We start from the raw sequence: 144,179 nt of genomic DNA, 5'->3' as shown, positions 1-144,179 counted from the left end.
AGATGAGTAGCTTTTTCATTAAATTTTCATTTTTATCAATTATAGATTAAAGTTGAAAGCCGACTCTCTGTGTGTGTACAACAGTGTGTGACAGGAGGTGATAGGCCTCCAACACTAGAACTTTATTTCCTCTCAATGACCAGGGAAGCAGCACCTGTTATTACTGAGTTAGACACAGACACAGGCATGCAGGTCCACACACACACACAAATGTAAGTAAATTTAACCACGCACAAAGTCATTTATCAAGGTCAAGTTTTTTTCAATCGCTTTGGTCCTATTTTCACAAGTATGTGGTGAATTTACAAAACTCCAAACTGGTTTCACTTGCAATTGTCACGTTCCTGACCTGTTTTCTGTTGTTTTTGTATGTGTGTGATGGTCAGGGCGTGAGTTTTGGGTGGGCAGTCTATGTTTTCTGTTTCTATGTTGGTTTTGGGTTGCCTGGTATGGCTCTTAATTAGAGGCAGGTGTTTTGCGTTTTCCTCTAATTGAGAGTCATATTTAGGTAGGGTGTTCTCACTGTTTGTTTGTGGGTGATTGTCTCCTGTGTCGTCCATGTCTGTACCATACGGGACTGTTTGGCTGTTCGTTCGTTTGATGTAGTCTGTTCCTGTCCGTGAGTTCTACGTTTAGTTATGTAAGTTCATGTTCAGGTTTCGTCTACGTCGTTTTCTTATTTTGTAATTTTGTAAGTGTTTTGTTTTCGTTCTGCCGTCGTATTCAATAAAAGAGATGGCTTATTTTCCTACTGCTGCGTATTGGTCCACTGATCCTTCTCTCCTCTCCTCATCTGAGGAAGAGGAGGACAACAGCCCTTACAGCAATGCAGGAAGTCTAATATTCAAATGTTTTTTTTGTGCATTCATTTTGCTTGTGGACATCTTTCACCACACAACCATTGATATAGAAAATATGTTTACTGTGAAATATAATGAGAACATTGGTTTAATCACTAAAACACAACATAATGATATTGTCTCAAAATTGCCATTTGAATGTATTATGCTACAGTACTGTAAATTACAGTACATAACAATGTTTTCACATTAGGCAATACACCCATTCAAATTGAGTAAACTTTAGATTTCCATCATTTCTATCCCATGTGTGATCAAAGGTATGATCATTGAAGACATATTTCACAATGTAATCAAATTAAAGAAACATCATGTTTAGCAGGCAGTAGTTTGCATCAAGCCTGTCTTGAGCATTTCGCTGGCCATAGGTACTCATCGAAATACATCTTCCATCTGTATTGTATTTTAGTGTTGTATTGTACTGGTCCTGTACGTGACTCAACTTTATTTGTTTATACTTTACAGATACATTTTCTTAAAATCTATAGTTTACCAAACAGTTTAGAGATGACCAAATAAGAGCAGTCAGATTAAGTGATTGTAAAATGTATTTTAACAAATGAGAAGTGTCACACCCTGATCTGTTTCACCTGTCTTGTGCTTGTCTCCACCCCCCACCAGGTGTCTCCCATTTGTCCCCATTATCTCCTCTTGGTTCAGAGACCAAGGCGATGGAGACGTACATTGAGGACTCCCTGGCTGCAGGGGATATTCCTCCTTCTGCCTCCCCCACCAGCGCAGGGTTCTTCTTCACGGAGAAGAAGGACAAAATCCTACGCCTGTGTATCGACTACCGAGGTCTGAGTGACATCACGGTTAAAAAACGTTATCCGCTTCCATTCATCGCCTCTGCTTTCGAGCCTCTCCAGGGGGCTACCATCTTCTCCAAGTTGACCTCCGGAACGCCTACGGGAAGGAGACGAGTGAAAGACCGCCAATAACACGGCTACTGGGCACTACGAATACCTGGTGATACCATTCGAACTGACCAATGCTCTTGCTCTGTTACAGGCCCTGGTTAGTGACATGTGTTCGTGTTACTCAATGACATCCTAATTTTTCCCCCGCTCGGCTCAAGAACATGTCCTCCATGTCCGAGAGGATCTTCCAGAGAACCAGCTGTTCGTCAAAGCTCCACCATCTCCTTCCTTGGATACATCATAGCTGTAGGCAACATACAGACTGATCCTGGAAAGGTGAGAGCGGTGGTGGATTGGCCGCAACCCAACTCGAGTGCAGCTGCAACGCTTCCTGGGGTTCGCCAATTTCAAGCACCAATTCACCACAGCCCCCATCCTAATCCATCCAGATCCATCCCGGCAGTTCGTGGTGGAGGTTGACACCTCGGACGTCAGATTGGGGTCTGTCCTGTCCCAGCGTTTGGCCCAAGACCAAAAGCTGCATCCCGCGCGCTTTCGTCTCCCATCGTCTCAACACCAGGGAAAGGAATTATGACGTGGGTAACCGAGAAGTACTCGCGGTGAAGATGGCATTAGAGGAGTGGAGGCACTGGTTGGAGGGGGCAGAACACCTATTCATAGTATGGACAGATCACAAGAACCTGGAATATCTCCGCACTGACACGAGCCTCAATTCCAGGCACGCTCGATGGGCCCTGCTATTCACTCAATTCAACTTCACCATCTCGTACCGAAAATGTGAAACCCGGATGCGCCTTCACGCCTCTATAGCCCCCTTGCAAAACCATCGGACCCCGAGACCATTCTCCCTACCTCTTGTCTCGCAGCTACACTCATCTGGGGTCTAGAAAAGCAGGTTCGTGAGGTGCAGCGTTTCCAGGGGGGCCCGGCTAACCGGATGTTTGTCCCGGACTATGACCGTTCCCTGGTTCTAGAATGGGCTCATTCCTCTCGACTGGCCTGCCATCCTGGCTCCAGTCGGACCCTGGCCTTAGAACAACAACATTTTTGGTGGCCCACCTTTGTTCCTGACGTCTCCGCGTCCGTCACCGCCTGCACCGTGTGTGCCCAGAATGAAACTCTGCGACAAGCTACAGCTTGCCTCCTTCAACCTCTTTCCATTCCTCACCGCCCCTGGTCCCATATATTCCTGGACTTCGTCACAGGTCTCCCTCCATCAGATGGCAACACCTTATCCTCACGCCCATTTCAGTCCCGTTTTCAAGGTACCCTCAGCCAAAGAAACTGCCTAGGTCATGGTGCAACACGTCTTCCGGACCCATGGACTTCCGGTGGACATGAACTCCGACCGCGGTCCTCAGTTCTTGTTATGTAGGGTGATCTGCACTCTCATTGGGGCATCAGCCAGGCTACCCTCCGGTTTTCACCCCAATCTAATGGCCAGTTGAAGCGAGCCAATCAGGACCTGGAGATTACTTTTTTTTTGCCTCGTATCCACCAACCCCACCACCTGGAGCCAGCAACTCGTGTTGGTGGAATACGCCCGCAACATCCTTCCCTGCCCGGCCACTGGTCTCTCGCAGTTTGAGTGTTCCATGAGTTATCAGCCTCCGCTCTTTCCTGAGCAGGAGGAAGAGGTCAGCATACCCTCGGCCCAGATGTTTGTCCATCGCTGTCGCCCTACCTGAAAGAGAGCCCTCAAGACCATTTCCAGGTAAGCGAACCGCCACCGGACCCCTGCTTCCCGTTATTGTCTCGGGCAGAGGGTATGGCTGTCCACTCTGGATCTTCCCCTACGCAAACTTTCCCCCTGTTTTATCTGCCCTTTCTCCATCTCTAAGGTCCTTAGCCCCTCTGCTGTTTGCCTTATATTGCCCCGCACTCTCCATATACATCCCACTTTCCATGTATCTAGAATTAAACCACCCGTCTCATCGACGGCCAGCCGGCATAAATGGTGAGCCGCCTCCTGAGTGGTTGACCTCTGCCTGCCCTTGACCTTTCGTTTGCCTGCCCCCTGTTTTGTAATAAACATCTGTGATTCAAACTGTTTGTCTCTGGGTCTGTTTGATCCTGAGTCCTGATAAAGAGAATCAATCAATTATATCAAAAGTAATGTGAGCATTGCATCGTGAAAGGCAATTACTTTATATGAACATTTATTGCAATGTGAAACATGTACAATGCATTCCGAAAGTGTGAAAACCCCTTGACCTTTTCCACAATTAGTTAGGTTACAGCAGTTTTCATCAATCTTCACACAATATCCCAATATGACAAAGCAAAACAGGTTTGTAATTTTCTTTTGCAAATGCATAAAAAAAAATCGTATCACATTTACATAAGTATTCAGAGCACGGTTACAGCCACGAATATTTTTGAGTATGACACTACAAGTTTGGCACACCTGTATTTTGGGACTTTCTCCCATTCTTCTCTGCAGATCCCATCAAGCTCTGTCAGGTTTGATGGGGAGCATCGCTGCACAGCTATTTTCAGGTCTCTCCAGAGCTGTTCCATCGGTTTCAAGTCCGGGCACTGGCTGGGCCTCTCAAGGACATTCAGAGACTTGTCCCGAAGCCAGTCCTGCGTTGTCTTGGCTGTGTTCTTAGAGTCATTGTGCTGTTGGAAGGTGAACCTTTGCCCCCAGTCTGAGGTCCTGGGCACTCTGGAGCAGGTTTTCATCGAGGATCTCTTTGTACTTTGCTCCGTTCATCTTTCCCTCGATCCTGACTAGTCTCCTGGTCCCTGCCGCTGAAAAACATCCCCACAGCATGATGTCACCACCATGCTTCACTGTGGGGATGGTGCAAAGTTTCCTCCAGACGTGACATTTGGCATTCAGGCCAAAGAGTTCAATCTTGGTTTCATCAGACCAGAGAATAGTGTTTCTTGTGGTCTGAGAGTCTTTAGGTGCTGCAGAGATGGTTGTCCTTCTGGAAGATTCTCCCATCTCCACAGAGCTCTGTCAGTGTGACCATCGGGTTCTTGGTCTCCTCCCTGACCAAGGCCCTTATCCCCCGATTGCTCAGTTTGGTGGGCGGCCAGCGCTAGGAAGAGTCTTGGGTGTTCCAAACTTCGTCGAATTTAAGGATGATGGAGGCCATTGTGATCTTGGTGACCTTCAATGCGGCAGACATTTCTTGGTACCCTTCCCCAGATCTGTGCCTTGACACAATCCTGTCTCGGGGCTCTATGGACAATTCCTTTGACCTCATGGCTTGGTTTTACTCTGACATGCACTGTCAACTGTGGGATCTTATATAGACAGGTGTGCACCTTTCCAAATCATGTTCAGTCATTTGAATATACCACAGGTGGACACCGATCAAGTTGTAGAAACATCTGAAGGATGATCAATGGAAACAGGATGCACCTGAGCTTTCTTTTAAATTCTCATAGCTAAGAGTCTGAATACTTATGTAAATAAGGTATTTCTGTTTTAGATTTTTAATACATTTGCAAACATTTCTAAATCAATTTTATAATAAGGCTGTAACGTAGCGAAATGGGGAAAAGTGAAGGGGTCTGAATACTTTAAGAATGCAGTGTATTTCTTGATGAAACACATTAAGTTTGGTGATAATGTGACTGTATGATTTTGTGTTGTACTCAGTTAACTGAAAATGTGTTTTAAGTTGCAATATATAACGTTTTGACCAAACCAAATCCACATAGAAACGTGGGTAAAATATATCTGTCATTCTCATTGAAATAATGTCTAAGAAGCGGTAGATCTGTTCAACAGTATCTGTGCTATTTTTATGCAAACCTGTGCTGAAGTTACATTTTTGAGTTTTTACTTTCGGTTTTGTACACCAGCTTCAAACAGCTGAAAATACAACATTTTTGTTTATGGAAAGATATTTCATAGCGGTTTAGATGGTACAATGATTTTCTGCACTGCACTTGCTTGTTTTGCCACATAAACTGAAATTAGGCAAAGTATTAGAATTTTAGTAACCAGGAAATGGTTGAGCGATTTCTGCAGTTCATCTTTAAGCTTATGATTAAAAAAGTTTTGAAACAACTGCCTTTTTGATGATCTGTTTTGAGTTTTGTACTAAGAGTTGTGAAAATGTACCACATACTTGTGAAGATTGCAACAAAACAATTGAAAAATAAGTATTATACAGTTGTGGACAAATATTTTGAGACCCTTTTCTTAAATAATTCCCTATTTCTTCTCAATTATTTTCAATGTAACTTATTTTTGAGGTTCCACACCTTGTTATTTGATTTTTCAACATTGCAGAACGAAATGTATTTTTGTAAACTTAACTTTACAATTTTAATTTAGAGAATAAAGACATGCCGTGGACAACATCATTGGCACCCAGGAGCTAGTACTTGGCTGTACAGCCTTTGGCCAAGTAAACTGCAGACAAATGCTTCTTGTAGCCATCTATGAGCTTGCTACAGCTTTCTACTGGCAATTTGGCCCACTCTTTAGCAGCAAACTGCTCTAATTATTCAATGTTTGACTAGTGCCCTCCACCAACTGCTGTCTTTATTTTCTAAATGACAATTATTAAACTTAAGTTTACAAAAAATAAAATTGGTCTGTAAAGTCCAGTAACAAGGTGTGGTGACAAAGTATTTTTACATTTCAAAATATTTTTTAAGAAATAGGAAATTATTTAAATGGTGCCAATATACTGTATTTGGCTGCAACTTGTGCCTGAAACAGACAGATTGTTCTCTGAACCAAAATATCTAGTTTGATAAAAAAACATTTTCCTCCAGAGGAAATTAAACCATTTCAGGTAAAAAGTTCTTATAAAGGCATTTCTAATTATAGAAAGCAGAAGTTGGGTGAGGTTCTGAACTGTATGCCTACCTGAGAACTTCAGCCTGGTAGGCATATCCCAGTTCCTATCTTATGAAAGAGAAGCCAAACATCCCCATGACCTGCCATGACTTGCCTGTCCAGTAACGATCCTGTAGCTGTTGCTAAGAGGAGAGTAACAGGGGAGGATGAATATGAATCAATACTGCCACCTCCTGGATATTAAGTCTAACAACTCACAACCTTTGAATGCTCCTGGGGCTGTCTCAATTCTCCCCTCTAACCTCCTCTTCTTATCTCCTTTCCTTTTGTCTTCACTGATTTGAAATCGAAATCACAGTAGAGGTGAAAGCAATAAATTCGCCTTCTCAGTACAGAATCAGATGAAGGAAAGGGAACAAGGACTACTGAGAAAGTTATCAATAGTACTACTGAAAATCAATCATTTATTCAATTTTATTTTACTAGGCAAGTCAGTTAAGAGCAATTTCTTGTTTACAATGACGGCCTTCCCCAGCCAAACTATTAACCCAGTCCACGCTGGGCCAATTGTGAGGCCGGTTGTGATACAGCCTGGCATCAAACCAGAGTCTGTAGTGATGCCTCTAGTACTGAGATGCAGTGCCTTAGACCGCTGCGCCACTCGGGAGCCCCATCCCCTCATAAATGAAAAATCCATACAATCCTCAGGCTTTTATCTGATCTGAAGCTGGGACTGGAATAGCACTATATTGACCTGCTTTGTCCTGAAGACGTCTGTTAGGGCTATTGATAGCCTCATTGTGTGCATCAACATGGCGCTAGCATACCGCTAAGAACCTTGGCGTGATCCTGGACAACACCCTGTCGTTCTCAACTAACATCAAGGCGGTGGCCCGTTCCTGTAGGTTCATGCTCTACAACATCCGCAGAATACGACCCTGCCTCACACAGGAAGCGGCGCAGGTCCTGATCCAGGCACTTGTCATCTCCCGTCTGGATTACTGCAACTCGCTGTTGGCTGGGCTCCCTGCCTGTGCCATTAAACCCCTACAACTCATCCAGAACGCCGCAGCCTGTCTGGTGTTCAACCTTCCCAAGTTCTCTCACGTCACCCCGCTCCTCCGCTCTCTCCACTGGCTTCCAGTTGAAGCTCGCATCCGCTACAAGACCATGGTGCTTGCCTACGGAGCTGTGAGGGGAACGGCAACTCAGTACCTTCAGGCTCTGATCAGGCCCTACACCCAAACAAGGGCACTGCGTTCATCCACCTCTGGCCTGCTCGCCTCCCTACCACTGAGGAAGTACAGTTCCCGCTCAGCCAGGTCAAAACTGTTCGCTGCTCTGGCACCCCAATGGTGGAACAAACTCCCTCACGACGCCAGGACAGCGGAGTCAATCACCACCTTCCGGAGACACCTGAAGCCCCACCTCTTTAAGGAATACCTAGAATAGGATAAAGCAATCCTTATGATCCCCTCCTCCTTAAAAGATTTAGATGCACTATTGTAAAGTGGTTGTTCCACTGGATGTCATAAGGTGAATGCACCAATTTGTAAGTCGCTCTGGATAAGAGCGTCTGCTAAATGACTTAAATGTAAATGTAAATGTAAACATAGCAATGCACAGTCAAATCCCAGAGTAGACAGACAAACCTCAATCAAACTAAGATATTGCTTTGAGAACAATTGGAATGGTTGGACAGTCGACTGTTGCCTATAGAGATACAAAGTTTTTCCGTGCGTCACGCTGTGGCAATCATATAGGCATTTCACAAGACTCTAGTGATACTATAAACAATGGTGGTGAAATCTACTGTGGCTGGCCTTAAACTGAACTGTGTTTTTTTTAACACTACCAAAATTATCTCAGCAGCCATTCAATCTTGGTCTCGTTGCTCTGGGTTTTATACTAGGTTCTTAGGGACAAAGTCACAGATCATCTCTACCTCTCCCACTCTTTCACACCCTCTGTCTCTCACTCTCTCTCTCTGCCTAACCTCCATATAGCTCCTGTCTCCATAAGAGCTCCCTGCCTGCTGTTGTTGTGGTGTGTTGTGGGCAGTGTCAATTCCAGAGTAGACTGCCTAATAAGGTAATGTGACCCAGACGATAACAGCCTTTTCCTACTTATAGGAACTGATTATGCTATTGCTATCACAAGCATGGCTCTCTAGGGATATGTTGTCAGAGTTGGTACAGCCACCGGGTTTCTTCATGCGTCGCGCCGACAGAAACAAACATCTCTCTGGTAAGAAGAAGGGTGCTCAAGTTCTTTTGTTAACCTTACCTAAAATGACTTACAATCAAATACCGACCACATTATCTCCGAAGAGAATTCTCTTCGATTACAGTCACAGCCGTATATATCCCCCCCCCCCCCCCCCCCCCCCCAAGCAGATACCTCAACGGCCCTCAAGGAACTTCACTGGACTCTATGTAAACTGGAAACCATATATCCTAAGGCAGCATTTATCGTAGCTGGGTATTTTACCAAAGCTAATTTGAGAACAAGGCTACCTAAATTCTACCAGCATATTGTCTGTAACACCCGCGCGGGCAATACACTGGACCACTGCTACTCTAACTTCCGCCATTCATGCAAGGCCCTCCCCCGTCCTCCCTTCGGCAAATCCGACCATGACTCCATCTTGCTCCTACGGTCCTATAGGCAGAAACTCAAACAGGATGTACCCGTGACTAGAACCATTCAACGCTGGTCTGACCAATCTGAATCCACGCTTCAAGATTGTTTTAATCACACTGACTGTGAAATTTTTCGGGAAGTCTCAGAAAATAACATTGATTTATACAAACTCGGTGAGTGAGTTTATAAGGAAGTGCATTAGATATGTTGTACCCACTGTGACCATTAAAACCTACCCTAACCAGAAACCGTAGATAGATGGCAGAATTCGTGCAAAACTGAAAGCGCGAACCACCGCATTCAACCATGGAAAGATGTTGGGGAATATGGCCAAATATAAACAGTGTAGTTATTCCCTTCACAAGGCAAATGATGGGGGTCACCTTGGGGTCATGATAGAGGCTGCACCAAATAAGTGATGTATTATAGTAATTGATTATGCTTATGTTGTATTAATAGAAGGGGAGGCGCTATAAGACCCTCCCCCACTACATTTATAGTGGCCTGGACCACAGATTAGCAATATATGCATTATAAGGTTTAATACTGTTCCACAGTTCGTTTCTAGTCTCTGCCTCTTATAAGAAACGGTCTGAGCAGATGTGTGAGCCATTGCAGTCAAAACAGGGTGTGTGTGAGAAAGCGCCTCAAGACTAAAAGAGATACATAGACACAGACCCCTGCAGGGGAGTAAATAGATAATAGACAAGTCAGACGTAAATGGAAAATTACTGCTGAGCCCTTAGAAAACACTGGACTATTGTTCTCTCCTGCAAGTGTGTATAACTGTATATGCATGGGCTTGGTCTCATGAGTAGAATGTGTTGATGTAGGCAGTTACACCACTAGGGGTCGAATGCAAGTATATTAAAGCAACTTTTACCTTTTTTTATTTTGCAGAACTTACTCTGAAACATACGTGCTGTGTTTCCGTTGTCAACTTCTGTCAGCAATTGCATTAATAAAGGTTTGATTGATATACTTAAAGAATATATTGTCTGATTGCTGATTTTACCAATAAGCCAATGATTGACAAGGAACCTACCCCAACACAATCAAACAAGCAAAATTCTCCAGGGTATGTTGTGGCATTTAGCTAGTGTGCTGTAAGCTAGCATCGTGCTATCTAGCATGGTGTTAGCTAGCATAGTGTTAGTTAGTTTCATAGCTTGACTCTGAATCCCTCAATTAACTTTATTTAACAATGAGCGCAGTCACAGGCTGTCATAGATCCATTTTAAATGTTCCCAAATGAGACTTAGCTAGTTTTCATGTTTCCTAGCTATGTATATTTTAATCACATGCTTCTGGGTTTTTCAGTGTTAGTTTCAGTTTAAACTGCAAAATCAAGATATATTTTCCCCAAATCAGTATAAGCACTGTAGCTCCATTACCATGGTAACCCTTTGGTCTGAAAGTGGCAGCGGATCATTTTAATCATTTTCCTACATTAAATGCTTATAGTTTTCTTTAAAACAAGTGTTTATTGAGTTTTGTAGCAATGCAATTGGCTATTTTGCTTGGTGGCCTTAGTGCCCTGGCTGATTGTTTTGGTGCACTGGCTGTTTAGGCACCCCCTTAAGTCATAGTGGCCTTGTCCCTAAAATTCCTTCTCTGGTATGTTATGCTCTTCAAACAGGTTGTGCTGGAGTTCATGAGACTGGTGTCTGTGGACCTCAAGGAGACATTTTATGAAGGCCTGGACAGTCATATTTCCAAGCTCCTTGAATTCTACCGGGCCAAGAGTGGTGGAGGGATGGAGCTAAAACACCTTACGGACGGTCTTGACAAAGACGTAGGTTCAATTATATTGACATTAAAGTCTTCTGTACAGTTATTACCTATGTTTTGGTGTATTGATAATTGCTACTTTTTTAAATACACATCCATATTGGGGATGAGACCTTATCATTGACAACCACATTAACAATGTCGTGAAACAGTCAATTGTGCTTTTGTTGTTAGAGTTTCCAATCAAAGGAAGAGAGAGGCTGTGCTCGGAGGCTTGCCATACTTTCTGCGAGAAGACCCTACCGATTTTTGTGAGGTATACAACCCTACAACATAAACGTGTGCTTTCTCCCAGGAGTGACATTTCCTATGAATCATGATGCACTGTAACGTTCAATGGAGTCAAGTTGAATGTCTGTCGCCATCAGAAGTGATTATAACACAGAGGCCAAATTAAATATACAGTATATAAGGAAATCTCTTTTAGCAATGTTTTCTTTTTTTTACTTTTGCTCGACCTTTCTCTCTTGCTAGACATTCAGTTGAGAATAGTGATTTAGCATGCTTGGCAGTCCATAAGAAACCAAAATGTTTATCTTGGACTGCCAAGCAAAAATCAGGACAATACATTAAACACAATACTAGGATTTGGGCGATAATACCTAACTGCCATGTAAACAACTATTGATAGCTGTTGTCGACGGTTGTGAAATGTAAGTATGTTTAAGTTTTAGCATATTTGAATGTATCACACATCCCTGGTGTAAGGCAGCACACAATACTGCAGTGCCCTTAGTGATATGTCTAATTCCCTATTGTTAGACAATTAACAGAATTAAAGTGGCACTGTGAGGAATTCCAAATTCCATACAAAAGCTGTAAAAATAATATAAAAAGTGATTTTTGTCAGGACAATTAATCCCTACACCATGCAATGCTGGTTTTTCCATTTGAACAAGAATTGCAATCAGTTTTTGCGGCTTCAACATTGTTCGTCAGTGGGCTCGCGCCGGCCCGTCTTCAATATAAACTTTGCATTTTAGGCTGTGCTTTTGTGTAACAAATGAATTGCTTATTGTAGGGAATCATTGTCCTATCTAAACTGTTTATATGTTTTAAATATCTCGAAATATAGTTTACAGTTTTTGTAAGCTGGTCGTTTTAAAAAGAAAGTAGTAGAGGTGGAATTGTACACAGTGCACCTTTTAATATAATGAATGTTGTAGAAAGAGCTGATTGCCAAAACAGCATTGAATGATAGATGAGGCTTTACATGGTTTTCCCTCTAATTTTCAGTGTTGGATGACCATGGGCCTTTGCGGCACTATAGCGGACAATCAATTGTTTTTTACCGATAGGAAAAGAACAGACATGTTTTAACTCAACTAAGAATGCCTTATATCTAGACCTGGGAGCAATCATGGTTGACTGACGTGCTTAAGGGCCATGCTTGTTTACTGGCGTCATGCTCTAGACCATTAGGCTACCTGCCACCCCACTTACCTGCATCAATATGCGACAGTACATTTGCAGACAGTTTCACAGAAAACATTTTTGGAGGATGTTTTGTAGGGCAATGCCTCTAATCTTTGCCTATTTTGTTCTGTTTTTCAGAAGACAACTAATTCTGAGGGAGTCACCCGCGGAATGAAAATCCGTATCCTTGTCGTGGTGGATGGAGCTGCAGCAGATGACCCAATGCCAGGTGACAATGTGGATGTTGCCCTTGTGATAGAAGAGCAGGTGGTCATACATGAGCTTCACAATGTCCCAAATGCCTTTGCCACTTTGATTGGACTTCTTTATTGTCTGAACATGAAATACCCAAAATGTTTGAGGTACACTTTTGAGGTAGCTCAGAAAATATTATTGAAGACTGGTACAGAAGACTGTACAGCAAAAGTGCATGGGCTGAAGAACCTTCTTCTTCGTGAAGACAACTAATTGGTGTGTTCTTGTTTTACTCACGGCAGTTGAGTTAATTCCTCGCACAACGATGCTGTTATTTGCCTAAATCTTACAAATCTCAGTTTTGAGAAGACTTAAGTTACCCTATTTTTACGTGTGACCTTCAGTCTACAAACTACAACCTTCTTTTCTTAGAAACCATTGATTTTCTATCGTCTCTTTCCATTAACTACAGTGCATTCTGAAAATGTTTACATTATCTTAGAAAAAAATGTATTAGAAACCATTCTGAAGGTTTTTTATTTTTATGTTTTTATTTCACCTTTATTTAACCAGGTAGGCTAGTTGAGAACAAGTTCTCATTAACAACTGCGACCTGGCCAAGATTAAGCAAAGCAGTGTGACACGAACAACAACACAGAGTTACACATGGAATAAACAAAGATACAGTCAATAATACAGTAGAAAAAGTCTATATACAGTGTGTGCAAATGAGGTAAGATAAGGGAGGAAAGGCAATAAATAGGCCACAGTGGCAAAATACTAACAATTTAGCAATTAAACACTGGAGTGATAGATGTGCAGAAGATGAATGTGCAAGTAGAGAAACTGGGGTGCAAAGGAGCAGGGGAAAAAAAGAGTCCAGAAACATAATTTAGAATCACTTATATCGCCTAATTTAGAAAAATGAGGCAACTGATTAAAACCTCTTAAGGATCCACCCCTTTTTTTCAATTTTCACCTAAAATGACATACCCAAATCTAACTGCCTGTAGCTCAGTCATTGACACAAGGATGTGCATATTTGAAAGGAAACACTTTTGAAGTTTATGGAAATGTGAAATGATAGGAGAATATAACACATTAGCTCTGGTAAAAGAAAATGCAAAGAAAAGACCAACTGTTTTTTTGGTAGTTTTTTTTGTACCATCATCTTTGAAATGCAAGAGAAAGGCCATAATGTATTATTCCAGCCCAGGCAGCAGTGTATGTGCAAAGTTTTAGACTGATCCAATGAACCATTGCATTTCTGTTCAACATTTTGTATCAAGACTGCTCAAATGTGCCTAATTGGTTTATTAATCATTTTTAACTGTGCACTCTCCTCAAACAATAGCATGGTATTCTTTCACTGTAATAGCTACTGTAAATAGGACAGTGCACTTAGATTAACAAGAATTTAAGCTTTCTGCCAATATCAGATATGTCTATGTCCTGGGAAATGTTCTTGTTACTTACAACCTCATGCTAATCGCATTAGCCTACGTTAGCTCAACAGTCCTGTGGGTGGGACACCGATCTGTAGGGATCCTTAAGAGGTTTCAAAAGGAGGAAGTCAACATGGATTTGTAAATTGGTTTTCTCGTTGTAGTGGAGGGCTCTCGAGCAGACAACCCATTGTCAGCAGGAATTGTAAACATGTCTGTTGTGATAAAGCACGTGATCATACATGAGGTCAAGAACCCCCCCCCCCCCCCCCCCGAACGGCTTGCTCTGCACTGATGTAATGAGCATTTAGTGCATGTTTATTATTACTAAGTTAACATTCCTTATTACCCTTAAATGGTTGTAATAGGAAGTTTTTCTAAAAGTGCAACTGACTTTGATTGTATTCATGTTGTGTTGTCAAACATTGAAAGCATATTCATTTTGGGAGTTATTACTGACCTTGTAAACCACAAAGATGATGTATATATATTTTTTCTCTCTATTTGTGTAGAGAAGAGTTTCTTGTGAACTATTTGGGTGACCATACCTGCAAACTTATTCTACACAATGACATATTTAAAAACAAGCCTTTTCAAGTCATGTACCTGCATGCAGGGATATTCTTTAGTATGAGTCAAATTATGATTGTGAATTAAGTCAGAGTCCTGGTGGTTGATTTCTGAGCAAAGTGTTTTAAAACACTGGGGTTCACATAACCTCAATGTTATTTACGCAGTCAAAGAAGCGTAATGGCATTATTTGCTATATTTTAGTTTTATTTGGCATGTTATTTTCATTTGGCATATGTGCTTTAGAATGTAAATGATTGAATAAACATACTTTTTTGCAACAAAATGTTTAATTTGGCATAATGAATACATCCCAGCTGACGTTACATGACTGAACAAGGTGTATCCCCAACAAAGTCCAAGTCAAGTCATTATAATGAGGACTTGAATCAGACTTGTGTACTGCAGCACTGCTTGCATGGATGACTTAAAACATTGTGTGTGCTCTGTACCAGTAAATAAGTTTCTAAGGTTTCAGAGGTGCCACTGAAGACACTGATTTGACAACTAACAAATAGTACTGGAAATGTTTTACATAATAAAAAAACATTTCTTTGACAAAACATTTCTCTTTAAAAAAAATGTTCTTAGCTGATATTGGTTAAAGGACCAATTAGACAGCAGAATTTGGCTGCCCGTTTAAATGCACCCGAAGACATGCATCGAAAAATTTGCATTGTTAGAATGTTTTTTTAATAACAATCAAAATGCATTCTAAGGAACAATACATTGTTGCAAATGTATTTGTTAATACATAGTGTAACACATGTTCTGAAATACACAATTGGACTATTTTGTTGTCATTACAAGCTAGATGTAATTAATTGATTTCAATGTAAGTTGTTGAATCGATCAATGTACTCTTGATAGCAAATCAATCATTGTAAATATAAAGTAATTTTCAAATGGAGATAAGCTTTCCTAAATCTGGACTTTGTTCAACTGTACATTCTGGTGCCACACCCTGATCTGTCCCACCTGTCTTTGTGATTGTCTCCACCCCCTCCAGGTGCTGCCCATCTTCCCCATTATCCCCTGTGTATTTATACCTGTGTTCTCAGTTTGTCTGTTGCCAGTTTGTCTTGTTTGTCAGGCTTACCAGCGTTTGTCAAGCTTACCAACCTGTCAGCTCCTGTCTTTTCCCAGCCTCTCTTTTTCTCACCCTCCTGGTTTTGTCCCTTGCCTGTCCTGACCCTGAAGCCGCCCGCCTGACCACTCTACCTGCCCCTGACCTTGAGCCTGCCTGCCGTCCTGTACCTTTGCCCCTATCTGGATTTCCGACCTTTGCCTGACCCTGAGCCTGCCTGGCGTCCTGTATCTTTGCCTCTGTTGCTGTAATAAACATTGTTTCTTCAACACGGTCCACATCTGGGTTTTATCTTATCCTGATAGTACGAACTGGCCATGACTGACCCAGCAGACCCGGGCCAGCTGCGCGACACCATCTCCTGCCATGGAGCCACCATCGGGAGGCACGAGGAACTGCTTCGTGGCCTTATGGCTCTCCTCCTTCCCCTCGGATTGCTCCAAGGTAGCCTATCTCATCACGCTGATGTCCTGGAGGGCTCTCACCTGGGCTACTGCTGTATAGGAACAGCAGCCTGCGTTATTCTGGAGGGATTTGTGGCAGAGGAAGAAGGTTTTTTACACCCCGTTCTCCGGGAGAGAAGATGCCCGGAGGCTAATCCAGCATCGGCAGGACTCCTGCAGTGAAGCTGACTATGCGGTGGATTTCCGTACGTTGGCAGTGGTGAGGGCTTGGAACCAAGAAGCACTGTTCGATATGTTCCTGCACGGTGTCTCGGAGGAGGTCAAGCACAAGCTTGCTGCTTGGGAGTTACCTACGGATCTCGATTCCCTCATTGCTTTGACTTTCCAAATCGATGGGCGACTACAGGAAAGACGGACTCAGAGGAAATTCGATTTCACTCGCACGCCCAGGGATCTTGCCTTCTGCCTTCGAGTCAACCCGGATGCATCCGACAGTCTCGTTGCCGAAAGGACCCGAGGCTTCCTGACCTGCCCCAAGGGCTGCCGAAGACGGCTGAGACTGCTTCCTCAGCCTATGCCACTAGGCAGAGCTGGGCTGTCGCCATCAGAACAGCAATACAGGATCGACACAGAGTTGTCTGTATTGCAGGACTCTTAGTCATTTCGTGTCCTCTTGTCCTCTAAAGAAGCCAGGCTCACCGGTAGGAGCAAGGACTCTGGTGGGCCATATGGAGAACGTTCCTGCTTCCCTTGCTCGCACCCCTTTTCATGTCATTCTGCTGTGGGGAGACCAGTCCAAATCTCTCCGGGTTCTCATTGACTCTGGGGCCGACGAGAGTTTTTTGGATGCTACCTTGGCGTCCGAGCTGAACATCCCCACTCAGCTACTTTCCATTCCCATGGACGTTAGAGCGCTGGACGGGCGCTCTATAGGCCGAGTCACCAACAACACCACTCCCATCCCACTACGGGTGTCAGGAAACCACAGCGAGGATATCCAGTTCCTGCTCATCAAGTCCTCTCTGATTCCTGTGGTATTGGGATTCTCCTGGCTCCAACGACACAATCCCATGGTCTACTGGTGCCATCATGGGCTGGAGCCCGTTCTGCCACGTCCATTGCCTGAAGTCAGCACAACCTGCCCCGGGATGTCTTCCTGGGGGCTCGGAAGGTGCCCCGGACCTCTCCGCCATTCCCGCGGAGTACCTGGACCTCCGGGAAGTGTTCAGCAAGGCCCGGGCCATGTCGCTTCCGCCGCACCGACCCTATGACTGCGGGATTTATTTACCTTTGCCATAGCACCACACCGCCCTGGGGACATCTGTACTCTCTGTCGGACCGGAGTCCAAGGCTATGGCTGCCTACATTGGGGACTCCCTAGCTGCTGTATTTATCCGTCCCTCTTCCTCTCCCGCCGGTGCAGGTTTCTTCTTCGTGGAGAAAAAGTACAAGACCCTGCACTCATGCATTGACTACCGGGGACTCAACAAAGTTACGGTTGAGAACCGCTACCCGCTGCCACTCATCTCCTCGGCCTTCGAGCCACTCCAAGGGGCAACTGTTTTCCAAGCTGGATCTACGGAATGCCTCCACCTGGTGGGGATACAAGAGGGGGACAAGTGTAAGACTGCCTTCAACATGGCCAGTGGCCACTACGAGTATCTAGTCATGCCCTTTGGCCTCACCAACGCCCCTGCTGTGTTCCAGGCTCTGAATGATGTTCTCCGTGACTTGTTGAACCGGTTTATCTTCGCCTACATTGATGACATCCTCGTCTTCGCTCGCTCCCCTCAAGAACACGTGTTCCATGTCCGGCAGGTCCTTCAATGCCTTCTGGAGAATCAGTTGTTTGTGAAGGCGGAGAAGTGCAAGCTTCATCGCTCCACCATCCCCTTTCTGGGTTACATCATCTCTGCTGGGAGTGTCCAGATGAATCCCGGGAAGGTGAGAGCAGTGATGGATTGGCCTCAGCCTACTTCCAGGGTGCAGTTGCAACGTTTCCTAGTGTTCGCCAATTTCTGTCGCCACTTTACAGCACCCTGGCTTCCCCCTGTCAGCACTCACCTCGCCCAAGGTTCCGTTCACATGGTCCCCAGCTGCTGAATGGGCGTTTCGGGGCTTCAAACATCGCTTCACCACAGCTCCCACCCTGGTTCATCCGGACCCATCTCGTCAGTTCGTGGTGGAGGCCAATGCTTCGGACGTTGGAGTGGGGGCTGTCCTGTCCCAGCTTTCTGCCCTTGACCTCAAGGTACATCCCTGCGCCTTCTTCTCCCATAGCCTGATAACCGGAAGTTCGTTCCCGACACTGTCCGCTCCTGTGGGCCCACTCCTCCAGGCTGGCCTGCCACCTGGGCGCCCGTTGGACAATGGCTTTTGTGCGACAGGGCTTTTGGTGGCCTACCATGGTCCCGGAAGTGTCCACATTTGTCGCTGCTTGCACAGTTTGTGAACAGAACAATACTCCTCGGCAAGCTCCGGCTGGTCTCCTCCAACCACTGCCTGTCCCTCACTGTCCCTGGTCTCACATCTCCCTGGACTTTGTCACGGGTCTTCCCATGTGTGATGGCAACATCCTGACCGTGGTGGATCGGTTCTCCAGAGCCGCCCACTTCATTCCTCTCCCTAAACTACCATCTGCCAAAGAGACGCCCCAGCTCATGGTGCAACACATCTTCCAGATCCATGGACTGTCCGTGGACATGGTCTCTGACTGGGGTCCTCAGTTCTCGTCCCAGTTCTGGAAGGCGTTTTGCACCCTCATTGGGTTGTTGGCCAGTGTGTCCTCCGGGTTCCATCCCCAGTCCAACGGCCAGTCGGAGCGAGCCAACCAGGACCTCAAGACCACCCTGCGCTGCCTGGTCTCCACCAACCCCACCACCTGGAGCCAGCAGCTTGTGCGGGTCGAATATGCCTGCAACACCCTTCCCTGCTCTGCCACGGGCCTATCTCCCTTCGAGTGTTCCCTGGTGTTACAGCCCCCGCTCTTCCCTGAGCAGGAAGAGGAGGTTGGCATACCTTCTGCCCAGATGTTTGTCCGTCGCTGTCGTCGTCCCTGGAGGAGAGCAAGGTTGGCCCTCCTCAAGAACACCTACAGGTATCGACAACAAGCGGATCGCCATCGGACCCCGGCTCCCTGGTATCTTCTCGGGCAGAAGATATGGCTCTCCACCCGGGATCTGCCCCTATGGATGGAGTCTTGCAAACTCCCCCCGGTTTATCGGCCCTTTCCCCATCTCCAAGGTCATTAGTCCCTCTGCTGTTCATCTTCTGTTGCCCCGTACCCTTCGTATTCATTCTACATTCCATGTATCTAGAATTAAGCCTGTCTCACAGACCTTTGTTTTCTATTTCCAGGCCCACACCTCCTTGGAACAGTGGTTCTCAACTTGCAGCCTGTGGCAAGCTTATCTGTTATGTCATTAATAGTATAGTTATTTATTTATGTGTTGCCTGCTTGATTTGCTCGTAGCCACAGTGTAGCACCACCAGCCAAGCAGGTTGAGAACTCTTGTGTTACAATAACTCAACATGAAGTAGGCTTGACTTCAGTGCATGTTGATTGAACAAGAACTGTAAAATGGTTAACTCTTTTAAATGTGGCTTAGATCAGATATCTCACACTTTAATGTTGTTTCAACTTGTTATTTCCAGTCATCTAGTTGCGTGGCATCTTTCAAGTTCAGAGCACTTAACATGTCACGTTATCCTAGCTTAGACAATTTTGTTATGTAAACTTTAAATGTAGTTGTCATAACTGTGTTACTACTTATGATAACTACATTAAAAGTTGACATAACACAATTGGAAAAAGATTCATCTCAGGTGTAGTAAGTTACAATGGCAAATGGTTCACTCTTTTATCAGTTGAAGTAACTGACTTTAGTTCAGAACTCTATCTTTAAGGTTATTTCAACTTGTTATTTCCAGTCATTTTTCAAGCTCAGCGCATTTTAACATGTCACGTTATCCTAGCGTAGACCATTTTGTCATGTCTCACTTCAAATGTAGTTATGATAGCTGTATTACTAGTTACAATAACTTCATTGAAAGTTGACTTAACAAAGTGAAATTAATTCACGTAAAAATGGTCAGTTATGCTGACATGATGATGTGGACTTGTTTGCCAATGTAAATGTTTCTTTGGCTATGATAACTCAACATGTATTGTTGAATGTTGTCACAGCACCTTTAAGTGTCATTATTATGTAGTTTCAATATCGTTAACCATTTTGCAGGGTATATCACTATTTACATTTTTACAATGTCATTACAAAGAACTATTGTAACTACAATGTTTCTACAGAGGAACAAGCAACTTCATGTAAAATTAAACGCATTGTGAATTACTCAAGTCATTACTATGTAGTTGCAACTTAGGCAGACACCCAATATAGTACCTGTAGTTGTGATCAATGGGGATCCATCTCAATCTAGGGAAAACATTGTTACAGCACCTGTAAGTGTAATTACTTTGTACCTTCAATATTATACAATTTTGCCGGGTCTAAAAAAAATTGGGCTATTACAATGTTGTTATAAAGAAAAGTATTGTAACTACAATGTTTGGACACAGGAACAAGCAACTTAATGTAAAGTGAAACGTACTGTAAATTACTCATACAATTACTATGTAGCTACTATGTTACAACTATGGCAGACACCCTATACAGTACTTGTAGTTGTGATCAAAGGGCATCCATCTCAATCTAAGATTTTTTTTTTGTTACAGCACATTTAAGTGTAATTACTATATACTTTCAACATTATTCAATATTTTGCAGGGTATATCAACACTTATTACAATGTAATTTTAAAGAAAAGTATCATAACTACAATGTTTCTACACAGAAACAAGCAACTTAATGTAAAGTGAAACACATTTTATTTACTCATGTAATTATGTAGTTACCACATTACAAAGTGTTTTTGATTGTAGTAGGTGAAGTTTGGTAATACACTTTCTTGAGGGTTGGTGCATAGCCTGTTGATCAGACAGTGATACGTTTGGAAGCAATGGAATCCACAGTCTCCCATGTTCATGTGATATCAATCACTTTTAAATGGAGTGACCCAAAAAACACTAGCAACAACATGCTTGAAACACATTCATTTGCTGTAGGATCGTAGTTCCAAAGACATGGTATTGGTTGATATTAATTAAAAGCTGAGATTCTGTTGGTTTCAACAAAATAGATCGGCCAGGGGTTGCGTGCATTTAAAGGTCTGTTATTGACCGCTATTTAAATTGACTCTGCAAAGTACCCGGCACACAAATGCAACCACATTTGAAATTGGTTAGATATATAAATATATATATTTTTTTTTACAAATCACAATATTTGGAATTGAAGGTCCTTGAGGTACTGTGCAACAAACAACTCATCTGTAAGTATTCTATTCACATTGAAATGAAAGGTATAGGTCTCAGTTATAACTCGGGTAGATCATCACAGTAGGCTCTTTTTTTGAAAGATAACATTGACCCTACTTATGTGACAAACAATGTCTGATCTTACAGCTTGGAATGATCTTGTTAAAACATTTCCTCTAGGGGGTGCATACTAAGAGTGAAAATCTCCCAGCTGATACTAATTGGATGCCTTTGAAGAGTTGAGAGAGTACTCATTATTTTCTTTTACCCAAACAGTACATCCACTCAATAAAATGGAGATGCTTCTTCAAACGTTTTTTTGTCCGATTGCCCCTTAGCCTCTAGACCTGTCCCTTTTATTGTCTGCCATGTTCTCTCCATGTGTTGCGTGTGACATCCTGTGTGAGGATCCACAGAGTTGTTTGAGTGGTTGACTGTCTGGTGAATGTAACCCAGCCTATTCAGAGACCTGACATACGCTCTCCAGAAGTCACTCAGAATGGTGGAACCTCTTCGCACATGTCGTCTGATGATAGAGATGAAGGTTTCCTGTGAACGATTTTCCACCATTTTAAGTAACCTTGGCTAAGGGCTGTTCTTAACCACGACGCAATGCGGAGTGCCTGGATACAGCCCTTAGCCGTGGTGTATTGGCCATTTACCACAAACCACCAAGGTGCCTAATTGCTATTAAAAACTGGTTACCAACGTAATTACAACAGTAAACAAGTAATATTGACTCATACCCATGGTATACGGTCTGATACCATGGCTTGCTATCTTGCTATTTGTCTCATGTTGTACCGATCATCAACATGAACAAGACTGAATTCTGTTGAATTGTCAACTGGTCTAAATTCTGGTTAAGAAATTGTTGCACAGGAATCTCCAAATGCTATGTTGAACGAGCACCATGGATGAATAAGGGGGGGGGGGGGGGGGCAGACAGCTTCTTTCTCCCACACATTCACCAAGTCATACAATGTTTGCTTCATCAACAACCGTTACATCAGAAATAAGTACAGAATTATTTTTGTTTATTCTGTTTCTAATGTTTTAGTGTCTATAGTATAATGTATTGTTTTGAAATGTTTATTAAATATCTATTCAGTCAAAACTCACTTATTATATAATGTTTGCTAAAATAATGTATGTTTTGTCCTGTTACTTTTTACCGACTGAAACAGTCTCATTAGTTTTGAGGCAGACTGTGATCGGGGAAATGCCTACTGTAAATGTCTACTACCCTTTTTTAAATGTTGATGAATGAAATTAGCACCGTTTTTTTAATAGTTGGTTGCTACTGTCTGGTGAGGAAGTGGGCAATATGGAATACATTGGAGGAGGATGGGAGAATTCATGAGAAATCAGAACTTGGACAATGTCATGGAATAAGTAGGTAAATGTACAGCCTATCAATGACAAAAGAAACGGTGCAGAGGTAGCCTTAAGATTACATTAGATAATTGCCTGTTATCTACTGGACCGATGGCTAGCCAGCTATTCTCAAAACATTGGATTACAAACTTGAGCGGTGATGTCTCAGTTTGCAACACATTTTCACATGGACGTATATACACTGAACAAAAATATAAATGCATCATGTAAAGTGTTGGTTTCATGAGCTGAAATAAAAGATGCCAGACATTTTCCATGTGCACAAAAAGCTTATTTCCCTCAAATGTTGCACCCCGGTCCTTCCTCCGCTGCCTCCATAACAGTTTACAAATTCCTTTTTAGAAAACATTTTAATCCAGCCTTTGTGGTTTGGAAAGTATAGTGACTATTATTGCTTTAATTTATTTATCAAACAAATGGGGTTTTGGAAAAGTAGGTACTTTTCTCAAAACAATCCAATCTGGTGGATGAAAAGTGTCAGATTTTGTTTTCACATGGACTTGATACTTCAGACAAGGAAAAATGATGGATAGCTAATTAAAATGAAAAAATACCTTTGTGTGCTTTTTTTCAATAGATAAATGCTTAAAGAAAAACAGCAAAACGTTAGCTACCAAATAAGTTGTTTTTGGCAATTATCCAAAAACAACTACAAAAACGCCATTCCTTACCCAAAATAACGATAACAAGCGTTCTAGTCACCTGTAAATGCACACTGAACAGGTGTAATGAACGTGTGTAAAAATTCCCATAACAAGCGTTCTAATCCCCCTGTAACTGCACACTGAATAGGTGTAATGAGCGCATGTAAAAATTCCCATAACAGGCGTTATAATCACCAGTAAATGCACACTAAACAGGTGTGCATATACCTTAGGGTACTTTTTTAGTCTTTTAGTTTTAAATTGTTATTCTTTTGTTGTTTTTTATCTTCTTATGTTCCTTGTGTAGTAAATAATTATGTTTTTATTTTCATTGTTTTTTCCTGTAAAGTGCATTGTGTTCATGCATTGTTTTCACATTCATGTCCGAAACGTGCTATATAAATAAAGCCTGATTTTATTAATTACTCTGTTCCAGAATACATGGGCTTTGGAATGATCCTGGTCCTTCCTCCACTGCAGCTTCCTCAACAGTTTATTAATTCCTTTGTAGAAACAATCTTTTCATCCATGCTTTGTGCCTTGGAAAGGGTAGTGACTATTAATACATTAGTCTAACAATCAAACAGATGGGGTTTTGGAAAAGTAGGTACTTTAGTCAAAACACCCCCATCTAGTGGACATATAGTGTCATTAGAATGAGTAAGAAATCACTATTCAAGACAAAGGCTGGAGGAACATATTGTTACTATAAAATAATGAATACACAATGGAAGGGATTTGCTTTCACATTGACTTATAGCTTGTAACTTCAGAGGCAAAATTGTTGATGTATATAAATTAAAAAAGATCAACTGTATTTGTGGCATTGAGCTCTAGAAGGACATTTTGTTTGTCATCACAGGGAGTCTGTGTAGCGCAGTCAGTCAGTTTGACCCTTTTTTGATATCAATGACAGCAGAATTTAGTTTTTTTGCTCACAGTAAAAAAAAAATTAAAAAGTACATTCTGAATGAACATAATAAAAATAGCATAAAACAAACACAATAAGAGCAAAATATTGATTTTTTTTGGGGGGGGGGGGGGTGAATCAGCTTAATATTGCGGAAAGATTGTTGCTTCCATCAATGTAATTGTCTGCATCATTTCCAATCACCCATATCTTTTTTTGGTAAACATATATACCCATATACATACATGTACAGTTGAAGTCTGAAGTTTACATACACCTTAGCCAAATACATTTAAACTCAGTTTTCACAATTCCTGACATATAATCAGAGTAAAAATTCCCTGTTTTAGGTCAGTTAGGATCTTCACTTTATTTTAAGAATGTGAAATGTCACAATAATAGTACAGAGAATGATTTATTTCAGCTTTTATTTCTTTCATCACATTCCCAGTGGGTCAAAAGTTCACATACACTCAATTATTATTTGGTAGCATTGTGTTTAAATTGTTTAAGTTGGATCAAATGTTTTGGGTAGCCTTCCACAAGCTTCCCAATATATCCACATAATTTTTCTCCCTCATGATGCCATCTATTTTGTGAAGTGCACCAGTCCCTCCTGCAGCAAAGCACCCCCACAACATGATGCTGCCACCCCCGTGCTTCACGGTTGGGATGGTGTTCGTCAGCTTGCAAGCCTCCCCCTTTTTTCTCCAAACATAACGATGGTCATTATGGCCAAACAGTTTTTTTGTTTCATCAGACCAGAGGATATTTCTCCAAAAAGTATGATCTTTGTTCCCATGTGCAGTTGCAAACCGTAGTCTGGCTTTTTTATGGCGGTTTTGGAGCAGTGGCTTCTTCCTTGCTGAGCGGCCTTTCAGGTTATGTCGATATAGGACTCGTTTTACTGTGGATATAGATACTTTTGTACCTGTTTCCTCCAGCATCTTCACAAGGTCCTTTGCTGTTGTTCTGGGATTGATTTGCACTTTTCGCACCAAAGTACGTTCATCTCTAGGAGACAGAACGCGTCTCCTTCCTGAGCGGTATGATGGCTGCGTGGTCCCATGTTGTTTATACTTGCGTGCTATTGTTTGTACAGATGAACATGGTACCTTCAGGCATTTGGAAATTGCTCCCAAGGTTGAACCAGACTTGTGGAGGTCTACAATATTTTTTCTGAGGTCTTGATGGATTACTTTAAATGTTTCCATGTCAAGCAAAGAGGCACTGAGTTTGAAGGTAGGCCTTGGAATACATCCACAGACACACCTCCAATTGACTCAAATTATGTCAATTAGCCTATCAGAAGCTTCTAAAACCATGACATAATTTTCTGAAGTTTTCCAAGCACAGACCTCCGCCCTCTCCCCTCACCTCCCTGGTGCAGGGAGCTGGCTGGATGTACTGGTGCCCCCTGGTGGCCGTGGGTAGAGGTTGGCACCCCTCTCCGGGGGTCGGGCCCCCCTCCCTGGGTCAGCCTCAGCCCTCTCTAGCACCTCCCCCCATATCCCCTCTGGATCAAGACTCTAGACAGAGTCTCTGAGTTAGAGCATTAACATCACCTGTAAATGCACACTGGACTGGTGCAATGAACGCGTGTAAAAATGACCATATCAAGCGTTCTAATCACCTGTAAATGCACACTGAACAGGTGTAAAGAACACGTGTACAAAAAATGACATTTGACACTTGAAAAAAGCAAGTGAAAAATTATCATTACAATTGTTAAGACGTGTTCCGGTTACGACGATTTGAACCTTTTGGCCTTCCATACTGTTGCCTGTAAAACTGTGCTGTGTGTAATCCAATTGAGTTCTTAGCGCCAGGGCGGGCTAATAATAGTGGTAATTTACAGAAAGAAAAAAAATGTTTCGAAACACCGTAACATTCCAAGGCTGGATTGAGGCACTGGCAGGGAGTACAGTTTGGTGTCTGTAGCTCCTAGTTACAGAGAGGACACCAATATAACATCCAATGATCACAAGGATTATATAGGAGCGTTGTCGAAGAGGGTGAGGACATTACTAAAGGTTCGAGTTCTTCACATATCGAATGCGACCAGGTAATACGCTGCCAGCATAAACATCATGTTTTTCTTTCTTTTTAATTCCTGAAGTGTAATTCGACCTTTGACTATCCCAATAATGGACTAAAGGAAGCTAACGCTACTCCTTATAATCCAAGGACCTTACATGTTCTGTATAAAGGCGAACTTGCTCTGGAAGCCAAAACAGCTAAATACTCCATCTAAACGTGAATCGATACTCAATTGTGGTATTGTTCTAGAAATATTAATCCCTCAACTTCCATATCACATAAAAAAATAAAAGCAAAATACACACTTAATGTACAATGTTTTAACCGGGTTTAACACTGTTGCAGCCAACAGTACTTTTCAGTGACACGTTTGTTGCGTCTGCCTTCCATTTACACGCAGGTGTTCTTCTTCTTTGGAGTTTAACGGCAGTTGGCATCCAATATGTTGCATTACCCCCCCCAACTGGACCATAATATAAATCTATTATACCTTGTGAAACAAAATGGAATCACAGGTGTTCGTAGACGCATAGAGCACAGGCAGTCCACTGTCTTCCGTCTGTTTTCTGTAAACAAGCGCTGTAACATGGCAATACGTCTGTGTGGGAACCCTAACCCCATAAAGGTGTGTCAATTGAACCTTTTGTTTTTTGAAAATGATTTATCTCTGATATGAAAGTTAACCCACTGAGCACACACTGGTTGAATCCACGTCATTTCAATAAAACGTTGACCCAACTTGGAATAGACGTTGAATTTACGTCTGTGCCCAGTGGGAAGGGGCCTTATTCTTCCAAAACCACACCACAAGCATCTCGTGTTGATGTTCAAACCGAGCATCGGGGCTCTTAATAAAACCCCTTGTGCAGAAGATGCCTTCGTCCAATGACTCGTATGTGTAATGTAATGGAACTGAGTGTCATGATCAAGGGCTAGTCCAGCATTTCCCAAACTCAGTCCTGGAGACACCAAGGGTTGCACTTTTTTGTTTTTTTGCCCTAGCACTACACAGCTGATTCAAATAATCAAAACGTGATGCTGAGTTGGTTATCTGAATCAGCTGTGTAGTGCTAGGGGAAAAACCAAAATGTGCACCCCTTTGGGGAACACTGGGCGAGTCTATCACCTGCTAATACAATTAGATAATTGGATAGTTAGGGCCTGTTCTGTATCTCCGGTTGTAAGCCCATTGTATCTCATTTTTAGATGAAAGTACTCCAAAACATTATAGGCTATATGTTGTCATGTCCATGTAGGCTACTTGCAAAATAAAATACAAAAAGGTAGGCTTACAGCTGTGGGCTTATGTAGGCTACTCTACAACTGGATACTGACTAGTGATGTTCAGTTCAGGAACGGCTTGTTCTTTTTGAAAAACTATTTTTACTGACTTGAGAGTCATGATTTGTTTTTCTGAGTGACTCGTTCATTTTCAGTACTTTGTTGTTCTGACCTGCTGGCTACAATGAGTCCTACTGCAGTATTGATACACACTCCTCTGGCTCAGCGGGTCCAGAGACGTGCTCCGACCAACAAAAGTCGGTCATATTCATTAGCGCAGGAAAATAGATCATTCTGCAGGCAGCATAAAGAAGAAAAATACATTCTTAGAACTGATCATTGATCGCATGGTGCAAGAATGAATTAAATGAATTGATTCTTGAATGTTTTGATGGACAGCTTTATAGAACCAAAACATACACAGCCTCTGCTCAACAAACTCGAACTGCAATTCGCAAACTATATTGTGCGTACCACCCTCACGACAGTCAAGCAATGCATTCTGCCAAATGTCGTTCACAATCTAGTCCGGTTGCGGCTACAACTAGACCGTGACATTATTTGTATTCCGAGCAATCAACAAATGTACATTGTTTAAAGCACACTTTTACAAGTTTGTTACAAATGACAGCTCCAATAAGCCAATATGGCTTGTAGAATCATGACTTTCGAGTTTTCAGTTCATTGTTCAGAGGCGGTCCTGGACATTACTAACTCGAACGAACAAAATAAATCGAAAGATTTGTTCTTTTGACTGAACGAGTCGAGAAGATCTGAGTCAGTGGAAAGGGCCAAACTTCCCGTCACTAATACTTACTTCCAGTATGTGCCTTTGTAGGTTATCCAGATACTCACCCTAAAGTGTTGAAAGTACGCATGAAAGTACATTTCTGAGTCTGACTGTGATTTGATATTCCTCCTAATTTCTGACACACTAATTGAAAATATAATTCAAAGCATGTCTTTGTTATGCACATGAGGTACAGTCAGTGTCACTCTACTACAGTGAGAAGAGCATGGGTCATCTCTCCATTACTTTATGTCATTGTTTTTCATGATATGTGAGATTGTTGGCATGTACAGTGCCTTCGGAAAACATTCAAACCCCTTGACTTTTTCCACATTTTGTTACGTTACAGCCTTAATCTAAAATATATTAAAAAAATTCTAATCCTCTGCAATCTACACACAATACCCCATAATGATGAAGCAAAAACAGGTTTTTAGACATTTTTCACATTTACTGTCACGTTCCTGACCTATTTCTGTTAGTTTGTTATATGTGTTAGTTGGTCAGGACGTGAGTTTGGGTGGGCATTCTATGTTTTCTGTTTCTATGTTGGTTTATGGGTTGCCTGGTATGGCTCTTAATTAGAGGCAGGTGTTTGGCGTTCCTCTAATTAAGAGTCATATTTAGGTAGGTGTTTTCACAGTGTTCGTTGTGGGTGATTGTCTCCTGTGTTTGTGTATGTCGTTGCGCCACACGGGACTGTTTTCGGTTTGTTTGTTCATCGTTCATTTTGTGTAGCCTATTTTCTCTATTCGTGCGTTCTTCATGTTTTATGTAAGTTCGTCGTCTAGGTCTGTCTACACCGTTTATTTGTTTTGTTAGTGTATTAGTCGAGTTCGTGTTTTTTCTTTAATAAATAATGTCTACAAACTCCGCTGCATTTTGGTTCAATCCCTGCTCCTCCTCTTCTGATGAAGACATTACATTTACAAAAAATAAAACAGAAATGCCTTTATTAAAATAAGCATTAACACCCTTTGCTATGAGACTCGAAATTGAGCTCAGGTGCATCCTGTTTCCGTTTATCACCCTTGAGATGTTTTTACAACTTGGAGTCCACCTGTGTTAAATTAAATTGATTGGACATGCTTTGGAAAGGCACAAACCTGTCTATTTAAAGTCCCACAGTTGACAATGCATGTCAGAGCAAAAACCAAGCCATGAGGTCCAAGGAATTGTCCGTAGAGCCCCGAGACAGGATTGTGTCGAGGCACAGATCTGGGGAAGGGTTCCAACAAATTTCTGCAGCATTGAAGGTCCCAAGAACACAGTGGCCTCCATCATTCTTAAAGTGAAAACGTTTGGAACCAAGAAGGCTCTTCCTGGAGCTGGCTTCCCGGCAAAACTGAGCAATTGGGGAAGTTTGGAGTTTGCCAAAAGGCACCTAAAGACTCTCAAACCATGAGAAACTAGATTCTCTGGTCTGATGAAACCAAGATTGAACTCTTTGGTCTGAATGCCAAGCGTCACGTCTGGAGGAAACCTGGCACCATCCCTACGGTGAATCATGGTGGTGGCAGCATCATGCTGTGGGGATGTTTATCAGCGGCAGAGACTGGGAGACTAGTCAGGATCGAGGCAAAGATAAATGGAGCAAAGTACAGAGAGATCCATGATGAAAACCTGCTCCAGGACCTCAATAAAATGCAAATTAATTACTTAAAAATCATACAATGTGATTTTCTGGATTTTTCCAGTTCAACATCTCTCACAGTTGAAGTGTACCTATGATAAAAATTACAGACCTTTACATGCTTTGTAAGTAGGAAAACCTGCAAAATCGACAGTGTATCAAATACTTGACCTCCCCACTGTATTTATGCTTGTATGTCTTTGTCGTCTCTTTCTGTTGAAATCGCCCAGTCCATTTTCTGGGGAGTCAGTCGACAGAAAGTCTCTGGTTGTGTAAGTCTCTGGTTGTCCAATGTCCAGAGGTGATCGTGTCCTTTGTTGTCGTAGCTTCTTGGTCTCAGAGTGTCTGTTACAATGGATCTTCAAGAGGTGTACCACGCGGTGTTCAGCGAGCCTTGTCCTTCACTCTGTTTGTTTAGAATAGAAACCCAAGAGATACCTATAGTGGTGAGAGGAAATTGTTCTTTGTCTCATCTTCTGCCGCGTTTCCTAGGCTAACAGTGCATAAACAGCTGCAGACTGAATTTTCCTGTGTAGTCTTCTTCTTCTTCTTCGAGAGAGAGAGTTTCAGAGGGTCTTGTCAATTTCTGCTATTGTATCCTTTAAACCATTTCACAATGTATTCAGCTCGTGCTGCACGTATACTGGTCTTTAGAGATTCCAACCATTTCAACATGTGGATGATCCGCATGTTGTCTGGTCTAGTATGTTAATTCTTTAGGAGTCCTTTAAACACTCTGGGGAAAAAGGGGCTTTCCCACCTTTTGGTATAATGTTTGTGCTCACAGGGGCATGTTGTTACTGAATTGGTAAAACTTTACCTAAAAAAACAATTCTCATTTAGAAGGCTAAAATCACATTTCATCTTCTCACAAATAGTTTCATATTTAATCATATAAGTAACACAAAATGAAGACGTAAATCTGATAACTGAGACGTATACATTTGTAGAGTTACCGTTATTTGTTTACTCTGTCCTTAATGATATCACAAAACAACAATTTATTTGACATGATTATTGTTAACCTTTCACGGGTCTCTACCCCGGGTCCGGGAGCACCCCCCCCCCCCCCCCCACACTGAGTAGCATCGCTAGCATAGCGTCACAATTAAATAGTAGCATCTAAATATCATTAAATCACAAGTCCAAGACACCTAATGAAAGATACAGATCTTGTGAATAAAGCCACCATTTCAGATTTTTTAAATGTTTTACAGGGAAGACAAAATATGTAAATCTATTAGCTAACCACGTTAGCAAAAGAAACCATTTTTCTTTGTCCACCATTTTTTCTCAACACCAGTAGCTATCACCAATTCGGCCAAATAAAGATATTGATAGCCACTAACCAAGAAAAAACCTCATCAGATGACAGTCTGATAACATACATTTATGGTATAGGATAGGTTTTGTTAGAAAAATGTGCATATTTCAGGTATAAATCATAGTTTACAATTGCACCCACCATCACAACTCGACTAGAAAAAATACAGAGCAAGGTGTATTACCTAATTACTAATCATAAAACATTTCGTAAAAATACACAGCGTACACTAATTGAAAGACACAGATCCTGTGAATCCAGACAATATTTCAGATTTTCTAAGTGTCTTACAGCGAAAACACAATAAATCGTTATATTAGCATACCACATGTGCAAACGTTACCAGAGCATTGATTCTAGCCAAAGAGAGCGATAACGTAATCATCGCCAAAATGTATTAATTTTTTCACTAACCTTCTCAGAATTCTTCAGATGACACTCCTGTAACATCATATTACAACATACATATAGAGTTTGTTCGAAAATGTGCATATTTAACCACCAAAATCTTGGTTAGACAATGAGAAAAGTTGCCCAGCTGGTCAGAAAATGTCGTGCGCCATATTAGACAGTGATCTAGTCTTATACATAAATACTCATAAACTTGACTAAAAAATACAGCTTGGACAGCGATTGATAGACAATTTAATTCTTAATACAATCGCTGAATTACATTTTTAAAATTATCCTGACTTTTCAAATCAGGTTGCGCCAAGCGAAGCTACACCTAACAAAATGGCGGCATAAGCGTTTCACATTTTTCGACAGAAACACGATTTATCATCTTAAATATTTCTTACTATGAGGTGATCTTCCATCAGAATCTTGGGCAATGTATCCTTTCTTGGGTCTAATCTTCTTTTGGTCGAAAGATGTCCTCTTGTCTGTCGAAATGCCCACTAACGTTCGACCGGGACCCCGAAACGTGCCCGGCGCTTCAAAGTGCACAACAAAGCAATGCCTCAAAATCGCACTAAACGGATATAAATTGCTATAAAACGGTTCAAATTAACTACCTTATGATGTTGTTAACACATATAACGAGTAAAAACATGACCGGAGAAATATTACTGGCTAAACAACAGGTTGGAAGGAGGCGAGTCCGATGTCCTTCGTGCGTCAGGCGCAGGCAGCCAAAGGAAGTTACTTCCGGTATTTGGTGATTTATAGAGGCCATGATTGCGCAATCAACTCCATTAAAAGCGTCATCACGTACTGACATCCAGGGGAAGACGTAAGAAGTGTCTGTTTCTCCATAGCATTTACACGGACCTTTAAACGGACCTGGGATCAGGGGCCAAGATGTCTGAAATCTGACTCCCTGTCATGAAAAGTGCTGTAGAAGGAGTTCTGTTCCACTCAGAGACATAAATCAAACGGCTATAGAAACTAGAGAGTGTTTTCTATCCAATAATAATAATAATATGCATATTGTACGAGCAAGAATTGAGTACTAGGCAGTTTAATCTGTAGAGCAAATTATGCTAATGCGAAACAGCACCCCCTATAGTCGCAAGAAGTTAAGAGCCCCACCAACCATTTCCCACATTATTTACTTTAGAAATATTCTTTCAATGTCCAACCTTTTGATGTTAAAGTTTTGGCCAAGTGTCTCTCTGTTATAACACTCAGACATTCCATATTCAATACTGCAGAGCCCAAAGACAGAGTTTCTGCAAGGTATTTACGATCCAGTTATTTACTTCATCCCACTCCCCCTCTGCAGGAGAGAGAGGGCACTGTAGAGCTGACCCACTGTAACCCGATTTTTCGGATCCTCATAGGAGAGTCATGACATACCCAAGAAGACTCAATGCTGTAATCGCTGCCAAAGGTGTTTCAACAAAGTACTGAGTTAAGGGTATTTTTGCTTTCTTATTATGTGGTACTGTGTGTAAACTGATAAGGGAAAAATGATTTAATCAATTTTAGAATAATACAGTGCCTTAGAAAAAATACTTTCCTAAGGCACTGTATATCCACCAGTGCACGGTGAGTTTTAATCTGACACACTACTATTCTATCATATCCTCTCCTCCTACTTTTCCTGCCAGTCTTTCACTGTATTCCCTACACTGAACAAATATATAAACGCAACCTGCAACAATTTCAAAGATTTTACTGAGTTACAGTTCATATAAGGAAATCAGTCAATTGAAATAAATTCATGAGGCCCTAATCTATGGTTTTCACATGACTGTGAATACAGATATGCATCTGTTTGTCACAGATACCGTAAACTATTTAGGGGCGTGGATCAGAAAACCAGTCAGTATCTGGTGTGACCACCATCTGCCTGATGCAGCGCGACACATCTCCTTCACATAGAGTTGATCAGTCTGTTGATTGTGGCCTGTGGAATGTTGTCCCACTCTTCAATGGCTTTGCGAAGTTGCTGGATATTGTTGGGAACTGGAACATGCTGTTGTTCACGTTGATCCAGAGCATCCCAAACATGCTCAATGGATGACATGTCTGGTGATTATGCAGGTTATTTTCAGCTTCCATGAATTGTATACAGATCCTTGTGACAGTGAGCCGTGCATTATCATGCTGAAACATGAGGTGATTGTGGCGGATGAATGGCACAACAATGGGCCTCAGGATCTCGTCATGGTATCTCTGTGCATTGAAAATGCCATTGAAAAAATGCAATTGTTGTCACAATCGTCTTGCTGAGAGAGAGTGGACCAAGGCGCAGCGTGTGCAATCAAGTTCCTTGGTGTCCACATCACCAACAAACTAACATGGTCCAAGTACACCAAGACAGCCGTGAAGAGGGCACGACAAAACCTACTCACCCTCAGGAGACTGAAAAGATTTGGCATGGGTACTCAGATCCTCAAAAGGTTCTACAGCTGCACCATCAAGAGCATCCTGACCTGTTGCATCACTGCCTGGTATGGCACCTGCTCGGCCTCAGACTGCAAGGCACTACAGAGGGTAGTGCGAACGGCCCCGTACAACACTGGGGCCAAGCTCCCTGCCATCCAGGACCTCTATAATAGGCGGTATCAGAGGAAGACTCCAGCCACCCAAGTCATAGACTGTTTTCTCTGCTACCGCACAGCAAGCGATACCGGAGCACCAAGTCTAGGTCCAAGAGGCTTCTAAAAAGCTTCTACCCCAAAGCCATAAGACTCCTGAACAGCTAATCAAATGGCTACCCAGACTATTTGTATTGTCCCCCCCCCCCCCTCTCTTTTACACTGCTGCTACTCTCTGTTATCATCTATGCATAGTCACTTTAATAACTCGACCTATATGTACATATTACCTCAACTGGTGCCCCCCCACATTGATCCTGTACCGGTACCCCCCTGTATATAGTCTCACTATTGTTATTTTACTGCTGCTCTTTAATTACTTGTTACTTTTATTTCTTCTTCTTATCCATCTTTTTTTTATTGAATTGTTGATTAGGGGCTCACAAGTAAGCATTTCACTGTAAGGTTGTATTCGGCACATGTGACCAATTACTTTTGATATGATTTGATCAAGTATGCAGACATTTGCACATCTCTAGTCAGAGCAGGTCTTGCACTAACTTTTTCCCCCTTGCACATTTCCTATCTGGTGTCCGCATTGCCTTCATTGTTGTTTTCCTTACAAATAACTTTGGACATGTTTGAATGAGTTTATTGAATGAGTTTTGTTGTGGATGTGTTCTGTTTGATGCTTGGATAATCTTTTACAAGAAAAGGTCAAATTAAGAAATAAAGTTGGAAATACTATATGATTTACTATCAGTACAAAACATTGTTTAGATGCTTTTCAGACAACAATGCTGTTTTAGACGTGTTTGTTTCATCATACATTCTGTTGCTATTGTTCCAATCACATATTTGTGATGGTACCCTGCAGGGAACACTCAACAATGATACCCTCAAACACCAAGTTAGGCAAACCTAATTTCAAAATAGACCATCATCACTGTCAATCATGAATGATAATTCTTCATGTTTTACCAGTGAAACTGAATCTGCATGCCAATAATTTGTGTGATTGGCATACAAAGAAGGAGAGTGATGGAGTGCTGCATCAGATGACTTGGCCACCACAATCACCCGACTTCAATTGAGATGGTTTGGGATGAGTTGGACCGCAAAGTGAAGGAAAAGCAGCCAACAAGTGCTTTTCAGCCAACAAGTGCTTTCCAACAAAAGCATTCCAGGTGAAGCTGGTTGAGAGAATGCCAATAGTGTGCAAAGCTGCCATCAAGGCAAAAGGTGGCTACTTTGAAGAATCTTAAATATAAAATATATTTTCATTTGTTTAAAACTTTTTGGGTTACTACATGATTCCATATGTGTTATTTCATAGTTTTGATGTCTTCACTATTATTCTAAAATGTAGAAAATATTACAAATAAAGAAAAACCCTGCAATGAGTAGGTGTGTCCAAACTTTTGACTGGTGCTGTATACAGTAAATCAATCAATAATTTGGCTGTATGTATTTTTTTAGATATAGACATATTGTAAATGTGTATTAGTTTCGTCACCATCTTTGTTGCAAAAATAAATACAAGTACAAACATAACTTTAAGCTACATATTATAGTCGTTTAGAGTCCAGTCCATCTGATCTGTGTGGCTCAAGGAAAGCTCATTATGCCCAGACAAACTGATTGCGGGCCACTGAGAGGATGATCTGTCACAGATCTCAACATCTAACTGATGAAATCCAATCACACTTCACTAAACACTAGAGTACTGGAAATACTGTTTGGATGAGCTGGCACTAGGATGAGCGGGCTCTGTTTCTGAGTATTTGCTCAGGGACAGTCCGTACAGTAAAAGGCTCAGAGGAGAGAGTGTGGCTGAGATTTCGAAGAAACAAATGGAGAGGACTATTTTTGTTTAGTTGCAAATTCTTTCCTGTTATTTACAATGGTAAAACCAAAAAATGATCTTGAATATCCTGGTTCGGACTTCCTTGTTTTATCTCCATCCCTGGATTTATTTATTATCTCAATGGGGTGGCTGCACCTCAAACAGTTGCTATTCACTGTCCTGTGCTGCTAAACTTCGGAAGTCTGCTTCAGTGGTACTGAATCACTGCTATTGGCTTGTTTGTTTACTTTCGCACCATCAGACCTCAGTGACAAAATCACCACAGATAGAGGGAACCCTAATTGTTAAACTTACTGGAGGAACTGTGGAAACTCAGGAGACTAACTGTAATGGCTAAAATGTTAATGGTGTATGGAGGATATGCAGTAAACAGACACGAGGCCAGAGATGAATAAACATGTTGAGCAGTGCAAATTAAATCAGTCTTAATGACATTAGTTTTCAAAACCGGATCCCTAGTTGATCACCTGCTCAGTTGTGTGTATAGTGTGACAGATTGATTGTTTGTTTGATTGATGTGTCTGTCTCCCGGTGTGTATGTGTGTGCAGGATGAGCAGCACGTTTGTGACGCTAGCGGAAGTGTTGGAGTGTCGAGGAGGCCCTCTTCTGGAGGACGAGGTGTGGTCCCTCCTCCTGGGCACTGCAGAGTCCCTGGTCGACGTCGCATACAAAGGTACGGTAATACTACTGATGTACTTACTCACTGCCACTGACGAATACTAAATACTACTCCAGGGCACACACTACAGTACTGTTCTTTAAAAACGACTAATGCTAATGTAGTAACTCAATATACTATACACACTACTTCTTAATATTACATGCTAACATTATACTAAGGGGATATGGATTTGTGGAGAAACATGATTTATTTAGAGACATTTATCAGGTATTACATGTCATTTCCACAGTATGTATTTCTGTTCACTTTTCAGGACATAACAGTATGTGTTGCATCATAAGCCCCACCTCCCTGCTGCTCTCGGCCACTGGAACACTGGCGTTTAAGAACTGCACCCTATCAGATGAGGCATGCGCCTTCACTGCGCCAGAGATGCTGCAAGGCCGTGCCTCCTCGACCAAACCTGCTATAGAGAAGGTTAGCATACACACATTGTGCCCAAGCCCCAGCTCCAATTATACTTAAAGTCCTTAAGGTCACCTTACCCTCACCAAATCCGATCTATATAGATCAGGTGTAAATGTAAACCTGACATTAGATTTGCCTCTATCGCAATGTGGTTTCTGATGTTGACATTAGTAGCAGTTCTGCTTTTGAGCGGTGTAAGTGTGGATTATCTTGGTTCACTACAGACAGAGAGAGGATTTATGATGTAATCCATCTCTCACATGGCCTTGGGCCAGCACCACTAACTAAAAGCATTAACACTGCTGCAGTAAGCTAAGTCCCTGCACTGACGCTAATACACAAGGGGGCAGCACTAACATGCTGTGTGTGTGTGTGTGTGTGTGTGTGTGAGGGGGGGGGGGGGGGGGGGGGGTTCTCCTGATGCAGTAGATGGCAGCACTAACACAGCAATGAGCCTCAAGTAACTTGAAGCAAAGATAACACACACATATCGCCATCCAGTGGTGCTAGAGAGGAAATACATTATCGTAAGTGCTGCACTTGTGTAGACAGTGCTTTGCCTGTATAAACCAAAACACAATACACAAGGATACACCATCTGCGGTGTTAATGTGAATTGTTTTGGCATGCAGGTTTTTTCCCCAGAAGGATTTAATGTCTGACTCATATTGAGTGCCATACTCTAATCTCTCTGTCTTCTACCAGATGCTGGTGTATTCACTTGGTATGACTCTCTACTGGTCTGTCGATTATCATCTACCTCAGAATCAGGTGGGTCCATACATTACTGTGACCCTCAACATTAATTGACTTCAAAATTGAGAAAGATAAAACTTGTTGAACAACAACTCGTTCTCTCAAGACTTTCTCTCAAGCATGTTCAGTCCTTCGGTGATTCCGGGCACCCCATCACACTTCTTTTTCCCTCCGTTGATATTGATACCTGGAGAGATATTGATACCTTGTCTTTCATCTTTATTCTTGTCTCTCCCAGCCGGTCCAGTTGAGTGACCACCTTAACAGCCTGCTACTGAGCATGTGCGAGGACCTGGCCCACCGCAGGGTCAATCTGAACAGCATCTTGGAATCCTGTGAGTCTCAGCACAAAGCCTCTCTCCTGCCTCCGCCCAACAGAGTCATAGGACAACTGGTGGAGGATGTCTTTCACAAAGCTGTGAGTGTGTGTGGGGTGGCGGGGTGTCAGCGTGTGGTGGTGTCTGTCTGTGTAATGCTGCAATTTTACCCGTGGAATGCTTTTCTCTCAGGTGGACCATGGCTCTGTGCCAGAGCCCTTTGCCCCGCTGAGTGGGAGGAGTCAGATGATCAGAGAGAGGCTTCACGGTAAGGACAGTATCTAAAACGGCCTCTATATCCCTCACAGCAAACCAGGAACATTCCCAGGACATTAGGCAACATTCCCCTTAAGTTGTAGTTAGTATGAAAAAAAATTAATTAGTATAAATAACGTCCCAGCATTCAAAGAATGCTTTGATCACCCAATATTTTTTGGAAGAAATGTTTGAAATTAAATATCCTTGGAATGTTCTCGTAACATTTACTAATGTTGTTCACAACATTTGTAAAAAACTGCCACAGAACGTTGCCCTAAGAATCTTATTAGGATGCCATGGAATGTAATAACACAATGTTCCGGTAATGTTCTGCCACAACATAATATGGGAGCAATAGAAGTGGTTCTGAGGAAACATTGCAAGAAAGTTCTGCTAATGTTGATGGATATGTTATTGGAAACACCCATAACAACAAGCAGGGAATATTACTTCAATGGTCTCGTAAAGTTATAGCGTTACGTTATGACATGATGATGTAAAAAACATTCCCAGAAACATGCTTCAGCAAATAGATCTGGATTCAATTCAATTGGTTCTGAGAAAACATGACAGGAATGTTCTGCTAATGTTCCTGGAGACGTCACCCGAAACAACATGCATGGAACATTCCCGCAAGACTTATGACATGATGTTCTAAAAACTCACTTTAAAGATAATGGAATTAATTATGAAAACATTGCCTTTATGTTCTGCTAATATTGATCCAGCAACCAGGGCTCTAAATAAAAAAATAAAAATCTATGGTAACATTGGTGTGACCGACTTAAAGGAGCTCAACATAAAATCTTGGAGCACAAGAAGATACAGTCAATATATTTTTACATTGACTGAGATATAGCATTTTTTAAGCACATGTTGTGCTCTAGAAAGTCATATTTTACCCTGTAAAACATTTGTATTTATTTATAAAAAGCTAAAATGTTGATACAAAAATCTGTCATTGAAATGAGTCATTTGTGGAATAATAGGTTTCTACATTGTGTAAAAGCACTACCTTTGAGATGCATTACATTGAAAGTGCTACACTGTTTCTTTAAGAGCATCACGTTTGTGAGTGATGGCCGTGAAGCCTATCATGCATTAGATCAGTCATTCATTCATCGATATGATCATTGATTTTCTAAATAAGGTATCCCTTTTCCTTTCTTTCTGCCCCCCCCCCAACTTTTTTTTACAAATATTTAGATATACTGGTAAAGTAACCAGGTTGTTAGCTAGCTAGCTAATGATGTAACATGACTGAACAATGTGTAAACAAATAGCTGTGAGGGGTTTTGGAACGACCCACGACATGGTTTATGAACAGTGCATAAAAATATACTTTTTGGTCCACCAGCCACTGTAGCAGGTAGATGAAAAAAGTATACGAGCCACTCAGAATTCTTACCAGCCAATACATGTATTCGCCATAATGAAACACACATTAAGAAATATATCGTTTTTCCAGGTTTTCGGATTTCCCCCAGTTGTTTTCTCAGATTTTCACTATTATTCAGACTTTTGTAATAGGAAAACAACAAAATTGGATCTTCTAAATCCTCAACAATGCTTAAACCACACCAGGAGACCGCGTTTGAGGTTTGGGGAAGAGAATTGAGCATCATTTGAGCATGTCAAGAGACTGGTGTTTGTCTGGCTGTGTTTCTGTACTGCATGCACAATTGCAGTTTGCAAAACTAAATACCAACCGATTGATACAAATCATCATGATATCCTATCATTCTGCCAGTTAAGCCTACTTTGCAATTAACATTTAATTTGGAACATTTTATGGGAAAGCCTTTAGAAATGACTGTTTCAGCATAACTACCACTTTGTGTAGCCAGTTAGACGCAGGCATTCCCATATAGTTACGTCTTCAGAAAGTTGCAAGAAATTCAAATCACTGATGCATTCTTTAATATTCTTTACATGTAGGCTTTGGATTGAACTAATCTGTGCTAACTTTTTTCGCTAAGGCACTCAGAAAACAACTGCACAGGGAAGCCTATCATTACATCAATTATTATCTGTGTGATTCTTTTCACCCATTGTTCTTTTCTGAATTATTATTTCTTCTTTCCTGAACATGGTCAAATAATTGGTAACTTTTTTTTCCGAATTTGGCACACAAACTAGATGCATGAGTAACTTGGCCCAAAGGAATGGCACCAATGGCCTAAAGGGGGTGCTGTTATCAGCAGTCTCACTTAAACCTCATATCCGTCACCCGTTTGACCTAGAGACTTGAATTGTTCAAATGTTTATAAAGGTTTTAAAGGTTTTTAAAGGACCCATAAGGTACACCTTTCATAAACCTTTCAAAAACATATTCTTGTGAACCACAAGTCCAAAAAACACTTCGGTATGTAGACCCATGGTAAATGTTTTAACTTAGTTTGAGAAAAACTAAGGGATTGCATAAGAGATGGCCGAGTTACTGATCAGGAAATAGGATTTTACATGTCCATTTAAATCCTTTGTAAATCCACTTCACAAAAGCCTATCAACTTGCAACTTTTCTGGGTCATCAATGACATTAAGTTTGGCATCGATATCTTTAAAAACAAGGAAATGATTAACAATTCACTTTATTGACTATGTAACGCTATTGCTTAAAATAATCATAACACATCTTCTCATAGACTACAAGTCCGATTCACTCCAAATGTGTTATTTTGACTCATCACAATAGTCCCTAATGAGTTTGAGAAAGTAACATTGATGCAATCCAAGATGGCCACACTATACCAGTAGATGCATATTAGCACATATGCTAAAATATGTTGGCCCATGAAACATGTCTTAACAAAAATCTGATGGTACGTATCCATTTAAACCACTGTAAATCCACTCCACATTGGCCTATCAACTTGTAACTCGTCATTGTTATCATGGACGTCGATGAACCACACTAAATTTGGTTTTGAAAAACAAGGAAACTATTAACTGAATGATTACCTGCTGCATTCAAAGATAACCAACCTACAGCACTAGACTAAACTGCACGTGCGCCATCCTTGTGGTATTGAGAGATAAACGTGGTAATGCTGTCATTGATTGCACATAAAGGAAGATAGTTCCTACATGATAGTACTTGCTTTGTTATCCAACTGTTCTTGTCCTTTCTGTCAAGCTGTGAACCCCATTCATTGCTGCTTATTTGTTCTTTGTCCCTCGAGTCACGGTAGCAACATTTTGCCCTCAAAATCTATTTCGAAGTATTTGTAGAGAAGATCATAGTCCGCAATTTTACATTTAATTAAGGTGTTTTGTGCAGTATAGCGCAAGTTTAAAAAATGTGCATGAAAACTAGTCCATGCACTGCAGACAGTCGAGTCAGCTGCTGCTGAGCTCAGGAATGATTTCTGAGAACATGTCTACTACTTCATCAGCAAGCTGTCAAACTATCATCATAGATGGAAAAATGAGCCAGATGTTTCACCGGATGTATAAATCTGATGCATCCGGTTGGCATTTCCACTCACCACCAAATATGGTGATGAGAGGAAGCCCAGTGCCCGGCATTGGGAGAAGACGGAGCGAGATGGATTCTGGCCGATATTCTGCAAATTCTCTCATCTATGAAACATTTGATCCCAATACAGTTTTCTGTTCCCAAAACTAGAATCAGTTACAGAGTGTACCAAGTTTGTAGACTTTACCCTTTGCCAAAGTAAAGAAATGTTTTAGTTAATGCAGAATAGGCGTTACCTAATGGAAATATGAAAAAAAATATGCTAGAAAGTGCCAATAGGTTCTCCCTAGCTCGTGCTTGGCTCTGCCCTCCTCCTTGCTTGTTTGATTAATTTGCTCCCATTGCAAACAACATGCTGTGGTCTAGTTTGGGTTAGTTAAAAGAATCTTTGCTACCGTAAATAAAGCACAAGCTACACGCTGTTTATCAGTGCCCAAATTCACTAGCTAGTAAGGCCAGGACAATACCAGTATTACGATACTCGTAAGTATCGTGGCTAGGAAACAAAACACAAAGCGGATTTAACTTTGTTAGGAAAACAGCCGTATCATTATGCTGTCATCCAGAGTTGCATTTATTCATTTTCCAAGCTATAGCACATAACATTTTAGCAGAAATGTTTTGCGATACTGGTATTGTCCCTGTTAGGTTTTAAATGAACCGAGTAAAATCTCACAGACGATTATTCCCCATCTTCTGGGAGATATGTCAAGTGTTTTCTGTCTGTTAGAAATGGGGGAGAGATTAGTGGCGTTGAAAGAGTATCCAACATAACAACACTCTGAGTCACATGTTGGTTAATCACTCTCTGCAGTAGATGTGATGCTATTATTACAGCAGACTTCCCTTCCGGTGACGTGGCCTCCTTTCTACAGGGATCTGTGGCTATTCTTTCAAACGTTGTGCCTACTTTGACAAACCCATCACTGAGAGTGGACACTATCTCTGCCACTCGCCATGATCTGGGTATGTGTGACGTTCAATTTAACTTCATAGTAGTCCCTATATTGTGCACAATTAGCTGTACTCCCTCTCCTACGAGCAATCCCCTGTAACAATAAACATACATGAGTGGTATCATTCCCCAGAGACTCTATTACCACTTCCTTAATCTATTAGCCACACAGATCTCAGCCCCAGTCACATTACATTCCATCTAACCCATAAGACGTTAGTCACTACCACTAATCCACTTCTATAGTTATAAACATACTAAAACATTCTCAAATCAATTAGTCAATTTCCACCGATCCCTCCTCTGGAACAATGATACACTTATGTTCCACGACACTTAGAAAACATATTGACTTGAACAGGGAAGAGAGAAAATGCATGTTTAATAATTTCACACCACCCTTGATGCGAATGAGATTGGGGATGCTAGTCTCCATGCCAGTCTCCTTCATCCTCATCCTCAGGTGTTAACGCAAGACACAGACTATGAGTTTTGAATGTAATTAATTGTACTGTATCATCCAGCAATCCTTTATCCATGTATTAATGCGCTTTAACGTTAGGATTCTGATGACACGGTAAAACGAAACGCAAGCTATCATCTAGTGGGTTCTCGGAGGACACTAAAATATAAAGGTTTCTAGGGAGAAAACCCCTCCCTAGACCCAATACATTTGAGCAGTGCACCCCCCTCACGTTGTGCTCTCCTCACAGCATTGGAGCAGCTCTCTCTCTTTTTCTCCTTTCCGAATCATAATTAAAACGTTTGAATTATCCAAACAAAATTTAGAAATGACAGTCCTTAGTGCTTTACGTTGAGTCTATCACTCAAATTCAAGCCCCTCAACTCGGAACACATTTTCACGGTTAGAGTGTACATTTACAAACGGGACCATATTTTACCGGTATTAAATGTTCTCAATACGGCTCTTATTTGTCCCCGTTTTACTGTCGCAGGTGGCATGTTAATGACAGATCTGTATCTCAATGCATTTTTTTTACCTATATTACCATGAATTTCCCAGTGTGTAGACCTCAAAAATCAACCTGATACCCCAAATAAACAGTTTAGGGCAACCCTAAATCAATGTACGGGTACAGTTGACCCCCCCCCCCACATCTTCCCAGCACTCATCTTCTGCCGTATCTTCATTTTCTTCTTCAGAGAGCGTTACAGTTCATCTTCCCAACGGCACATATGTAACTCATGCCTGTCACAGTTGATAGCCCATGATAATGTCCTGATTTCAATATCTGGGAAATAATCACACTTTCCCAAGCCTCTCACCTGAGCCACCACCATCATGTTCTTGGTCAAATGATCCCTTCCATGCATCAAGACACCATCTGTGTTCACCTTTGCATTACTCGAGACAGGACAGAGCAAAACAACAGTTTAAGACATTTCTGATTCTGGAAATCCAGACCATCTATTCACCATATGACAATTTATTACATTCCCAATATTCTTAATACCAAAATCTCTCAGACAAATGTCAAAGAGCATAACAACATACTGCTGAAACCATGTTTCAAATTGGCTTATACTCCCGTATCATACACCTATAGCGCCTCACCACAGAGTTACCAGGTCTGGGAGTTAGAGCGCTAACAATACAGCAAACCCAATCTGGTGAGATTTGTATCGAAACAAACACAAAAACAAGAACAAAAACAGTACACATATCACCCAAGGTGGGGAAACCCTCAATCCATTTGGAGTAGCTGTCAACCATTATCCACATATATTTTCCTTTTAAGTCCCCTTTGCATATTTACCAAGGCCAGGGCCCCAGGGAACTGGTCATTTCCCCTTTAAACACATGACTCACATCATGATTAAAAAACAAACAACACTATTAAATCAAAAATAAACTAATTAGAATAACACATCCAATTAGAACTCTTGATAACTCCATAAGGAAATAATTGTATCCCATAAGGTAATGGTAAAATAGACTAGAGACAGGTGTCCCTCGTTCATATTATACTTAAATCTCAGTTAACGTCGCAATCCTTTCTAGTGAGGTTGATCAGGCCTCACCAGAAAGTCAAGACAAAGGTCCTTCAACACCATTAAGTATTTTCTTTCCCTTTCTTTCCCTGTACTTCAGAAACCATTTAACAACATTTCAAACATTTCCATAAAATCGGCATACCCAGTTTAAAACCAAATTAAACAGACCCAACACACAATAAATCAAATACGGTATTGACACCACTAACACATATTCATAACCGGTGAGTTGTGTGTGCGTGCTGGTGTGTGTGGTAAACCGTTGAGCAAAAACACATAAATGGCCAGGTTTTACTTATCTGGGAGCTCCCTTTTACGGCCGTATCCAGATACCTTATACTTATCAAACTGCAGAATTTCATTAACTGCTCTCCGAACACAACAGTCTTGGGAAACATTCCAGAGAGAGGTAATGACACCCCATCCTCTCCTGGAAGAGAAAGTGCACATTTCGTAAGTATTCACTATGCTAATCTTAAATCAGCAAACCAACAGTTTTAATTACAAACAAAACATGATAATGATAAGTCCACTGTCCTCCCTCCAATCATTAATCGTTGATTTTAATCCACGTAAACATTTATGAATCCTTTATTTAGCATGTACTACCCTTAGGCATTTATCTTGCCACCAAGTCTAACGTATATGACTGGTCTCTCTTTTCCCCATGATTTTCCGTATCCAATGCACCTCAATGCCCATCATGTTCATGAACAAAAATGTTATAAGTACATTTTTGGTTTGGCAACCACAATGCTGTCGCTTGACAGAATTGCTTAATTTAATTAAAACTCCACTAACACTTACTCACCATATTAACTCCAATCTAATTTCTCGTGACCCCTCATCCCTTCCATCAATTCTATAAATCTATTTCAGAATAAGACAACATAAAATGTAAATAATAAGACTATATAAAATGTCTCACAAGATTAAACCCCCCCAAGGTTTTCTGAGTTTGCAAGGAGTGTTTGGCCTGGTAATTTTCAACGTTTTAGAATCCATTCCCCTGGCATTTCGCATAGATTCTACAACCCCAAAATCGGCTCCACTTACATCGCCATGTAAAATTATCTGGATATTGTTACTGGGCCTATGTTTAAATACAGGTAGCAGACGTATCCCTCTTGATGCTACCCCTGTTACCTTGCTAAATGTAACACTTTTCACTGTCCTAAATGTAGGCAACCATTTCTCATCGTAAGGAATCAGTGATATTTGATCCCAGGCATCTATTAGAAAGTTGAGTGAGACGTGGCCTCCTACGTCTCCCTTCACATAGAAACGGTCATCTATATGAACCACTATCGATCGAACCGAGGCCATGCAACGCTATGTGAGAGTGTCCTGCCCCGCTCCTCTCAAGAGTGTTTGCTGCTGGGGTTTTTTCAAAGATGCAAGCGCTTACATCACGGCATTCTCTCCGAATGCAGCGGGTGCAGTAGGCTCCATTACCATTTATCTGCCCAATGGCCCCACATCTAACAGGGCTTTGATGATTTGCTCTTTCATCCCTGTTTCTTTGTCTTGGGCCATTAAAACCACTGTTAGTGACTTTCACTGTAGCGGCATTGACCCATCATACAGCTGCAAAGTAATCGGAAGTCGATTTCACTCTCAAAGCATTGTGCTCTATTTCATCCCAATGAAAATGTTGGTCCACAACCCCCGCAACTGCCGTTTTGATAACAGGTTTCAAGCCTACCATCAAAATAGATGTACACATTCTATCAACGAATTTTGGGTTTATCGGTTTGTCTTTTTTGTTGATAGAATGCTGACATCAAAACACTGCTGTATTGAGCTTTTGCTTTTCTTTTATGTTATTGTCACAATTGCATCTCTGAATTCTTTATTAAATTGGAATTTTCCGTCAGCAGGGAATGGCTGACCAATTTTATCCATTTTGCAAAAATTTTCCCATTGTCGAGATGATTTGGTGGAATGCTTGTGGACCTCTTTCAGCGCCTCTATGACTTTATTCAACTTTTCTTCTTCTTCTCCTTTACAAGGAGAATCGGGGCCGTCGGTCACCATTTCAGTAGTTATTTTACCAACGCCTTTCTGGTGTCCAGGGTGTTTTGATCTCCTCACCCCTCTAATACACGCCAATTTGAACTATTTTTCAGGTAGTGATATCCACTTCCCGGACAGTAGTTACGGTATCGGTACCTAATAATTTGATCACTGGACCTGATATCTTGTATTAGAAACAATACTGAAGCTTCTGCCAATTTACTCCTGGAGAATACGGGTGACCTAATGTCTTATTCCAATGCTACGCCTCAAAAATCACTGTTGTTGACAACACACATTACCAAAATGATTCAGTTGTCTTCCTATTTCCACATAATCTTTCCCAGTTCCCTGCACCAATAGGGCAAAAACCAACCTCTCTACTGTTAATGCACACAACTCATGTTCACACAACGTTTGAATATCAAATTTATTTGTAAAGCCCTTCTTACATCAGCTGATATCTCAGTGCTGTACAGAAACCCAGAACAGCAAGCAATGCAAGTGTAGAAGCACGGTGGCTAGGAAAAACTCCCTAGAAAACTCCCCAGAACCAAGTAAGAAACCAGGCTATGAGGGGTGGCAGGTCCTCTTTTGGCTGTGCCGGGTGGAGATTATAACAGAACATGGCCAAGATGTTCAAATGTTTATAGATGACCAGCAGGGTCAAATAATAATAATCATAGTGGATGTCGAGGGTGCAACAGGTCAGCACCTCAGGAGTATATGTCAGTTTGCTTTTCATAGCCGATCATTGTGAGTATCTCTACCGCTCCTGCTGTCTCTAGAGAGTTGAAAACAGCAGGTCTGGGACAGGTAGCATGTCCGATGAACAGGTCAGGGTTCCATAGCTGCAGGCAGTTTGAAACTGGAGCAGCAGCACGGCCAGGTGGACTGGGGACAGCAAGGAGTCATCAGGCCAGGTAGTCCTGAGGCATGGTCCTCCGAGAGAAAAATAATTAGAGAGAGCATACTTAAATTCACACAGGACACCAGATATGACAGGAGAAATACTCCAGATATAACAAACTGACCCTAGCCCACTGACACAAACTACTAAAGCATAAATACTGGAGGCTGAGAGAGGAGGGGTCGGGAGACACTGTGGCCCCATCCAACGATACCCCCGGACACGGCCAAACAGGCAGGATATGACCCCACCCACTTTGCCAAAGCACAGCCCTCACACCACTAGAGGGATATCTTCAACCACCAACTTACCATCCTGAGACAAGGCCGAGTATAGCCCACAAAGATCTCCGCCACGGCACAACCCAAAGGGGGGTGCGCCAACCCAGACAGGAAGATCACGTCAGTGACTCAACCCACTCAAGTGAGGCAAATATATTTTTTTGTGGCTTTCCTCCAGAATTTATAGACAACCTTATCACCATCCACATTCCCTCCTGTTGTCCTTCTCCATGGACAACTTCTTTACAACCTGATGTACTAGTACACAAGCATAACAATTTATCCATATACACACACACTCTATGGCCTTACGGCCACCGCGGCTGGGACTTTTACCCCCCTTTACAGGTATAGTAGGGAACCAAACCCACTCTGGATTCACCCTCTAGGACACAGGTGTCAAACTCATTCCATGGAGGGCCGAGTGTCTGCGGGTTTTCGCTCCACCCTTGTACTTGATTGATGAATTAACATCACTAATTAGTTAGGAACTCCCCACACCTGGTTGTCTAGGGCTTTATTGAAAGGAAAGACCAAAAACCTGCAGACACAAGGCCCTCCGTGGAATGAGTTTGACACCCCTGCTCTAGGACTTACCCTCTGCAGGTACCAGCCTGCTCGGGCTTCCCTTCCCGGGACTTACCATAAAGCTGCGATCGGTCGTAATACAATAGGACTACTGAATAAGCTCAGGCTTTCTAGGTCCGTATCCTATAATTGGTTCAGCCTACGACTCATCTCCCCAAGATGTCAGAATGAGTGATAACAGGTATAGGAACTGTGCCTACCTTGTTTTTGGTGTCGGCTCCTGTTTCACTGATTCTGAATATCTAGTTTGACTGTAAATCGTGGTGAACCCTGCTCGCAGCGCCAACTGTTAGGTTCTAAATTAAACGAGTAAAAACTCACAATCGATTATTAAAGCTCGAAACAAGTTTATTCACCCAATGCATCAGACAGCTCAACAGACAAAGACATGTTCCCACCAGCCCAAGTGTATACATACCCCAATTTAGGTGAAGTTGCCTCCTTCCCTCTAAACATTACATCTTTATTGCTAGGCAGGAAGTACAGTGATCTGGGTAGTAAAGTATACCTTCTCCCTTAATGTGACCTGACCTGGGCCCTCATTCCTCACTAATCCACAGCTCTCCACCCTTATCAGTGACCGCAACCATGTGATTGCCTTACCCTTACTCAATAACATTCCAAGCCCCTGGCTTATATCCAACCTTAATTGCCTCCACCATATGCATTCCTCCTACAGATAACCATTCACTTCTGGTGTAGCACCCAGACTGTGGCCCTTCTCCTTTCCATAGGATACAATAGGATACCTCTAACAATAACGTGTTCTGACAGAATGTCAACATTCTACATTCCCCTCTCTCCCTCAGTGACATGAATAAGGATATTTCCTGTTTTCAAGTTTAGAAGTCAGAACCCATCAGTTCCATCTCTGTATTTGTCAGTTAAGGTAGCTAGGAGCTAGCAGGCACATTGAGCAGGCAGACCACGTTAGCTAAATAAGCTTATCAAGTCACTGGCGAGTGGCGACGTATGTGCTTTCAGTGACGTTTTGTTTTTACAACTTTCTCACTATCTACTACCGGAGTGTGGTTCTGTCTGGCAGTGTTTCATAGTGAATCATCTTACACAACAGGTCGCGGCGGGACACAAGATGCTTGCGAATGGGTTGTCAATTTTGGAATAATGACAAGTGTCACTTGGGATGCAAGTGCGGATTGTATCAATTCGCATTTTACCCAAAACAGTGAAAGACTCGAGTGATCACTATCAAACAAGTGGCCACTCCACAAAGGGCTTCGGGGCCAAGTGTTCTTTCAACATAACATCAGTGACGTGTTGTCTTATGTAAACAAGTCCAAGGCGCTGCGTAGCCTAATGGGCAGGCATGTCTCATTGTCAGCACATTTGTTTCCCTGTGCATGGCAGTTCTCCCAAGGTGTTACCATCTTGAGTTAGTGGGCAAGGGTGCATTATTGAAAGCACAACCCAACCCTCAAATATCCAAGAATATCCAAGCTTCCCAAAATCTCGCAAATCTCAATTTTGGAAAATACTGACTTTATGACCCTACACTTTGTAGTCAATATTTACACTAAAATCAAGTTTCTGACTAATATCGATGGAACATAGACCATTGGTTTAAGATCTGATAACATTCAGTATAAAACAATATGATTAAGTAAAGAAAATTAGAAAGGGGGAAAAATACTTTTCCCATGTCACTAGATGGGAGGGGTTAAGGGTAGCTGAAGGGTGGGACAAAAAAAGATAACTAAATGTGAAATGTGCCGTAAAATTGATATACACTGAACAAAAAATATTAACGCAACATGTAAAGTGTTGGTCCCATGTTCCATATGCACAAAAAGCTTTTTTCTCTCAAATGTTGTGCACACATTTGTTTGCATCCCTGTTAGTGAGCATTTCTCCTTTGCCAAGATAATCCATCCACCTGACAGGTGTGGCATATCAAGAAGCCGATTAAACAGCATGATCATTACATAGGTGCACCTTATGTTGGGGACAATAAAATGTGCCGTTTTGTCACACAACAGAATGCCACATATGTCTCATGTTGAGGGACTAGCTAGTTTGCAAGATGTTGAAAACTATTTAATTCACCCACCCCACTCTGTAACTGTTACCCGATACTCTCGACGCCAGCTAGCCAAATGTTTACCTTACTATCTAGCTTAACGGTAGCGTTGTCGCTAGCATACTAGGCTATCTATCTATCTAGCTTAATTCCTAACCTTGCTTGCAATGACCACAGCTAGCGAAATGTTTAGATTACTAGCTAAATGGTTAGCGTTGTCGCTAGCTTGATTTCTAATCTTGCTTGCCTTGGTATTTGCTATTACCTAGCAGGCTAACCAAACAAACCAGACAACATGTTTGATAGGATGCAGCTATCTAGCTTGTTTCAACTCTGATTTGCTAGCATTCGAGGGATGACTGTTATCATAAACATTTGTGACTGACCACCTGGCTTCGGTCTTTATGTAGCAAAATTTGAATCGTTTTTTTTTTTTTTTTTACATTGGATAAAAGTAGAGACTCAGAGCTACAAAATTGTATATCATCCATGGCATTTTTGAGAAACAATGGGAAAGTAATTCTACTTTTAAAGTTGATACACTTGTAAACTCACTTTTGAGAAAATGGCCATTGAACGTTTTGGTACCTACTAAAGATCTCTCCTTTTGTCTACACTCATTCAGCATTGTTCACACCCTCTTAAGCCAGCCCCACCCATCTCTTTAAGGATTCACATGAGGTCATGTGCTAAAGACTAAAAGTGGTGGTAGCCTACAATAAGGAGAAATTCCAGATAAATAGATACAGTTGTCTAAATTGATGGGTCATGTGAAAGAAATGTTATTACCCCCAGCCACATCCAGTGGTGGAAAAAGTAATAAATTGTCATACTTGAGTAAAAGTATAAATAATTTCAAATTCCTTATATTAAACCAGACAGCATAATTGTATTTTTTTTAAATTACCAGGGGAACAATGTATTTAAGTATCAAAAGTTAAAATAGAAACCATTTCAACTTTCTTAAATTAGGCAAACCAGACAGCACAATTATATTATTTTCTATTGATGGATAGCCAGGGGCACACTGAAACACTCAGACATCATTTACAAACAAAGCATTTGTGTTTAGTGAGTCTGCCAGATCAGATGCAGTATGGATGACCAGCGATGTGCTCTTGATAAGTGTTTGAAATTGGACAATTTTCCTGTCAAAATGTAACAAGTACTTTTGGGTGTCAAGGAAAATGTATGGAGAAAAAAGTCCATTATTTTCTTTACGAATGTAGTGAAGTAAACGTCACCAAAAATATAAATAGTAAAGTAATGTACAGATACCACAAAAAAACTACTTAAGTAGTACTTTAAAGTATTTTTACATCACTGCCAAAATGCCTTCACACCATATCACGTTTTATATGAAGGGATCGGGAGACAGGCGCAGGAATGCGTAATAGTTTTTTTTTTTTTTTACACCCAAATTACGGCATGCCGTGTTAAGGCACGCGGACGAAGACCAAACAAACACTATACAAAACACAGGTTTGAACCCCAAACAAAAGAGCGAGAAGTACCTCAAATAAATAACACAAGCGCACAATGATTACCACATGGGATGAGACCCGTAAACATCTGCGCAATCCACAATGACACGAAAGACAAAACACACAGCACAAGTACTCACACGAACCTTGTAACAATAATCGACAGGACAATGGTAAACCAAAGACACACTTATACAATTACTAATCACTGGGAATAGGGGCCAAGTGTGCGTAATGAAAGTTCCGGAGGGATCCGTGACACATCCAGTACATTAGCATACTTTATATACTGTTACACACGCACTTATCACATAGTATTCCATACATAAGTTAAGGCCATGCAACCTGAGTTGAAACCTGAGTGAGGTGCACATGTACAGTACATAAACAGATGCGTGCGCCATATATTTAAGTGGTGGACACTTGATACGGTCACATGATATTATTATGGTATATCACAAAATCATGTTATGACCACACATCAATATTAATTTTCTATATCAATATTTTGCTAAGTCTTGCTAAGTGGGTGGACTCTACAGAATGTGTAAACGGTACAGCCAAATGGTTATTTTCATAGTAGCAATATCAGAAATAGATCAATATAAATAAAATATATAGTGTGTACAAGGACAATAACGATATCAGTGATAGACGAGGTAGTTAAATGCATACAATCAGGGGTAAAGCAGGAGAAAAAAATAATAGTAGCAGCAACCTATGGCGTGTGTGTTAGGAGAGAGTCATTTGAATAGAGGCACTGCAGATAGTGCTGATGACTGGTCCGTCCGAACCACGCATGAACAAGGGAATCTATATTTGGAGAGCCTGTTTCTGTCCTGCCCTTGACTTTGGTGCAGGGCATGTGATGTCTACCTCTTCGTCGCAAAACTCCCTGATCTTGTCAAAAGATGCTGTGTCCAGTCCAGGTGGTGCTTTTACAGGCAGACCATCTATGGGAGGAAGGATGTCAGCGTTGCGCAGCTGCTGAAACCTAAGCCAGACAGTCCGAACGCTCCTTGGCGACAACAACCTCAGGCTCCAGAGCATTGAAGCTGTAAAACAGGGAATAACACAAAAACACATCTGAAGACATTACAACCCTGCACAACATCAATTCACCTCCGAAGTGTAGGTAAGAATAACCTCATACAAAGAAAAAGAATGTAGTACCTGAAGTCCTGGTACTAGTTTGATCTGTGGCAGCGACCTGAAGTACGGAGTCAGGTGTTTTTGCCAGCCATAGCTTTCCACCAGCACCGTACTTTCCTCCAGTCCAACCAACTCTGGGATGTTGACCCGTCACAGTGCTGTGCTTAACAACACCAGCAATTTCAGACAAAGTGTTCACACTGGTCTTTCTGAAGCACAAGTCAGGGGCAAACCTGGTGTGGCCTGTGATCAGGAAGTGAAGGTCCAGATTGTGGTGGAGCTTGTGCATGGTCCACCAGGCACAATATCAGAGCATAACCTTATTCTGGCCACTGCAGTCATGACTATTCAGGTCCACAGGTGTGTTCAAAAATCCATAGTTGAAGAAATGGTGCATGTAGTTGATAACTGTGCTGCTCCCTTTGCTTGCTTGGGCCAGCTCTCTTTTTGATGACTGTATGACTGGTGGATTAGAGTCAGGCGTGTTCTACTGATTAATGTTTAAAGACAAATTCCAGATACAAATATTTTAGCATTATTATACAATAGATGCGAAATGGCATTCTAAGAACATCACTACACACAGTTCATATGTTCTTTGTTAGTTAGTTCATTGTTAGCCAGCCAGCCATTGAACTCCACCTGGCTAGCTAACAGCAAGCTTTAGCTTGCAATGAAAACAACTTTCAGACAGAATTGGAAACGTATAATATCTGAATCTGTAGCTAGATTCTTACCTGTATACATGGATGAAAGTTTCACAGGAGAAGCAACATATTTGCAGTTCTCCATGGCTAACATAATATCTTTCGAACAAAAACTGCAGTACGGGAGCAGCGCATTTTATAGACATAAGATGCAACACCGACCAATCCAAACTCATCTCTCGGGCATGTCCAGCCCATTCATTATCTCAGCCAATCATGGCTAGCGGGAAGGTTGCTGACTTTTTCCTGTGGCTAATCCAACTAGGCTCATAATTTAACAATTTTATTCGTATTTACAGATGACATACAAGTTTGATATTAAGGCACATGAAAGTTCAGAAGTTCGAGAAGGCATTTCTGCCAAAAAACGCATTTTGATGAAAAATACTTTTTTTATATTCAAAAGGATCTCCTGTGAAGTCGTGACTTGCGACATACGCCTAGTTTCCTGAATCGGATCACATTTGTGTAGTGCAAAAATAAATGGATCCAAGTATGTTGGTAATTCATGTCATGTCCGACTACGGCTTGTCCATGTGCTAGCTAACAACAACAAACCCAGATGAGCTAAATGTAAAAACTTCCAGTAGAAATCAGCTACTCAATAGCTAGCTAACATAAGCTATATTATAGCTCTAAAGGATAATGTTTACTGTTAATGTTTTGAAATAACATATATTTATTTGATTGTACAGTTGTACTCAGAAGTGTACATACCCTTAGGTTGGAGTCATTAAAACTCGTTTTTCAACCACTCCACAAATGTATTGTTAACAAACTATAGTTTTGTCAAGTCGCTTAGGACATCTATTTTGTGCATGACACAAGTAATTTTTCCAACAATTGTTTAGACAGATTATTTCACTTATAATTCAATGTATCACAATTCCAGTGGGTCAGAAGTTTACATTACACTATGTTGACTGTGCCTTTGTTGACTGTGCTAATTGACATATTTCGAGTCAATTGGAGGTGTAGCTGTGGATGTATTTCAAGGCCTACCTTCAAACTCAGTGCCTCTTTGCTTGACATCATGGGAAATCAAAAGAAATCAGACAAGACCTCAGAAAACAATTGTAGACCTCCACAAGTCTGGATCATCCTTGGGAGCAATTTCCGAATGCCTGAAGGTACCACGATCATCTGTACAAACAATAGTATTCAAATATAAACACCATGGGACCCCGCAGCCGTCATACCGCTGTGGAAGGAGACTCGTTCTGTCTCCTAGAGATGAACGTACTTTGGTGCAAAAAGTGCAAATCAATCCCAGAACAGCAGCAAAGGACCTTGTGAAGATGCTGGAGGAAACAGGTACAAAAGTATCTATAGCCACAGTAAAACAAGTCCTATATCGACATAACCTGAAAGGCCGCTCAGCAAGGAAGAAGCCACTGCTCCAAAACCGCCATAAAAAAGCCAGACTACGGTTTGCAACTGCACATGGGGACAAAGATCGTACTTTTTGGAGAAATGTCCTCTGGTTTGATGAAACAAAAATAGAACTGTTTGGCCATAATGACCATCGTTATGTTTGGAGGAAAAAGGGTGAGGCTTGCAAGCCAAAGAACACCACCCCAACCGTGAAGCACGGGGGTGGAAGCATCATGTTGTGGGGGTGCTTTGCTGCAGGAGGGACTGGTGCACTTCACAAAATAGATTACATCATGAGGCAGGAAAAGTAGGTGGATATATTGAAGCAACATCAAGACATCAGTCTGGAAGTTAAAGCTTGGTCTCAAATGGGTCTTTCAAATGGACAATGACCCCAAGCATACTTCCAAAGTTGTGGCAAAATGGCTTAAGGACAACAAAGTCAAGGTATTGGAGTGGCCATCACAAAGCCTTGACCTCAGTGCTATAGAACATTTGTGGGCGAAACTGAAAAGGCGTGTGTGAGCAACGAGGCCTACAAACCTGACTCAGTTACACCAGCTCTGTCAGGAGGAATGGGCCAGAATTCACTCAACCTATTGTAGGAAGCATCTTCAGAAGGTCCTTTGCTGTTGTTCTGGGATTGATTTGCACTTTTCGCACCAAAGTACGTTCATCTCTAGGAGACAGAACGTGTCTCTTTCCTGAGCGGTATGACGGCTGCGGGGTCTCATGGTGTTTATACTTGCGTGTACAGATGAACCTGGTACCTTCAGGCGTTTGGAAATTGCTCCCAAGGATGAACCAGACTTGTGGAGGTCTACAATTTATTTCTGAGGTCATGGCTGATATGGCTGATTTATTTTGATTTCCCCATGATGTCAAGCAAAGAGGCACTGAGATTGAAGGTAGGCCTTGAAATACATCCACAGGTACACCTCCAATTGACTCAAATTATTTCAATTAGCCTGTCAGAAGCTTCTAAAGCCATGACATAATTTTCTGGAATTTTCCAAGCTGTATAAAGGCCCAGTCAACTTAGTGTATGTAAACTTCTGACCCACTGGAATTGTGATACAGTGAATGAAAGTGAAATAATCTGTCTGTAAACAATTGTTGGAAAAATTACTTGTCATGCACAGAGTAGATGTCCTAACCGACTTGCCAAAACTATAGTTTGTTAACAAGAAATGTGTGGAGTGGTTGAAAAACTAGTTTTAATGACTCCAACCTAAGTGTATGTAAACTTCCAACTTCAACTGTATATTCTATACATAGTCTTAGCAAGTACAAGCTCAGCTTTTCTAGCTATAATATTTAGCTATCTAGCTTTTCAAACGTTTGCCTAGCTAGCGAGCTAGCATCACATTTAGGTGATAGAAAAAGGGTCTTTGGTTTTAAAATTGGGAGGGACATAACTTGGTGGGGGGTCCTCCCATTTTTGGGGGCATCTAAAGCTCATTACCTGCATTTCTACATAATATAAAATGAACCATAGCACTTTTAGCCATCTCTATTAAGAACAACATAAGGTAAGCAAAAATGCCCAGTCATCAAGCTAGGTAAGAGATCATCACTAAATATGTGACTCATTTCAGGAAACTAGGCATATGTCGCACGCCACTACTTCACAGTAGCAGCATTCGAAATGCCTTCCGGAACATGTGAACTTTCATGTGACTTAATAACAAACTTGTTTTCCATCCATAAATACAAATCCAATTGTTAAATTACAAGCCTAGTTGGTTTAGCCACAGAAAAAGCCAGGAACCTTCCCACTAGCCATGATTGGCTGAGATAATGGTTGGGCTGGACATGCTGGGAGATGAGTTTGGAATGGTCTGCCATGTAGCATGCTTCTGTCTATAACGTGAGCTGTTCAGTATGTGTTGACAGTCCTTTCTACCGCGTCTTTTTTGAAAGATTTAACGTTAGCCATCGAGAAGAACAAAAGTTTTCCTCCTTTTCTCCACAACATTGATGCCCTGAATTTAGCAGGCTCTATTGACAGATCAGTTGGAAAAGTGATAGGCTACTTTCTGCACACGCCACGGTCAGTGTGAACTGGAATGACTTGACACAACGCTGGCCAAACAACAACATGGAGTTAATTGGTTTCAGTCTGCCGTGAGGCGTTCATCCATGTATTTGGGTAAGAGTCTAGCTACATTTTCAATTCTAAGTGTCACATTTAGTCAGAAAGTATTTTTTATTGTAAGCTAAAGCGTACTGTTAGTTAGCTAGAAAACGTTAGCTTGCTGGCTCACTAGCTAATGTTACGTGTATGATTTGTGAGGTAATATTATTCTAATCAGAAAGCCATTTGCATTGCTAGTTATAGCCTAATGTTATTTAGCTAACATTTAACCTAATTTGTTAGCGTTAGCTGTAGTATGATTCTGCAGGTAGCTATGACAATGTTTGTATTGGTAGTAGTATGAGTTGGGATTATGCTGGTTCATTATTTAGCTACCTAGCTAGCTACATGTCTAAACAAAAGACTCCACTTAGGCCAGATTATGAAATTACCCATCAAATTAGCCAAGTGTGTCTGGGGGAGATTACGGCCATCTATTGTATTTCATGAACATTTGCACATGTCTACACAATAGTGACCCATCCACTTAGCTAGATGTGGCTGGGGGGTGGTTATAACATTTCCTTCACATGAAGTGTGCCGGGTAAGCGTCATCTAATAATGCGAAAATATCTCCCAGGTCATTTTTGTGTGACATATTTTGGGTCACCGGGAAAAGCCTCTATCAACCCTTGATACAGTTTGAAAATCAACTTTAGAGGTTTGTCAGACTGCCTTGAAATAGTTTCAATCTTAGAAGCTTCTTGCTTGTCCAGTGTTTGCTGCAGAGAGAAAATAAAGGGCTGTATCTGCAAGTATTCACCTCAGCTCCGTCACAGACTGGTCTTCCCTGGCTACTTGACCCTGATGAAACCCTTGTCACCATCTGATCCTGCTCAGATGAGGTATGACAAACAATGACCTTGGTGTACATTTATACATTATATTATACAAGAATAGAATCAATGGTTCAACAATTGAAATGACCATTATTCCCAGATCCCAGACTGTAGTCTACCCATCAACTCAAGATGGAACTTTGTATCCAGTCACTGATTGTTATAATATCCTGCAAAATTCACCTGAGCTCTGTAGACTGGTCTTCCCTGGTTGTCTGACCCTGCAGGGACACCTGTCACCATCTGATCCTGCTAAGACATGATGAGCATAGTGTTGTGTACTGACTGTGCACCATGACAGTGAAGCCTGTAGAGCTGTTTATACCATGTCAGTGTGAAAAGTAGGGAATTAGCTCGGGAAACTGACAGCTCAATAACAATACATTGCTATACTGACTAATAAAACTCACATTGTGCTGAAAAAAAGTCTGAATATTGGTCTTCAATCGTTTGGCTGCTGGTTTCATCGCTTGATTCAGGTCTAGTGTGGTTGAGGCAAAAATAATAGCTGAAGTTATCTAACGGCTAATGGTACATCATCAAATTGACGTCTGTTGAAATTGGACTAAACAAAGCATTTCCATACACACAACAGCTGCTACTGCTACATGACAGATACTGTAGCTAGAGGCTAGCTAGAGCTGAACTGGCTGTGGTAGCTAGTAGCTTGCTAAGAAGCTGCTAGTAGTTCATTCATTTCAGTCGAGAGGGGATAAAACATGAGATAACGTAACATTTCAGTTACGTTACTAGCTCAGCACTTTTATTTCTGTCAAACAGCAGTTACCTTGCCAGCCAGATCAGTGTAACTAAAGGATAGCCAGTTTTGGCTCTGCTTGTTTTTACAACTTGGAGAAGATGCGCAACAGTCAGCAGCTGCATCCGTTCATCTCTCCCGTGCTGGTCCTATACGGCAGCTTTTCAGAAGCGCTGCCTTCTCACAGCCTGTCCGCACGCTCTGTGATGTCTGTGTGCTCCTAAATCAAGCTGGCTAAAACTGGAAAAAATCCTACCCAACGGCTCTGAGATGTTCGCATGGTCCTAAAGCATATTGGAGCCACGTTTTGTATCACAGTGCAAAGATAAAACTGGAGGGGGGGGGACAAACATGCAATTTCAGAAAGTAGGGGGGGGTCATGTTCCCCCCGTCGCCAGTGAAAGTTGCGACCCTGGTAAAAACAGCTCTAGCTTAGTTTAGAAGACAGATGTTTATTTTTTTACAGGATAAATACTTTTAAATTACTTTTGATGCACTCGTAGCAAAGTTTTTGTATAACTATCGAAAAACTGGAAACAGTACATCCCATAAAACCCCCCCTAATTAGACCCCCACACCCCCCTCCTCGCTGTGAGATATAGGCCTTTGAGTCTGGATCTGAGCACCTCCCCGATGATTTCTAGAATACAAAGACATTCTAACTGTTCTGGTCTGTCCCAGAAACCGATGGGCTGGGCCTGAGCAAGAACACACGTGGGTAAAGCAGTGTTTTGAAAATTAGTCATGGACCTTGATACTCTCATTGATTAGAAATGATCCAATTGCTGATTACTTTGTTTTGTTCAACACCACTCATTTTGACATCGCCATCATTGAAGTAGTTTGAGGTGGTCTCAGATTTAAGTACAGTATGGTAGTGAACAATAGAGCAGCTGAAGAATTCAGTTTAAGTCATCAGGCAAGATTATTGTAAGAAGCTTCAACATTGCCAACAACATGTCGTAGGCTATTAAAAAAGGACCTACCTGATGATATGTGGCCACTGTGTTGAAAAACAACTAGCTTTTTCTCTAATCTATTGATGATCAGATACTTCAGTTGTAACTGTGGCTCTGTAGCGCTCATGTTTTACAGTTGATAGACAACTTTTCCACTTTTTCAAACATGGACTCTTTTCAAATTTTTACATTAGCCTATAAAAATCAAAAGGCCTCCGGTGTTGCTGCATGGGCTCATTCGTTGTCTTGCTGTCAATTACACAGGCTGTGTGACCAATTTCTTGGTCGACCCATGTCGGCATCTCTGTGCATCAGTGACGGGTTAGGCTAAATAAATACAACAGAATTTCCGAAAGTATTCAGACCCCTTGACTTTTTCCCCAAAAAACGTATGTTACAGCTTCATACTAAAATGTATTAAATCGTTTTTTCCCCTCATAAATCTACACACAATACCCCATAATGACGAAGCAAAAACAGGATTTTTGCACATTTTTCAAATTAAAAACTTAAATCACATTTACATAAGTATTCAGACCCTTTACTCAGTACTTTCCGCCTCGAGTATTCTTGGGTATGACGCTACAAGCTTGGCACACCTGTATTTGAGGCGTTTCTCCCATTATTCTCTACAGATCCTCTCAAGCTCTGTCAGGTTGGATGGGGAGCATTGCTGCACAGCTATTTTCCTATCTCTCCAGAGATGTTAGATCGGGTTCAAGTCCGGGCTCTGGGTAGGCCACTCAAGGACATTCAGGAACTTGTCCCGAAGCCACTCCTGCTTTGTCTTGGTTGCGAGCTTAGGGAAGTTGTCCTGTTGGAAGGTGAACCTTCGCCCCAGTCTGAGGTCCTGAGTGCTCTGGAGCAGGTTTTCATCAAGGATCTCTCTGTACTTTGCTCCAATCATCTTCTCCCAGTCCCTGCCAATGAAAGACATCCCCACAGCATGATGCTGCCACCACCATGCTTCACCGTAGAGATGGTGCCAGGTTTCCTCCAGACGTGACACTTGGCATTCAGGCCAAAGAGTTCAATCTTGGTTGCATGGGACCTTTATATAGACAGGTGTGTGCCTTTCCAAATCATGTCCAATCAATTGAATTTACCACAGGAGGACTCTAATCAAATTGTAAAAACAGCTCAAGGTTTATCAATGGAAACAGGAGCTCAATTTCGAGTCTCATAGCAAAGGGTCTGAATAATGATGTAATTAAGGTATTTCAGTTTTTTTTATATAGTTTATGAATTTGCAAAAAAATCTAAACCTGTTTTCGTTTCGTCCATTATGGGGTATTGTTTGTTGCTGATGAGGGAAACAATGTATTTAATACATTTTAGAATAAGGCTGTAATGTAACACAATGTGGAAAAAGTCAAGGGGCCTGAATGCTTTCCGAATGCACTTGTATGCCTAATTAAAAGAACAGTGATGAAGGAAATGAAAAAATTCCGGGCAGAGCATGCTCAGAGCATTTGCCTGAGCGGGACTGGAGCGAGAGAGAAAGCAGACGTTCCAACATTTTTTCAATCCGCTCCACGCTCCAGCCAAATGATGCACATTCCGCTCCTCGCTCCACTCCAGCTCCACTCACATCCTCTGATTCACATGGCACCAACGGAAACCCTTGTTTTTGTCTTCTGTTGCAAAACCTTTTGCTATGTATTAATACCGTGTGCATTAATGAACTGTCTTCATCTGATGTTCTACCTGGTTTCACCTGGTATTTTGCTTGGTATTTCACTTGGTGTTGTACCAGGTAAGCGTGATCGGTATCCTGACTACAGTGAGGGCAGCGCGGCTGGAGCGGAGAGCAGACGGTACTCTAACGACTCCAACAAGTCAGGTAAAATGCATGTGTTAAATGCTGAATCATGTTTGGTTGGAACAAAATCGTTTTTTGTGGTAGCACTTTAGTTTACAGTGCTGAAATAACAGGATAACGTCCGGAAAGTAACAGTAAACATCAAGGAAATAGGATGGCAACATCCAGGTAAGAATGCAGTAATAACCCATTTAATAGTTAGTATATAGCTGTTAAATAATGATATAACGTGTGATGCATTTTCCTTGTTATGCAGAAAATGATTTGTTACTGAAAACTATCAATACCAGAGGCTAATAAGCAGATAATAAGCAGCTAATAAGCTTTTTTTTTTGTGGCCATTTCGCCTCCTCTTACCAGCACCGTCCATACTTATTAAGAATGTACTTGAAACGATTACGAGACGCATGTGTGTACCGATAGGATGCATAGGGTGTGAGTAGCTCCGTTTTGTACCGACAAAAACATTGGTTTATATGTAGAAACTAGACGACAAAGTCTAAATCCAGCCTCTAAACGTGATCAATCAATATATCCCGAAACACCTGGGAGAGTGTGAGCAATTAGGTTTGTGCAGCAGTGAAGCAAACAGTTGGTAAAACACCTCAGCCGCACGAATCCAACAGACCAGGGCCTCCTTCAAAAGAAAAGGAAAAGACAAAGGGCTACTTGGAGACGCAAACCAACAAGCTGCTTTGTAATCTGTTGTCAAAAAGAGTAGATTTGCTCGATAAGACAGTAGAGGCTATTTTATCAAGATAAGCAAAAATGTGCGCATGAATTCACAATAAAAAAATAAATAGCCTTTTGGTAACAAAATTGCAAACTTCAGAAGAGGAATTGGACCAGCAAGACAACAGAATGAGATGTAACAGCAAGAGTATATTGTCCTTACCAGAAGACGAAGGAGGCCCCTGCGCTGAGATGGAGTGGGAAGAAGCGATGCGCAGGCAACATACAGTGATAATTAAGCCCTGCTTATCGTACATTGTGACAGTATTATTGTCCCCTCCCCAAACACAATCTATAATCTAACTGCCATCTCTATGAAGTAATGATAGATGTAGCCGATGCCAACAGGCTACATGGACACTGATAAGAAAATTCAAAGGGGGAAATATAGCATGACATAGACTGATCGGGTGAATTCAGGGGAAAGCTATGATCCCTAATTGATGTCACCTGTTAAATCCACTTCAATCAGTGTAGATGAGGGGGAGGAGAGAGGTTAAATAAGTCTTGAGGCAGGTTAAATAAGTCTTGAGGCAATTGAGACATAGATTGTGTATGTGGGCCATTCAGAGGGTGAATGGGCAAGATAAAATATTTAAGTGCCTTTGAACGGGATATGCTAATAGGTGCCTACTTGAAGGGGTATTCAAGGGTATTCAAGTAGGTGCCAGGCGCACCGGTTTGTCAAGAAGAACTGCAACGCCGCTGGGTTTTTCAGGTTCAACAGTTTCCCATGTGTATCAAGAATGGTCCACCACCCAAAGGACATCCAGCCAACTTGAAACAACTGTAGGAATCGTTGAAGTCAACATGGGCCAGCATCCCCTGTGGAACGCTTTCGACGCCTTGTAGAGTCTCGCTGTTCTGAGGGCATGTCAATAGGTGTTTCTAATGTTTGGTATGCTCAGTGCATGTCAATAACTGTTCTACGGATGGGTGTGTGTGCGCCCGTGTATATGAATTGGTGTGTGGGGGAGGGTGAAGGCAGGAGAGAATGGGTGTATGGATGCATAAGGTATATGTTGTAGGTTAATGAGAATGGACGAGTAAGTCGATGTATGAATGCATGCAAATGTTTCTGAGAAGAGGGGAGGGTGGGAAAAGAGGGGAGGTTGGGACAGGCTTGGCTTGGATGGGGGTGTTTAAAGGCGGGGGGGCGAGAAGGTCAAGCTTGGCTTGGGAAAGATGGAAGGATTTATCTATACTACAATGTAATTTTATTTATTTTGCAAACCTGCTGTAAAATTAATAAGTTCTGGCCAAATTAGGAGAGGTTGTCAAGTCAGTATTATTCCTTGTGTCATTATAGCTAAGAACCAATGGTGGTTATTGGTGAGAGTGGAGACTTTATTCCGTGATGTATGTTTTGGTGCCTCCACTCATTTCACTTTGGTTTTTCGGTGGATCCACTCTCCCTAAGTAGAGCCCCACCAGCCACTATACTTTAATTTAATTCACAAGGTATTATAAACTGACCGCACTATTTAAGTGGCAGTCTTTCTCTCTGTATTTACAATCACATAATCCACAAAATGTCGGTGCATTAGGAGAGGAGTTGGCGCTTAAAAGCCCTAAAAAGGAAAAGTGTTTCAAAGTACAAACTAGTACTTGCTTTATGTTTTTTTGTGTGTTCTTTGTTAAATGTTTGCTCAGCCTACATGTTCACGCATTCTATACAGTACCAGTCAAAGGTTTGGACATAACTACTCATTCAAGGGTTTTTCTTTATTTTTAAATTGTTTTACGTTGTACAATAATAGTGAAGACATCAAAACTAAGACACGGCGATTGGAACTAATAATCTCAAATTTGGATTTATCAGACCAAGGACAGATTTCCACCAGTATAATGTCCATTGCCTGTGTTTCTTGGCCCAAGCAAGTCTCTTCTTCTTATTGGTGTCCTTTGGTAGTTGTTTCTTTGCAGCAATTTGACCATGAAGACCTGATTCACACAGTCTCCTTTGAACAGTTGATGTTGAGATGTGTCTGTTACTTGAACTCTGAAGCATTTATTTGGGCTACAATTTCTGAGGCTGGTAACTCTAATGAACTAATCCACTGCAGCAGAGGTAACTCTGGGTCTTCCTTTCCTGTGGCGGTCGTCATGAGAGTCAGTTTCATCATGGCGCTTGATGGTTTTTGCGACTGCAGCTAAAGAAACTTTCAAAGTTCTTGAAATATTCCCTATTGACTGACCTTCATGTCTTAAAGTAATGATGGACTGTCGTTTTATCTTTGATTATTTGAGTTGTTCTTGCCATAATATGGACTTGGTCTTTTACCAGATAGGAATATGTTCTGTATACCACGCCTACCTTGTCACAACACAACTGATTGGGTCAAATGCATTAAGAAGGAAAGAAATTCCACACATGAACTTTTAACAAGGCACACCTGTTAATTATAATGCATTCCAGATGACTACCTCATGAAGCTGGTTTAGAGAATGCCAAGAGTGTGCAAAGCTGTCATCAAGGCAAAGGGTGTCTACTTTGAAGAATCTCAAATATAAAATATGTTTTGATTTGTTTAACGCTTTGTTGGTTACTACATGATTCCATTTGTTATTTCATAGATTTGATGTCTTCACTATTATTCTACAATGTAGAAAATAGTAAAAATAAAGACAAACTCTTGAATGAGTAGGTGTGTCCAAACTTTCGACAGGTACTATTTGAATTAAACCAAAGATACTGCAGTACGGGAGCAGCTCATTTTATAGACACAAGATGCAACACCGACCAATCCATACTCATCTCTCGGCATGTCCAGCCCACTCATTATCTCAGCCAATCATGGCTAGTGGGAAGGTTGGTGACTTTTTCTGTGGCTAAACCAACTAGGCTCGTAATTTAACAATTTTATTCGTATTTACAGATGACATACACATTTGATATTAAGGCACATGAAAGTTCAAATGTTCGAGCTAAATGTCAAAACTTCCAGTAGAGATCAGCTGCTCATTAGCTAGCTAACGTTAGCTATATTATAGCTATAAAGCATAGTGTTTACTGTTAATTTTTTGAAATAACATATATTTATTTGATTGTACAGTTGTAGTCGGAGGTTTACATACACTTAGGTTGGAGTCATTAAAACTCGTTTTTCAACCACTCCACAAATGTATTGTTAACAAACTATAGTTTTGTCAAGTCGGTTAGGACATCTACTTTGTGCATGACACAAGTAATTTTTCCAACAATTGTTTACAGGTAGATTATTTCACTTATAATTCACTGTATCACAATTCCAATGAGTCAGAAATTTACAAACACTAAGTTGACCTTTAAACAGCTTGGAAAATTCCAGAAAATTATGTCATGGCTTTAGAAGATTCTGATAGGCTAATTGACATCATTCGAGTCAATTGGAGGTGTACCTGTGGATGTATTTCAAGGCCTTCCTTCAAACTCAGTGCCTCTTTGCTTGACATCATGGGAAATTCAAAATAAATCAGCCAAGACCTCAGAAAAAAATTGTAGACCTCCACAAGTCTGGTTCATCCTTGGCAGCAATTTCCCAAGGAGTCCTATAGAGTCCTATATCGACATAACCTGAAAGGCTACCCAGCAAGGAAGAAGCCACTGCTCCAAAACCGCCATAAAAAGCCAGACTACGGTTTGCAACTGCACATGGGGGACAAAGATTGTACTTTTTGGAGAAATGTCCTCTGGTCTGATGAAACAAAAATAGAACTGTTTGGCCTTAATGACCATCGTTATGTTTGGAGGAAAAAGGGGGAGGCTTGCAAGCCGAAGAACACCATCCTAACTGTGAAGCATGGGGGTGGCAGCATCATGTTCGGGGGGTCCTTTGCTGCAGGAGGGACTGGTGCACTAAACATAATAGATGGCATCATAAGAAGGAAAATTATGTGGATATATTAAAGCAACATCTCAAGACATCAGTCAGGAAATTAAAGCTTGATCGCAAATGGGTCTTCCAAATGGACAATGACCCCAAGCATACTTTCAACGTTGTGGCAAAATGGCTTAAGGACAACAAAGTCAAGGTATTAGAGTGGCCTTGACAAAGCTCTGACCTCAATCCTATAGAAAATGTGTGGGCAGAACTGAAAAAGCGTGTGCGAGTAAGGAGGCCTTCAAACCCGACTCAGTTACACCAGCTCTGTCAGGAGGAATGGGCCAAAATTCACCCAACTTAGTGTGGGAAGCTTGTCGAAGGCTACCCGAAACGTTAGACCCAAGTTAAACAATTTAAAGGCAATTCTACCAGATACTAATTGAGTGTATGTAAACTTCTGACCCACTGGGAATGTGATTAAAGCTGAAATAAATCATTCTCTCTACTATTATTCTGACATTTCACATTCTTAAAATAAAGTGGTGATCCTAACTGACCTAAGACAGGGAATTTTTCCTAGGATGAAATGTCATGAATTGTGAAAAACTGAGTTTAAATGTATTTGGCTAAGGTGTAGGTAAACTTCCTACTTCAATTGTATGTAATGTGTACAACGACTATGTATTCATACTATGACTCTTCCATATACATCGGATGTCCACCGCCCTCCTATGACGTCTGCTAAACTGTTTTATCTGGTTCTTCAATGACAGACGGAACGGACAAGGTTAACTTTGATTCTATACAATAAAGGCCAACAAAATCCAGTTCATTACATGGAATAAGGTTATTGAACATTTTAAGAGATTGTCAGCAGATGTGGTTTACCTGCAAGAGTTACTTCAGAAAAGGAGAAATGTAATATTTAAAGAGGAGCTTGGTTGGAAGGGCCTATGCTGCCACCTACAGTACTGTAGTAACTGTAGAGGTGTAGGCAGTTTGATTAACAATACACCCTCTTCCCTTATATCCCAGCACACGGACCAAGAAGGACGTTTTCAAATTTTTTATTGTACCTTTACATGGTGAAAAATACACATTGATTTCATTGTATTTCCCCCCATCCTCTAGTGGTTTTAGATATAATTCAAGCTATATAAGATCAAACACAGACTGGAACTAATATTTTAGCAGGTGACCTAAATCACACATTCAGCAAGTTAGACCGACATAGCAATAAAAAAGGCAAATTCAAGGAGCCTCCAAAGAGGCTGAAAAATGTAATCTCTACAAATATTTTACAGGACACCTAGAGATTGACTATTTCCAACTACAAAAGACTGCTCCTTTTTTCTCAAAGTAAGAAAAGCTCTTTAAAATGGACTACATTATACTGGGTTAAAAAATCCATGATATCTTTTGGACAGAGCAATGTTGAGGGAATTTTATTTGAGTCAGAAAAATATACCCGTATGAGGGTAAGATATACAAAACCATGCAGAAAGCCTATCCAACTGACATTCTCTTTGAATAGTTTATATATATTTTTTAACCAAGACCTAAATAGAACTGATATTGGCACAAGATGGAAGGATTTTTCGAACATAACTAATGAATATTATACAGGAGACAAAATTCACAAATTCTATAGCACAAGGCAGAGTAATGTCTTTAAGTGTAAAGCTAACAGGACTCAATGATTCATGCTTTCTGGGATTGCTATAAAGTTCAAAAGTTATGGGCGGAATTAGAAAGTTTGCTGTCAGAAGTTTTACAATATAAATGTACTTTTAATCCGTCTACTTGCATATTTCAAGACTTGTCAAATGAGGGTGCGGTGATATACCCAATGGGTTGGTCTGTACTTTTCTCGTCAATCATTTTGAAAAAACATTTGCTTAAAAACTAGAAATCAATTGACCCTCCATCATTAAGACAGTGGATGAATCAAATGCATTATTATTTAAATAATTTTTTAAAAGATGGGCTACAGCAAGAAAAAGAATAGTGCAACTGGATGTCATATGGCTAAGAGAAGTGGTCACCAACCGTTCCTGAGTCAAGATCACTTCCTGAGTCAAAATGCAAACTAGGATCTATCGCTCAGATTATTTTTTATACATGACTTAAAAAACATAAGTTGTTTGCAACATTAACCAATTAAAAACCAGTTCTGTAGCAATGAGGTTTGTGCAGTGGGCTATAGGCACAAGAAATTATCACTGTATAATCGCTGTGCTTAAATTACCCTGCCAATGTTGTTCTTCCCAGAACATTCTGAAATTATATTTCAACATTTTAGGTATATGATCACACTGGTTATATATAGTTTGTTGTATTACTCGTGAGGCACATTTACTGGGCGGATGGCCTGCAGCTGATGGTCAGTCTAAGGGGAGGGAGGGAACAGAGGTGAGATTGCCTCTCACCCAACTCACAGACCCTCCTTTCTCCCTCCCTCCACTGAGAAAAGGGAACACAGTCTTCCAGCTGATGGCGAAACTTAAGCTTCACTATTTCTGCCTCATGCACCAATTCATGTTACTCCTATGACTAGAGGAAGTGAAATATTCCTTGATATTAGAAAAGACAAGCCGCTAATAATACCGAAAGTTTAATGAAACATTTTGCTATACTCACTCGTAGCAGCTGCAGTGCTGATTGTAGTGTGAGTGGAAGTAGGGAGTAGGCACATTTTATATCTTATAAAAGTGTTGAACAAAGTGTTGACAATGCTGAATAACAACTTAAACATGAACTCACTCATAAAAACAGCAGCTCTTTCCTGTATTCGCTGAGTCTCTGTAGTCATGGTTTTAAAAGTGTTAATCTCACATTAAGAACTTTGCTGTGCGTTCAAGGCTTATTTTTAGTCTATGGTGCGAGGAAACTGTACAGACGCGGTGATCTGAGCTATCTGATTGGCCAACAGTAGGCCTATAAGTGCACTTGATTTGCTCTTTGGGCCTGCCGAGTAGGCGGAGCTCTACCTTCAGACACATGAAATGGTTCAAATGGGAACACTTTGCCCTTCCGGCGCGAGGGCTCCTGAATCAAATGCACCTATCGCCAACAGCAAAAAAGAAATATAAAATAGAAATGCAAAGCTTTGTCGTTGGATTTTTTACAGAAATGTTTGTCGATTGACTAGGAATACCTTGTCGACCAGTTGTAGATCACTGGCATAGTCTTACAACCATTAGAAATTGACTGGGTGGAAACGTGGGTCTGAGCATGCGTTGTCTTTTTTCTATGTTTGTATTGTTTGATTTAAAAAAAAATCCAAAACAATTGGAAGAATGTACTTGGAACTTTTGTAGAAAGATTGTTTAATTAACAGAAATGTTTGAGAAACGACGTACTCATCCTGTATGTGGAGTCTCATCTAGGGCTGTTACGGTGACCGTATTACAGTCACGCCAGCGGTCACAAGTCATGACAGCAGTCAAATTCCACGTGACCGTCACAGTAATTAGGCCTCTCCGTGCTCGGATGCTGCTGATGGTCATTAGTAGCCTACCAAACTTGCTGACTGCCTGGTACTCAGCACTCTATTTTTTATTTTTTTATTTATTTATATTTTACCGTTATTTTACCAGGTAAGTTGACTGAGAACACGTTCTCATTTGCAGCAACGACCTGGGGAATAGTTACAGGGGAGAGGAGGGGGATGAATGAGCCAATTGTCCCTCTAATCACCCCGACAACAATGCAAATGTATCGAAAATCGAAACAAACACTTCGTGAGAGCCCCAGAACTCATGCTGCGCAACATTTCTATTGGCTATACAATTGCGTGAGAAAACATAGTTTTGATGGCCTCTATTTAAAAAGAGGAGGATCCCATCAGCTTTCTATAGGCTAGGCCTACTGTATTTATTTCTCAACTTTCCTAATATTAAGCACATTGCTTATCTTTACAACAGGAGTAAAGCCTACCTGGCTGGTATGAAAATAAACCATGGGAAAGGGGTCCTTCATTCGCTATTTCAGTGCATAGATGACATGTATATATTTTTCCCCTGCCCCTGTTTTGAGACTGGTGCATGATAGTGGTCCATTCTAAATGCAAACAAATTTCGCACATATAGTGCATTCGGAAAGTATTCAGACCCCTTGACTTTTTCCACATTTTGTTACGTTACAGCCTTATTTCTAAAATGGATTAAAAAAAAAGAATCCTCATCAACCTACACACAATACCCCATAATGACAAAGTGAAAACAGGTTTATAGAAATGTTTGCACAAAAAGAAAAGATGACCTTATTGACATTAGTATTCAGGCCCTTTACTCAGTACTTTGTGGAAGCACCTTTGGAAGCGATTACAGCCTTGAGACGTCTTGGGTATGACGCTACAAGCTTGGCACACCTGTATTTGGGGAGTTTCTCCCATTCTTCTCTGCAGATCCTCTCAAGCTTGGTCAGGTTGGATGGGGAGCATTGCTGCACAGCTATTTTCAGGTCTCCAGAGATGTTTGATCGGGTTCAAGTCCGGGCTCTGGCTGGGCAACTCAAGAACATTCAGAGACTTATCCCGAAGCCACTCCTCTGTTGTCTTGGCTGTGTGCTTAGGGTCGTTGTCCTGTTGGCAGGTAAACCTTTGCCCCAGTCTGAGGTCCTGAGCACTCCAACATCTAGTGTGTTCCAACGTCTAGTGTAAAGCCTTCCCAGTAGAGTGGAGGATGTTCTAGCAGCAAAGGAGGAACCAACTCCATATTAATGGCGATAATTTTAGAATGAGATGTTCGATGAGCAGGAGTACTTTTGGTTATGTAGTTTATCTTTAACAGGTTATCACTGCGTTCTTACCTGGTCGTTGCAGTGTCATTTACTGTTTACTATTACTTTCTGGACGTTACCGTTATTTCAGCATTGTAAACTAAAGCGCTACAGTTTTGGTTTTTCACGTTTAGTGACTCATGGAGAAAAAACCTGGATGTTATTTGTTTGACTTCATTCTGGATTTGCAGAGGAGTAGCTAGACAGCTCTGTGTTTTTCAAACATGACATTTGTTAATACTTTACAAAAAAGGAGATTTCCGTGTTTCATTCTTAATGGTTAATTTGCTCTTTACAGTTAATGAGATAAATGTTGCTGTGGAATGTGGAAGCTGCTGACATGCATCCAGAGGGAAAGGTTCCCTTTCTTAGTGTAATATGTGTAAACCGTTGCTTGCAATAGGTATAACAGTATAATGTGTGGCATGTTTAAAATATTTAAGTATCTTTGAACTGGACAAATGTTTGTACTAGGCCTATTTATTCCTAAAGTATCTGTTCTATCAGTGTCGTTTGGTGTTTGTGTTACAGAAAGTTTACTTCACAAACCCTGGAGACAGAAATCCAGGAGCTCGCCCACCCCTGCATACCCACCGAACATAGACCGGTATATATACCTGTAAATGTTGCGTACATGGCTAACAAAGCAGATGAGCACACACACACATACACACACACACACACAAACACACCTACCTGTGGGACTGACCTGTGTGTATCCTCAGACTTTAAACAACCAGATAGACTCTGGGAAATATGCACGCCCTCATCCATTACTGCATCCTACAGTCTTCAGGAAAAAAGTGCTATCTAGAACCTAAAAGGGTTCTTCTGCTGACTCCATTGGAGAAATGTTTGAAGAACCCTTTTTGCTAAGAGTATACACGAAAATGGACAAAAATAAATCATTTTATGTTGTCTACAATGAACTTGATAATGAGCAACTAATGCTGTAAAAGTATTGGAAAATGTAAAAAAAAAAGTGTTCCGATTGTTTTGGAATAAGGCACAAGATTAAAGCCTGTTGTGAAGGAAATTTTACTTTGTGAAGAAACAGTCTTGAAAATATTAATCTTGTCTTTCCCTCACGCTTCATAAAATGCGCCACCGTTTTTTCTCGCAGATCCCCACTGGAAATCTTCACAGGCAGAATCAAAGCAAGTAACGACAAGAGAAACATTAAAGATGCACATGGGGTAGAAAGGGAGCCCCTGCTCGCAGCACCAAGTGGAGTTTCTTACACAGGGACACGAAGTCAATCTTAAATGAATCATTGTTATTTATCAGCGCGCTGGAGAGGTTCCAACTCAACGCACCAATGACACATGTCGATCAGGAGCTCTAATGGGTCAGTCCCGTTAGTCCCCTTATATACTGGTTACAGACACGTTAAATAGGCATAGTTCATAGGGTTGGTTCTGGCATGTGTCTGGCACCGTCTCCTATCATAACTTAACAAACATATTCTGGGCGTTCTGCAAGATAGTCCTCAGGAGGAGGTCATGACGCCCCCCCCCCCCCCCCCCCCCAACCCCTCATATCTTTACCAGTCACAGGCAGAAACCAAGGATTGTTTCTGACGCCAAAGACAAGATTAACATTTCAAGACTGTTTCTTCACAAAGTAAAATGTCCTTCACACGCTCGTTCTGAACTTTCTATATACCTCTCTCACTACTTGTTGTCTTTGACTCTGAGCAACAATGACACTGTCTGAGTGTGTCACTCATCCCCTTCTGCATGTTGTCCTTGTTTAGTTCTCTTGCTCTCTCTCTCTCTCCTTCCCTCTCTGACTATCTCTCTTTCTTTGAATCTCTCCATCTTCTCTCTCTGACTCTTCCTCCCCTGTCCTTCAAGACTGCCACAGGGTCTCAGACACAGAGAAAGTAGTAGTAGCTGGCTGTGCCAGAGCCCCTCCATTGACGTCCCCTCGAAGGGCGCACCCCAACTCCCCAGCCCCTCCATCACTTTCAGCGACTCCTCAGCCAGCCTCACCCAGAGGAAAGCCAAGGTAAGTCTGTCTGTCCATCCGTACCTACATCCGTCCCTACGTCCGTCCGTCTGTCTAGGATCTTTCTATGACACCCTGTTATGTTGGCTGAGACCCATGGAGTTATCCGCTGGGCTGTGGGGGTGATAATACACAAGAGCATTCATGACTCTAAATCATAGATTCTATATACTGTGTACTTCTTCTTATTCTCATAGTTTGTCCTCCTACACAGTTTAAGCTAGAATCCCAGTTTCTTAGATCATTTGATTGATTTGTATGTTACTCAAAGTACATTCAAGGTTTTTTACAGGAAATATAGTTTGTCTTCGAAAACTAGGATGTGTACATGCAGGAAAGTGTGTGTGGGGATGAAACGAAGATACAATAAACTAGGTTCGGTCAGCGTAGCCTGTGTCGTCACGGCCCCAGTGAGATTGAGGTAGCTGTCACCTCGGATTCAGTTCTGGTTTATCAGTCTTGACTTCAGACTGCAGTGCTGCTGGAGCATAGTGAAGGTCACAACCAGGGTTGGTGCATCCTACTCACAGACTGGAGAGTGTACGGACGTGTATGAGTGAGTGAGTGTGTGTGTGTGTGTGTGTCTGTGTATTGTGTTAGTATTGTTTCTGTGTGTAGCAATGTTACCATGGTGTAATTGTTTATCCGCATTGCTGTGTTTACATCGTGTTGTGTCTTGTCAGGCTCTTGGTCCCGAGTTTATCAGAATGGCTGACGAACCCCAGGTAGTTCTGGAGTTACCCGGATCCATAGTGGTAAGAACATTTATCACAATATTCATGATTTTTGTTCTTGAGTGCTTATTTTTGTTGACTACAGATTGATTGATTATCTTTATTTACTCTCCTTTCTGTGTGTGTGTCTGTTTCTGTCTCTCTCTCCCTCTCTCTCTCTTGCTCTCTCTCTCTTTTTCTCTCACTCCTGCACCTCATCCCTCTCTTTCCACCAGTCTAAGAAGGGCAGGTCTTGTTCGTCCCAGAGAGAGGTCATTGTGGTGTTGCCCAGTGGTCAGTCTGTATTGGTCAGATGTGACATAAAGTCCAGAGGGAGGGACGTGTTCGACATGGTGGTGGCTCACGCTAACCTGGTGGAGCACTTCTACTTCGGACTGGCCTACATCGACGGTAAGAAACTGACAACAACTTTGTGTCTCATAAACATACAGATGTAGGATCTTAATTTGATCACTCTTTTGTTGCTGAGAAGTTTGCAGGAGATGCAAACTTGTAGTGTGTATTTAAGGTTTAAAAAGGCATCTAAAGTTTGTAATTTCTACTTTAAAATGTCAGACTTGATTTTCCCTCACTAAAAATGTATCAACCCCTACAAGAAAATGTAAATTCATTATAATCCACATAATAATTCACATTTCCTGTTGCGGCAGTATTATTTTTCTGCTGTAGCAAGCTGGCTGAAATTAAGATGCTACATCTGTAAAGTTGATCTTTCCTTTCTTTTATTAGATGATGAATATTTCTTCTTGGACCACGAGACGAAAATCTCTAAAGTTGCTCCTGACAGTTGGAAGAAAGTAGTGTCGACCTCTTTTCTTGTTTTTCTAAGGATCAAGTTTTTTGTTGATGACATCTCCTTCATCTTGTGAGTCTGCAATACTTTTTTTAAATTTAAAGTATCTGGAGATTTGGTGTCATGAACTGTTAGTGAAATGCAGTTATCAGTTTTTTCTTTAAAGAACTGTACATTGTTGTGGTGCTCCAGACACAGGGTGACGCTTCACCAGTACTACTTGCAGCTGCGGAAGGACATCCTAGAGGACAGGTTGTACTGCAACGAGGAGACAGGCATGTTCCTGGCGGCTCTCGCTCTACAGGCTGAGTTTGGGGACTACATGTCTGAGGTAAAAACTGAGTGAAGCACTCTCAGCTAAGAAACTTTTATTTTTAAATATTTGATTTTATGATGTACATAATGGATTACGTTCTCCATGAAACCCTGAGAGATTGTATGGCTCTTAATCAGTCTTCCAGCCAGAGCAGTAGGTTTATGAGTAGGTAGTACATCTCATTGACAGACCTGCAACCTTGGTGTTAAATTATGTGGTAAAGGGTATTGATAGGATGAAGCACTAAGCTGTCCTCTATTGACCTATTGAAGGCTTTCGATACTGTTGACCACTCTTTATTTATTCAAAGATTGACTGCAATTGGTATATTTCTTCAGGTGCCATGTAATTGGTTCGACAATTACTTGACACACAGGACACTGTTTTTTTCTGATGATATTACATCAGATTTCCTTGATATTACGAAAGGTGTCCTACTAGGATACATTTAAGTTCCTGTACTTTTTACTGTCTAGATTAACTATATTGGTTTATCTACAGAAAATGTTAACATACACCTGTATGCAGATGACACTGTTGTGTATGCTATTGCCCTCGCGGGTTGAGCAGGTTCTTTCAGAGCTTCAATCTGCCTACATTGCTTTACAGAAAGCCTTTGTTGAACTGAATTTGGTACTTAATGCAGGTAAAATCAAGTAAAAATGTATCTGATGATATATGCATATGTAAATTGCATATGGGCCCACACGTGGTCCCGTGTGGCTCAGTTGGTAGAGCATGGCGCTTGCAACGCCAGGGTTGTGGGTTCATTCCCCACGGGGGGACCAGGATGAATATGTATGAACTTTCCAATTTGTAAGTCGCTCTGCATAAGAGCGTCTGCTAAATGACTTAAATGTAAATCTAAATCTAAATGTAAATTTGATGGTTCCCTCATTGATCGTTTCCCAGCTTATACATAGTAAAATTGGCTTATTTTATAGGAATAGGTCATGCCTTTCATTAAATGATAGAAAACAAATCAATCGGTCGACATTCATACCGGTTATAGACTTTTGCGATATTGTCCTTCCACTGTATTGAAGCCATTGGACACAGTTTATCAAAGTGCATTAAGCTTTATTACTGACAATAGGTTCTGTACACATCACTGCATTTTGTATCAGAAAGTAGGTTGGCCCCTCATTTCACTCTTTTTGTTTATAAGGCCCTGCTGCATAAACTTCTGCCGTACCTTACTTCATACAGATGTACAAGATACCAGACCGTCTCAGGACAGGCTAACTCTGGAGATCCCTTCGATCTCCACTGAGTTAGGTAAATCTGCTTTTAGTTTTTTTTTTCACCTTTAGAACAAGTGACTAAGGGGGCAAATCGGTGAGGGGGCACAATTTTGGGGGGGTTCTTCCATTGGAATTATATTGAATTCTGCTTATATCAAGCTATACTAGGGTTACATTTTTTCCGGTATTTTACAAATGTTTCATCCCAAGAATACAGCACTTTTCTCCCGGGTAACCCGATATTTCCTGACAAAACCGGAAGTGTCATTAAAAAGCATATAAATATGTCCGGATTTGAATAGAGCTTTAATCAGCATGAAACTTCAAACCTGATGCTACCTGAGCCTGATGAGATATATATTAAATATGTTTCATGAGCCCTACATTAATGACATTTAATGAGCCCAAACCCCAAAAAAGCCCAAACGATTGTTCCATTATCTATATCGTATAGACTACTGCACATTACGCACGACAGAAAAACAGAAAAGCTCATAGATGTAGCTAGCTATATGTTCCCATTGGTAAAAAAAAATGAAACTAGCTCCAGTAGGCTAACCTTTTTGAGTGTGAACTGTATTACTGTATTGTATTATACTGTATTATATGGAATTACGCACATTGTTCAAACCATGATAAAGCAGAAGAGAACATGAGATTCTGGTGCAGCACATGCGTCCTACAAAGTTACAAGTAGGCTATAGGCTTGCGAATTTGAAATATAGTAGAGCCTAATTGTATAGGCTAATTAGTAGGCTGACGCATATATACCTTTCATAATATTTCCCCTAATGTTATTAGCCTACATCTTTCTTTCTAATGTTGCTTCATTCCGTCCTCGTTTTCAACAGTTAAATGAGATGCGTTTTGTTGACCTTATCTTCATCATTCTAATGGCATCCTTGACTAGTTTATGACTAGAATTAGATGCAGAAGGCTTTCACTTCTCTTCACGAAGATTGAATGGTTATTGGTTATTGGTCTGACTAAATAATTGCTATAGCCTACCGCCATCGCACACTCTTTTACCTATGAGTTCTATTGGCTGCTGTATTTAACATTCACCAAAAAGAGCTTGCTTTCCTCTTCAAATAGTCTATTGGTATTTGACATGCTAAAAAAATGATGTCCAACAAGCTATACTAGTCTACCTAAGGAGTGTTTTTTAAGGATAGGCCAGCGGAGCACAGGTGCTTGTATATTGCGCAAGAGACAGAGGCAATAAGTTAGACAATTATTATGCATAACCCATCATTAATTAGCTAAATATAAGGCTAATACTGCATTGAATGTATTGCCTGAAAGAGGCAGGCTCGGACATCTATATATATAGGGTATATATCGATCTATAATAGGATTATCTATTTTGGATGCAATTGCAACTCAATGGATGCAACTCAATGGAGTTGATGGAGAGGGAGAAGACTGCAAGAGATGATTGGTCTACATGTATTGTGAACTGCGCTCCATACTGAGATGGGCTGTCTGTCCTCACCCTGAGCGTTGATTCATCATGCAGAGACCGTAGAGAAGCCAGATTTAGACACCGCATATAATTTAACAGTTCCATTTCACGCCATGCCGTTCATATAAATGATTTATTATAATTTAATCGGTTTCTTGCAGTGATTTATCCCTGGAAAAGGGAGTGGTTTTGGGCGGTAAATCTTGGTAACCGGGTTCCCGCCAGTTCAACTCTGTTCAACAATGAACATAAAGTTAAAATGCGGAGAGTGCGAGACCATTGAGTGCTTTTGAAGTGACAGGTTGGTGTGAAATCTGTAGCCCATCTCCACTTCGCTGCATCAACACAATGGGCAGCGCCCTACATCCTAAAGCAAGGCCTATTTGGCAATGAACATAGGATACAAGATACTATAGATAAGATAATTCACCTGTTACAAGCCGCCTATGTGAATGCAGCCGTACACACAGCTGTCTTACCAAAATGATACAAACTAAATGCTGAAAGTAGTAGCCTAGTTATTCATGCCTAACAAAAATAAGGAATAGCAGTTTAGCTTAGAATACAGACGAATGCGAACGAATGAAAGCGAACAGAACAAAATAGCGGTAGGCCTACTAATATGCCTATAAGCAAAATATCAGATCAATAAAGGCATGACACGATCTATATTTAGGCTAGTTATATTAACAGTAAACAAACACAGTAAACAAAAGGTGAACGCCTACGCCTACCAAAACAGCCTACAGCCTACTACAGTGAGATACAACTCAATCATCAAGTTTGCAGATGACACAACAGTAGTAAGCTTGATTACCAATGATGACGAGACAGCCTACGGGGAGGAGGTGAGGTGCCTGGAAAACAACCTCTCACTCAACGTCAACAAAACAAAGGAAATGATCATGGACTTCAGGAAACAGCAGACGGTACACCCCCCTATCTACATCGACGGGACCGCAGTGGAGAAGCTTCAAGTTCCTTGGCGTACACATCACTGACAAACTGAAATGGACCACCCACACAGACAGTGTGGTGAAGAAGGCGCAACAGAGCCTCTTCAACCTCAGGAGACTGAAGAAATTTGGCTTGTCACCTAAAACCCTCACAAACTTTTACAGATGTGCAATTGAAAGCATCCTGTCGGGCTGTATTACCGCCTGGTACGGAAACTGCACCGCCCGCAACCGCAAAGCTCTCCAGAGGGTGGTGTGGTCTGCCCAACGCATTACAGGGGGAAAACTACCTGCCCTCCAGGACACCTACAGCACCCGATGTCACAGGTAGGCCAAAAAGATAATCAAGGACATCAACCTCCCGAGCCACTGCCTGTTCACCCCGCTATCATCCAGAAGGCGAGGTCAGTACAGGTGCAGCAAAGCTGGGACCGAGAGACTGAAAAACAGCCATCACTAGCACATTAATGGCTGCTGCCTATAGGCATAGACTACAAATCACTGGCCACTTTAAGGAATGGAACACTAGTCACTTTAGTTATGTGTGTATACTGTATGCTATACTATTCTACGGTATCTTAGTCACTTAATAATGTTTACATGTCTTGCATTACTCATCTCATATGGTATATACTGTATTCTATAATATTCTACGGTATCTTTGTCACTTAATGTTTACATATCTGGCATTACTCATCTCATATGTGTATACTGTATTCTATACTATTCTACTGTATCTTAGTCCATTCCGATCATATGTATATAGTCTTAATTCATTCCTACTTAGATTTCTGTGTATTGGGTATATGTCGTGTAATTTGTTAGATATTACTTGTTAGGTATTACTGCACTGTCGGAGCTAGAAGCACAAGCATTTCGCTACACCCGCAATAACATCTGCTAATCACGTGTATGTGACCGATTTTGATTTGATTTGATACACACAAACACACACACACACACTCCGAGGCGCGCTCTGTCCGTGGTGCTGATACAGCGCAGCGGAGATACAGATTGCACGCCAACCTGTCACTCAATCATTTGAACTTTTTAGTTCATTTTATATAGGGGCATAAAAACTGAGGTGGCACAAGTTTCAACTGAGGGGTCTATGCCCCCTTTTCCAAACTCGCGGAACTGGGTCCATGCACCTTACTTGTGGAATAATCTCCTAGGCTCTCTAAAATTGAATTAATTGGTCTAGAGTAATTCAAAAGGCAGGTTGAGGAGCTTTTTACTGGAGAATGTGTTTGTTTTTATGATTGTGTTTTGATTTTCATGTGTTGATGTGAATATTGATGTGTATATTGATGTTAATACAGGACTCATCTGTAAAAGAGACCTTGGTCTCCGCATGACAAAAATGAGCATTTCTTATTGGACAAGTCAAGGTAGTCCCTTCCTTGTTTCAGTTACTTTTCTTCCGTTTGGTACCTATGGAACGCAATCCTGTTATATCTATTGTAAGAACTACTACACTAGTGGCAGTATATGTCATTGACAGGCCTGTTATCTCTCTGTTCAGTTGTATGGCAGGAACTACTACCAGCTGGAGCAGTTTGTGTCTAAGAGGATGCTGGAGAAGATGGCTCTGCCCAGTCTAAAGGAGGAGTTGCCACGGTTACATGCCAACAATGCCCAGATGCTGCCCGAGGAGGCAGAAACCGAGTACCTAAAAGTAGGCAAGAGGAGAGACAACACACATAAATACAGTATACAGTACTGTATGCATGCATTTGCACACACACACACACACACACTCAGTAAATTTACTGAATTGAAATAACCACTTTTTTATAGAACTTTTATTTGACTTATAGGTGTCAAACATCTTAATTTTAACCTTGTTTAACATCTTTCAAACCTCGTTCAGCCCTGCAACATAAAAAAATGGCCCGCTCTCACACTTGATTATTATTTGCAATGATATAAGCTTTGTAAATTAAAGGCAATTAAAATCAAGCTTGTATTATTGCAAATCAGAATCAAGTGAGTGCTGGCCTTTTTTAAATTTGATCTATTTTGGTGTAAAGCACTCTGTTTACTTGTCTACACAATAATATTTTGAGTTGAGCACATTCTTCTCCTTTACTACGATCGACCTTGCAACATACTTGTTCTATCTCCTCTTCAGATCGCTCAGCAGCTTCCAGAGTATGGGATGGTGTTCCATCGGGTAGGCCGGGAGAAGAAGCCGGTGGTGAGGGAGCTGGTGCTGGGAGTCTGTGCCACAGGAATCATCGTCTATGAGCTGAAGAACCACCACCGCACTGTCACACGGCGATTCCTCTGGAGGGAGACCGATACCATCTCCGCCAACGTGAGTACTACTGGAATACGAGGGTTGTACTACAGCTCCTATAGTACTTTTACTAGTTCCACTGTAGACCAGATAGCAGATTTTCCACACACTCTAAGAAAAAAGGGTTCGTTGCAGAGGGATTGGGTTCTACCAAGAATCATTTTCATCTGAAGAACCATTTTTGGAAGACGAGGGTTCTTTGAAAAGTCAAAGGGTTCTACTTCGAACCTTTATCATCCTAAGAACCGTTTTTTCATAATTTCATAATTAATAAACATTGTTTCAAATAAAATAAAAGTGTTATTTTTCAGTCTTCTGTGATGTATATAAAGTGTAATATGGGAATGCAAACTCAAAATGTAATACATTTCAACTATATCTGACATGGTACAGGTGTTTTTTTAATCATTTTTTTAGGACCATAACCATGTGTGTAAGGTGAATACTTTTGTTTTAACGTAGATTTGTTTAAGACTACCAAGAACACTCTGTATGACCCTGATTTAGCCCACTGCAGTAAACGGTTAAACTTTAGCCTTCTAGAGTTTAAAAAGATGTGAGAATGTTTTAAACTGTACCTAATATGAGAGAATTTGTACACAGCAAATTGGCCAGTATTACCGAGTGTTGATTTTTCAGTGTAACATTTCAGTGTAACAAAGAGGTAAATTAACACTCGGTGGTGTAAAAGAACCCAGTGTTGGTGTGAAAACCAGAGGTGAGTGTGATTTGTGTCATTTTTAGAGTAAAACACTCAGCCACACCCATCATTATCATATTTCCCAGCATGCTCTAATGTTTGTTTCAATATCTGTGTTTTTGCATGTGCATTGGTTGATTGATTGATCTGATGCAAAGATAAATAGCATACATTTTTCTAAACTAATTGAATCTGTTAGTAGTTGACTTATTGCCCTCATTACTGAAATGTTTGCTCCAGTTAAGATGGTTTAGGTAGTCTCATTTATCAATCTTCCCCACCCTGGCAGTCATTCTGAATGCAGGTTGCAGGTGATTAAAAGTTTCAATTGTTGGATATCCTCACTCTGGCTGGATGCCAATAAGAATTACACATCATTTTGCAAGCCAGCATAACGTGACTAGAAGGTATGGTGTGGCCTGTAAACTAGGATTTTCAATATTAGGAAGGTGTTCTTAATGTTTTGTACATTCAGTGAATGTGTCTATTGTCATAAAGAGTTTTATTTTAATGCCTGGTTTAACCTTTTATAGACGGTTCTAGGAAGAACCCTTTCAAGATAAAAGAGTTCTCTGTAGAACCCTTCGAGGAGGGTTCTAGAAAGAACCAATTACAGGGGTTCTAAGAAGAAACCAACATAGAGGGTTCTATGTAGAACCCTCTGCAAAGGGTTCTACCTAGCATTAAAAAGGGTTCCCCCATGGGGACAAACCCCAAAGACCCTACTTGGTTCTACTTAGCACCTTTTTTTGTAAGAGTGGACTGTGCTTTCAGAAGGGTTTGCCATTTAACAGCTCCAATGCTCTTGATTTAAAAGACAACCCCCTGACAGTTGTCTCTCCTCCCCCAGCATCGTAAGCTGACCATAGAGTGTGGTGGTCCCAGTGGTAAGAAGCACAGCTTTGTAGCAGAGAGTTCTAAGATTGCGCAGTACCTCCTTAGTCTCTGCTCCGGGCAGCACAAGTTCCACAGCGAGATGAGTTCCAGGCAACTCAGCCACAGCATCGCTCAAGGTACGGGGCTCTTAGAGCACACACAGGCAGGCACACACACAAACACACACACACACACGCACACACACACACACACACACACACACACACACACACACACACACACACACACACACACACACACACACACACACACACACAATTGCTTATTCATGATGATTATTTGTTGTCTTTCCAGATGAGAACATTGACAAGTACCAGTCTATTTGTCGGACCAGTGACTCCCGTATGAAGCGTCGTTCATGTTCTGAGGTTGTCCTGAACAGCGTAGAGTTACCATCCAACCTCGGCCACCGCGAGTCATTAAGTAAGTCGTGTGAGGACATCACGGCGAAGGTGGAGGCGCGTCTAAGGCAGCAGAGAGAGTTGAGGGAAATGAACAGAGATCTGCCCGAGCCATGCCCACAGTCAGAGGTGAAGGACCAGCAGGCCTGGAGGTAACACTACAAAACAGTACATAACACTGCATACGCTACATACTCCATCTACATAACTACATAACACTACATAACAATGAACCTCATCATCAATAACATGATTTTCACTTGAGCTCAAAGGGTCTTACATTCCATGGGGGTAACTCACCTCGTCCACTACAATTTGTTTATTCATCCACAAAGGGAGAGACCCTCTGCTTATTAACGTATGACTTTATCCTTTGACAATGATGACAATCGTTATGGTGACAAACTATGTGTCGTTGTGTTCTAGTACTCTAAAATTATTTCCAACAGTACAGATTATTAGTATAATGATAAACTATGCAAACCCATGACTGTTGTGTTCCAGTACTCCAGAGTCCATCCCCAGAATCATGTCCAATCCCATGCTACAGAAACGTGACTCCACAACCTCCTCTGTACAAGGTGAGGACTGAGCACGCTATATACTCTTATCTGAAGAATTTACTATAACACTGCAATGCTTAACTCTCGGCAGTAACTTAAGTCTTAACTCTAATCTTAGCTTTTTTATGAATGCACTTGGTATTATGTTTAACCCCTGACCTGTGGGTTATTTTACAGTAGACACTCCAACCAGGGGTTCTCCAGAGAGAGAGATCATCAGTCTGGTCCTAAGGAAAGACCCTAAACTGGGCTTTGGTGAGTAATGGGGTTTTAAGGATGCATTTGTAGATTCGTTTTTTTTTTTCATAGAAATACAATGACTCTGGTCCTCAGTCTCTCTCTTGTCTCTCTCTCTCTCTCTATTTTGTATCTCTATCTCTCTTTCTCAGGGTTTGTGATAGTGGGGGAGAACAACACAGGGAAACTGGACCTGGGAATCTTCATAGCCTCCATCGTCCCTGACGGACCAGCAGACAGAGACGGCAGAATCAGACCAGGTACTGAACAGGGAGCTAAAACAAGTCTTCAGGTGTCAGACAAGGTTGCGTATTAAGTGAACATAGTTCAAACACACACACCTACACTGCTTTCAGAAAGCATTTTATTGTGATTTTGTCGACGATCTACACTAAATATTCTGTAATGTTAAAGTGGAAGAAAAATTAGAACATTTGTTTAAAAGTCATGAAAAATAAAACACTAATATATCTTGATTAGATAAGTATTCAACCCCCTGAGTCAATACATGTTAGAATCAACTTTGGTTGCGATTACAGCTGTGAGTTTTTCTGGGTAATTCTCTTAAGAGCTTTTCACACCTGGATTGTGCATCATTTGCCCATTATTCTTAACCAAATACTTCAAGTGCTGTCAAATTAGTTGTTGATCATTGCTAGACAACCATTTTCCGGTCTTGCCATAGATTTTCAAGCAGATTTAAGTCTATACTGTAATTCGGCCACTCAGGAACATTCACTGTCTTCTTGGTAAACAACTCACAGGGTCTGGTGGAGAGCAGACTGGACCAGGTTTTCCTCTAGGATTTTGCCTGTGCTTAGCTCCATTCCATTTATTTTTTATCCTGAAAAACTCCCCAGTCCTTAACAATTACAAACATACCCATAACATGATGCAGCCACCACTATGCTTGAAAATATGAGTGGTACTTAGTAATGTGTTGTATTGGATTTGTCCCAAACATACAGTAACACTTTGTGTTCTGGACAAAAGGTGAATTGCTTTGCCACACTCCAGATACAGACTGTAACACAACAAAATATGGAAAGAATCTTTGGGGTGTGAATAGTTTCTGAAGGCACTGTACATATCATACTAGTCTTTTTTATCTTTGGTTGGTGGTCAGACTGATATTGTGCTTTGATTGCTTGATTATGCAGGTGGTCGTCTGATTTCTCTAAATAAGATCAGTCTGGAGGGCGTGACGTTCACTGACGCAGCAGTCATCCTCCAGAACAGCCCTGATGAGGTGGAGCTCATCGTCTCCCAACCCAAATGTACGTAGAACCTATTACAACCCTTATACAACCTCACCCAAATATACTCTTCATACTCTGTCATTGTCAAATCAAATGTTCACGTCAAATCAAATTTGATTAGTCACATGCGCCAAATACAACAGGTGTAGACCTTACAGTGAAATGCTTACTTACGAGACCCTGATCAACAATGCAGTTAAAAAAATATATGAGTAAGAATAAGAAATAAAAGTAACAAGTAATTAAAGAGCAGCTGTAAAATAACAAGACTATACACAGGGGGTACCGGTACAGAATCAATGTCAAAACCGGTTAGTTGATGTAATATGTACATGTAGGTAGAGTTATTAAAGTGAGATGATAACAGAGAGTAGCAGCGGTGTAAAAAAAAAAAAGGGGGGGGGGGGCAGCAATGCAAGTAGTCTGGGTAGCCATTTGATAAGATGTTCAGCAGTCTTATGGCTTGGTCCTGGATGGCAGGAAGCTTGGCCCCAGTGATGTACTGGTCCGTACGCACTACCCTCTGTAGTGCCTTGCAGTCGGAGGCCGAGCAGTTGCCATACCAGGCAGTGATGCAACCAGTCAGGATGCTCTCGATGGTGCAGCTGTAGAACCTTTTGAGGATCTGAGGACCCATGCCAAATCTTTTCAGTCTCCTGAGGGGGAATTAGGTTTTGTCGTGTCCTCTTCACAGCTCTCTTCGTCATTTATTTCTATTTCTAGACCTTATCTGGAAGATTGCTGCTTTCCTCACTCGTCTTTTATGGTACTCAGCATAATTATATATTATTTTATTTGCTTGATTAGCTTTTTTTCACTTTTCCATTTGTCTATGTGTGTATTTCTGGGAAAGGGTAAGGGGGATACCTAGTCAGTTGTACAACGGAATGCATTCAACTGAAATGTGTCTTCCGCATTTAATTAACCCCTCTGAATGTGCCTGAAGCTAGGTTTCCATCCAATTGGCGACAAATTTTCATTGCAATATTCTAAAATCTGCATAAAAACAAAGTGCATTTCCCACCATCAAATTGATACAAGTTAAATGGGTTTCCATCGCATTTTCAACTATACTAATGGTTTTGTCACGAAAGAATGTTGCGTTATATAGCGAATGTGCCCAATCTGGTCTTGGCACGTGCACTGTACCCAATAGCTCGCAGATACATTTAAAATGTTTTAACATTTTTGTCATTCATCAGACACTTTTATCCAGAGATTATTACAGTAGTGAGTGCATACATTGTCATACTTTTATTATCTAACATGGTCCCCGATGGGAACCAAACCCGCAACCCTGGTGTTGCAGGCACCATGCTCTACCAACTGAGCCACACAAGACAATATGGCTAGGCTACCTACACGATGAGATTATTATGGACAAAAGAACCAGATTATTTTTATTTGTCAAACGGCAGCCATGCATCGATCATCATGTCACCACAATAAGACCCTCGATATTTATTGGAAAGGAGCGTCAAGCTCGTCACCGTGCACTTTCACCACGCTGTGAAGTTCATCATCATTTATTTCATCTGTAGCCTAATAAACTGCACGCTGTCCTGAGTCGTAGTGGGAGGACCAGACAACATATCATCACGACTTCAAGTTTCCTTCGATATGATGGTTATTATATTAATATTTGTGCATAAAGGCAATTCCACCGTCATTTCTCACATATTCAATTTTCCTGACATAAAAAGAACCCATCTCGTCTAGCCTATTTTGTTTTGTAGACATTTGGAATGTTTACAGACAAATTTGCTGTTTCCATCAGGCCAGTCATTTTTTATTTGACATTAAAAGGTTGGATGGAAACCTGTTGCCTCATTTATCAGCATAGAAACTATTCCAAAATACTACTAATGAACAGAATTTAGAATGCTTTAGTGACAAAACGGATGGCACTGTGATAGACTACATCCAATTTGCTGAGTAGTGTTTTGGAGGCTATTTTGTAAATGACATCGCCAAAGCCAAGGATCGGTAGGATAGTCAGTTTTACGAGGGTATATTTGGCATCATGAGTGAAGGAGGCTTTGTTGCGAAATAGGAAGCCAATTCTAGGAAATAGGAAATAGGAGGTGCTTAATATGAGTCTGGAAGGAGAGTTTACTGTCTAGCCAGACACCTAGGTAATTGTAGATGTCCACATATTCTAAGTCAGAACCGTCCAGAGTAGTGATGCTAGTCGGGCGGGCGGGTGCGGGCAGCGGTCGGTTGAAGAGCCTGCATTTAGTTTTACTAGCGTTTAAGAGCAGTTGGAGGCCACGGAAGGAGTGTTGTATGGCATTGAAGCTCGTTTGGAGGTTTGTTAACACAGTGTCCAAAGAAGGGCCAGATGTATACAGAATGGTGTCGTCTGCGTAGAGGTAGATCAAAGAATCACCCGCAGCAAGAGCAACATCATTGATATGGCGATGTGGGTGCCGTCTATTGCTCCGTTCGTATTTGGGAAACCATTGATGGCAAAGAAACCCCTCGTATTTGGGAAACTATTGATGGCAAAGAAACCCCTCTTGACTTCAACCTGCTGTGCGATGGTGTATGGAAATGGAATGTTACCGTTTATTTTGCTGATAATTGCATCCAAAATATTGGTTCATCAAGGGCTGGGTGATGCCGATCGGCAAGCTTCACTTGAAAAGTGCCCTTTGTGGATAGCACTTGGATGTGCACAGGAATGGCATGCATATGCCTTTTTAAAGTAAGTCTTAAATCCTCACAAAACTCCTATAATTTGGGAAACAATGTCTGATGAACCAATCTGTACTTTTTGCAAAAAAAATCCCAACCTATATTCACTTTCACGGTACATATAATTTAACAAAGGACTGTACTTTATATGGATTTTTTTCATAACAAATGTACTGCTGTGGTGAAATGATATGGCTGTCAAGATATGTTGCATGAATTCATGATGGAAATACAATGAAATGGAAATTATTTAATTATTACTCCCACAATTTGACATTTTCAACATATAGTATATTTTCCCCATTCTATGCTTGACAAGCAGTTCCCTTATTCCACCAGTTGACACTGTGCATATACATGGTCAAGGCTGTGCGTACATTTACGCACACTCTCAATCGTACATTGAAATTATCCCATGCATGGTTCACGCTCAGATTTGTGCCTAGGCATGATTTATACATGAGGCCCCTGGTTTGTATTTTTTTTCTCTCTTTCTCTCATTTTTTCTTTCTTTCTTTATACAGTAACCAGTCGAAAGTTTGAAAATAAATCCTTCACAGAATTTAAGTAACAGACACATCCCAACATCAACTGTTCAGAGAAGACTGCGTGAATCAGGCCTTCATGGTTGAATTCATGCAAAGAAACCACTACTAAAGGACAACAATAAGAAGAAGAGACTTGCTTGGGCCAAGAAACATGAGCAATGGACATTAGACTGGTGGAAATCTGTCCTTTGGTCTGATGAGTCCAAATTTGAGATTTTTGGTTCTAACCGCAGTGTCTTAGTGAGATGCATAGTAGGTGAACAGATGATCTCCGCATGTGTGGTTCCGACCATGATGCATGGAGGAGGAGGTGTGATGATGTGGGGGTGCTTTGCTGGTGACACTGTCAGAATTCAAGGCACACTTAACCAGCATGGCTACCACAGCATTCTGCAGCGATACGCCATCCCATCTGGTTTGTGCTTAGTGGGATTATCATTTGTTTTTCAACAGGACAATGACCCAACACACCTCCAGGCTGTGTAAGGGCTATTTGACCAAGAAGGAGAGACATGAAGTGCTGCATCAGATGACCTGGCTTTCACAATCACCCAACCTCAACCCAATTGAGATGATTTGGGATGAGTTGGACCACAGAGTGAAGGAAAAGCAAGTGCTCAGCATATGTGGTGTAACGATCGTTGTTGGAAGGATGGTCGGACCAAGATGCAGCGTGGGGTAGGTTAATCATTTTTATTTATAATAACCGGCAAAAAACAAGAAAGAGTAACAAACGAAACGTTCAGCTTTGTAGGGCAAAAGCAACAATACAAAAACAAAATCCCACACAAAACAGGTGGAAAGGCTGCCTAAAAATGATCCCCAATCAGAGACAATGATAGACAGCTGCCTCTGATTGGGAAACATACCAGGCCAACATAGAAATGCAAAAACTAGAGTACACACCCTGACCTAACCAAAACAGAGAATAAAAAGGATCTCTAAGGTCAGGGCGTGACAGTACCCCCCCCCCCCCCCCCCAAAGGTGCGGACTCCGGCCGCAAAATCTGACTCTATGGGGGAGGGTCCCGGTGGGCATCTAGCCTCGGTCGCGGCTCCGGTTCGGGACGTAAACCCCCCTCCGCGAGCGGATCCCTCCGCTTCCGTGGGACTCCGGACCGTGGATCGTCGCCGGCGGCTCCGGACCGTGGATCGTCGCCGGGGACTCTGGACCGTGGATCGTCGCCGGAGGCTCTGGACCGTGGATTGTCGCCGGGGACTCTGGACCGTGGATCGTCGCCGGGGACTCTGGACCGTGGATTGTCGCCGGAGGAACCGGACCGTGGATCGTCGCCGGAGGAACCGGACCGTGGATCGTCACCGGACCGTGGCGGCTCCACGCTAATGGCTCAGACTTTCCATGTTGGAGTTTTGGCGGCACAGTCTCTCTCTGTTTTCAACAAAGGGATTTTTAACTGCTCTATACTGCAGTGCAAGAGAGAGAAAGTTTACGACCGGTCATTAAGTCATAAAACCGGCCCAACTCCCCCTCCTGTGGGAGAGAGGGGGTTTGGGCTATCTGTCGTCCTGTGATCCTAACCGAGAGAGTCATGACAACATCGTCTTTTTCACACGTTTCCAGCAACCAGGCCAGCTCAGTACGGCATGGTTTGGCATGGCTCGTTACTGCTCATTAGTGTAAAAAGCACCCCTTTGTCCCTTCTCTCCCATGCAGATTCTCTGAGAGACAGTAAGACTTCTTTGGCAACCAGTACCCTGAGTCTGATGTTGGACAGGGGCATTGGGTGCCAGACCACCCTGAGTGGAACAGAATTCCAACCAGACATGGAGGAGCTGGAGGAAACACTGGCTCTGTCCAACTTGGCCACACCTAAACATGGCAAGAGACTCCACATCCCTGTGGTCCGGATCCTGGATGCTCAGGTAAATTTTTTATTTTCATTAATTTTTACATTTTTTAAGGCTTTTTAGCAAAACAATGTTTCTCAAGCAGTAATTTAGCTAGGACTGTCTGGGAGTGGTCTGAGTGGGGAGGGACCTAATAGGAGGGATATGTAATCTGAAAACTAGCTGTTATTGGCAGAGAGATTTTTATATTTTTTTTGTTATTGGTCTATTTACTTCAGAAAGGTTGATTTATTCCACAGTTTGTTGTGTTATAGCCTGATTCTAAATTAATTTAAAAAATGTTTACCCATCTACACACAATACCCCATAATGACATAGTGAAAACATGTTTTTAGAAATGTTTGCAAATTTATTGAAAATGAAATACAGATATACGCTATATATACAAAGGTACACTACCGTTCAAAAGGTTAGGGTCACTTGGAAATGTCCTTGTTTTTGAAAGAAAAGCAAATTTTTGTCCATTAAAATAACATCAGATTGATCAGAAATACAGTGTAGACATTGTTAATGTTGTAAATGACTATTGTAGCTGTAAACGGCTCATATTTAATGGAATATCCATAGAGGTGTACTTTAGAATATCTACATAGGCATACAGGCGACTCCGGGATGCTGGCCTTCTAGGCAGAGTTGCAAAGAAAAAGCAATATCTCTGTCCATTGTCTGTGTCATTTTGCCAGTCTGAGATATGGCTTTATCTTTGCAACTCTGCCTAGAACGTCAGCATCCCGGAGTCGCCTCTTCACTGTTGACGTTGAGGCTGGTGTTTTGCGGGTACAATTTAATGAAGCTGCAAGTTGAGGACTTGTGAGGTGTCTGTTTCTCAAACCAGAAACTCTAATGCACTTGTCCTCTTGCTCAGTTGTGCAATGGGGCCTCCCACTCCTCTTTCTATTCTGGTTAGAGCCAGTTTGCACTATTTTGTGTAGGGAGTAGTACACAGCGTTGTACGAGATCTTCAGTTTCTTGGCAACTTCTCGTATGGAATAGCCTTAATTTCTCAGAACAAGAATAGACTGATGAGTTTCAGAAGAAAGTTATTTGTTTCTGGACATTTTGAGCCTGTAATCAAACCACAAATGCTGATGCTCCATATACTCAACTAGTCTAAATGTAAGGTTCTGCTTTTCTTTTCTTAGTCAACCTTGTGTTATTTTTCTTTGTGTTCTTGAACATAGCCCTGTTTCTTTGTGTTCTGGAACGTAGCCCTGTCTTTCATTTTCAACCCAGCAAGAGGAGCTTATGGAGGAAATTTGCCATCTTCTCCGCCAGCCTATCCCTACTCCTCTGACGCCAAATATCATAACCCATAGCCCTCCTTCATTCATACCCATGCCTGGAAAATACGACGGTTCGCCTGGGAAATGCCAGGGATTTCTGATGCAATGCAGCAAATACATTGAGCACAACCCCACTAACTTCACCACCGACAAGAGCATGGTGGATTTTGTTGTGTCTCTACTCACAGACAAAGCCCTGGATTGGGCCACCATAAGAGACCTCCTCATTCAACAAGGACGCAATTCAGCTGCCGAGTATGCCCTTGTTTTCCGCACCATGGCTGCAGGGAGTGGATGGAATGAGGCTGCTTTACTTACCGTCTACCAAAGAGGGCGCAACAGGGAACTTCAGGCGGAGCTGGCCTGTAGATGTGACCTTCAGGATTTAAATCAATACTTTCTTATGTCCATCTCCATCGACCACCTCATCGCCGACCGCCGAAGAACTCTGCCACCCAGGAACACGAAACCTTCTCTTTCCACGATTTTGTCATCCCATGCAGTCTTCCAGAGCCCATGCAGTTGGGCCATGCTCCTCTCTCGTGTATTGAACGTCAAAAGCGGATCCAAGAAGGGCTCTGCCTAAACTGTGGAGGGAAAGATCATCTACTCAGCCCTTGCCCTGTTCACCCCCCCACGGAGAGATGAGAAGGGTCCCCCTGCTGTCATGCAGGTAGGCATGTCCTTATTTCTAAATATCTCCCAGAATCAATTCTCTGTCCCAGTATTGATAACCGTGAAGGGGGTTACCAAGTACGTAGAAGGCTTGATAGATTCGGGAGCAGCAGGTAATTTTATCGATCATCAGCTAGTACAAGAGCTTGACATCGATCTAACACCTGTCACCCTTCCCTTAACCTGTCTAGGATGAGAGTGCCGCTAGCGGCACTCCCCCCCCACCCCCACTGAAAAACCAGTGCCGCGAAATTCAAAAAAAAATTTTTTTTTAAATATTTAACTTTCACACATTAAAGTCCAATACAGCTAATGAAAGACACAGATCTTGTGAATCCAGCCAACATGTCCGATTTTTAAAATGTTTTACAGGGAAGACACAATATGTAAAGATGTACATCTATTAACTAAAAACACATTAGCATAATCCACCATCTTTTATTTGTCCACCAACACCAGTAGCTATCACCAATTCGGCTAAACTAAGATATTTATAGCCCCTAACCAAGAAAAAAACTCATCAGATGACAGTCTGATAACATATTTATGGTATGGGATAGGTTTTGTTAGAAAAAAGTGCATATTTCAGGTAGATGGCATAGGTTACAATTGCACCCACCGTCACAAATGGAATAGAAAAACTACTTAGAGCAACGTGTTTACCTACTTACTAATCATCAAACATTTCGTAAAAATACACATGTCACGATCGTGTGGCGGATTGACGGACCAAAACGCAGCAGTTGGAAAATAAGCCATCTTCTTTTATTTTAAAAGATGACGAAAAATAAACACGACACGAAACACTTTAACAAAACAACAAACGACCGTGAAGCTAAATAACGTTGTGCACTTACACACACAGGCTACAAACGTTCTGACATAGACAATTACCCACAACCAATGAGAGCCTATGGCTACCCTAAATAAGGCTCCCAATCAGAGACAACCGAAATCAGCTGTCTCTAATTGGGAACTCATTCAGGTAACCATAGACTCTCCTAGAATACTAACCACCATAGACAATGCTAAACATCTACACTCAACACAAAACCATATACTACACCCATTAACCCCTTTACCAAATAAACACCCAAAACAACAAAACATAAACATTCCCCATGTCACACCCTGACCTAACTAAAATAATAAAGAAAACAAAGAATAATAAGGCCAGGGCGTGACATAACCCCCCCCCTTGAGGCGCGAACTCCGGGCGCACCATACACAGTCTAGGGGAGGGTCTGGGTGGGCTCCCCTCCACGGTGGCGGCTCCGGCTCTGGTCGTAGTCCCCTCGTCACCACAGTACCTAACCACCTCCTAGGCTTTCTCCAAACGACCCCCCTCCACATTAACCCCATTGCATTAAGGGGCAGTTCCGGACTAAAGGACAGTACCAGGGTAAGGCACAGTACCAGGATAAGGGGCAGTACCAGGATAAGGGGCAGTACCAGGGTAAGGGGCAGCACCAGGGTAAGGGGCAGCACCAGGGTAAGGGGCAGCACCAGGGTAAGGGGCAGCACCAGGGTAAGGGGCAGCTCCAGGGTAAGGGGCAGCTCCAGGGTAAGGGGCAGCTCCGGACTGAGGGACTGCAGCTCCGGACTGAGGGACTGCAGCTCCAGACTGAGGGACGGCCCATGGCTGGCTGACAGATCTGGCTGCTCATGGCTGGCTAACGGATCTGGCTGCTCATGGCTGGCTGACGGATCTGGCTGCTCATGGCTGGCTGACGGATCTGGCTGCTCATGGCTGGCTGACGGATCTGGCTGCTCATGGCTGGCTGACGGATCTGGCTGCTCATGGCTAGCTGACGGATCTGGCTGCTCATGGCTAGCTGACGGATCTGGCTGCTCATGGCTAGCTGACGGATCTGGCTGCTCATGGCTAGCTGACGGATCTGGCTGCTCATGGCTAGCTGACGGATCTGGCTGCTCATGGCTAGCTGACGGATCTGGCTGCTCATGGCTAGCTGACGGATCTGGCTGCTCATGGCTAGCTGACGGATCTGGCTGCTCATGGCTAGCTGACGGATCTGGCTGCTCATGGCTAGCTGACGGATCTGGCTGCTCATGGCTAGCTGACGGATCTGGCTGCTCCTGTCTGGTTGGCGGCTCTGGCAGATCCTGTCTGGTTGGCGGCTCTGGCAGATCCTGTCTGGTTGGCGGCTCTGGCAGATCCTGTCTGGTTGGCGGCTCTGGCGGATCCTGTCTGACGGACGGCTCTAGCGGCTCCTGTCTGGCTGGCGGCTCTAGCGGCTCCTGTCTGGCGGACGGCTCAGTGGGCTCATGGCAGACGGGCGGCTTTGCAGGCTCATGGCAGACGGGCGGCTTTGCAGGCTCATTGCAGACGGATGGCTCAGATGGCGCTGGGGAGACGGATGGCTCAGATGGCGCTGGGGAGACGGATGGCTCAGATGGCGCTTGGCAGACGGGCAGTTCAGTCATTGCAGTGCAGACGGCAGACTCCTGCCGGCTGAGGCGCACTGTAGGCCTGGTGCGTGGTGCCGGGACTGGTGGCACCGGGCTGGGGACACGCATCTCAGGGCTAGTGCGGGGAGCAGCAACAGGACGCACAGGACTCTGGGGACACACAGGAGGCTTGGTGCGTGGTTTAGACACTGGTGGTAAAGGGCTGGAGACACGCACCATATAGCTAGTGCGTGGAGGAGGCACTGGTGGTACTGGATTGGGGCGGGGAGGTGGCGCCGGAAATACCGGACCGTGCAGGCGTACTGGCTCCCTTGAACGCCGAGCCTGCCCAACCTTACCTGGTTCTATGCTCCCCGTCGCCTGACCAGTGCGGGGAGGTGGAATAACCCGCACCGGCCTATGTAAGCGAACCGGGGACACCATGCGTAAGGCTGGTGCCATGTACGCCGGCCCGAGGAGACGCACTGGTGACCAGATGCGTTGGGCCGGCTTCATGACATATGGCTCAACGCTCAGTCTAGCCCGGCCGATACGTGGAGCTGAAATGTACCGAACCGGGCTATGCACGCGTACAGGAGACACCGTGCGCTCTACTGCGTAACACGGTGTCTGCCCGTACTCTCGCTCTCCACGGTAAGTACAGGGAGTAGGCGCAGGTTTCCTACCTGACTTCGCCACACTCCCTTTAAGGCCCCCCCCAAGAAATTTTTGGGTTGTACTCACGGGCTTCCAGCCTTGTCTCCGTGCTGCCTCCTCATATCGCCTCCTCTCGGCTTTCGCTGCCTCCAGCTCTTCACGAGGGAGGCGATATTCTCCAGGTTGATCCCACGGCCCCTTACCATCCAGTATCTCCTCCCATGTCCAGAAATCCTTTGTGGGTAGGTCCTGTTGCCGCCTTCCATGCCGCTTGGTCCTATGGTGGGTAATTCTGTCACGATCGTGTGGCGGATTGACGGACCAAAACGCAGCAGTTGGAAAATAAGCCATCTTCTTTTATTTTAAAAGATGACGAAAAATAAACACGACACGAAACACTTTAACAAAACGAACAAAACAACAAACGACCGTGAAGCTAAATAACGTTGTGCACTTACACACACAGGCTACAAACGTTCTGACATAGACAATTACCCACAACCAATGAGAGCCTATGGCTACCCTAAATAAGGCTCCCAATCAGAGACAACCGAAATCAGCTGTCTCTAATTGGGAACTCATTCAGGTAACCATAGACTCTCCTAGAATACTAACCACCATAGACAATGCTAAACATCTACACTCAACACAAAACCATATACTACACCCATTAACCCCTTTACCAAATAAACACCCAAAACAACAAAACATAAACATTCCCCATGTCACACCCTGACCTAACTAAAATAATAAAGAAAACAAAGAATAATAAGGCCAGGGCGTGACAACACAGCATACACGAATCGAAAGACACAGATCCTGTGAATACAGACAATATTTCAGATTTTCTAAGTGTCTTATAGCGAAAACACAATAAATCGTTATATTAGCATAGCACATAGCACATAGCAGCCCAGCATTGATTCTAGCCAAAGTGAGCGATAAAAGTCAACATCGCCAAAATATATTAATTTTTTCACTAACCTTCTCAGAATTCTTCAGATGACACTCCTGTAACATCATATTACACAATCCATATAGAGTTTGATCGAAAATGTTTATATTTAGCCACCAAAATCATGGTTAGACAATGTGAAATGTAGCTCAGCTGGTCAGAAAATGTCCGTGCGCCACTTAGACAGTGATCTACTCTTATACATAAATACTCATAAACGTGACTAAAAAATATAGGGTGGACAGGGATTGATAGACAATTTAATTCTTAATACAATCGCGGAATTAAATTTTTTAAATTATCCTTACTTTTCAATACAGTTTGCGCCAAGCAAAGCTACGTCAAAAAACATGGCGTCCTAAGCCACTAACATTTTTCGACAGAAACACGATTTATCATAATAAAAATGTCCTACTTTGAGCTGTTCTTCCATCAGTATCTTGGGCAAAGGATCCTTTCTTGGGTCCAATCGTCTTTTGGTGGAAAGCTGTCCTCTTGCCATGTGGAAATGCCAACTGCGTTCGGGATGAACTGGAAGCGTGCCCAGCAATTCACAGCGTTTCAGAAATAAATGTCCCAGAATCGCACTAAACGGATATAAATTGCTATAAAACGCTTTAAATTAACTACCTTATGATGTTTTTAACTCCCATAACGAGTAGAAACATGACCAGAGTAATATTACTCCCTCCACTAATGCTTGGAACAAGTGCGGGTCGATGTCCTCCAGGCGCATTACGCAGCAAGAAAAGACTTGCTAGCTACAGTTTTTTTTTATTTATAGTGCCTGTGAACGCGCAATCGACCCCATTCAAATCGTCATCACGTAAAGGCATCCAGGGGAAGACGTAAGCAGTGTCCGTATAGTCATAGCAATAACAGTGCCCTTTTAACTGACTCCAGAACAGTGGCCAAAATTTCTGAAATCTGACTCCATGTCAGGGAAATTGCTGTAGAATGGGCTCTGTTCCACTTAGAGACAAAATTTCAACTCCTATAGAAACTATAGACTGTTGTCTATCCAATAATAATAATAATATGCATATTGTACGATCAAGAACTTTGTGGGAAGCCGTTTCAAAAATTACACGATTAGCATAAATAGTCACAACAGCGCCCCCATCCTCAACAGGTTAAGGATTAACATCCTGGACAGGCAGTCATTAGGCACGGGCTTCATCACGCACCTGACACAGAGCTTCACCCTCCAGATTGGAGTCTTCCACACCGAAACCACTCAACTCATCCCCCAAACAGCCACTCATTCTCTGACACCCCTGGCTTTGTCGTCACGACCCTGCCATTTCGTGGCAACAAGGTGAACTACTGTCCTGGTCTTCTACCTGCTTCTCCAGTTGTCTCAGCCTACCCACCACCATTGAGGACTCTGCCTCGACAGTGCCACCCACCATAGCATATGAATACGCCCAGTACAGAAATGTCTTCAGCAAAACCAAGGCCTCCACTCTACCACCACATCGCCCAGGAGACTGTGCTATTGACTTACTCCCTGGAGTGTCCCCACCGAAGGGCCGTGTTTACCCCCTATTTATCCCGGAAAATGAGGCAATGGAGACCTACATTGATGAGTTTCGTTTAGTTTATTAATTCGACCATTTAAAAAAAACAAGCACACATACAACTTAAAAGCCATACATACACATGAATAAAATCATTGAGGATAACACACCATAAAGTCTGGGACTTATTTCCATTGTGGTCCTCTTGAATCACTCAAACGGTTTCATTCGTCCTTCTTCCCCGGCTGCGTCGAGCTTCTTCGTTGGAAAAAAGGACGGTGGTCTCCGTCCATGTATTGATTATCGTTCCCTGAATGACGTCAAGAACGGTTTCCCTCTGATCCCAGCGACCCCTGAGTAAGTGGGCCGCTGGGATCAGCCAACATCTTTACTAAACTCGACTGCGAAGTGCATATAACCTTGTCCGTATACGTGAAGGAGACAAATGGAAGACGGCCTTTATCCCTGCTCGAGGGCACTACGAATACCTGGTCATGCCCTACGGCCTTACGAACTCCCCGGCCATCTTCCAATCCTTTATGAACAAGGTTTTCCAGGATATGATCAACTGCTTTCTCATCGTCTACATTGATGATATCCTGATGTATTCCTCCCTGAAGGAACACATACAGCATGTGCAAAAGGTTCTTCAACGGCTCCTTGATAATAATGTGTGACTGAAAAGAGTGCTTTCCATGTAACCTCTGTAAACTTATTCGGCTTCGTACTGACACCTGGAGGGGTCAGCATGGATGAGAACAAAGTCACCGCAGTCAGTAACTGGCCCAAACCCACCATCGTTAAGGAACTCCAACGTTTCATTGGATTCTCCAACTTCTATCGCCGGTTCATTCGGAACTTCAGTTCTACGGCAGCTCCCCTCACTGCCCTTACCAGCCAAAATACCCGGAACCCTTCAATGGATTGATACTGCCCTGACTGCGTGCAACAACTTGAAACGTCTCTTCACCTCAGCTCCTGTCCTTCGCCAACCTGATCCGACCCTTCCTGTCACCCTGGAGGTGGATGCTTCCGAAGTAGGAGTACACCTCCCAAATCACATCCATGTGCCTTCTCCATGAAGTTATCCCCCATTGAGAAGAATTACGATGTGTTGAACAGAACTCCTCGCCATCAAGCTGGCCCTCGAGGAGTGGCGCCACTGGTTGGAGGGCGCACAACATCCCTTTCTCGTCCTAACAGATCATCGTAAACTGGAATATATCAGAGGGGCCAAGAGGTTAAACTCCAGAGAAGCCCACAGGGCTCTCTTCACACGCTGCCATGTTCATGTTACTTACATCCCTGGTAAGAAAAACGTAAAAGCTGATGCTCTCTCCCGCCAGTTTGACCTTCCGACCAGTAACTCCGACCCTACACCCATTCTTCATTCCTCTTGCATTATGGGACCAGTACAGTGGGAGGTTCACTCTGCCTACAAGAAGCCCTATCCTCAGACCCGGCTCCTCCTGAGACACCAGCTGGGAAGAGTTACGTACCAGCAGCTGTTAGACCCTAACTGATGCAATGGTGTCACACGTCCTTGGGGTCAGGACATATGGACATTGCACGATCCACCAAACTTTTAGCCCGGAAGTTCTGGTGGTACTCACTGGCATCTGACATAAGGGATTACGTACTCTCCTGTCCAGTCTGCGCCCAAACCGAAAGCCCTTGTCATCTCCCTTCCGGGAAGCTTCAACCTTTGCCAATCCCTCACAGACCTTGGTCCCACATAGCTGTTGACTTCATCACAGACATTCCTGAATCCTCTGGTAACACCACCATCCTTGTCCTAGTAGACCGTTTTTCAAAAATGTGTTGTTTGTATCCTCTTCCTCATCTACCTAACGCCATGGAGTTAGAGTGTATGCTCCAGCAGGTGTTCCGTCTGTATGGGATTCCAGAGGACATCGTCTCTGACCGCAGGCCCCAGTTTGTCTTCCGGGTGTGGCGAGCCTTTTGTGACCGACTAGGGGTCGCCCTCAGCCTCTCCTCCGGGTACAACCCCCAGACCAACGGGCAGACGGAACGCCTAAACCAAGAAATGGGGAAGTACCACCGCCAACAATGTTCTGCCTCTCCACACGACTGGAGTCGGTATATGGCCGAATACGCTCCGAACTCACTCATGCACTCATCCCTCCGCCTTACTCCGTTTCAGTGTGTTCTTGGTTACCAACCGTCCATGTTTCCCTGGGAGGCGGAGCCTGGTACTGTCCCAGCTTTCGACGACTGGTTTCGGCGTTGTGAGAGGGTATGGGAGACCCCTCACCGGCATCTGCAGGAAGCCTCTAATACCCAGAAATGCTTTGCCGACAGACTCTGCCGACCTACGCCACTCTTTCACCCCGGACAGCGTGTGACTCTCTACCAGAGACATCCGGCTAAGCCTCCCCTGCAAAAAGTGATGTCCTCTCATCATTGGTCCCTTCAAGATAACCCATCGCATCAACCCTGTCACGTACCGCCTCCAGTTACCTCTGTTAGTACCAAATATCCTCGTCCTTCCATATGTCTCTTTTAAAACCGGTCCCCTACAGTCCTCTTCATCCTCCAGTCTCTACCCGCAGTGCGCCCCCACCGTTGGACGTCAAAGGGGAACCTACCTACGCCATGCGGGCCACCCTTGATTCCAAACGCCTGAGGTCGCATCCAGTCCACTAAGTAGAAAGTTATGGCCCTGAAGACCGGTCCTGGGTCCCCGACCAAGACATCCTCGACCCAGATATGATTCAGGCATTTCACCATGATCGTCTCGCTCCCTAACCTCGGGGTCAACCCCCGAACAGACCCATTGGACATCAGCCTCGACGCAGAATGTCGGGTCAGTCCACGACCTCGTTGAACCAGCCTGCCGGACCTCGCCCCCGAGGTAGGCGTCCGCCTCTGCTCCCCCTCCCGCTCCACCCTCCTGTGCCGTTGGGTCATCAGGAGTCTTCCTTGTAGCCCTGTTTCTTTGTGTTCTGGAACGCAGCTCTGTCTTTCATTGTGTTCGTTTCTCATCAGCTCCCTATTTAGTACATTTTTTTTCTGTTTGTAGGGTTGAGGTATTGTTTGTTTTTTGACTGCCTGTGACCATGTTTCCTGCCTTCTGCAAAGGCTTAATAAACATCTGCGCGCTCTGTGCGGGAATCTACACCTTTTTCTCCCTGCGAATTCATTACACTAAAGAATGCCAGTTCCATTGCTTCTTTAATCAGCACAAGTTTTCAGCTGTGCTAACGTAATTGCAAAAGGGTTTTCTAATGATCAATTAGCCTTTTAATGATAAACTTGGATTAGCTAATACAATGTGCCATTGGAAGACAGGAGTGATGGTTGCTGATAATGGGCCTCTGTACACAATGTAGATATTCCATTAAAAATCTGCTACATCTGCTACAAAATCCAGCTACAATAGTCATTTACAACATTAAAAATGTCTACACTGTATTTCTGATCAATTTGGTGTTATTTTAATGGACAACAAATGTGCTTTTCTTTCAAAAACAAGGGCATTTCTAAGTGACCCCAAACTTTTGAACAGTAGTGTATGTGGACACCCCTTCAAATTAGTGGATTCAGCTATTTCAGCCATAATGTTGCTGGCAGGTGTATACAACTGAGGACACAGCCATGCAATCTCCATATAGGAAAACATTGGCTGTAGAATTGCCTTACTGAAGACCACAAGCTCACAGAACTGGCCCGTCGAGTGGTGTAGCACGTAAAAATCATCTTTCCTCGGTTGCAACAGTCAATACCCAATTACAAATTGCCTCTGGAAGCAACGTCAGCACAAGAACTTAATGAAATGGGTTTCCATGGTCGAGTAGCCGCAAACAAGCCTAAGATCACAATGTCAAGCGTCAGCTGGAGTGGTGTAAAGACTGGCTTCATTGGACTCTGGAGTAGTGGAAATGCGTTCTCTGGAGTGATGAATCACGCTTCACCATCTGGTAGTCCAATGGACAAATCTGTGTTCGGCAGATGCCAGAAGAAAGCTACCTGCCCGAATGCGTAGTGCCAACTGTAAAGTTTGGTGTAGGAGGAATAATGGTCTGGGATTTAGTTCCAGTGAAGTGAAATCTTAACGCTATTGCATACAATTACATTCTAAAGGATTCTAGGCTTCCAACTTGGTGGCAACAGTTTAGGAAAGGCCCTTTACTGTTTCTGTTAGACAATGCCCAAGTGCACAAAGCGAGGTCCATACAGAAATGGTTTGTCAAGATCGGTGTGGAAGAACTTGACTGGCCTGACTGCAACTATATCGAACACCTTTGGGATGAATTGGAATGCCAACTGCGAGCCAGGCCTAATCAGTTCCCGACCTCACTAATGCTCTTGTGGCTGAATGGAAGCAAGTCCCCGCAGCAATTTTCAACTTTTAGTAGAAAGCCTTCCCAGAAGAGTGGAGGCTGTTATACAGTAGCAGAGAAGGGGGACCAACTCCATATTAATGCCCATGATTTTGGAAGGGGATGTTCAAAAAGCAGGTGTCCACATACTTTTGGTCATGTAGTGTATCTTATTTACATAAGTATTCACACCCCTGAGTCAATACATGTTAGAATCACCTTTGGCAGCGATTACAGCTGTGAGTTTTTCTGGGTAAGTCTTTAAGAGCTTTGCACACCTGGAAATGTACAATATTTGCACATGTATTATTTTTCAAATTCTTCAAGCTCTGTCAAGTTGGTTGTTGATCATTGCTAGCCAGCCACTTTCAAGTTTTCCCATAGATTCTCTAGCTAATTAACTTGGCCACTCAGGAAAATTCAATGTCATCTTGGTAAGCAACTGCAGTGTATATTTGGCCTTGTGTTTTAGGTTATTGTCCTGCTGAAAGGTGAATTTGTCTCCCAGTGTCTGTTGGAAAACAGACGGAACCTGGTTTTCCTCTAGAATTTTCCCTGTGCTTAGCTCTATTTCTTTTTTTTTTATCCTCAACAAATTCCCTAGCCCTTGCTGCTGACAAGAATACCCATAACATGATGAAGTGATGTGTTGTTGGATTTTGCCCAAATATAACTCTTTGTATTCAGGACATTCAGGAAATTTTTTGCAGTTTTACTTTAGTACCTTTATTGGAATATTTTTACTCTGTTCAGGCTTCCGTCTCGTAAGTATAATATTGTTGATCCATCCTCAGTTCGTTCTCCTGTCACAGCCATTAAACTCTAACTGTCTTAAAGACATCATTGGCCTCATGGTGAAATCCCTAAGTGGTTTCCTTCCTCTCTGGCAACTGAGTTAGGAGGGATGCCTGTATCTTTGTAGTGACTGAATACTTATTGACTTTTAGCTTTTCATTCTAATTAATTTGTCAATTTCCAAAAGCATAATTACACTTTGACATTATGGGGTATTCTGGGTGTAGGCCAGTGACCAAAAAATCTAAAGTTAATCCATTTTATAGTCAGTCTGTAACACAACAAAATCTGTAAAAAGTCAAGGGGTGTGAATACTTTCTGAAGGCACTGTACTTACAGTGCATTCGGTAAGTATTCACACCCCTTCACTTTTTCCACATTTTGTTACGTTACAGCCTTAACCTGTCTGGGACTAGAGTGCCGCTAGCGGCACCCCACCCCCACTGAAAAGGCAGAGCCGCGAAATTCAAAAAAAATATTTTTTTAAAATATTTAACTTTCACACATTAAAGTCCAATACAGCTAATGAAAGACACAGATCTTGTGAATCCAGCCAACATGTCCGATTTTTAAAATGTTTTACAGGGAAGACACAATATGTAAAGATGTAAATCTATTAGCTAAAAACACATTAGCATAATCCACCATTTTTCTTTGTCCACCAACAACAGTAGCTATCACTAATTCGGCTAAACTAAGATATTTATAGCCCCTAACCAAGAAAAAAACTCATCAGATGACAGTCTGATAACATATTTATGGTATGGGATAGGTTTTGTTAGAAAAAAGTGCATATTTCAGGTAGATGGCATAGGTTACAATTGCACCCACCGTCACAAATGGACTAGAATAACTACATAGAGCAACGTGTTTACCTACTTAATAATCATCAAACATTTCGTAAAAATACACAGCATACACTAATCGAAAGACACAGATCCTTTGAATACAGACAATATTTCAGATTTTCTAAGTGTCTTACAGCGAAAACACAATAAATCGTTATATTAGCATAGCACATGTGCAAACATTACCCCAGCATTGATTCTAGCCAAAGAGAGCCATAACGTAAACATCGCCAAAATATATTATTTTTTTCACTAACCTTCTCAGAATTCTTCAGATGACACCCCTGTAACATCACATTACAACATACATATACAGTTTGTTCAAAAATGTGCATATTTAGCCACCAAAATCATGGTTACACAATGACAAAAGTAGCCCAGCTGGTGAGAAAATGTCCGTGCGCCATATTAGACAGTGATCTACTCGTATACATAAATACTCATAAACGTGACTAAAAAATATAGGGTGGACAGCGATTGATAGACAATTTAATTCTTAATACAATCGCGGAATTACATTTTTTAAATTATCCTTACTTTTCAATACAGTTTGCGCCAAGCGAAGCTACGTCAAAAAACATGGCGTCCTAAGCCACTAACATTTTTCGACAGAAACACGATTTATCATAATAAAAATTTCCTACTTTGAGCTGTTCTTCCATCAGTATCTTGGGCAAAGGATCCTTTCTTGGGTCTAATCGTCTTTTGGTGGAAAGCTGTCCTCTTGCCATGTGGAAATGCCAACTGCGTTCGGGATGAACTGGAAGCGTGCCCAGCGATTCACAGCGTTTCAGAAATAAATGTCCCAATATCGCACTAAACGGATATAAATTGCTATAAAACGCTTTAAATTAACTACCTTATGATGTTTTTAACTCCTATAACGAGTAAAAACATGACCAGAGAAATATAACAGGCTAAACTAACGCTTGGAAAAATAGCAGGTCGATGTCCTCCACGCGCATGACGCAGCTGGAAAGGAACTCCTACCTACAGGGTTTTTTAATTTATAGTGCCTGTGAACGCGCAATCGACCCCATTCAAATCGTCATCACGTAAAGGCATCCAGGGGAAGACGTAAGCAGTGTCCGTATACTCATAGGAATAACAGTGGGCTTAAAACTGACTCCAGAACAGTGGCCAAAATTTCTGAAATCTGACTCCATGTCAGGGAAATTGCTATAGAATGGGTTCCGTTCCACTTAGAGACAAAATTTCAACTCCTATAGAAACTATAGACTGTTTTCTATCCAATAATAATAATAATATGCATATTGTACGATCAAGAATTTTGTAGGAAGCCGTTTCAAAAATTACACGATTAGCATAAATAGTGACAACAACGCCCCCAGCCTTAACAGGTTAATCTAAAATGGAATAAATTGTTTTCCCCCCTCATCAATCTACACACAATGCTCCACAATGACAAAGCAAAAACAGGTTTTTAGAAATGTTTGCAAATGTATTAAAAATTAAAACTGATATCAAATTTACATAAGTATTCAGACCCTTTACTCAGTTCTTTGTTGAAGCATCTTTGGCAACGATTACAGCCTCGATTCTTCTTGGGTATGACACTACAAACTTGGCACACCTGTATTTGGGGAGTTTCTCCCATTCTATTCTGCAGATCCTCTCAAGCTCTGTCAGGTTGAATGGGGTGTGTTGCTACAAAGCTATTTTCAGATCTCCAGAGATGTTAGATCGGGTTCATGTCCGGGCTCTGGCTGGGCCAGTCTAGGACATTCAGAGACCCGAAGCCACTCCAGCGTTGTCTTGGCTGTGTGCTTAGGGTCGTTGTCCTGTTGAAAGGTGAACCTTCGCCCCAGTCTGAGGTCCTAACCTGCTCCAGAGCGCTTTTTATCAAGGATCGCTCTGTACCTTTCTCTGTTCATCTTTCCCTAGATCCTGATGTTGCCACCATAATGCTTCAGCGTAGGGATGGTGCCAGATGCCCTGCAGACGTGACGCTTGGCATTCAGGCCAAAGAGTTCAGTCTTGGTTTCATCAGACCAGAGAATCTTGTTTCTCATGGTCTGAGTCCTTTAGGTGCCTTTTGCAAACTCCAAGCGGGCTGTCTTGTGCCTCTTCCTGAGGAGTGGCTTCCGTATGGCCACTCTACCATGCAGAGATGGTTGTCCTTTTGGAATGTCCTCCCATCTCCACAGAGGAACTCTGGAGCTCTGTCAGAGTGACCATCAGGTTCTTGGTTACCTCCCGACCAAGGCCATTCTCCCATGATTGTTCAGTTTGGCCGGGCTGCAAGCTCTAGGTGGTTCTAAACTTCTACCATTTAAGAATGGTGGCCACTGTGTTCTTGGGGATCTTCAATGCTGCAGAAATGTTCTCATACCCTTTCCCAGATCTGTGCCTCGACACAATCCTGTCTCGGAGCTCTACGGACAATTCCCTCGACCTCATAGCTTGGTTTTAGCTCTGAAGTGCACTGGCCTCTGTGTTCTCACAGTTCTGCACTTTCTAACAGTATTAAGCATGTAAGCCTTATAATATTGAAACTGAAATGTACTTAATGAGGGTAGTATACAATGTTATGCGTTGTTTAGAAAATGCCACCAGGGGGCGTCAGAGTTTGAGGTTAAAGAGTCTGTGCACACTTTAATGGCATTTGACATGGCTATGATGCCAATAATTTCATTTAAATGTAATATTGTGACACAGAGGTTGGTAAATGACATAACACCTGTCATAACACCTGGTGTGTAGACTCTTATGTAGCATGTAATCACATATTTGTCATGCAGACTGTGTAATAGCAGTTGTTATTAGCAGTTGACATTCAAGCAAATGACAACAGGATGAACAGTCATCTAGACCACCCATTACGACTAGTTTTATATCATCTTATGCTGTTACTCATAACAACTCAAAACTGCTTATGACAGATGATATAATGTGTTATGTAGCTGTAATAAAGGCTTTATTTCTGGTTCCTCTCTAGGTTCCTTCCTAGGTTCTGGCCTTTCTGGGGAGTTTTTCCTAGCCACTGTGCTTCTACATCTGCATTGCTTGCTGTTTGGCGTTTTGGCTGGGTTTCTGTACAGCACTTTGTGACATCGGCTGATGTAAAAAGGGCTTTATGAATACATTTGATTGATTGATATGCATTCATAAGGACACCTAAAGTAAAGTGTTACAAAGTTCATCATACTGACCAGACAGTGTGCCATGGAGCAGTTCTGTCCAAACTGAGTAGGATCTAGTTTTGGCGTGATGTCCCTCGGGATCCAGTGTGCAGCAAACTGTTCGCAGTTGAGATGTTAATGAGATCGGCCTCAGTTCTTCAATGTTTTGTGGGGTAGATTTCGGTATGGGGACAACAGTGGTCTCTTTCCATTGTCCAGGGATGATAAATGTGAAGGACCTGTTGATTATGTCACAGAGAGGAACGCTGATCTCACATGCAAAGTCCTTCAATATTCTTGGAGGTATCATGTCATGGCCAGGGGATTTGTGACAGTTGATGGAGGCCAGTCTACTATACAGATCCCCCAATGAAATGGTGGGCAGTGAGGGGGCTGGCAGGAAAGGAGACCGAGCTGAATGTTTGTGGAGTGGAAATGACTAGGACATCTTGACAAACTTTGTGTTGATGGCGTTTGCGATTGCCGACAAGTGCTGGCGATGGATTCCAGGAAAGTTTTTTAAAGAGTTATTTCGGTCAGCTTATTTTGCTGTGTTGCACATGGATTTTACTCTACAGTCGTGGCCAAAAGTTTTGAGAATGACACAAATATTAATTTCCACAAAGTTTGCTGCTTCAGTGTCTTTAGATATTTTTGTCAGATGTTACTATGGAATAATAAAGTATAATTACAAGTATTTCATAAGTGTCAAAGGCTTTTATTGACAATTACATGATGTTGATGCAGAGAGTCAATATTTGCAGTGTTGACCCTTCTTTTTCAAGACCTCTGTAATCTGCCCTGGCACGCTGTCAATTAACTTCTGGGCCACATCCTGACTGATGGCAGCCCATTCTTGCATAATCAATGCTTGGAGTTTGTCAGAATTTGTGGGTTTTTGTTTGTCCACCCGCCTCTTGAGGATTGACCACAAGTTCTCAATGGGATTAAGGTCTGGGGAGTTTCTTGGCCATGGACCCAAAATACCAATGTTTTGTTCCCTGAGACACTTAGTTATCACTTTTGCCTTATGGCAAGTTGCTCCATCATGCTGGAAAAGGCATTGTTCGTCACCAAACTGTTCCTGGATGGTTGGGAGAAGTTGCTCTCGGAGGATGTGTTGGTACCAATCTTTATTCATGGATGTGTTCTCAGGCAAAATTGTGAGTGAGCCCACTCCCTTGGCTGAGAAGCAACCCCACACATGAATGGTCTCAGGATGCTTTACTGTTGGCATGACACAGGACTGATGGTAGCGCTCACCTTGTCTTCTCCGGACAAGCTTTTTTCCGGATGCCACAAACAATCGGAAAGGGGATTCATCAGAGAAAATAACTTTACCCCAGTCCTCAGCAGTCCAATCCCTGTGCCTTTTGCAGAATATCAGTCTGTCCCTGATGTTTTTCCTGGAGAGAAGTGGCTTATTTGCTGCCCTTCTTGACACCAGGCCATCCTCCAAAAGTCTTTGCCTCACTGTGCGTGCAGATGCACTCACACCTGCCTGCTGCCATTCCTGAGCAAGCTCTGTACTGGTGATGCCCCGATCCTGCAGCTGAATGCGTTCTCCACACTCTCGTCCCCCACAAGAACGTACTCAATAGAACGCTCATGGAGAACGAACTCTGAGCGTGAACGTGTAGAGCATGGTTGTATGAGAAACACCCTGAAGTACAGAGAAACTGCGAATGGCTCATTAACTCAATGATATAGCTATAGCATAGCAGCTGTCGAAAGCTGTGTATGCTGGAAACCCTTGTGTGAGGAGGTCAAGTGAAGGGTTCTGTTGGTCATATGAATTTTGTGTGTTTTACGCTACTGACAACCTTAAGAGAATGGTTGTGTGGTATAGGATAGGATGTGATTTTCTTGGAAAATTCTACTTGTTCAAGAGACTCGGATGGCGACTTAATGGGATAATAGGTTAGCCGGTCATGTTCGTGGCTAATGGATAACTGGATTAAGGCTCGAGTTCAGGAAATTTAGAATACGTTTATTTGTACGACGCTATTGTAAACAAGAGCTGTAGAATCCACGACGTGATAGCATTCTTGGCATTCGTTCATTTTCTCTCTCTTTCTCTCACACACTCCCCTACCTCTTACCACCTCCCCTATCTCTCTCTCTGTCCCGCTCACTTTCTCCCCCTCTTTCCCTCCTTTCTCCCTCCCCCTCCCCTTCCAGGAGGTGTGTTCCAGGTCTCCCTCTATCTGCAGTCTGACAGCCAGGAAACAGCTTGTGGTGGAGCTGCATAAGGCCAATGGCAGCCTGGGCATAAGTGTAGCTGTGAGTAAATCTATATATGTTACAGTAGTGCTTCCCAACTCCACACCTTGGCCATGCCATAGAAACAGAATAACTAGAATGTGTACTCATGAGTGTTCCAGTCAAATTGCTTTGTCGCTTCTAGCAATTATATTCCTAATTTCCACCTATAATACTACTACTATCTCAGTCACACCAATCTACAGTACACATTCTTCTATAGGGTGGAGGTTAGGGGTCAGGTTAGGGTTTAGGTGTCATGATCAAAACAATCTCTAGTGCATTTGAATAGCCCCTACTCGCAGTCTCCTATACTTAATGCAGTATGTTATATGTTCTCTATAGGGGAGTCAACAACTGTGTTAGTGTTAGAGGCAGTAGTCTGAGGCTAGGGCCAGGGCCAGGGGTAGAAGCTATGATATATACAGTACAGTATGGGATACAGTATGTGTTGTGCCCTACAGGGTGGAATGAACAGCTGTGTTCGGTACGAGGGGATATACATCAAGAGTCTGGTGCCAGGGGCCGCTGCTGAGCAGGACGGGCGCATTCAGATAGGTAACCAAACATCACTAATCAACCAATACCAGACTAGCTTCACACATTCAAATAGGTAACCAGACATCACTGATCAATCACGTGCGTATGTATGACAGGTGACCGACTGCTGGAAGTTGATGGGTCCAACCTACGAGGTGTAACACACAAACAGGCCGTGGAGTGCCTGAAGAAGACTGGAGAGGTACGATGCACACACACACACTCCATCTTTCTCTCGCTCTTTATCCTCACCTCTCTTTCCTTCTCTCTCTTTCTCTCTGAGAGTGGCAGGGCAAACCATATGTTTTCAGTTGTTGTTATTTTAGCCCTTGCTAATGAGCTTTAGCCTCGGCCTTTAGGCTTGCTGACGTTAGCATGCTGACACCCGGGCCACATCTCTAACATTGTGTTAACATACAGCTTAGCCCAGTCAACCCCTGTCCAAACACTAGGTTATGTAAATCCCATGATTCCAGGACAAAAACAAATAACATAACAAATCTAGCTATTTTCTCACATGACTTCACTAGCATAATGAGTCTCTAAACAACACTGTCTCCCTGTCGGACATAATTCTGTGATTTTAGCTGTTTTGTTTTTTCTGTGTGCATGATCGTTGTGTGTGTGTGGACGCTGTGTGTATGTTCACTGTGTGTCTGTGTGTGTGTGTCTGCCTGCTTGTGTGTGTGTGTGTGTGTGTGTGTGTGTGTGTGTGTGTGTGTGTGTGTGTGTGTGTGTGTGTGTGTGTGTGTGTGTGTGTGTGTGTGTGTGTGTGTGTGTGTGTGTGTGTGTGTGTGTGTGTGTGTGTGTGTGCCTGCTTGTGTGCTCATGTGTGTGTGTGTGTGTGTGTGTCTGCCTGCTTGTGTGCCCATGTGTGTGTGTTAGGTGGTGAGTCTGCTTTTAGAGAGGGAGCCCCAGGTGGTGTTGGAGGCGGGAGCGAATCGCCCCCGCTCAGCTTCACAGAGCCAATCAGGAAGTCTCAGGAGAGACAGCTCCATGGAGATGACCTTGAGTGGCAAGACCAAGGACTACAGCTTTGTCACTGATGGTGAGAGGAGAGGGCACACATACACACACTCTCACACACACACAAACATATAGGCACACAACCAGGCAGACACACACTCAGACTCCCCCGAGGTGGCTGTGACTTATCTGACAGCTACATTGTGTTGGCTGTCACAGACACAGACAGCCCCGACACACCCCCAGTCCCCTGAGAGCAGCCTTATAGCTCAATGTGTGCCTGCACGTGCGTGTGTGTCAGCGTGTGCGTGTGCATGCGTCCGTACATATGTACAGAACTCGGTCTTGGTCTTGGTTTTACTGTTTTACACACATTCCAGTCTGGTGGAGGGGTACAATGAAATGAAATAAGTTCAACAGCAGAAAATGCTTGTTGGTGCATGTAAATAATGATGTGAAGCGGAATCACCCTCCCCCTCTCTCAAACACTCCTAAAATAATGATGACTGTTTGCGCTCTTCTCAGACAACACTCTGAAGGTGCTGTTGAAGAAGAGCCTGTGCGGTTTGGGCTTCAGCTTCTACATCAGTGAGCTGAACAGTGGTTGTGACCAGGGCAGCAGTGTGGTGCGGATCAAAACCCTTTTCCAGGGTCAACCAGCGCAGGAGTCAGGACAGATCAGAGAAGGAGACGTCATATTGGCTGTTAATGGACAATGGGTTAAAGGCCTCAGCTACCAGGTACACAATGTCTTTCTTGTACAAATCTCTTTCTCATGGTCCCTCGAGCCAGATAGGAAGAATTGTGTCCTGTCGGTGAGTGTGAATGAGGTGGTTGGGGTTAGCGTTGTGTTAAAAGTATGTTAGGGTTCGGCGTTAAGTATTTTCATATGTTGGCGTACCTTGCTGAATCTGAGAGGGGGGAGGGGGGTGGTCTACCGATGAGGCGCAAGAGCGTCACTAATGACGTTCTTTGTCTTTTTGTATGTTCTTTTAACGAATCAGGATCTGGTGCGTCAGCATCACAGCTTGTTTTAACGAGTGATGATTTTCTGGAGGTGGTTGCTGAAGAGGAGGTGAAGATTTTAACCAGAACGTTTGGGTAGTTCTGTTGGTGGCATCTAGCTAGCTAGTGCATGCAATATTTGGTTCTAGTTTCTGGAAAGAGGTTTCAGTTAGTGTCCGAATGCAGTGCATCTACCTGTATGTTAGCTCTGTGCTTTATTAAGCCCTCTCTCTCGACCTCCTTTGCTCTCTGTGCCACATCACAGTTACTCCCCTAATCTGATCTAACAGAAATGAACTCTGTATGTCTCACCTATGGCTCTGAACTATGGATTACACAGCGGTCGGACTGAGACGGCAGTGTAGTTGACATGCAAATGAGTTGTTGTCATGGAACGCTTGGTGGCAAAGGGGTACTGCATGTATCTGTGGCCCACCAAAATAACCATACATTTTTACATTAGTGCACAAAGTACAGTGGCAAATAAATGCAGCAGATACGGAGCACTCCTGACCAATATGCCCCTGCCCTCCCCAGCAGACTGACCCACACACATACCGAAAAATTCCTTGTACTGACCCTTGACCTCTCATCCACAGAGGGTGTTGTTCCTGCTCCGCGGGCCTCCGTCTGAGGTCCACCTGACTCTCTGCAGACCTGCTCTTGGAGTGCTGTCTCAACTGGATGCTGACACACTGGTGAGTGTACACACACACACACACACACACACACACACACACACAGACACACACACACACACAGACACACACAGAGAAAAACAGGCTCACAGATAAATAGACACACACACACACACACACACACACACACACACACACACACACACACACACACACACACACACACACACACACACACACACACACACACACACACACACACACATTGACCACTGAGTTGTAATCTCTCTCTTTAAATAGGTTCCTTTCTTGTTTCCAACCCGTGGGGTGAGGTCCAAGTCTCTAGACATCAGGCTAGAGGAAGATTATAGCCAGCTGCTCAAGCTACAGGCATACCAGAACCATCAGTACAACCAAGAAAACCAGGCCCAGAAGGAGCCAATGCAGACATCACAAGCCCAGGATCAGTCTTCCATGCAGGCCAGCCAAACAGACAAATACCCTGAGCCCTCTGGAGGTCCGAAGACTCAACAGAGTCGGGATAGTCAAGACCGTGAGATGGACGCAGCCGAGAACCAGCCCTCCTCACCCTCTCCCACTCCTCCCTCACCCCCTTCCCCCATCTCCCTCGCCAGCAGAAGTGACGCAGGAGACAGTGAAGAGTTGTCGGTTGTGGACGAGGACGAGGAAGTTTCCGAAGAAATGAGCTCGGCATCTGTCGGGGCCAAGACCAGTACCAGTCCCGTGTACACCAGGTAACGTTGATGTAACATTTTAAGTACAGAACAAATTATTGATTGCTGCCTTTTAGAAACAGGTCGCTCATGTAAAATACATTTTTATTTTCAATGTGATTTACCTGTGTAATTAAAGGATCAATTAAATGAAAATAAATACACAGACAAACACACACACACAACTGTGAATGAACCCTGTATGTACTTCCAGTGGCATCAGAGAAGAGGCGGACGGCAGTTTAACATACTGCCTTATGGGTGATGGAATAACCATTCTGGCTGATAAAGAATACTTGACCATCAGTTCGACTTCGGACAGTCCCTCTAGCCTCACCTCAAACACCTCATGTACCCCCAGTGTGGCTCCACACACTACCTCTCATACCCCCAGGACCAGATCCACCCCCCCTACTAGGGTCCGATCCACCACCCCCAAAAGTACTTCCATCCCCCACAGCTTGTTCTCGCAAACCACAAGCTCAACAAACCCCAATTTGTCATCGCAAACCACCTCTGTCCAGCAGACACCATCTCAGCCCTCCTCTAGGCCTACATTCAGCCTTTCCTCTAGGATGTCTGACCTCAACATCAGCCACTCGGTGCATCCTCTCCAGCCCCAGCATGCTACACCTCCTCTTCCCAGCCTCTCCTCCCATACCTCCAACCCCAAATCCAGGACCTCTGATCGCAAACAAAGCATCACCTCCGATCGTAAACAAAGCATCACCTCCGATCGTAAACAAAGCATCACCTCCGATCGTAAACACAGCATCACCTCCGATCGTAAACACAGCATCACATTCAAGACTACCAATGCCTCCAACATCACTCGTTCAGTCATCCAATACAATCCCCAGCCCCCTGACACATTGCCCCCCTCGCAACCCGCCGCACGCCACCCCTCTCCCCAGCCTCCCTTGTCCTCACTCTCTCCCCCCATTCAGGCTGCACCTCTCCCACATACACACCCTACCTGGAGACAGGAGACAGAAGGGGAGGAGGATGAAGATGAGGATGAGAATGAGGAGGATCCCAGAAAAGTGAGACTTAATGTCAATGACATTACATTTAAATATTTTTTTTATTTTTTTTTATCACATCCATAAAATCACTTTCCTAGGTGCTGGATTAAAGAGGATAATGTAGAACAAAAAATACATCTGTCAGTATTATTTTCCTGACGCAGCCATAGTTTGGGGTTGAAATGTTGTCCTATTAAACAACACTTTGGGAGGATATACCAGTGTGCAGATCAATTTTTCGTTCTAATGGCATTTGATTGAACTTTATTCATAGGGATCCCGAGTGGCGCAGTGGTATAGAACTGCATCTTGAACCAGGGGCTGTAGAGACGTCACTACAGCCCCTGGTTCTAAACCAGGTTGCATCACAGCTGGCTGTGATTGGGTGTCCCATAGGGAATCACAATTGGCCCAGCGTCGCCATTGTAGGCCGTCATTGTAAATAATACTTTTTTATTAACTTTATTTAACTATTAACTAGTCAAATAAAGTTTCATTTTAATAAAACAAATTATAAAAGCAATTACCAAAAACATTAAGTAGCACTTTTCACAAGTGCGTTCACAAAAACCCAAGCCTAAACCCTGAAGAAAACAGCAGAGATAGTATCCAGGCTTTTGTTCTATTTTCTGTCTTTGTGTTTTCCATCCAGGGCATGATGAAGGAATTTGAGATGTGTGTGGTTCTGACCAAGTCGTGGAGCGGTAGTTTTGGGTTCACCATCACACGCAGCAAACTGGATGCCTGCTACTACATTCAGGACATACTGGACAACCCTGCTAAGACTGACGGACGGCTCAGACCAGGGGACAGACTAGTCACGGTATGCACACACACATGGACACACACACAGGAACACACACATACACATAGGCACACATTATCTTTACCTGTCTCCCCCATATTCCCCACTCCCAGGTCAACGGCCAGGATATGACGAATGTGACAGATGAGGTTGCCATGTCGATCCTGAGGTCATCTCCTAGGAGACTGAGTTTGATCCTGGGGAGGGCGGTGACCAACCTGATAGCTCCACCTTTTCCAGACCACCTGCAAGACATCATACTGCACAAGACACCGACTGGACAGCTTGGTAAAACACTGAATGGGAGCGTGACTATTAGTATTTATCAGATAGGGGAACTATATTATAGAAAGCCGGTGTGAGGGTCTGCGCTCAGGCAGGCTGCAATGTATGGCGGCCGGTGCGTGGGATAATTTTTTTTTGTAGAACTACGTAGGCACTCAAACCATGAAAAGGAAAAACCAAGGAGGTCGAGATGCAAAAATATTGTAAAAATATTAATTTAATCCATGCTCAAAGGATATTAAAAGGTCCTCGTGCAGAGTGCTAAAAAGCGCTGAACAAAAAAAGGAGCATATGTTTCGGCTTCTATGCCTTCGTCAGTGCTGTACAATCTCATTAAGGAGGCACGTATTTAAGAAGACACACCTGCTGTGCGTAACAGATGCAGGACTAAGGTGCTCTGTTACAATTTCAACCTTTCTGTCTGTATGTATTTCTAATATCTGGATGGTGTTCATTAGGGCACACCATAGCAAAACACTTTGCAACGGAAAACATTCAGTTGTTTAGGTCGTATATCCTCGTCACTCTTTTTTTCTTCTGTTTTGTTCCTAATGAACACATCTCTCAGGTATCAAGCTGACGGGTGGTATAGGCAGCAAATGGCAGGGGATCTACTGTCTGGAGGTGGTTCCTGGTTCACCTGCCTGTGAGGAAGGCAGCGTCCAACCAAACGACAGGATCCTGTACATCTGTGGCCGATGCACCATGGGAATGACTCTGGAGGACGCTGTCAAGGCCTGCGAGAACGCTCCGCGCAGAGTGAAACTCAAGGCCACCAGGTGTGTGGGGTTGCCTGAGTGTGTGTGTGTGTGTTTTGTAGGCACGCATGCGTTTCTTTTGTTAAATGATCCGTCTGTTTCTTTTCTTTCTTGTTGTAGAGATGACCAGCCTGTGACTCCCAAAGCCAAGAGTAATGGTGCGTATAAGATCATTTAGGGAGATGCTTTAACCTCCCGGTGACCACTATGTTCCGTTCAGGACTCATCTCGGTGTATATGACCGCTGGTTCACATAGAAACAGACACGAACTGAAACACTGGAATGCTGGCTAAGTGTTGCAATGGGTTAAGTTGATGTCATGAGTCGTTTGTAACCAGGCAGGTTGATGCCTCATTGACGAGGTAGATGCTATTCTCAGATCAATCATTACCAGGGTAGATAACCACATTACCTGAGACAGAAGCTTCATGGTTTGGTCTTTCAACATTACGGTGTGTGATTCTGTGTCCTGTCTGTCTGTGTCCAGGTCTCAGTGACCTGAGAGAGTGGAAGAAGGAGAAGGAAATGGACTATTTCAGTGGGACCTTTCTCTCGCTACATTTTTTTTATTGGTCTCTCTCCTCTGTCATCTCTTTGTCTGTGTTTGTAGCCGTAGCCCGGTGCTGACAGACAGTGTGTGTGTGTTTGTTGACAGACAGGGCCTGTGCTGCCACTGCAGGATTAATTATTACAGAGCATCTAAACCTCCACTGGGGTATTAGACCACACACACACACACACACACACACACACACACTAGTTGTTTGTTGACAGTAAGGGGTGAGGTAGAGGGACAAGAGAGGGGCAGTCTGAAAGGCCAGTGTTGTCTACCTGTTCGAGAGGACACCTGCGCACCAAAATGGCCACAGAGGAGGGAGGTCAACGTGAGTTTCTGTCCTGTTCGGAATACATCATCACCAGGGGAATGTTTTACTTTTGTTTGACGTGGACAGCTTCTGCAGAGGCTTTGTTTTGTGACTGGAGGGATGGAACGTTATCCGAGGTCAAAACGGGAATGAATATGTGTCCGATTGATCTTGTTTGATCATACGTCTGTATTGGTTGTGGTACCTTCGCTTATGAATTATCGATGATGTATGTTTCTAATACTTTGCAAGTTGTTTTTATCTCTCAGTAGATTAAGTTACATTGAGCACGATTCAGGAACATTGAGCAGGTGCTATCATTTACCTTACCTGCCACACTGGCCTTTGGGTTGACCATAGGACTTAATATAATATAGCAAACTTTTTTGTCCATTGAAATGGAACTATTTTGTTCTGTCTCTCTGTTTGTTCTCTAGCTAAAGCCGTGCCCGAGACCACTGGGAAATTCAGACCACTTCTCTCTGTCACCTCCGATCAAGACGTAAGTGTTAGCTCTCACTCTCTCCGTCTCTCTATCTACCTATCCCTCTCTCTCTTTTGCTGTCTCTCTTTCTCTATCTTTCCTCTCTGTCTCTTTCTCCAACTTTTCTTTCTCTATCTATTTCTCTCTCTCTCTGATGACACAGGTTGAAACTAGAGTCATCTGTTCTCTCGGCTTGGGGCCTGTGTGGGCATTCTCACCTGATTCATGCATTAATATTTTACTGCTCAAACACTGCTTACCTCAGCCTGTGGCAGAGAATTGGGAATGCTCTTATAGCACTCTGGATAAAAGTGTCTACTTAGTGGATAAATTGTAATTGCAAGTATCGCGGGATAAGGGCTCCCTAACTAGAATTTTCACAGTAATTTGACTCAAGTGGAAGTTAGCATTCACCCCTATGACTGGATTTGTACCTTCTACCTCTCCCTCTCTCAGAGCTGTATCTTGCAAATATATGTGTGTAAGCCAGAGAGGGGGGGTCTGGGCTTTGCTCTGATTGGTGGATGCAACGGAAGCACGCTCAGAGTGAAGGAGATCTGCGCTGGAGGCGTGGCGCAGCAGGATGGACAGCTCAGAGTGGGAGACATACTGCTTGAGGTACGCACACGCTAAGGCCTAGCCATGCCTGCGACATTCAGAAACTCGAAATCAGAAATAACTTCCTCCGTTAGTACAGTAAATCCATGAGTTGCTCCTCTCTGTCTGTCACTCGCGCCCTGCGCACAGCTTGCTCTGCATGCGCTCTACTCATGGCTGCTTTGAGTCTGTGAGTATCCATAGCAACGGCTCCACCTGGGCTGCTCTGCTCATTGAAGAGACACAAGAGAGCGTTTAGTTGTTAAGCTATTTTTTGTCACTCGAAACATTTTCTGTGAAATAATCTCTCCCGTCTTATATTTGACGAGGTTGAAGCAGTTCGTTATGATCTTAGTCAGATATGACTGTACTGTGCAGCAGAGGACAAACAAGGGGTTCAGCTTCAAAATATTAGTGATACACGAGCCCTGCCTGTACCCTAGTTATTCATGGGAAAACAGGCCCTACCTGACCCTATCCTGATGTATAATGTTGGGGCCCGTCGGGCTCGGGTCGGGTGAGCAGAGCTCGCACACATGTGACTTATCAAGGACTGATCCATCCATGACTGATGATGCGTCCAAACATGACTTTTAATACAGTTGAAGTCAGAAGTTTTACATACACCTTAGCCAAATACATTTAAACTCAGTTTTTCACAATTCCTGATATTTAATCCTAGTAAAATTCCCTGTCTTAGGTCAGTTAGGATCACCACTTAATTTGAAGAATGTGAAATGTCAGAATAATAGTAGAGAGAATGATTTATTTCAGCTTTTATTTCTTTCATCACACTCCCAGTGGGTCAGAAGTTTACATACACTCAATTAGTATTTGGTAGCATTGCCTTTAAATTGTTTAACTTGGGTCAAACGTTCCGGGTAGCCTTCCACAAGCTTCCCACAATAAGTTGGGTGAATTTTGGCCCATTCCCCTGACAGAGCTGGTGTAACTGAGTCAGGTTTGTAGGCAGCCTTGCTCGCACACACTTTTTCAGTTCTGCCCACACATTTTCTATAGGATTGAGGTCAGGGCTTTGTGATGGCCACTCCAATACCTTGACTTTGTTGTCCTTAAGCCATTTTGCCACAACTTTGGAAGAAGGCTTGGGGTCGTTGTCCACCCCCACAACATGATGCTGCCACCCCCATGCTTCACGGTTGGGATGTGTTCTTCGGCTTGCAAGCCTCCCCCTTTTTCCTCCAAACATAACGATGGTCATTATGGCCAATCAGTTCTATTTTTGTTCATCAGACCAGAGGGTATTTCTCCAGAAAGTACGAACTTTGTGTAGTTGCAAACCATAGTCTGGCTTTTTTATGGCAGTTTTGGAGCAGTGGCTTCTTCCTTGCTGAGCGGCCTTTCAGGTTATGTCGATATAGGACTCGTTTTACTGTGGATATGGATACTTTTGTACCCGTTTCCTCCAGCATCTTCACAAGGTCCTTTGCTGTTGTTCTGGGATTGATTTGCACTTTTCGCACCAAAGTACGTTCATCTCTAGGAGACAGAACGCGTCTCCTTCCCGAGATGTATGACGGCTGCGTAGTCCCATGGTGTTTATACTTGCGTGCTATTGTTTGTACAGATGAACATGGTACCTTCAGGCATTTGGAAATTGCTCCCAAGGGTGAACCAGACTTGTGGAGGTCTACAATTTTTTTTCTGAGGTCTTGGCTGATTTCTTTTGATTTTCCCATGATGTTAAGCAAAGAGGCACTGAGTTTGAAGGAAGGCCTTGAAATACATCCACAGGTACACCTCCAATTGACTCAAATTATGTCAATTAGCCTATCAGAAGCTTCTAAAGCCATGACATCATTTTCTGGAATTTTCCAAGCTGTTTAAAGGCACAGTCAACTTAGTGTATGCAAGATTCTGACCCACTGGAATTGTGATACAGTGAATTATAAGTCAAATAATCTCTCTGTAAACAATTCTTGGAAAAATGACTTGTGTCATGCACCAAGTAGATGTCATAACCGACTTGCCAAAACTATAGTTTGTTTTAACAAGACATTTTTGGAGTGGTTGAAAAACGAGTTTTAATGACTCCAACCTAAATGTATGTAAACATCCGACTTCAACTATATATTTTTACTAAATATGTGTCATTGTTGTATTCAAATGTGTTCTAGGTGAATGGTATAATAGTATCAGGTCTGAGCCACTGTAAGGTGGTGGATATCCTCCGTCAGGCTGAGGGAAACATCCAACTCACAATCTGTAGAGACATACCACGGGCCAGCACAGCACCCTGCACTGATGCATTCTTCTCTATGGGCTTCCCTGGAGACAACATGGCCGTCTGTCCTGGATCCAATATGGCCTCCTGTCCTGGATCAGCATCCAATATGGCTTCCTGTCCTGGATCAGCATCCAATATGTCTTCCTGTCCTGGATCAAATATGGCCTCTTATCCTGGATCAAATATGGCTTCTTATCCTGGATCAAATATGTCCTCTTATCCTGGATCAAACATGGCCTCCTGCCCTGAAGTCAACATGGCTACCAGCAACGGATCCAACATGGCATCCTGCACTGGATCAAATGTGTCAGTCTTCATCGAAGCCGAACCATACTCCAACCCTTCTGCATGTTCCTCACCTGATGTCCAGCAGGAGGACCTTCCCCCTGGTGAGATCTAAGGGATAGTTCATCCAAAAGTCATATTTGTTGTGGGGTTTCATACTTAAAAAGTGTTACTTTTATCTAATTTTAGCGAAGTAAATATTTCAATCCGCAGGCCTAAATCCTAAACAGAATGTACTTAAAGGCCCAATGCAGTCGTTTTTATCTCAATATCAAATCATTTCTGGGTAACAATTAAGTACCTTACTATGATTCTTTTTGACCATTTTAATTGAAAACAAACAAAAATAGCTTCTTAACAAGAGCAATTTCTCAAGCTAAAATTGCTCGGACTTTCAGGGTCTGAGTGGGGAGGGGAAAACTGGAAACGAGTTGTTATTTGCAGATAGGTTTGTAACTCTCTCTTATCAAATCAAATCTTATTGGTCACATACACATGTTTAGCGGATATTATTGCACGTGTAGCGAAATGCTTGTGTTTCTAGCTCCAACAGTGCAGTAATACCTAACAAGTAATATCTAACGATTTCACAACAATACACAAAAATGTAAAGTAAAGGAATGGAATTAAGAAAATACAAATATTTGGTCGAGCAATGTCGGAGCGGCATAGACTAAAATACAGTAGAATACAGTATGAGTAGTGCAAAATATGTAAACATTATTAAAGTGACTAGTGTTACAAATTATTAAAGTGGCCATTGATTTCAAGTCTATGTATATAGGGCAGTGGCCTCTAATATATTAACAAATTTACCGTCTGCTGATGTCACCAGGCAGGCCAAAACTCTATCCCACCAAAACAGGCTGAAATTTCAGGCGGTCTTTTCAAACGGCTCTTACACTAAAAGGGCATTAAAAAACTATAAAGATATGTGTCCTCCGAAGAGGGGTGGTGGTGGGTGGGTTAATTATTTAATTTTTTTTATAAATAAAGAATATGAGCAGGGTAAATTTTATTCCGATGGCCATCAGGCTGCTGAACAGTGGAACATAGGACAAATGTAGGCCCAATACATGGTCGGGCAGTAGACTGCAGAGACGGAATAATTATCTTTCCAGTGTTTTCCATATTGAATGTATTATAGTGTATTATATTTTGTATTTGTATTTATATGCTGGCTTCACAAAATAAATTTTCATGTAAAAAAAGAAAAAAAGAAAGAAGGGCATTACATTTGCACAATTTCACAGTATTATTCCAACCTCATACTGTGTAAATATATGTATAAAACCCAGGAAAATAACATTTTTGACTGCACTGGGCCTTCTAAATAATTGAGTCATACTGTATGTAATATTGCCTGTGTATTTGATTACAGAGGGGACTTCAGATCCAGTACCTGATGTAGAGGAGGACATTACCCCCCGTTTACCCCCCGACCCCTCCTATCACCCCTCACTCCGCCTGCGGGCCCTCACAGAAGAGGACATGGCTGGACAGGTAACACACATACACACAACACTGTAGCATTGCAGTCTATCATGAAAATAGGAGCCCCCACACTCACCTGTCACCTCTCTCTTTCTGTCCCATTCTCTCTCTGGTGTGTGTGCGTGTGTAGGAGAGCTGTAACAGTAAACCCTCTCATCCGGCTTGCTGCCTGTCCAGCAAGAGTATGACTAACTTGCTCCATGAAGCCTCGAACAGGTAAGACTGATCTTTTCCTCCTCTCCATTTGTCTCTCATTAACAATCACACATTGTTGCCAGTAGGGGAGAGCGGGGTAAGTAGAGCCAAAATAAAATAAAAAATATATATACAGTGCCTTCGGAAAGTATTCATAACCCTTGACTTTTTCCACATTTTGTTACGTTACAGCCTTATTCTTAACCAGATTAAATCGTTTGTTCCCATCATCAATCTACACTCAATACCCCGTAATGACAAAGCAAAAACAGGTTAGCGAATGGAGGACACTTTTCCTGTGGTTCATATTCATGCCAGCCAGGTAGACTATACTCCTGTAAATAGAAGCAATGTGCTTAATATTAGGAAAGTTAAGTTAAGAAATAAATATAGTAAGCCTAAAGAAAGCTGATGGGATTCTCCTATTTTTATTAGATGCCACCACTCTGTTTTCTCACACAATTGCATAGCCTATATAAATGTTGCGCAACATGAGCTCATGGTCTCTCATGGAGTGTTTGATAAAATGTTTCATTACATGTGCATTGATGTCCGAGTGATTAGAAGGACAATAGAGTGCTGAGTAGCAGGCAGTTAGCAAGTTTGCTCGGCTACTACCAAACTAAATTACTTCTATGCTCTCTTCGAGCAAATAACACTGAAACATGCATGAGAGCACCAGCTGTTTCGGATGACTGTGTGATCACGCTCTACGTAGCCGATGTGAGTAAGACTTTTAAACAGGTCAACATTCACAAGGCCGTAGGGCCAGACGGATTACCAAGATGTGTACTCCGAGCATGCGCTGATCAACTGGCAGGTGTCTTCACTGACATTTTCAACCTGTCCCTGACTGAGTCTGTAATACCAACATGTTTCAAGCAGACCACCATAGTCCCTGTGCCCAAGAACACTAAGGTAACCTGTCTAAATGTACCTCTCACGTCTATAGCCATGAAGTGCTTTGAAAGGATGGTCATGGCTCACATCAACACCATTATCCCAGAAACTCTAGACCCACTCCAATTTGCATACCGCCCCAACAGATCCACAGATGATGCAATCTCTTTTGCACTCAACACTGACTGCCCTTTCTCACTTGGACAAAAGGAACACCTATGTGAGAATGCTATTCATTGACTACAGCTCAGCGTTTAACACCATAGGGCCCTCAAAGCTCATCACTAAGCTAAGGACCCTGGGACTAAACACCTCCCTCTACATCTGGATCCTGGACTTCCTGACAGGCCGCTCCCAGGTGGTAAGGGTAGGGAACAATACATCTACCACGCTGATCCTCAAAACAGGGGCCCCTCGGTTGCGTGCTCAGTCCCCTCCTGTACTCCTTGTTCACTCATGACTGCATGGCCAGGCACGACTCCAACACCATCATCAAGTTTGCCGATGACACAACAGCGGTAGGCCTGATCACCGACAATGATGAGACGACCTATAGGTAGGAGGTCAGAGATCTGGTTGTTTGGTGCCAGGACAACAACCTCTCTCTCAACATGATTAAGACAAAGTAGATGGTATGGACTACTGGAAAAGGAGGACCGAGCACACCCCCATTCTCATCGACGGGGCTACAGTGGAGCAGGTTTAGGGCTTCAAATTCCTTGGCGTCTACATCACCAACAAACTATCACGGTCCAAACACTCTAAGACAGTCGTGAAGAGGGCACAACAAAGCCTATTCCCCCTCAGGAGACTGAAAAGATTTGGCATGGGTACTCAGATCCTCAAAAGGTGTCAGCCACACCCGTTGCTGACAGGTGTATAAAATCGAGTGCACTCTCATAGGATGACACCTTTCCAAATAGTCAGTTCATCAAATTTCTGTCCTGCTATAGCTGCCCCGGTCAACTGTAAGTGTTGTTATTGTGAAGTGGAAACAACAGCTCAACCACGAAGAGGTAGGCCACAAGCTCACAGAATGGGACCGCTAACTGCTGAAGCGCGTAGCACTTCTAAATCGTCTGCTCTCGGTTGCAACACTCACTATCGATTTCCAAACTGCCTCTGGAAGCAACGTCAGCATAAAAACTGTTCGTCGGGAGCTTCATGAAATTGGTTTCCATGGCCGAGCAGCCGCACACAAGCCTAAGATCACCAAGCGCAATGCCATGCATTGGCTGGTGTGGTGTTAAGCTCGCCGCGTTTGGACTCTGGAGCAGTGGAAACAAGTCCTCTGGAGTGATGAATCACTCTTTACCATCTGGCAGTCCGACGAACGAATCTGGGTTTGGCGGATTCCAGGAGAACGCTACCTTCCCAAATGCATAGTGACAATTGTGAAGTTTGGTGGAGGAGGAATAATTGTCTGGGGCTGTTTTTCATGGTTTAGGCTAGGCGCCCTAGTGAAAGGAAATCTTAACACTACAGCACACAATGACATTCTAGACGATTTTGTGCTTCCAAATTTGTGGCAACATTTTGGGCGAAGGCCCTTTCCTGTTTCAGCATGACAATGCCCCCCTCCACAAAGCGAGGTCCATACAGAAATGGTTTGTTGAGATCGGTGTGGAAGAACTTGACTGGCCTGCACAGAGCCCTGACCTCAAACCCATCGAACACCTTTGGGATGACTTGGAACGCCGACTGCGAGCCAGGCCTAATCGCCCAATATCAGTTTGCGACCTAACTAATGCTCTTGTGGCTGAATGGAAGCAAGTCCCCGCAGCAATGTTCCAACATCTAGTGGAAAGCCTCCCCAGAAGAGTGGAGGCTGTTATAGTAGCAAAGAGGAGACCAACTCCATATTAATCCCCATGATTTTGGAATGAGATGTTCAGCGAGCAGGTGTCCATATACCACACCCCCATTTCCATGCACCTTCACGAACTGTCACTGGATAACATCGCCCACGTACCCCAAGGAAACTCAACCTACACTATCCCTATGCTCAACTTACCCCATATCCCAATGACCATGCTTTACCGTAGGGATGGTGCCAGGTTTTCTCCAGATGTGACACTTGGCATTCAGGCCAAAGAGTTCAATATTGGTTTCATCAGACCAGAGAATCTTGTTACTCGTGGCCTGAGAGTCTTCTAAGTGCCTTTTGGCAAACTCCAAGTGGGCTGTCATGTGCCTTTTACTGTGGAGTGGCTTCTGTCTGGCCACTCTACCATAAAGGCCTGATTGGTGGAGTGCTGCAGAGATGGTTGTTCTTCTGGAATGTTCTACCTTCTCCACAGGGGATTTCTGGAGCCCTGTCAGTGACTATTGGGTTCTTGGTCACCTCCCTGACCAAGGCCCTTCTGACCCGAATGCTCAGTTTGGCTCTGGGAAGAGTCTTAGTGGTTCCAAACTTCTTCCATTTAACCTCTACAGATTGGTGCATGTTTTTTTCTTTGTATTGTCTTTTACCAGATCTAATGTGTTATATTATCCTACATTCATTTTACATTTCCACAAACTGCAAAGTGTTTCCTTTCAGATGGTATCAAGCATATGCATGTCCTTGCTTCAGGTCCTGAGCTTCAGGCAGTTAGATTTAGGCATGTCATTTTAGGCGACATAAATTGGGGAAAAAAAGGGTCCGATGGAGGCCACTGATGGAGGCCACTGTGTTCTTGAGGACCTTCAATGCTGCATACGTGTTTTAGTCCCTTCCCCAGATCTGTGCCTCGACACAATCTTGTCTCTGAACTCTACGGACAATTCCTTCGACCTCGTGGCTGGTTTTTGCTCTGACATGCGGTGTCAACTGTGGGACCTTATACAGACAGGTGTGTGCCTTTCCAAATCATGTACAATAAATTCAATTTACCACAGGTGGAATCCAATCAAGTTGTAGAAACATCTCAAGGATTCTCATAGCAAATGGTCTGAATACTTTTGTAAAAATGGAATTTCAGTTGGGTTTTTTTGTAATACATTTGCAAAAATTTCTAAAAACCTGTTTTCACTTTGTCATTATGAGGTATTGTGTAGATTGATGAGGATCATTTTTCATTTAATCAATTGCAAAATAAGGCTGTAATGTAACAACATGTTGAAAAGTCAAGGAATCTGAATAGTTTCCGATTGCACTGTACAGTTGATGTCGGAAGTTTACATACACTTAGGTTGGAGTCATTAAAACTTGTTTTTCAACCACTCCACACATATTTTGTTAACAAACTATAGTTTTGGCAAGTCGGTTAGGACATCTACCTTGGTGCATGAAACAAATAATTTTTCCAACAATTGTTTACAGACAGATTATTTTACTTATAATTCACTGCATCACAATTCCAGTGGGTCAGAAGTTTATATACACTAAGTTGACTGTGTCTTTAAACAGGTGGACTTCACAACATTCATTTTACACCCGGCTTTTGGCTTGTTGACTGCGTGCATGACTGGGTTCGAAGCAGCAAACATCTCATATTTGACAAATCACATTACAGCATGTGTTTGGGTGCTACGTATCATTTCTTCTAAATAAATCAGCGTAACAATTCGAGGCACTTGACAACTGTATGTGATGAGTCAACAGAGTTAGTGCAAAAGGGTCAATGCAGATAGTTAAATAGTTAACCAATAGCTACACAGACTAACTATATTGATAAAATATTGAAAAATCTATATTGAAAAATACGGCTTGCTGTGCAGTAGCACAGAGAATAGTCCATGACATGGGTGGCTTTGACAATTTTTAGGGCATTCCTCTGACACCTGGTATAGAGGTCCTGGATGTCAGGGAGCTCAGACCCAGGGATGTACTGGGCCATGCACACCTCTGTAGCGCCTTGCGGTCGGATGCCAAGCAGTTGCCATACCAAACGGTGAATCAGCCAGTCAAGATGCTCTCAATGTTGCAGCTGTAAAACGTTTTGAGGATCTTAGGGCCCATGTCAAATATTTTCAGCCTCTTAAGGGGGAAGAGGTATTGTTGTGCCTTCTTCACGGCTGTGTTAGTGTGTGTGGACCATGATAATTCCTTAGTTATATGGACACTGAGGAATTTGAAGCTCTCGACCTGTTCCACTACAGCCCCGTCAATGTGGATGGGGACATGCTCAGCCTTCCGTTTGCTGCACTGCACGATCAGCTCCTTTGTCTTGCTGACGTTGATTGAGAGGAGGTTGTCCTGGCACCACACTGCCAGGTCCTCCCTATAGCCTGTCTCAAAGTTGTCGGTGGTCAGGCCAACCACCGTTGTGTCGTCAGCAAACTTAATGATGGTGTCAGTTGTGGGTGAACAAGGGAGTACAGAAAGGGACTAAGCACGCACCCCTGAGGGGCCCCCGTGTTGATGATCAGTGTGGCGGATGTGTTGTTGCCTACCCACACCCCCTGGGGGCGGCCTGTCAGGAAGTCCAGGATCCAGTTGCAAAGGGAGTTTAGTGATGAGCTTGGAGGGCACTATGGTGTTGAACACTGAGTTATATCGTCAATGAACAGCATTCTCATGTAGGTGTTCCTCTTGTCCAGGTTGGAGAGTGCAGTGTGGAGTGCAATAGAGATTGCGTCATCTGTGGATCTGTTGGGGCAGTATGCGAATTGGAGTGGGTCTAGGGTGTCCGGGATGATGATGTTGATGTGAGCCATAACCAGCCTGCTTTTCATTGCTACAGGTGTGAGTGTGTCGCGTAGTGTAGACCAGAAGGCTAAACTGAAAAACCTTACCTCTATCAAATAAAACGATGGAGGAACCGCAAAAGTACTTAGAGTTAATTTACATAGTGATTCCGGAGGAAAACAGTACTGCCACCAAAAGTATACATTATGGGACAGCTAAAAACAATGCTGCCCCATCAACAGCTCGATCAAAATGACTGGTACTTCCTATTTGAGTTTTTGCTTGTAAGCAGGAATCCGGTGGATAGAGTTATGGTCAGATTTGTCAAATGGAGGGCGAGGGAGAGCTTTGTATGCATTTCTATGTGTGGAGTAAAGGTGGTCTAGAGTTTTTTTGCATTTAGTTGCACAAGTGAAATGCTGGTTAAAATTAGGTCAAACGGATTTCAGTTTCCCTGCATTAAAACCACCGGCCACTAGGAGCGCCACCTCTGGATGTGCATTTTCTTGTTTGTTTATGGCCCTATACAGTTCGTTGAGTGCGATCTTAGTTCCAGCATCGGTTTGTGGTGGTAGATAGACAGCTAAGAATAATATAGATGAAAACTCTTGGTAAATAGTTTGGTCTGCAGCTTATCATGAGGCATTCCAATTTAGGCAAGACAAAATACTTCCTTAACATTAAAGATTGCGAACTAACTGTTGTTTAAAAAAGAGACACACACCTCCCCCTTAACGTTATCTGAAGCTGCCGTTCGGTCTTGACGATGCAAACCAGCTCGATGTATATAATCCATGCCGTTGTTCAGCCACGACTCTGAAAAACATAGGATATTACAGTTCTTCAGGTGCCATTGATTGGATCGTCTTCGATCGAAGCTCGTCAAGTTGAGTGTACATTCACCATTAGAACGGAGGATCGGGGCGATTTATTTACTCGCAGACGTAGACTCGTCAGGCAACCCTCTCGTTTGCCTCTCTTGTACCGTCGCTTTCAAACCCCAGGGATTAGGGCCTGGTCCAGAATGAGCAGGACATCCATAGACTCAAAATAGAAGATGTTTCCATGATACGGTAACTGCACTGTAAGCACAGTGTGTTCATATTGAAGTCGTGTCTCAGTTGTCATCGGAGTACACTGTGTACATCTGTAGTGTCATACCACAGACTGTTACTCAACGTTTTTGGGAGTGTAGACTAACTTTGACCACAAGGAAGCAGCAAAGAGTCACTGATGAAACACAAACTTGTGCTGCCTATGATGATGCTGTATAACCATATCACAATGGGATCTCCTGGTTGAATAGAGGTTGACTTGATAGTTAGTATATCAGTGATGATATATCATAATATAATTATTGATAAATAATTTGATATCAGATACAGTATTGAAAAGCTGCTATTGTATCTTAGGTGAAAAACGTGCATGGAAAATAGGCTCAGCATGATTTCAACCCCCTACGAAACACTATAACTAGTCTGGTCTGCCTCCCTACAGAAGAGTAGAAATGTTCTCATCCCTATCCCCTGATCCCCCCCAGGAACCAAATCCCTGTGATGCCATTGGACAAAACCATGATGGGCAGCAAGAACAGCCAATCAGACGGCTGGAGCAGCGAGGATGAGGATGATGAGACATTTGAAGCTAAAGGTCAGGAGACCATGTCACCCTTCCCAGGTACAGGGTCAGGGGAGGGTGGCCGGTTCAAATCCTACTCTGACAGAAAATTGTGTTTCCGTTGTGCCTTTGAGCAAGGCACTTACCCCTAAACTGCTCCAGAGCTCTGCACCATGGGCTATTATTTTTTATAGCACTTATAACTACAGTGCATAGGTCCCATATTTATAATCATGAAGAACTTATTCCCTCTCCTCTTTCCAGGTCCACCTATAGTATCAGAAGAAGAGTTGGCCAGCCTAGCCATGATCAGTCCAGCTAAGACCAGTCAATACGCTGGGTCCAGAGTGAAAGCCCTCATACAGATACTACAACATCAACTAGACCAGCAAGAACTGGTCCGAGAGTTCATGGTGGGTATACACTGTGTGTTCCTCATGCGCGCACACACACACACACACACACACACACACACACACACACACACACACACACACACACACACACACACACACACACACACACACACACAGTCTTGTACAGCTAACCTATTTTCCCTAACCCCTAACCCTTAACCTAACCCGTACTCTTACCCTAACCCTAACCTTAACCCTAACCCTAACCCAAAAACCTAAACTTTATCCTAACCCTAAACCTAACCCTAGCTCCTAACCTTAATATTTAACTTAATTCTAACACTAATTCTAACCTTAACCCTAAACCCCCTAGAAATAGCATTTGACCTTGTGGGGACTAACAAAATGTCCCCAGCTGGTCAACTTTTTGTTCCTTTACTATTCTTGTAGGGACTTCTGGTCCCCACAAGAATAGTTAAACACGTCCACACACACACACACACGCATGCAAACACACACACTTATGAAGTATGTTAACCATGTCATGTAACTTGGTCTGCCTTTTCAATAGCAGCAGGAAATATTTTCAGTGTGTGTTGTTTGTTTCAGGCCTTGGAGCATCTAAAGCCGTCTGATAACTGTCTAGTGGGGAAAGCTCCGGAGAACCGGGAGAAGAACCGCTACCGGGACATCCTGCCCTGTAAGTCCCTGTTAAACCGGTTGAACTACAGTCCCTTTCATGCTTCTGTGTAGTCTGCACTGGAACCATCTAATCTGGGCTGGAGAGGACAGCTGCGGGAAAAATTGACACAAGACGTGTTAATTACGTAATTTTCCGGTTGTAAGATGACAACCTAATGGTCCCTGTTGCAACCAGATAATGACGTCTTTTTCATGACGGTATCAAGACGTCATATTTTGTTTGTTATCTGGTCATATAATAGTTAATAAAGATAAAGACAAATTTTTATGGTGGCTAAAAGACGTCAGCAACACGTCCTTATACAACCGGTATACAACCTAAAGGGTATACTACAAAGCAGATTCAATGAGTTAGCCAGTATTTCTGTATTTGTAAGTTATATATCTTGAAAACTTTATTGCTGACATGCAAAACATTTCGGGACTATATCAACAATGGACTAATGAAACAAATACCTAAATATTGTTTTGGGGTGGAATTTTCCTTTAAATTTGATAAACAACCAGAAATAACTATTTATTTTCTGTTTCAATGAGAAAGCTAAATGTAGGAGTTTAGGGGTTTTGAGTCAATTAGACCATGCCCATTTCAAGTTCAAGGCCATCTTTCCAAAAAATGTAAATGTATTTCAGGATATTTTGTCAAGTTAGCTGGTTAAATAATTTATGCTGCTTTGTAGTATACACCTCTGAACATAACGACATAATTTTGTCATTTCAACCAGTTTTGCTAGCTGGGCAGTGGTCACTCAAGTCTTATCACTTATTTTAGGAGTTCCCATATTTAGTGTATTTCTTTCCTCTCACACACTCGATTTCACGATTTCCGTGGTAATTTACTCTGGTGACTCTTACCCACTCTAGCTTGTGCCATTTGCTTTCTTGTCAACGAAACGACCGTGGAAACGTTCGTAATGACCTCTCAACAACCCTCCGTTGTGGATTTAACTCAGTGTCTCGACACTTACATCACAAGAAAGAGAAGAAAGTTAACTTTTATTTTAGTGGGTGTGGATTATTTTGTGCAATTGGAAAAAGTAATGATTTAATACTGTCGAAATGTTTACAAATTAGATGTGCTGAAATGAAAGCATCCACACTCGGATTACAGTGATATTATGTCTGATCTCACAAACAATGTCAAGTATGTATAGATAAGTGTAGTCTATAGCCAAGTGTTTAGATTTTAAATCTGTGGGCGTCATTCTCTTGACATAGTTGTTGTCACGTTCTCTTGCGTAATTCAACGACAGTAATTCATTAGGCAGTCTAGACAGCGCAGGTGGGTGCAGATAGGGGTGTCGGCGGTGAAAGTCGGCGATGAGGGCCGGGTCTAGGATGTCTTTAGCGGGGACCCAGCACCAAATCGTCCGGGCCATAACCCATAAGTCAATCAGGTACTGGAAACCCCTGCCCCGTGGTCGAACGCTCAGGAGGCGTCTCACCCTGTACTTGCTTCTCGTTTTCCAGCGTCTGTCCTCACACCCTTTCTGTCATTATTAAAGTAATCACTAATCACTGTATTAATGCCACTTTAATAATGTTCACATATCTTGCATTACTCATCTCATATGTATACACTGTATTTTAAACCATCTATTGCATCTTGCTCATGCCTCTCTGTCATTGCTCATCCATATATTTATATGTATATATTCTTATTCCAATTTGTAGATTTGTGTGTATTAGGTAGTTGTTGTGGAATTGTTAGATTACATGTTAGATATTGCTGTACTGTCGGAAACCAGAAGCACAAGCATTTCGCTACACTCGCAATAGCATCTGCTCACCATATGTATGTGACCAATAAGATTTGATTTGATTCTCTCTGCTCCTGCTCTCTAGATGATAAGACGCGTGTTCCAGTGGGTGATAACCAGGACTATATTAATGCCAGTTATATCCATATGGAGGTTGGCAGTGAGGAGTTCATCTATATCTCCTGCCAGGGTCCTCTGCCCTCCACCGTGCCCGACTTCTGGCAGATGGTCTGGGAGAACAGGTCTGTGCCGATTACTGTGTTGTGAAGTTCACATACAGTGCATGACGTCAGTGTATACACAATCGTTGCCAGGCATCGTTTCGACGGAAGACGTTTTGCAGGGGGAAATGAGAAATTCTTCTTGTCCCATGTGGTCCCTCCCTGTTTCAGTCCGTTTTCTTCCGTTTGGTGCCGAATGAACACGAGCCTGGTGTGTCAGTGCTGACCTGTAACTAAAGTCTTATGGCATGAATAGTACAACATTGTTAACAACCCTCCTTCCCCGCTCCCCAGGTCTGATGTGATAGCCATGATGACCCAGGAGGTGGAGCGAGGCCGGGTGAAGTGTCACCGCTACTGGCCAGAGAGGGTGAGCTGCCCCCTAGACACGGGGCGCTTCCAGCTCAGCCTGGAGAACCAGCAGATCAAGGAATACTTCCACATCAAGATCATCCGCATGGTGGAGAAAGAGGTGAGGGGGGAGGAGGGACGAAAGAGGGGACAGCTCAAATACAATCCACTCATAGATGTGACGGAGAGGATACTGAAAAGAAAAATGAAAAAAATGTAAAGCATGAATTAGCATGAGTACAATGTGTCTGTTTTTTTTGTGTCTACTAAATCCAGCGAAAAGTCATTTTGAAGGATACACTATCTTTCATATCAATTACATTTGTCATCAGCCACTGTCATCTCTGCTGTCTCTTAGAGGGTTTAGGCACTGGTCTCGTTTATGACAAAACACATTTGTAAAATTTGACAATTTGGAATTTGATTGGTTGATCAGTTGATTGATATCTGTTCCCTCCTCCTGTTCCAGTCTGGTGAGACCCACTTTGTCCGTCACCTGAAGTTTATGCGTTGGCCTGACCACGGTGTGCCGCGGTGTTCAGAGCAGCTGGTCAGGTTTATCCGCTACCTCCGAGCGGTCCACCATAAAGGACCTGTCACTGTACACTGTAGTGCTGGGATAGGACGAACAGGAGTACTGATCTGCACCGATGTCATCCTGAGTCTCATAGAGAACGATCTCCCGGTGAGTTTCGAACACACAGGTGCGCACCAATGATGTATAAACACTAGATGGCTGATACTATGTATTGGCCAATGAGAGGCTTTGAAGCCACCATATTGGTACTCCTCAGAAGGAGCCAGTCCTCCATTGGAATTAATAGAATTCTACAGTATTTCAATTTAATGTTTCAATTTAATTTAATATATTTAAGTATTTCTTTGTTGTAGTGGAGACATTAAAAGTATGCATTAAGATGTCTGTAATATAATATATTAGCAAACATTTATGTAGTCACAGGATCGGACTCTTTTTTTTTTTTAAATCTCCTAAAATGGCATACCCAAATCTAACTGCCTGTAGCTTAGGACCTGGAGCAAGGATATGCATATTCTTGATACCATTTGAAAGGAAACACTTTGAAGTTTGTCAAAATGTAAAACTAATGTAGGAGAATATAACACATTAAATCTGGTAAAAGATAATACAAAGAACATGCGTTTAAAAAAGAAAAAGTATAATCTTTGAAATGCAATAGAAAGGACCATTATATCGCTTAGGAGTCTAGGTGCAATTTAGCTTTTGGCCACTAGATGGCAGCAGTGTATCTGCACAGTTTTAGACTGATCCAATGAACCATTGCGTTCCTGTTCAAAATGTTGTATCAAGTCTGCCCAAATGTGCCGAATTGGTCAATTGATACATTTTCAAATCAAATCAAAATCAAATGTATTTATATAGCCCTTCTTACATCAGCTGATATATCAAAGAGCTGTACAGAAACCCAGCCTAAAACCCCAAACAGCAAGCAATGCAGGTGTAGAAGCACGGTGGCTAGGAAAAACTCCCTAGAACGCCAAAACCTAGGAAGAAACCTAGAGAGGAACCAGGCTATGAGGGGTGCCCAGTCCTCTTCTGGCTGTGCCGGGTGAAGATTATAACAGAACATGGCCAAGATGTTCAAATGTTCATAAATGACCAGCATGGTCAAATAATAATAATCACAGTAGTTGTCGAGGGTGCAACAAGTCAGCACCTCAGGAGTAAATGTCAGTTGACTTTTCATACCCAATCATTGAGAGTATTTCTACCGCTCCTGCTGTCTCTAGAGAGTTGAAAACAGCAGGCCTGGGACAGGTAGCACGTCCGGTGAACAGGTAAGGGTTCCATAGCCGCAGGCATGGTCCTAGGGCTCAGGTCCTCAGAGAGAGAGAGAGAAAGAAAGAAAGAAAGAAAGAATTAGAGAGCGCATACTTAAATTCACACAGGACACCGGATAAGACAGAAGAAATACTCCAGATATAACAGACTGACCCTAGCCCCCCGACACATAAACTACTGCAGCATAAATACTGGAGGCTGAGACAGGAGGGGTCAGGAGACACTGTTGCCCCATCCGATGATACCCCCGGACAGGGCCAACCAGGCAGGATATAAACCCACCCCATTTGCCAAAGCACAGCCCCCACACCACTAGAGGGATACCTTCAACCACCAACTTATCATCCTGAGACAAGGCCGAGTATAGCCCATAAAGATCTCCGCCACGGCACAACCCAAAGGGGGGGCGCCAACCCAGACAGGAAGACCACGTCAGCGACTCAACCCACTCAAGTGACGCACCCCTCCTAGGGACGGCATGGAAGAGCACCAGTAAGCCAGTGACTCAGCCCCTGTAATAGGGTTAGAGGCAGAGAATCCCAATCAAGTACATAACTATGGAGAACATACATTTTTTATTACCCTATAATTTTTTGTAAGTTTACACACTTCCAGGAATGTTATAAATTATGGATAATTGGCTTCCCTTGCAGAAAAGACCCTAACCGTCACACATCTAGATATGGGGGGGCACAGTAGGGGTTCCCACATTTTAATATCAAAATGGATTTTATCAAACAAAACTATGCTACGTTTTATTTCTGGGACCCTCAGGATAACAAATCAGAGCAAGATTACTGAATGTAAGTACATTATTTACCTTCAGAGATGAATGTATCAAACCAGTTTCCGTGATAAACGTTTTTTGTTGTTGTGCACTCTCCTCAGACAAAAAGCATGGTCTTTTTTCACTGTAATAGCTACTGTAAATTGGACAGTGCAGTTAGATTAACAAGAATGTAAGCTTTCTGCCCATATAAGACATTTCTATGTCCTAGGAAATGTTCTTGTTACTTGCAACGTCATGCTAATCACATTAGCGCACGTTAGCTCAACAGTCCTGCAGGGGGGGGACATGGCTTTCGAAACAGTGCCTCTGGTCAGTTATCTAGTGTTTATATACATAATTGGTGCACACCAAGACACAAACATGCACACGCTTACACACACTCCTTACCTCAAATAAGGATACAAACTATGCTCTTCACTTGGTGTTCTTAAAAGTCCTTATATATGTCAGAGAGATACCTGTACTAACCTCCATGAACCTAACTCCTTGTCCTTCTCTGTCCACAGATCAACGTCAGTAACATTGTGAGGGAGATGAGACTGCAGCGATATGGCATGATTCAGACTAAGGTCAGTACAGTAGGCCTACCTGTATGAGGTTAGTGTCAGGAGTCACAGGTCAAACTTTTGATTGAACAGGCTACCATCAATCAGGCTACCATTGATTATTTGTCTATGGCTTCCATAATCCTATCCACTATTGTTTCCTACATAATCAAATATTAAATGAAATATTCCACACACCCAGTTTGAGTGGTTCTTTGGTCCTACTATCCTGGGGTGGGTTTCCCAAAGCCTTCATAGAGTTAGTGGACCCCCAGAGAGCTAGACAGAGAGGCTGCCACCCAGAAGCTGGTTCCCCCTAACCACTAATGTACCACATCATAAGTCATTATAACATCCTATAATTATCTGACTACAGTCAGCTCTTTACTGCAGTGTGTGTGTGTGTGTGTGTGTGTGTGTGTGTGTGTGTGTGTGCGTGTGACAGTGCATGAGCGTTTGGGTGTGTGTAGTAACATCTCTGTTTTGTCTCTGGTTATAGGAGCAGTACCTGTTCTGCTACAAGGTATGGTTGGAGGTTCTACATCGCATCCTGCAGCTGCATGGTAAGCATTGGCAACCAGAGAGCCCCCGCGAACTTAATGCGAGCCCTCGCACACACAGTAACCGATGGCAACCGGAGAGCCCCCATGAAGATAATCAATTTGTTTGACCAGGTTTCTTGCCCCCGCCCGTTAGTTGATTTTGTTATGAACACTGTATATGTATGTGTTTTAGCCAATTCCTCTGTTCGTTTGATGTCATGCCAAAACATGACTATTCAGAGTTGGCTAAACCACATATAGATGGGACGACCAGGCCACTGTATGTTTCTGCATGGTTTTGATATTTGGGTTCTGAATTTATTGATGGGGGTAGAAATTTTTACTGTTGGTTCTTTTGTGTTTTTTTTTTCGAGATGGCAGTGACTGATTAAACACTTAATTGAAATGAGAGATACTGTGATTGCAGTATTGGTTTGAGTTAGATCAATTATTTGACAGCCTTTAGGGGTTTAGTGACTTTGTCTTCTTTGTTAAGTTAGGAGTGTTTTGGTTGTGTGACTTTTAAAGGGTGTTACTATTTAAATTGTTCTATTTAATCATTCCACATTTTTAAAGTTAATGTGTATATTTTGCATATGATCAATTATAACCTAAATACATTTAATTGCACCACAGCACATCACTAATCAACGATGTCACTGCTCATTGCAATGCACAGGGTGAGGTGTATTATACCAAAATGTATATTAGAATATCTTTAAATATGTAGCTAATATATAGAGTTAATGAAATATTGTGTTTAAATATTGTGAAATAAGTGCATGTAAATCTTGTACGAGTTTTGTCAATGACTGAAACCAGAAGTGAATAGAATCAAGTGCCTTGGAAAGACTTTGTTTCACCTTCGGAAACCTGAAAACCAGGTTTGATTGAACAGGACCCTGAGAACACATGCTCTGTGTGATTCTGTAAGGAATCTCTGTCCGATACTTTCACCGTTTGTTGGTCATGTTGTGTTGTCCCACAGCTCAGATTCACTGTATGTGAATTAGTGGTGAATCTATCTTCATTTTGCAGTCTGTCTACAACCACTGAACAAGTGCTTAGGTGTTTGAAATGTAATGGCAGTCAAATGCACAAAAAAAACATATTGTATTTCTGAAAGCATTTCTCATCATTGTACAGTAACATCACTATTGTAGCTGCAGTTTCAGTAGCGTGATAATATACCTCACTGTAACATACACTAGCAGTACAGTGTAACCTTGGTCTGGTCACTATGTATTACCTCTGACTGTCATATAAAAGCTGTTCACAAATACGTATTTGTTTCACATCGTGGTATGAGACAGGATCAGGATTAGTAACAGATTTTCTTCATTTGGTAGGTCACAGGTATTGTATACGACAAGGACTATTTACAAACTGACAGAATATGGAAAAGAGAGAAAGAAGGAGAGAAGAAAAGAGAGAGGTCTACCTACAGGGCTAACTGACAGAACATGGAAAAGAAAGAACGAGACAGAACCTTAACTGTGACTACATGGAGCCCTTTTCTTGTACAGAGTAAATTCTCTCTCCAGGTTTACTACATGATAAATAAGTGTGTCTCACACGGGCCTTTGTGACAGCATGGAAACCCCACTGGGTACACACTGGTTGGATCAACGTTGTTTCCACACACACACACACTTCTTAAAACCTGAGACTGGGGAAAGCCCTGCAGCAATGTCTCCCTCCCCCACTGTCAGGACTCCATACCTCACTCCTTCACTAAGTCCCTTCCTCATTCCCTCTCTCACACTCTCTCCCTCCTTCACTCTCTACCTCAGATGTTGTTATAGTTGTGTGTTATTGTATAATAGGCCTGACATGGGTTATTCAGGGTCCAGTCACTTTTAGGTTTATAGAGTTATATAAATCCTAATAGCCTTTTATAGTTTTGTATAAATAGTTATCTCCTTTTTTTATAAAAGGTGATTGCAGGAGTCTTGGCTGGAATGAATGAATAAAGAAATGAGTGAATTAATAAATTATTGTAATCCCTGGGCAGGGTCTGAGTGAGAGCTGGAACCTCTCTGGGAGAATCTCAATTGCGTTGCCTTGATTCCTCGCGACCTCTGACCTCCAATGGGTTTTGAGAAGGAGACAAGGAGAGAGGATGCAAGGAATTTAGGAAATTCAATTAAGATGATCCCCCCCTGATCAAGTCTCACATCCTCCTTATCCGTCACCAGGCACCATTCTAAAGCACCACTGTGAATACTGCACTCTCTTTTCTAACCATATGACACACGGGAGAGGATAAACACTGCTTTAGCTGTAAGGAGAAGAGAGGAGGAGAGGACAGACAGTGGTGATGGAGCGGAGGAGAGGACGTACAGAGGTGAACGAGAAGGAGTGGAGGAGGAGAAGAAGTGGAGGAGATAACAGACGGTGGTGATGGAGCGGAGGAGAGGATGTACAGAGGTGATAGAGATGGAGTGTGGAGGACATGGGGAGGTGGTGAAGTAATTAGTTGTGGTGTGTTCAGTGCGAGAACAGTAATTTATAGACCACGCGGGAATGTGTAGAAATGAACTCACCGACTTCCAGTAAATCCTCGCTCTCTCGGTTTGGGTTCGCACCGCAACACACACACGCCGCCATGTTTTCTGTTCAGTAGATATATTTAAAAATATATATATATAACACACACATGAGCTGCTGCATTACTCGTCGCGCACACATCTTGTTGGGCTTTAAAGAGCGTCTAACTGTTCCATGGGAAGGTTGGTCTAGGACTCATCACCTGTGGGACACTGGGAATTTGAATTGTCTCATGACTACTGTGGACTCCTCATGGACAGTTGAATGAGTGATATAAAGAACAGACTGACATAAACACTCAGGGAGGATAGAACACATCTTCCACATATCCTGGAGTTTTCTGAGTGGCCAGAGAGCTGTAACTGACACACACACAGAGAAGGTGCTGGAGGTTCGAAGGCAAGCAGCTGGATTTTCAGTTAGACTTCGGGTCTAGGGGGAGCGTAAGGTGGGGGGGGGGGGGGTATTTTTGTCTCGGTGGAGGTGTGTTGTCGGCACCAGCCTGTTGTTGAATGGGGGCCGAAGGTTAGTGATGATAGGGGCTCAATCGTCTTGGAGCGTACAGTACGAGTCAGTACATACCTCACTGTCACCACCACAACTTAGCAAAGCAGTTGGTGGCTGTGTGTGTGTGCACATATTTGTATTTGTGTATGCGCGCATAAGTGGATGTGCAGGCATATGTGTGTTTGTGTGTGTTATTCACATCCCTTGTGCGTGTGTTTGTGTGTGTAGACCCCCTTGTCGTCTCTGGAGTGACAAAGTGACACTCAGAGAACAACCATTCATGACAACACTGACTAAAACCACTTATTTTACAGACACACTCAAAGGAACAAGGAAGTCAAGGAAAAACAGTTATGAGAAGTCCCTCTTGTAGGTCGACTTATAATTATCTTAGGACTGACTTAAGGGGGAGTAGCTACTGTCATGTTCTGTGGTCATGTGGGGTTTTGAGTTACTGCCAGAAGTAAATAAAACACCATTTTATTTGTCACATGCTTCGTAGACAACAGGTGTAGACTGACAGTGAAATGCTTACTTACAGGTCCAAATAGTGACCCGAGGAATAAATACAGGGTGAATTACGAATACAAATATAGAGTAAAAATATCATGGCTATATATAGGGAGTAGAAAATAACGTGGCTATATACAGGGAGTACCAGTACTGAGTCAATGTGCAGGGGTACGAGGTAATTGAGGTAGCTATGTACTGTACATATACAGTAGGTAGGGGTAAAGTGACTAGGTAACAGGATAGATAATAGACAGTAGCAGCAGCTTGTGTGTGTGTGTGTGTGTGTGTGTGTGTGTGTGTGTGTGTGTGTGTGTGTGTGTGTGTGTGTGTGTGTGTGTGTGTGTGTGTGTGTGTGTGTGTGTGTGTGTGTGTGTATAGAGTCCAGTGTGTGTGCATAGTCAGTGCAAGAGAGTTAGTGCAAAAAAAGTGTCAATGCAGGTAGTTCGGGTAGCCATTTGTTTAGAAGTCTTATGGCTGTGAGGGTAGAAGCTGTTCAGGGTCTTGTTGCGTCCAGACTTGGTGCATTGGTACCGCTTGCCGTGCAGTAACAGAGAGAACAGTCTGTGGCTTGGGTGGATGGAGTCTTTGGGGCTTGGTATAGAGGTCCTGGATGGCTGGGAGTTCAGCCCTGTGATGTACTGGGGTGTATGCACTACCCTCTGTAGCACCTTGTGGTCAGATGCCAAGCAGTTGCCATACCAAGGTGTGATGCAGCCAGTCAAGATGTTCTAGATAGTGGAGCTGTAGAACTTTTTGAGGATCTGAGGGACCATGCCAAATCTTTTCAGCCTCCTGAGGGGGTAGAGTGTCCCCCCTTCATGCCCTTTTCACGACTGTCTTGTGATGTTTGGACCATGATAGCTCCTTAGTGATGTGGACAATGAGGAACTTGAAGCTCTCGACCCGCTCCACTGCAGGGGTACGAGGTAATTGATGGTACGAGGTAATTGAGGTAATTGAGCCCTGTCGATGTGAATGGGGTCGTGCTCTCCATTCTGTTTCCTGTAGTCTACGATCTGCTCCTTTGTCTTACCGATGTTGAGGGAGAGATTGTTGTCCTGGCACCACACTGCCCAGTCTCTGACCTCCTTCCTGTAGGTTGTCTCATCGTCGTCAGTGATCAGTCCTACCACCGTCGTGTCGTTGGCAAACTTAATGATGGTGTTGGAGTTGTGCGCGGCCACTCAGCCGTGGGTGAACAAGGAGAACAGGATTGGACTAAGCACGCATCCCTGAGGGGCCCCCGTGTTGAGGGTCAGCATGGCGGATGTGTTTTTGCCTACCCTCACCACCTGGGGGCAGCCTGTCAAGAAGTCCAGGATCCAGTTACAGAGGGAAGTGTTTAGTCCCAGGGTCCTTAGCTTAGTGAGGAGCTTCAAGGGCACTATGGCGTTGAACGCTGAGCTGTAGTCAATGAACAGCATCTTCACGTAGGTGTTCCTTTTGTCCAAGTGGGAAAGGCTAGTTTGGAGTCAATAGAGATTCCGTCATCTGTGGATCTGTTGGGGCGGTATGCAAATTAGGGTGGGTGATGGTGGTGTTGATGTGAGCCATGACCAGCCTTTCAAGCATTTCATGGCTACAGATGTGAGTACTACGGGCGGTAGTAATTTAGACAGGTTACATTGGCGTTCTTGGGCACAGGGACTATGGTGGTCTGTTTGAAACATGTAGGTATTATAGCCTGGGTCAGGGAGAGGTTGATTAACGAGACGTGGTGTGATCATAACAACATACAGGAACTCAAGTCCTTCGAGTCCTTCTGTTCACCCGACTTAGAATTCCTCACAATCAAATGTCGACCGCATTATCTACCAAGAGAATTCTCTTTGATTATATTCCCCCCCAAGCAGACGCATCGACCGTGCTGAACGAACTTTATTTGACTCTATGTAAACTGGAAACCACATATCCTGAGGCTGCATTCATTGTAGCTGGGGATTCTAACAAGGCTAATCTGAAAACAGGACTCCCTAAATTCTATCAGCATATTGATTGTGCTACTAGGGCTGGTAAAAACCTGGATCATTGTTATTCTAACTTCCGCGACGCATATAAGGCCCTCCCCTGCCCTCCTTTTGGAAAAGCTGACCACAACTCCATTTAGTTGCTCCCAGCCTATAGACAGAGACTAAAGCATGAAGCTCCCGCGCTCAGGTCTGTTCAACGCTGGTCCGACCAATCTGATTCCACGCCTCAAGATTGCTTCGATCACGTGGATTGGGATATGTTCCGCATTGTGTCAAACAATAACATTGACGAATACGCTGATTCGGTCAGCGAGTTTATTAGCAAGTGCGTCGGCGATGTCGTACCCACAGCAACTATTAAAACATTCCCAAACCAGAAACCGTGGACTGATGGCAGCATTCGCGCGAAACTAAAAGCGCAAACCACTGCTTTTAACCAGGGCAAGGTGACCAGAAACATGACTGAATACAAACAGTGTAGCTATTCCCTCCGCAAGGCAATCAAACACGCTAAGCGTCAGTATAGAGACAAAGTAGAGTTGCAATTCAACGGCTCAGACACGAGGTATGTGGCAGGGTCTACAGTCAATCACGGATTACAAAAAGAAAACCAGCCCCGTCGCGGACCAGAATGTCTTGCTCCCAGACAGACTAAACAACTTCTTTGCTCGCTTTGAGGACAATACAGTGGCACTGATACAGCCCGCTACCAAAACCTGTGGACTCTCCTTCACTGCAGCCGACGTGAGTAAACCATTTAAACGTGTTAACCCTCGCAAGGCTGCAGGCCCAGACAGCATCCCCAGCCGCGTCCTCAGAGCATGCGCAGACCAGCTGGCTGGTGTGTTTACGGACATATTCAATCAATCCTTATCCCAGTCTGCTGTTCCCACATGCTTCAAGAGGGCCACCATTGTTCCTGTTCCCAAGAAAGCTAAGGTAACTGAGCTAAACAACTACCGCCCCGTAGCACTCCCTTCCGTCATCATGAAGTGCTTTGAGAGACTAGTCAAGGACCATATTACCTCCACCCTACCTGATACCCTAGGCCCACTCCAATTTGCTTACCGCCCCAATAGGTCCACAGACGATGCAATCGCAACAACACCACACACTGCCCTAACCAATCTGGACAAGAGGAATACCTATGTGAGAATGCTGTTCATCGACTACAGCTCAGCATTTAACACCATAGTACCCTCCAAACTCGTCATCAAGCTCGAGATCTGGGTCTCAACCCCGCCCTGTACGACTGGGTAGTGGACTTCCTGACGGGCCGCCCCCAGGTGGTGAGGGTAGGTAACATCTTCACCCCGCTGATCCTCAACACTGGGGCCTCACAAGGGTGCGTTCTGAGCCCTCTTCGACGAGACGGCCTACAGGGAGGAGGTGAGGGCCCTCGGAGTGTGGTGTCAGGAAAATAACCTCACACTCAATGTCAACAAAACAAATGAGATGATCGTGGACTTCAGGAAACAGCAGATGGAGCACCCCCCAATCCACATTGACGGGACAGTAGTGGAGAGGGTAGTAAGTTTAAGTTCCTCAGCGTACACATCACGGACAAACTGCATTGGTCCACCCACACATACAGCGTGGTGAAGAAGGCGCAGCAGCGCCTCTTCAACCTCAGGAGGCTGAAGAAATTTGGCTTGTCACCAAAAGCACTCACAAACTTTTACAGATGCACAATCGAGAGCATCCTGTCGGGCTGTATCACCGCCTGGTACGGCAACTGCTCCGCCCACAACCGTAAGGCTCTCCAGAGGGTAGTGAGTTCTGCACAATGCATCACCGGGGGCAAACTACTTGCCCTCCAGGACACCTACACCACCCGATGTCACAGGAAGGCCATAAAGATCATCAAGGACAACAACCACCCAAGCCACTGCCTGTTCACCCCGCTATCATCCAGAAGGCGATGTCAGTACAGGTGCATCAAAGCAGGGACCGAGAGACTGAAAAACAGCTTTTATCTCAAGGCCATCAGACTGTTAAACAGCCACCACTAACATTGAGTGGCTGCTGCCAACATACTGACTCAACTC

The 144,179-nt window shown here is 42.8% G+C and overlaps 1 protein-coding gene across 1 annotated transcript; it reads left to right on the top strand.

Moving 5' to 3' along the window:
• The first annotated feature begins 36,861 nt into the window (after window positions 1–36,861).
• On the top strand, window positions 36,862–137,873 carry LOC129836081 (tyrosine-protein phosphatase non-receptor type 13-like). The gene is made up of 46 exons (XM_055901853.1): window positions 36,862–36,985; window positions 37,248–37,411; window positions 38,108–38,173; window positions 38,397–38,627; window positions 38,668–38,743; window positions 62,181–62,267; window positions 72,098–72,173; window positions 73,423–73,576; window positions 74,260–74,331; window positions 74,526–74,700; window positions 75,040–75,175; window positions 75,296–75,434; window positions 80,610–80,762; window positions 81,219–81,404; window positions 82,937–83,099; window positions 83,278–83,536; window positions 83,889–83,965; window positions 84,125–84,202; window positions 84,337–84,444; window positions 85,345–85,461; window positions 90,364–90,572; window positions 109,367–109,468; window positions 109,912–110,005; window positions 110,104–110,189; window positions 110,873–111,035; window positions 111,479–111,693; window positions 112,558–112,656; window positions 112,897–113,351; window positions 113,545–114,373; window positions 115,008–115,178; window positions 115,274–115,448; window positions 116,014–116,224; window positions 116,324–116,361; window positions 117,508–117,572; window positions 118,011–118,172; window positions 120,290–120,788; window positions 122,066–122,187; window positions 122,309–122,394; window positions 129,426–129,562; window positions 129,767–129,915; window positions 130,468–130,558; window positions 132,406–132,562; window positions 132,836–133,013; window positions 133,362–133,577; window positions 136,011–136,073; window positions 136,549–137,873. The coding sequence occupies exons 1-46, from the start codon at window positions 36,862–36,864 to the stop codon at window positions 136,717–136,719; spliced, it is 7,584 nt and encodes a 2,527-aa protein (XP_055757828.1). The 3' UTR covers window positions 136,720–137,873.
• Window positions 137,874–144,179: the final 6,306 nt, after the last annotated feature.

The sequence above is a fragment of the Salvelinus fontinalis genome, chromosome 37 (genome assembly GCF_029448725.1).
Source record: "Salvelinus fontinalis isolate EN_2023a chromosome 37, ASM2944872v1, whole genome shotgun sequence".
Classification (NCBI taxonomy): domain Eukaryota; kingdom Metazoa; phylum Chordata; class Actinopteri; order Salmoniformes; family Salmonidae; genus Salvelinus; species Salvelinus fontinalis.
The sequence above is the reverse complement of the archived record's forward strand: the minus strand, read 5'-3'. Positions and strand labels throughout refer to the sequence as shown.

Excerpts from the sequence above, each read along its gene's own strand:
- LOC129836081 (XM_055901853.1), top strand. The coding sequence starts at position 36,862 with ATGAGCAGCACGTTTGTGACGCTAGCGGAAGTGTTGGAGTGTCGAGGA. Across the intron at positions 38,174-38,396 it reads ATCATCTACCTCAGAATCAG|CCGGTCCAGTTGAGTGACCA; the intron begins GTGGGTCCATAC and ends TGTCTCTCCCAG. Across the intron at positions 115,449-116,013 it reads GACACCGACTGGACAGCTTG|GTATCAAGCTGACGGGTGGT; the intron begins GTAAAACACTGA and ends CACATCTCTCAG.